The sequence below is a fragment of the Danio aesculapii genome, chromosome 5 (assembly GCF_903798145.1).
Source record: "Danio aesculapii chromosome 5, fDanAes4.1, whole genome shotgun sequence".
NCBI classification, from domain to species: domain Eukaryota; kingdom Metazoa; phylum Chordata; class Actinopteri; order Cypriniformes; family Danionidae; genus Danio; species Danio aesculapii.
In genome coordinates this window covers 44592498-44724507 of record NC_079439.1, presented here as the reverse complement: position 1 = coordinate 44724507, position 132010 = coordinate 44592498, and the positions used below count along the sequence as shown (strand labels likewise).

At 36.0% G+C, this 132010-nt stretch overlaps 3 protein-coding genes across 3 annotated transcripts in view; all 3 read left to right on the top strand.

Moving 5' to 3' along the window:
* Positions 1-17245: 17245 nt before the first annotated feature.
* fgf5 (fibroblast growth factor 5) lies at positions 17246-34704 on the top strand. Its single transcript, XM_056456994.1, has 3 exons — positions 17246-17521; positions 20589-20692; positions 33633-34704. Exons 1-3 carry the CDS (start codon positions 17305-17307, stop codon positions 33987-33989), a joined length of 678 nt encoding a protein of 225 aa, XP_056312969.1. The 5' UTR covers positions 17246-17304; the 3' UTR covers positions 33990-34704.
* Positions 34705-42019: 7315 nt separating this feature from the next.
* On the top strand, positions 42020-87184 carry LOC130228703 (cilia- and flagella-associated protein 299-like). The gene is made up of 4 exons (XM_056457140.1): positions 42020-42127; positions 43879-44003; positions 81490-81580; positions 87161-87184. The coding sequence occupies exons 1-4, from the start codon at positions 42020-42022 to the stop codon at positions 87182-87184; spliced, it is 348 nt and encodes a 115-aa protein (XP_056313115.1).
* Positions 87185-99741: 12557 nt separating this feature from the next.
* cfap299 (cilia and flagella associated protein 299) overlaps positions 99742-132010 on the top strand; it is an 85856-nt gene continuing 53587 nt past the window's right edge. Inside the window, exons 1-2 of the mRNA XM_056457139.1 lie at positions 99742-99815; positions 125664-125754. Coding sequence (XP_056313114.1) covers positions 99742-99815; positions 125664-125754 — 165 coding nt within the window. The remainder of the gene's footprint in view (positions 99816-125663; positions 125755-132010) is intronic.

Here is a 132010-nt window from a genome sequence, read left to right as displayed (position 1 = left end):
ACCAGGGTTTGAAACATCAGTTTATGAATACCTGATAAACTCTTGCTGAATTACATGTAGTAATAAATGTGAGGCTAGAAAATAGATTCTGTTTACCCAGGAAAAGAGTAGGGTTAACTGCTTTGGAGCAGGGTAGTACTTGGTGGCAAGTTTCATAAGCCTGAGTACAAAGAAATGTTAATGCTGGTTCTACATGAAAAAATCCAATGTAAAAAAGGTATTAAAAGGTGGGTTCAGAATGACACTGAAAAACTCTATTATTTACTCGCTCTCGGGCTGTTCCAAATCTGCAGGCCTTTTTTTCTATTGTGAACGGAAAAAAAAATTATCAAGAACCTTCTCCTTTTATGGACTAGAGTGGATGTCTGTCTTTCCTAATTACTCCCAGGGCAGTTTATATCAAAGTTAATATTCAGCTGCACCATGTTGGTGTTTCGTAACATCTAACTTTTACAAAGTGGATAGTTATTCCAACGCTCAACCCCAAACCTGGAGAACCAGGACATACACACATACACGGACAATTTAGCTTCCCCAATTCACCTGTCTTTGGACTGTAGGGGAAACCAGAGCACCAAAAGCAAACCCATGCAAAGAGAACATGCAAACTCCACACAGAAATGCTTGAACCAGGGGGCTTGAACCAGTGTCCTTCTTGCTGTGAGGTGACAGCATTACCCACTGCACCACCGTGTAGCCCCTATAGTAGATGTCGGTGTAAATAAATGTTTGATTTTGAACAGTCTTTAGAAGGATGTCTTTTTTGTGAAAACATGACGTTAAAGGGTTAGTTCACCAAAAAATTACAATTCCGTTATTAATTACTCACTGTCATGTTGTTCCAATCTCCTGAGACTTTTATTCATCTACAGAACACAAACCAAGATATTTTAGATGAAAACCAAGAGCTCTCTGACCCTCCATAGACAGCAGTGACCCAGACACATTCAAAGTCCAGAAAAGTACACAAAAATATTTTCTAAATATTACGTGACTTCAGTGGTTCAACTGTAATCATATGTAGCTCCAAAAGTATTTTCTCTGCCTTATTAGGTCAGCTGCACAACATGCACGCACTGTATCGCCTGTAGTAAATGTGCACTGGGACTTGATGCAGCTAAAGAGTTTTAACTCACGTTTTAACAATGTTTTTGCTTTCTTTACTTTTAATGACTCACAATCATTGCTGTTTATGAAGGATAAGAGAGCTCTTGGATTTCATTTAAAGAATCTAAAAAGGTCTCAGAGGATTGGAACGACATTAGAATGAGTAATTCATATCAGAATTTTAAATTCTGTGTGAACTAACCCTTTAAATAAATAATTTGATCAAATTAATTTTTGAATGAGGTATCAAACAAGAGGTCATTTTCACTACAGGTGATAAACGAGATGTTATGAAACAGTTTTAATTTTATTACGGATACAAAAATCATCGAACTTCATGAGTAACCTGATAATCTTTGCCATGGATATTGGTATTAAAGTACACAAATTAAGCACCCTTCAGTAAAAGTGTAGATATCCTAAAAAAGAAATTGCATAATACTGTAAGCTTGAACATCTAAAAATGTAAATATTTTCTTTCTCCAGGTCTCTGATTGGTTGAATTTATCTATATGAACAAGCAGCGGATAACAGCCTGCTTAAGTTATTTTAAAACAGCACACATTCAATCTTGCTCTGCGTTGACACGGACAAATTTACACTTAGCGTTCACTTCAAAGATGAACAGATCCGTTTTATAGACATGCTTTTGCACTTAGCATGCTCTCTGTCCTCCTCAACTGTTTGTACCTGTCTGCTGTGTGTCTGCCTTGCGAATTCTGAGCATTGCTGAGAGTAATAGACAGATCTGAGAGCAGGCGAGTGTTTAGCCGCACCTGTCTCTTCTCTTCAGACTCCTGTCCTTCATGGGTCATACACTAAATCTTGCGGTAAAGAGAAACAGATTATCAATTGATTTCAGGCATCTCAAAATCTCCTTCTGTCTTCTCTTGCTTATATGCCTTAAATAAATGATACATTATCAAATATATTGTGGTATTTTAAAGAGACAGTTGTATAAATGTATATTTGTGAAAAAACTATTTGGATTTTTTTTTCTTCGCAAGGTCCCATTACTTAATGTTAGTTAATCATTAACTAAGATCGGATAACAATGAGCATTACATTTGTTTGGTATTTACTAATCTTAATTTAGATTTGTTAACTAAAACTGATCATTGCTATTTTATGTTAGTTTAGCGATATTAAATAAAATCATCATCATCATTAACATCACCATCATCATCATCATTATTATCATTATTATTATTATCATCATCATCATCGTCATCATTATTATAGACATTTTGAGAAAAAGATACAAACTCAAAACTACAAAATAAAAATAAAAAAGCTTGCAATTTTAGGACAGAATTTTGAGAAATAAAAACTCAATATCCCATGAAAAAGGTGTAAACTCAGAAATGTGAAATGTAAATAGAAATAAATTTGACTTTAGAAAAATGTAAAAAAAAAAAAAAAAAAGTTCAATATTCTGAATAATAAAGTCCGAATTGTGAGGGGAATTTTTCTAATTTTCAGATATTTTATAGTCTATAAACTTTCAAACGTAGAAAATAAGGATTGCTGCTGAAAAAAATAGGGAAATGTTTTACAGGAAAAAAAGAAAAAAAAACTCAGAAGACTGAGATATAAAACCTAGAAATGGAGACAGCATATACATCTGCAAAAATAATTTTTAATGTTTAAATGTAAAAAAAAATTGCATTAAAAAATTTGCAGAAATTTTCTTAAATATTAAATTTTGTGAAATATATGTCTGGATTTGGAAAACTCAATATCGTGAGAAAAAGGCAAGTACTAAGATTACTAAGAGTACTAAGAGTGAGATATAAAACCCAGAACTGTGTGACAGAATATACATTTGCAACTTAAATAAATAAAAAAAAATTTAATCAGAGCTGTGAAAAGCAAAATCACAATTATAAGAAAATGAATTGTGAAATATAAACTCTTAATTCTGAAGGGGGAAAAGGACAGTACTGCAAAATATAAAGTCAGTACTCAGAAAAGATATAAAACAGAATTGTAAGGTAGCATATGAATTCACGAATTAAAAATTCAGAGGGAACAACAGAATATTTAGATGTAAACAGAATTTAGAAAGAAATGACTCCCAGAAGTATGAGAAAAAAATGTGAATTGTGATATAAACTATAAACAATTAACTTTATTTATATATATATATTTTTTAAATATAACCCATGGTAGAACAACATTCTTCAAAATGTCTTCTTTTGTCTTCCACACATGAATCATCAACATAAGAAAACATTATAAGATTCATACTATGCCTATGGGAATAACACTAATAGGCTGAAACTGAGAATTAATTTCTCCTGTATCTCTATCCGCTGTTTGCTTATGAACTTGGTTAACAGTGGCTTTACCGTTTGCATAAATTTTCTTTAACACAAAATTTTGAGAAATAATGTATGGATTTGGAAAACTCAATATTGTAAGAAAAAGGCAAGCTTGTGAAAATTTGACTTGTGAGAAATGTCAAAAATAGTTAAATGTTCTGAATCATAGATATTTACATTAGATGTCACCGACGCTGTTGTTGTCTAAGGAATGCATCAATAGAGCCATTATTTTAGTACAGGGGAACGCTCCTTTGAAATGAATGTGGCACCAAGGAGGACTGGCCATTCAGAGCCAGAGATATTTATACACATATATACATATATCTATGATCAGGAGTTTTCCCGGTGGTCAGTATGCAAATATTTATTTAAATTACAAAAATTATCATTTTTACATTCTACATCGATTGATAAGTAACCGCTTGGGCATTGCTGACAAGGAGCATGTTTTTGTGTGAATGGAAGTGTACTATCCTCCCTCCCTGTTTAATTTGATCTAATCCGTGTACTAAAACACACCCCCTGCTTTCACTTCTCATTCTAACGGAGGGATCGATTCGTTTGTGAATGAATCTCCGTTAGGAACAACTCGTTCACTTAGCCGACAATAATACAAGTTTCTTGCACCGCAGCGCCTTGTTGACATATTTCATTGACATTGTTTTCTTGCGAGTTGGTGCTGGTCAGTGCAGTAAGTGACTGTATTATCATTAATAACGTTACTTGTTGAGCACAAAAGTTTGTAACATACAAAAACATAAAAAACTAAACCTTACCTATGAAATGTTCTGCCCTTATGCTTTGTTTTCTTTGTTTGCTCATTATTACATCCATACACAGAGCTAAAATCCAGCATTTTCACACTGGCTTTAGTCTTGACTAGTGCGGTTGAATGACATTTGCCCTGGAGCACTGTACAAACATGGCAGCAGTATTGACGCATGGTCAGATACAGGGCCGTGCCCTCATTGGCTGAGGTGCCCCTCTTGCTCAATCGACCACCCCCACCACCCCCTGCTCTTCACATTGCGATCGCCACCAACTGTCCCCCTTCACACCAATGTAAAAGAGAGTATAAAAGATGTAAAATAGATGGCAAAAACAGTTTGGTTTCAATGCCTAAGTGAAGGAAGTAATTCACCCATGTTAAAAGATGCTACCACAGTTGACCACACTAAACAGAATTAAAAACGAGACCATTGGCCCTCCGAGGAAGGGACTTATGCTTCAAAAGACCTAGAAAATAGATGAGTCTTTAATTTAGACTTGAAAATTTGCAGTGACGAAGGCATTTTTAATTCTAGCGGCAGCGCGTTCCAAACGCAATGACCAGCAATTGCACATTCACCCAGGTGGGCCTTAGGGACTTTTAGTAGAAACTGATCAGCAGAACGCAAGTGTCTGGAATGAGTGTAGGCCACAATCAGTTGAGATAAATAATGGGGGCCCAGGCCCTGTAAGGCTTTATACACAACGAGAAGGATTTTAAGTTTGATTCTTTGTCTCACCGGTAGCCAATGGAGAGACTTTTTTCAGCAAATTTCGGCACAGTACAAATTTCAGGCTTTTTGTTGTCGTACTGTAGGCAAGCGACCTGAGAATTAGGCAACCCAAAATAGAGAGAGTTGCAATAGTCTAACCGGAAGGTTATAAGCGCATGCATGGCAATATACACTTGTAATTAAAAAAAAATATATATATTAAACAAAACTGTGAAAAGCAAAATCAGAACTTTGAGAAAATGAATTGTGAGATATAACTAAATTCTGAAGGGAAAAAAGTCAGTGCTTAGAGGGAAAAAAGATATAAAACAGAATTGTGAGGTAAATTTGTGAATCAAACAAATCTGAGTAAACAACAGAATATTTCATTTTAAACTCAGAAAATCTGATATAAACTTACAATTATCTTTATTTAGCTATTAAAAACATTCTTCAAAATATCTTCTCTTGTCTTCCACACTAGAATCATCAACATAAGAAAGCATTGACAGATTCATACACTATTTCTATAGGAATAACACTAATGAGCTGAAACTGAGAATTAATTTCTCTTGTATCTCTATTCACTATTTGCTTATGAACTTTGTTAGCGGAGCCTTTACCGTTTGTATGCATATGAAATCAAAGCACGCCGCTCATGTTCACATTCCACAGTTCCAGTTATACCGAGCACGCAGGTGTCAGCAACTCAGCCGCTAACAATATCAGACACAGCTGTTGTTCACCCAGCTAATGCTCCAGCACAAACCGCAATCGAACGTAAATTATGCATAAAGATGTACCAGTCATTTATGTCCTGCTAATACAGACACCGTGTTGCCAGAACGTTAGGTCATGCCATGATTTACAGCGGCATCAACAAGAACAGCAGTGTGTAACAGGTCACCCGTTTTTATCTTGACTACCAGCAGGTTTGTTGTTGTTTCTTGCTCTGGCTCATTTGTCACACAGAGAAGCTGCTTTAAGCGCAGAGCTACGCAAATCCACTGTAAAACTAGACGGAACAAATCTTTCAACACTGCGCAGGCATTTGGAGTGTCCGGCTCTGATTACCACAGAGTCAGGTAGGCCTGAAGGTGGATTTATGCCACAGGAAGTGCACTGGTGATTGGCGAGAGCGAGGAAATGGCGAATGTTTGTTGGTTTTACTGGATAGGAGAAAGGACGAGGGAGGGAGAGAAAAAGGAGGAGGGCAGGAAGACTTCAAAAGATGCATTTCTCTAGTCCACAAGAGGGATATGGGTCTACATCTACATCAGAGAGAGCAGCAATTTCCTTAGACCCTCAACGGTGACCTGAAGGACTAAATGAAGGAGCAAAAGCCTGGCACTTCAAGGAAATGCAGATAATGTATTAGACAAGGGATGTTGTTGAAGATTGCTGTTTTTTTCAGTGGTATACTGTAGGTGGTCAATGAGTGACAAACTCAAAAGGTGGAGAACATCCCAGGTTACCTCAATGCATAGTGTTACTAATTTTGCGATACAAATTCTGTAAACAATTTAATAACAAAAAAATCAAGATAACAAAAAGTTTAACTTAATATTTTTAGTCAGTTTGATCGATATAAGTTGAGATGACTAGAAAAGATAATTTGATTTAACTAAAAATAATAATAATAATAATAATTTTTTGAATGTAGATGCCACTAGGCATGGGGTGATAACCGGTTCCAAGGTTTACAGTGGTGTGGAAAAGTGAAGGTTTTAAAACTGCAAAAAAATTTTGTTATACCGTTCCTAGGGTATTTGTAAGGGTTTTTATGTGTTTTTGTAAATGTATTGTAAAGAAATCTGTGTTTTTTAAATGAAAAAAGCAAAAATCAATGATTTGTTTTAATTATTTAGCCTGACATTACTGTTCTAAAATATTATAAATGTGTCCTAAAATAAAATGAATTTTGTTCAATGGGGGGAAAAGTTTACTTTTTTTTACCCAGATTGGAACAATTAATAATATGGTTTATTTACCGAATTATAATGATTAAAACTGATTGCACAATGCAGTGTGCTTACTGTACCTAAGAACAAAGTATAGTTTATATAAGTTTACACAGGTTAAGGGTTGAGGGGTAGGTTTAGGGATAGTTATTGCTCAGATAATTAATATGATAAGCACCATACTTACATTTAGAATATTTAATTACATGTATTTATTGTTTATGCACCATATTTCAATACAAACTTCATTACAAATAATATTTAAATGTGTATACAGTACAATCAAAGAGTACTTTTCAAATTTGAAACTAAATATTCTACACAATTTAAAAAATAGCTAATATTACTCTTTATAAATAAAATCAGTTATGTACAGTTTAAGTAATACAATGCAAAGTAATGGTCATAATGTGAACAGACATATTTATGTGGAAATTAAACAACGTATAGCCCTTTTATAATACAAATTCATATATATATATATATATATATATATATATATATATATATATATATATATATATATATATATATATATATATATATGAATTTGTATTATAAAAGGGCTATACGTTGTTTAATTTCCACATAAATATGTCTGTTACACTGAATAGAAAGGTTATTTCAAACATTAAAGTAAACACGTTTGCTGTTTTTAATGTGGTTTTTATTTACCTGTATTGTAAAATTTGTTATTCGGTATAAATAAACTTGCCTTGCCTTGCCTTTTGACATTCATTAATAAATTTTTTAAAGCAACCCTTAATTTGCGTGTGTGTGTGTGTGTGTGTGTGTGTGTGTGTGTGTGTGTGTGTGTGTGTGTGTGTGTGTGTGTTTGTGTGTGTGTGTGTGTGTGGGTGTGTGTGTGTGTGTGTAGTGAGGGAAGTGACAGAGCTCATTTTTATCTTGCCAAATCTGTCAGTAGGTCCTGATCGCTCTGCACTGACAGCGTCACATCAGCGATTTCACTTCTCACTGACAGGCTGCTCTGTCTGCAACAAGTGAACAGGTGCTTCTTTGTTCCTCACCAAATGCTCCCCGAACACTATGCAAAAACACAGTGCAGACTTTCTCACAAATGAACGCCGTACTACTTTGTCCAAAGCAAATGTTTAGATCCATTACAGATTAAATACTTGGCTGATCTGTGGGGTGTTTTGAAAAGATGTGTTTGAAATGCGTGGCCACTTTCACGTAGCCTCATGCTCCAACTCTCAGGAATAGGAAACATTTCTTGACCCTTGGAGTAACAGTTCAAAAATATGAGGAAATCTTTAGATTTGAGAGCGAAAGCCTTCTCTCCTGTTCCGCCTTGCTGCGTTGGAATGTCACAGATGACTGTAGGCACGTTTGCATGGGACTTAGGTTGAGAAAGTGGTTCTGGGGTCACAAGACACAGACAATTTGATTGTTATTTCAATAGCGAAATCTACACAAATCATCAGAGAAACACCCCCAGGCAAATGGAAATTCCCTGAACTTAAAAATAAATAACAGTGATTCCCACATCGGCTGTAAAAGGGATTGTTAACAACATAATTCGCACGTGAGGGGAAAATTAGAAAAAGCTGGGTCTCTCAATTCAAGCTCTCATGCGAACCTAATCAGATGATAAAAATTGGGCTCATCCACTGGCATGATCAAAGTGAATGCTCACATTTGTGTTTCACACTGCTAATCACTCAACATTAGTCTTTTCACCCACATAGACTGTAAAAAATGCGAGGTTCCACACAATTCATTCGATAAAGTTAACTTAACAAATTTAAGTGGATTGAACATAAAACAATTAAGTCATCCCAAGAAAATCAAGTTGTCCCAAATTGTGCTGGTTAAGCTCATTTTACATAGATATTTTTTCATTTTTGAAAACAAATTTTTGCAGTGCAGAGCTGATTTTTCGGGTATACAAAGCTTTACGAAACACAAATTATCACTTGTTACTGGGATACCAGTTTAGTAGTTTTGGTATATACACTGATTTGTATGGTATAGCAATCAAAATAGATTAAAAGTGTTCATTATTTGATAGTTTGGTTTAGGGCTGCACAATGTTAGAAAAAAATGACATTGCAATATTCTATTTTTCTACAATATATATTGCAATATTGAGTATAATTTCACCAGATGAAAATAATATCTATATTTGAAAATAACTCATAATTTTAGACATATTGGGATAATTTTGTAAGGGTGTGCATATGCATAAAATTTGAAATTTATATATATACAGTGCTCAGCATAATTGAAAATGAATATTTGTATCCATTTCGATGTGAATATAGGCAATGTGTTTTGGTGCATTTAAGAAAAACTTATTTTTTTAAACAGATATATTAATTAAAATAATATTTTAGTCAACAAACATATTTTGAAATTGAAAGATAATAAATTTACATTCAAGCAAAATATTGCAAAAACAAAAGTTTTTACAGAAACTTTATTAACATATACATCTAAGGAAGGGGCCCCATATTTTGTCATACAACTTCTGTTTGCAAAATCTAGAGTAACGTAACCTTTCCAACTTGAGGGCAGAAACCATTTCAGCTAACCATTTTAAAATATTTGGAGGTGTTGTGGATTTCCACTCCATCAGAATCACTCTCTTGGCCAGCACCATGCCAAACATAAGAGAGAGTTGTTGATGTTTAGGCCAAGTTAGAGCCTGGTCTGACCACCCAAACAATGCTATTTCCACATCAATTTTAATGTCCTTTTCAAAAGCCTGGGAGTAAAATGCGAAGATACTTTTCTAAAAATCAGATACTTCTGGACAAGACCAGAATATATGACCATAGGTCCCGACTGTGCCTTTGCATTTATCACACAGAGGAGCGATAGAAGGATACAGCTTATTAAGTTTGGCTTTAGTGTAGTGTAATCTATGCATCACTTTAAATTGTATGAGCTGTAGTCTTACATTTATAGAGCAAGAGTAAATACAACTCAGTCCCTCCTCCCAAGTAGAGGACGAAATGTAAATTCCTAATTCCCTCTCCCAAGAATCTTTAAGGTGTGCAGTAGAGACCGAAACGTGCGAAGCAAACAGATCTATAAATTTGGTCACTAAATGTTTCTCCATTGTGCACTGCCTCAAAAGCTTGTACAAATCATGATCAAGAGAGACTTCCTCGCACTGAGGAAAATTGTGTTTGATTGTGTTTGATACTTCTTTTTAAAATATTTCCCAGCAAGGAAATTTTCACTCTATGTCTGATAATATTTTTTCTTCAGGAGAAAGTCTTATTCGTTTTATTTCAGCTTGAATAAAAGCAATTTAGAATTTTTTTAAACACCATTTTAAGGTCAAAATGATTTGCCTCTTTAATTTACATTTATTTATTTACTTAGCAAACACCTTTATCCAAAGAGACTAACAAACACTTCAAATGACCAGAGAGCAGATGCAAGCTCAAGTTAGTTTAGCTTTTTTTTTTATTATGTTCTTATTTTCATCATTGAGTCCTTGCAATATAAAGTTTGAAAGATATAGAGTGGAAAGTGTGTGTTTCCTACAGGTAGTTTGTCCAGCTCACTCACAAAAGCTTTCATATATCAGGACTCACACTCACTATGAACAATGATCTGCTTCAATGAGACAGATTTGCAACTTTTATTGAATCTTAGCCAAAATATGAAAAATAAAAATTGATTGGTTTGGGAATTCTGTTCTTTTATGGTTATAAGAACTGGTTTCCACTGCACCTTTTATGAGTTAATCCTCTTCTGTGCATGCACAAGTTCAGTAATTCATAAGAGTGAGAACCACACTTAACAATCAAATTAAGTTACAAAAACACTTTAGTGACAACTGCCCTTGCAAAAATCTGCGTCTGCCAAACTAAACAATTAGCTGTTTAGGATGTACAGTGCATCCGCATACTGTGCAAAAGTGAAACACAGCGAATACTTTCCAGATGCCCTGGATTTAAATACATTTCAGACTCAGGGATTCTTGACCTACTGTGTTAATGTTGTCAGATCTGTCTAGAAAACAAACAAACAGCAAACAGGGACAAACCCATAATAAGCACAAACACTTTATCTAAATAATAAATCAACCACATACCAAAATATTGTGATTTTCACCTTCTTGCATTGTAATTATATAAATATAGTTTAAAGGATTAGTTTACTTCCAGACTAAAATAAAATCCTGATAGTTTACTCACACTCTTGTCATTTAAGACGTGAATTTTCTTCTTCAGTCTAAGAGAAATTAAGGTTTTATTTTAAACAAAAGTAAGGATTGTCTTGGCAGGAGGGTGACATGTTGGCTCAGTGGTTAACACTGTCGCCTCACAGTAAGAAGGTCACTGGTTCGAGTCCAGGCTGGGTCAGTTGGCATTACTGTGGAGTTTGAATAAACTAAATTGGTCGTAGTGTTAGTGAACGAGTATGGATGTTCCCCAGTACCGGGTTGCCACTTAAAGAGCATCTGCTGTGTAAATAGTATGCTAAATAAGTTGGTGGTTCATTCCGCTGTGGCGACCCCTAATGAATAAAGGGACTAAGCCAAAGGTGAATGAATGAATTAATTGCCTTGGTAGGTAAAACCCTTATTAATCAGCTGGCATAGTATAAAGCACTTTGAAACTGCAATTTGGAAGTTCAAACCACTGAGCACCACATGGAGAACAATCCTGCATGTTGTTCTCAAATATTTGAATATCTTCCTTAAGAATGAGTGAGTAAATGGGTGAGTCAGGATGTTTTGTTCTGGAAACGAACTAATCTTAAGAAGCATTGTTTATACTAAGTGGACATGGCCAGGCTTGCTCTGCGTAACAGCCTTCTAAACATAAACAAAACAGAACCTCTGTTTAACGTGGCTTAGTTAAAAATCTAGAGTCTTTGCTTACTTTTATATAATTTTGGTCACAATATAAGACACACGAGACACCAGAAGAAAGTTACTATGTTGTCAGTCATCAATGTATCGAGAATGCATCAAAATTGTCTTTTGTACACACAGAAAATGTTATAATAATAATAATAATAATAATAATAATAATAATAATAATAATAATAATAATAATAATAATAAAGGTGATTTGATCATTTAAATTTGACTATCACTTGTAAAACCTTACAGTGTCCTATGGCCCCATGGCATCATGTCCTTAGTTCATTTAGAAGTATGTGGTCAATGTTGTGTTCATATTTTAGTGCACCAGAGTTCATTTGCAAGGAGACTGAGAGCCATCTGAGAGCCATCTGTAGCATCTTGTTTGATGTGTTCACCAAGGTGTGTTCACCACATATTCAAATCAAATGGTTGAACAAAACATTTCAAGTGTAAACAAATGACAAATTAATAGGGCATAGAACATACCGATAAACCTCCGGTGAACAGTTAATGTGACTTTTTCAATTTTTACAAGTCCTTTTACAGCATCGATGTTGTAATGTAATCAAAATATAATCAGTTAAATAGTCTTTGGCATTCATTTAGTTGTTGAAGTGTAAACCAAGATGAAAAGCCATTTACACGCACACCAGGATCAGCAGGCCAGAAACGCTATTGGAAATACTGGAGTAAAATAAATGTAAATATTTGAAAGACATGGCGTGGAAAAAATGTTATTTAATGCAGTGCTTCTTGTACATTTTGAGACCCACATTATAGCGTATACTGTATCATTTAGGCAGTGAAGATCGTTGATTTTTTTTAAAGAAAACAGACCTTAAACACATCGATTTTGTAACCGCATTCAGGTCACCGGAAGCGTTTGACCCAGGTTACTGACTAATTAAAAGTCCTTCTGTATGCTTCTGCATATACCCTATTGGACAATTTAAATAGTAGTTACACAGTTACACCAGTAGGTGGCAACTGATAAAAAGTCATTTGCAGAGTTTCCATCATAATGCATAATCGCAAAATATAAAAAATCCCAAATGCAAATTAGGTGTGTTTCCAGAAAGCTGTTAGAACAGCTGATTGTAGTGTAATGTAATGAGTATTTATATAGGGCATTTATTGTGTATGGCCATACACCCAAAGCACTTCACAATCATGAGGGTGGGGGGTCTCTCCACACCACCATCGGTGTGCAGCATCCACTTGTATGATGCAACGGCAGCCACAGAACAACGGTGCCAGTGCGCTCACCACACACCAGCTAGTAGTGAAGTGGACATATAGTGATGGAGCCAATTCAGTGGATGGGGATGATTGGGAGGCCATAATGGGTAAGGGCCGAGACGGAATTTGACCTAATCTTTATGAGAAGTGCCATGGGATTTTTAATCACAGAGAGTCAGGACCTCGGTTTAATGTCTCGTCCGATAGATGGCGGTCACTGACAGTATAGTCTCCCCTTGCTCTAGTGTCAGCCCTGCTTAGCTTTAGTGAGTAACCAGTCTTGGGCTGCAGGGTGATATGGCTGTGTCTGTAACCTACTGTAGTAACCAACAGTAAACAAGGCAAGCATAATAGAGACAGCTGATTTCTTTGTTACATCAGAGTTGTTTTGATAAACTTCCACTCCCATAATTGGCATAAATAAACACTTTTACATTCAAATGTGAGTGTAAAAACTGTTTTTACTATTTTAATAATAAAAAAAAAAATTGACGTGGTGTTGTCATGATACTGGAATTCGATACCAATCGATACAAAAATTTTCCCACTAACATTTGAGCACTGTTGAGCACTTTCTTAAACGGCACTGATTTGTCATTGTATTCACATGCTCAATAGCAATGACTGTGATTGGCCATGAAGGTCATCAGTTCACTGAACTTACTGCTGTTTACTGAGTGTAACTACAGATACAGGGACACTGGAGTGTTTAAAAGCCGTAAAAATTAGCTGATTCATCAGCAGATCGCTTGTATGCTAGCTCATAAACCAACAAGCTGATCTTCGTGGCTTTAAAATTGATGATCTTCACGGCCAATCAGTCATTTCTGTTGAGCACCTGAACACAACGGCTAATCAGCACTGTTTAAGAACACACTCAACAGCGCTCAAACGTCAGAGGGAAATGGATGCTTTTAAAATTTCAGTATCGATTGGTATCGAATTCCAGTATCGTGACAACCCTAATTTGAAGTGTTTCATGCGATAATTTTAAATTGTGCAGTAATATGATGGAAACCCAGATATTGATTCAACAGATTTGTGCTGATTTAACCAGCCTGATCTCACGAGAAAACGTAAGTATTTTAGGTTTTGTCAGTTTAGTGGCTAATTCGTACCAATTCGTACGAGTTCAGTCGTACGAAATTGTACAATTTTAAAAAGGAGGCATGGCACCTAACCCCACCCCTAAACCAACCATCATTGGGGGATGAGCAAATCGTACTGAATTGTACGAATTGGATCGTACGAATTAGCCACTAAATCAAAAAGTTACGAATTGCTGTGAGATTGTGTTGATTTAACCAATAACAAAACAAGCGAAGACTTTATAGAACCATTAATTAAAAAAATATATATTAAAATAAAATAATTTCAAACTGACTGCATCTTGTTAATTGTTATGTGTGATTGTCTATTCAGAATAGTAAACTTATATTATCTATATACTGTAACAACAGCAACAAAAAAAAAGAGTCTGCAGAATCATACAGCACATACAATATTGTAATATTTGACTTCTTGTAACAAATTTTGCAGGTACATAATATACAACATACAGCCTTAGACAGCACCGCCAATACTGCTAAAGCATATGTGTTAAAAGGCATCAGCCAGCAGACAAAATTATTGGGCAGCGATCTTTAAACAGGCCAGACAGTCTTAACACTGTCCAGATGCTATCATTTGTGGCAGTACCTGAAAACTCATCTCCTCCCCTGTTACTCAAAAGCTTAATTCGCAGACAATGATCACTAGTGCCAAAACAATAACAGATGACTCTTCCCCAGGAGAGGAAGCCCTACATGATACTACAAAAGTTTTTAAAAGCCAGGATCGTTGACGAATCAATCAGGATCATTGGTGTTTATACTCATCTGGGTGTATTACCTCACTGCAGTTACTGGAGGGTCCAACACAAACAAATGGCCTTTACAATTTGGGAGGTAAACAGTGCTGCGCTGTTTACATTAAAGTGATCAATCCATGTTGTTCAGCAAGTGAAACAAAGAGAAGAATACATCACGGACCTCCACATCTCAGTCATTTATCTAGTGATTAAGATCGTAATGTTTTCCCGACACATTCCTTTTTAAATTACTGAAGGCAGCCATCACATAGGTAACTTAAGATGCTGTGAGCAAAATGTACAAACGCTCTAGGATCATGCAAATTCATGCATACAAGATATGAGAACATATACCATGCATATATGTGCCATTAAAAAAAAAAGAAATTGCTCTACAAGTTTGCAATGACATGCAACTGTAAATATCTTAAAATAAATGGCTATAATATTAATAAAAAGCTGAAAAAGTAACCACATTCACATTAACATTTGTTATATGTTATGTGAGTTTATCATTTACATAAAACTTTAGTGATGATGTATTGAACTTTTATATGTGACAGTCATTTTGGGCATATGTTGAACTAAAAACTGCTAATTTCTCTCATAAATTACCTTTCAAGTTTGAAACCACTTGAGGGTGAGTACATTTTTATTTTTTTCTAAAGTTCTAACTGCAGGAATAAAACATCACATAAAAATTTTGCTAAATTGAATAGTTTTTGTACTAATTCCACAGTAAATACCTAATTTTCAGATTTGAAAATGTTTTAATTAATTAACCATCCAACACAATATTGTATGATGATAATGATGATGACTGAAATTCATGTGTTCCAGTCATTTTAAAAGAAACAGTGAAAATCCCACTGTGCTGTCCTTTAAACAGAAAGCATGTAGTGCTGCTTTTCACTCAGCAGGTAGCTGTATTAAAACAACTGGCCTTGACATTACCATTGTTTAATTATTAGAGGGCCAGTGAAAAGGACCCAATGAAATTGCAACATATTAGTTATTTAAATAATACATTTAGGTTGATCTGTGTTGTCATCAACATGTGCTACTTAAAACTAATCCATGTTGGAATTAGGCCAAAAAAAAACATGCATGCACTTTGCCTGCAAATATATTCTTGAAAAGCACATCCTAAATATTTAATAAAACATGCAATTTACAGAAAACACAACAATGTAATTGTAATCCTGCTTTTAAAATAAATAAATAAAAGCAACATTTCCACTGAAAATATTGCTATTTTAAAAACTATTAGCTGATAAAACTGTTGCTTTTCCTTTTCTGATTCAGCATGTACCAATGCTGCCAGCCCATCACGTCATACTGTACAGAAAGTTAAACTTTATAAAAAAATACATTAATATAAGTAATGATTAAATAAGATATTTTTTTATTAATTTCTAAATAAAAAATATAAATTAAGATTATATACCTACTTCTTGTCAACGCAGAAAACAGTGCTACGAGTTCATACAAGTAAATTATGCTTTTATCAACATTTCTTAAGTTAATGCTGACACGTTCGTGCTCGTGCTTAAGGACGCTCAAAATATTTGCGTTACCTGGACATCAGGAATTCAGAATTTAGGACAGACATCTTTGACAACCGCCTCTCACAGTCATAATTTTGATCCTCCAACCATTGGCATACATATTCTCTCCTGCCTAAAATGCGTAACGTGTCCCCAGAATGATTTATTGAGAAATTCATCTAAACAACAGCCTATAAAAAGGCACGATTCTTATATAATAAACGCGTCTGCAGAAAAAAAGTGATTTAGAATTTCTGTTCGGGATTAAAGTAAAAAAAAGAAAAAGAAAGAAAGAAAAAATAATAATGTACAAAGAAACCGTCTTAATCGCAAAATGTTTTATTAATCTTTAACAATGCTATGCCAAATCAAATCAAGTGTAAGATAACCGATACGCAGGAGCCCTTTGTGTTATTAGACCAAAACGTTCATAACACTCAAAGTTAAGTCAATTTCATTGTACAACTGAGATAATTTCGTACTTTTTGCTTGAATGAACTTTATTTAAATGGAGAGCATGTAAATTCTTCATTTCAAAATAACAACTGAAAACAAAATACACAACATTTCCAAGAGCACGCCACGTGCGTTTTAAAGCAGATTTCAACTCTGTATCATCTCGAACATCATTAATTGTCTGCAAATGACCCGCGTTCTAATAAGAGCGCATTCCTGTCCACGGTTTCATCTTCAACGAAATATGGGTCTCAGGACGGTTTGAACTTTCGTCCGATACAAATTGAGGATGAGAGAGAGCGTCCTGCACATCTCAGGCACGCATCAAGCAGTGAGATCATTTGTGATATAAATATCTCTTTGCCAGCAGATCTGCTCCAGCTCCTGCAGCCGAGGGTAATGCCCACCAGTAAAACAGCGCGTCACCTCAGAGCGCAGGGACAGCGGCAAAAATGCTGGAAGTGGCCTAGCGCTCTCTGGAAAGAATGAACGTTCCTCTCCTGCTTTTTCTGCTCTTTCAGTTGCCGCGCTCTGCACAGCTTACGGGACGCGAACGTGCGTATTTGGAGCGCCAACTTGTCGAGGAAGGGCGCGTATCTGGCCGAAGGACTGGCAGACTGTACTGTAGAGTTGGAATAGGTTTCCACCTTCAGATTCACCCCGATGGAAGAGTCAATGGGAGCCACGAACCAGATTCATTAAGTAAGTTACATTTTTACCAATGGTTATGTGGAAAGCGAAGTTCGCATTTCTGACTAACTGATCTCTTTTCCACACTGCAGATTTCTTCCTTTGATTTTTTTCTTCTAGAAATAAACTAATACGAATGTTTTTTTCAGGACATTTACATTTATAACACTGATAAATTATTAAAACGATTCAAAAGAATCATTAAAATGATTCAAAGGCATTGACGGTTTAACAGTAATGCATCCCCTTGCAAGACGTTTGCACAGAATCATTGCAGGTTTTTGATGAATAGTTAATAAAATAAGAAAACACTCCTCAGAACACAAGTAAATATTGCAGATTGAGCTGGTCGAATGAATCAACTCTGGTTGTGTGAGTGTCTTGTTTGGAGAGGCTTGTTTATTTACAGGTATGGGAACAGGTGCAGCGGCTGAGATCAGAATGCTAGTGAGCTGAAAGCTGGAGTGAGTGGCATCATTAACATGCCATGCACTAGATTTCTGTTAATGGTTGAATAGCTGGGTACACATACCATAGTACTTGGTCTATTTAGAGGGTCTACTGTCAAACAGATGAGCAAAATTAGATTAACGTAAAATGGACTGTTATGAGTTGGCTGCGGGTGTTAAGTCCACTTGCCAGATAGAATATTTAGAAAGCAAACATCACTGACCTGAAACACTGCCCTTAAAGACTGAACCCTAAATACAATCTTCATCAATCTTCAATCAGCAAACAATGACCTTATATATGGATAGCAATAAAACAGGCTTTGTAAAATATGTGAAAAGAGTGAATTTTTGAAACTAATGAAGTCAGTACACCAGCTAAAACTGTAGTAATGACATTCCCTTTTCTGGCTGGGTGTTTTATATGAAGTTTGTGTGTTTTACAGTATGTTGCAATGTATTATGTGTATTCTTTTCTTCTTCGGAATATTACTTTAATATGTTAGGTGCCCTTCCTTTAACCCCAGTTTAAACATATTATATTAGTGTCTGGATTTGTGTTTATAGTCAGGATTATCCATTTTGACTGTTGACTGGATTTTAATGTTTTAAAATACATTTCAAAGTATACGTTTGTTGACTACTTTTCTAAACCAAAGCAAGTAAATTAGTTACACGTAGATAGTTTTTCACCTCCATCAACAGTTTAGTGTATCTAATATTTTGTGCAATGAAAATAAGTAAAAAAATGAGTACACACTTTTCACAGTCTGTGTTTGGAATTAAACATATTTGCTATAGATGTGACTCTCAAATTGTTGGTACACGTAGAACAGAGAACAGAAGTGAATAGAATAATGTCTGTGTGCTGTATGTACATGTAACTCAATCCTCTTCTCTGTTATGTTCCACGTGTGTTTTAAGTATAATTCTCTTCGCTTTTCACTCCGTGATGATGCTTGTAACTATAATGACAGAACAACACAAAACATAAAGATTTTAACTTGTGTTTCCAGGAAGTTAATTTAAATGTACTCCTGTTTTCTACTGACATATGCACAGCAAAAAAAAAATCTAGATATTTTTGTCTTTGCTCTCCACCCCTCAAAAAATAGTTTTCTCCTTTAAGCCAATCCCCATTTTGAGGCACTTTTGAAAGTTAATAAATTTACACTCTCAAAAAAAAAGCTCTCAACTTGAATATCTTATCTACATCTAAATGCTGTATATTGGCACATTCCAAAAGTGTTCATATTAGTAAAACTTTCAATTGTGCCACAAAATCTACAGTACAATCTACAGCCACATGCTGTAGGATACTACAAACCACCTGCAGGATACATTCCTTTCTCTCTAGACACAAGGCACTTTATTAGACTTTAATACACTGTAAAAATGCTGGGTTCTACACAATCGATTCATTTTGGGGCATTTGTTAGTTTTGACAAATTTAAGTGGATTGAACATAAAACAATTACTGTAAGTTGTCCCCCCAAAAGACTCAAAAATTATGTTGTTTCAGCTTATTTTAAATAAGTAGTTTGAACGAACAGCAAATGTGATTTATTGTATGTTGTTGTGTATGTTTTTGTATGTATAGCGAAGATGTTTTTTTATTTACATTTTTTTATTTTGTTCTATTTTCTGCTATTTTTACATCTAAAGTTTTAAATATTTAATTTTTTGGTCTTATTTTATTTTTATATCTAAAATTTCTGTGTTTTTACTTCTTATTTTACTCCATAACTTGGATTTTATTGATATTATTTTTTGTTTTGTTTTTTCATGGTTGGTTGTATATGCATTTCACTGCATATCATGCTGTGTATGTGACAAATAAAATTTGAAATTGAAATTGATGACAGCATAGAAAACCTCATTTAATAAATACTGTATACAGTTGAAATCAGAATGTGATTTTTTTATTATTGTTTAAAATATTTGCTAAATAACAGAGCAAGGAAATTTTCACAGAATAACTGATAATATTTTTTCTTCTGGTGAAAGTCTTATTGGTTTTATTTCGGCTAGAATTAAAGCAGTTTTTAATTTTTTAAAAAACATTTTAAGGTCAAAATTATTAGCCCCTTTAAGCTATATTTTTTTCTACAGATCAAACCATCGTCATAGAATAACTTGCCTAATTACCCTAACCTGCCTAGTTATCCTAATTAACCTAGTTAAGCTTTTAAATGTCACTTTAAGCTGTATAGAAGTGTCTTGAAAAATATCTAGTCAAATATTATTTACTGTCATCATGACAAAGATAAAATAAATCAGTTATTAGAAATGAGTTATTAAACTATCATGTGTAGAAATATGCTGAAAAAAATCTTCTCTCAGTTAAACAGAAATTGGGGGGAAAAATAAACAAGGGGGCTAATAATTCAGGGGGTTTAATAATTCTGACTTTAACTGTATGTCAATAACACAACAGACAACACATTTCATCCAACTCTGCATTTAAAATCTAAGTAAACCACTTTTAAAATGCAGTTCACGTTTTCATAACCATTCATTTTTGTATTAAACAACTGTATTATGCTACTGTTTGAACATAACCTAATACTGAACTTTGACTCTTAGGACAAAAAGATCATCAGCTGTCAATGTGTTTTCTCTATCTGCAGGTGTTCTGGAGCTCTTTGCCGTGTCTCAAGGGGTTATAGGTATCCGAGGGGTTTTCAGCAACCGATTTCTAGCCATGAACAAGAGGGGAAGGCTTCATGCCACTGTAAGTCTGATCCAACACACTAATTCATACATCCTTTAAACTGCAAACCAACTACAAGCGAGCTAAATAAACTCTTCAACCACTTCTAAAAGAAATCTCGGATTATTGCGATATTGGCGAGCCCCTAAAAAGACGTTTGGAGCACACAACAGTGCAGAAACACACTGCAGTTTCAGAATTATCTGGCTTTGCAGAGGTCTGGACTGTCTGATAGAAGGCAGAGCTTATTAGCATGTGTTAATGGGAAGAGCAGATTAAAACGAGTCTGGGGTAGTTGATAATCTTTCAAGGAAGGAAATCAATATGTGTGTAAGCAAAGTTTGGGCAGCTGTAAGGACACTTAGCACGCAGGAAGTAAGAACAGGGACTTACTGGGAAACAGATAGAAATTAGAATCTGTATTCAGGTTAGGTTTTATAGATGAGAATAGTTTAAAATGTAATTTACAGATGAAATGCAATATAAAAGTGTAAATAAACAAAAAAAAAAACATGCATCACAAACCAGAGTGTTAACTAATGTATATTTTACTGTTAATAGGTATCTGCTGATACAGAAACAAAAAATATATTTTTTAATTCCTCTTTTAATGTGTTTAAAATATAAATCTTGTAATAGCAGAGCTGAAGTTTAAGCAGCCAGTTTTTCTCCAGTTTTCAGTGACACATCTTTCTTTATAAATGTTGTTGTTGTTATTAATATTAAATTATTATTATTATCAGTGTTTAAAAAAAGTACAATACCTGACAAAAGTCTTGTCACCTATCAACAACAATTAATAACTTGACTTCTAGCTGATCATTTGGTATCAGAAGTGGCTTATATGAAAGGCAAAGGCCTCCAGATTACGCTTATTTTAGCTAAATAAAATATGATCATGCTTTGATTTATAATTATTTAATTAGGAAAGTAACGTCTGACTTTGCTTAGACAAAAGTCTTGTCACTTAACAAGAATAATGTACAGTACAGAATATAAAGTCATGCTGCAGTGAAAAAAATAATTAATTGTGTATGACTCCCTTGAGCTTGACTGCATCCATACATCTCTGCAATCACTCAAATAACTTATTAATAAAGTCATCTTGAACGGCAAAGAAAAGCCTTTTTGCAGGACTCCCAGAGTTCATTAAGATTTTTTTGGATTCATCTTCAGTGCCTCCTCCATCTTATCCCAGACATGCTCAATAATGTTCATTCTGGTGGCTGGGCTGGCCAATCCTGGAGCACCTTGACCTTCTTTGCTTTCAGGAACTTTGATGTGGAGGCTGACGAATGAGAAGGAGTGCTATCCTGCTGAAGAATTTGCCCTATCCTGTGGTTTGTAATGTAATGGGCTGCACAAATGTCTTGATACCTCAGGCTGTTGATATTGCCATCCACTTTGCAGACCTCCATGATTTTTCCTACTTCAAAAACTTGACTGATTTCTGTGAGAATCTTGGGTCCATGCGGGTTCCAGTGGGTCTTCTGCAGTATTTGTGTTGAATGGGATGCAATTCAAAAGATGATTCATCCGAAAAATCTACTTTCTGCCACTTTTCCAAATGATCTACTAGAAGTCAAGTTATTATTTGTTTCTCTTACAACTGGGATCAGCGACAAGACATTAGTCAGGTAGTGTAGAACTTTTAATTCATTGTTTTTTTAGTAATCTTCTTTGATGAATAAAAAGTTCAAAAGAACACCATTTATTTGAAATAAAAGATCTTATGTAACATTATACGTAATTATATATACTGTCACTAACAATTGAACACATCCTTGCTGAAAGTATTAAATTACTTTGAAAAGACATAAAATGTTCTACATTCATGTGGACCCTACTTCACATTAATGTTTTACAATTTTAGAGAAATCTCGTAAGGGCCAGATAATAAAGCAGTCTGATAAATCCGAGGATTAGCCTCCAAACTGCTGCAGACATCATCTGTAATTAAAGCAGCTGCGGCGGCTCCGTCAGACTTGAATTGGGTTTCATTTCCTCAGACCAGCTACAGTTGCAGCGGCTTATTTAATAGCTGTCAGCTTGGGTTTTAAACCCCAAGCACTTCAGTCTGTAGACAAGTCGGCCTAACCAAAGGAGTATCAAATGACTTTGCGTCTGATTTTGTTGCACTGTCTGTCATATTTAATATTTAGATGTTTTCATAGTGGCAATTTATTGCTGTGATAATGGCAAAGGGGACAGATGTACATTATGCCGTGTGACCTACCCAGCAAGCCATTACTAACATAATCTTTGCAAAGCTTACGAGGTCACTGCATTTATTATGAAAACAATAGAGAGCGAGTGAGAAACCAAGAGGGAAACAGAGATGCAACCATCTCCCATTCCATGAAACGTGTATGGCTCCAGAACCAAATTTAAAGGGATAGCTCATTAAAAATGAAAATAAGCTTTTTATTTTTTCACCTAAGGCCATCCAAGGTATAAGCCATTTTTAAAACATATCTACTTAGCAGCAATTCTGTGAATAAATGCGCATAGCAAAGTGTGCATAGCTGCTAGATTTAAAACATGTTAGTTCATCATTATCTCCTGAAATATGTCAAAAGTAAGTGGTTGTTTAACTGAGATAAGAATAGAGTAAATGTTTTAGTAACCTAATAAAGCACAAATAACAATAAATAATGCCGAACTGCATTGTGGATCCGTTGGTGCCGCTTCAGTGCCGTTGCTTGCTGCAGAAGTTGGGAACTTCTCAACTTTTCAAGTGCAGACGGAAGCGTCAGCCAATCAGATCGCTGTATGCAAAGACAGTAGCCGATTGCTGACTTTATTTCATTGGCTGACGCTGCTATGACGATCGCGTCAGCCTCAACTTCAGACACGCCCTCTGTCAAGCGTTGATGCTGAAGCCCTGTGTGAATGGGGTGTTAGTGATTCATAAAAAGTCAATGGACATCAGCATGTCTTGATGTATAAAGTGAAACAAATCGTCTGTGCAAGCAAACTGAGCATTATTAACTCTAATTCACAGCTTCTGCAAATGGATCAAGAGCACACCAATCTGACAAAATGGACTGTTTGATGAGGTTGTCAATTAAAGATAATAACATAGCAAATAATGTTCAATTTCTTGCACAGACCAATTGTTTTTTTTCAAAGTCTTTAAAGTTCAGGTAAAGTGATATTAAAATATCTGTTCTGAGATTGTAACACTACAGAAAATTGCGTTACTGACCACTGAGCCAAATTTGAATGATGATAATAAATAAATAAATAAATAAATAAATAAATAAATAAATAAATAAATAAATAAATAAATAAATAAATAAATAAATAAAATCTTTTTAAGGCGATGCAGTGGCGCAATAGGTAGTACTGTCCCCTCACAGCAAGAAGGTCGCTGGGTCGCTGGTTCGAGCCTCGGCTCAGTTGGTGGAGTTTGCATGTTCTCGCTGCGTTCGCATGGGTTTCCTCCGGGTGCTCCGGTTTCCCCCACAGTCCAAAGACATGTGGTACAGGTGAATTGGGTAGGCAAAATTGTCCATAGTGTATGAGTGAATAAGTGTATGTATATGTTTCCCAGAGATTAATAAAGGGACTAAGCTTAAAAGAAAATTAATGAATGAATGAAATCTTTTTAAAATATAGTCAGGTCTCTCTGCTCTCAAACGCTGTGGGCACGTCCCGTTGCTACACTGTAACCATGCCCACTAGCAGGAAAGCAGCCATATCTCAACTGTTAAATACCGTTTACATGCTGTTTCACTAAAGAAAATATAGTCCTCTACATCTTAGATGGCCTGAGGGTGAGCACAATCAACAACAAATAGATAGTTTTTATTTATTTATTTTTTTGGGGGGGGTGAACCATCCTTTTAATTGCACTCACAAGCTCACAAGGTAAAGGAAACAACTCTGAATAGTTACTTATGAATGGGATTAAATCTGTCGTGTCAAAATGTAATTACTCGTGTCTGCAAAAGCTCAGTGCTGGAGGTACCACAGCATGGGAAATCTTAAAGAGAGGATTGTTAGTGGATAATATTCACAAAGAAAGCCATCATAAATTGAAAATAATACATCACCTGCTCCAAGACACTGAACTACAGACATATGGGATTTTCTGTCTCTCCTCCAACGTTAAAATAACCTCTTAAAATGTCTGAAAAGGATGCATCTACAACAGCTGGCTGCTCATTAAAATGCAGCTCATAGGCACTTCCAGAAGACAAAAACCATGTACACTAATCAAACAAACGTTCAGTCAATTTGGGCTAAATGAGCGCATTTAGGGGAGAGAGCCCCTGTGAAGTTAATGTTGGGTCAAGTTGTGACTGGCATGTTTAGAAAATATTGTAATGGCACCATTTTCTGCTTTGCTGCACTCTTCAGCAATCCAGAACAGTTTTATTATTTCAGAGTTGCGGAATTATGCAAGACCTCTTTTTTGGGACTGACCCTCATTAAATTCATGATATAGTTTCCCACCAAATGTATTTTTAGAGAGTGAGGCCAAAATTCATATTAGTTGTATGTAGTTGTTGCTGTTTATAAACTACTAAACAGCACACTTAACATTTAACTTGAGTCAGCCTTAGGTAAGTGTTAGGTAATGGAAGAAAAAGACTTATTTTATGAAGACTTCCACTAAAATGTAGTTGGTATATCTAAAAATAACTTCAGGCATATTTGGATCAAGAATCATTTTATGAATCACATTGTTGCTCTAATGCTTATTAATGTTAGTTTTAAGTCCTAACACCACATCACTGTGTGCTTCAAACTAAACATTTAAGGTTTTACCTCAATATACCCAATTTTTTTTCTAATAAAGTAGTTTTAAATAAATTTGACTTTATCTGAAATATTGAACAACACACTTAATTATCATTGAATATGCTTTCAATGTGCTATACTAATATGTAATGATGTAACGATTCACTGTGAGTCGGTTGAAAATCGATTCAAACCTGACGATTCAAACCGGTTGAATGAATCGCTATACATGTTTTGAACAGAGGGGGGTGCTGTGGTTACAGGCGCAAGCTTACTTTACCTGCACATCAGCAGTGTTGCCAACTTAGCGACTTTGTTGCTATATTTAGTGACTTTTAGACTAGCGACAAATCTAGCGACTTTTTTGTGTGTTAATGGAGATCTTATAGACTGTCATGTGTCCATACTGTACCATCCCTACTCTTCTCAACGAGCTGCGGGTGATGCCGTCGGCCCCTCCCCCACCTCAGAGCACTGACAGGCAGCCCAGTCAGTCCTCGTACAGCAGTCTCTCCCACCTGCAGTCTCTCCCACCTGCAGCCCGAGAGCAGATCACTCCTCTGCGTACTGATGGCAAATGATTGAGCACCGGCAGTGTGAGGTATTTCCATTGTACAGTTAAACCGATCTGCTTCTCCTTTATTTTAACAATTTAATTTGACTGTTTATTCTTTAAAATATTCTTACGTTTCGGAACTTGTCTGATTACGTCTGAGAGATTACTGCAAATTAACTACACATCTATATTGATATACTGTATTCAAACAGCAATACGTTTTGTTAAATTGACATGCTTACATAAAGCAGAGTGCTAATAAAAATACCCCTTTATTAACCATAGACTGATTTCACACGACCGCCATTTTAAAAAGCAAAATCGAGGCTGCAGTGGGAAGAAACCTGGAAGTATCGTTGGGAGTTGCATAGGAACGTTGTGTACTTGGCTGTATATCTTATCAGCCAAGAGAAAATGACACAAATGAATAATTTTACCGCCTTCCGAGTGACCCGATGGTCTGTTCTGAATGAATGGTGAAAATAAAAGGGATATCAGAGCTCAGTTAAAGGAAATGGCACTAGTTAGCTTACGTTTTCTTTCCCAAACACACGTTTTAGATGCCATTTATCAAACTCGAGTTAATGAACTGATTCTTTCACTATATTAGACTTGTCACGATACTGAATTAAAAGAAAAACCGCCAATTTCCCGCTAACATTTAGGGCACTGTTGATGGCTTTCTTAAACAGCGCTGATTTGCCATTGTGTTCACGTGCTCAATAGAAATGCTTGTTATTGGCGGAGAAGGTCATCAGTTCACCCTCCGCTGTTTACTGAGCACAAACACAGACGAGCGATGAGCTGATGAATCGACTGATCTTCACGGCTGCTTCGCGCTTGCACTACAGTCTCCGTGTATCTGTGTGAAGAGCGGTAAACTGAGTGCAAAACAGATACACGGAGACTGGAGCGCGAAGCAGCCGTGAAGATCAGTCGAGTCATCCGCGCTCAGCGGCACTTCAGTGTTAGCCGGTTTTAAAACTTCAGTATCAGGACAACACTATTACAGACAACACGAGGGTGTGCTACAGAGGACTGCAGTGCTTTATCACTCACCGGGTTACATAGACCGAAGCAGGGAAGCGTCCCCACGGTGTTTAACTGGTGCCATGAACTGAAGCCTAGGAGGACACTTAAGCATATTACTCTTGAAGAGATTGTGATGTTGTTTGATGCTAAATTGCTTTTAATTGTTTAAATTAATCTTACTGAATAATATTAAAGTAATGTTTACACCATTTCTGCATTTTGAAATCTTTGCAACAGCTGGAGGTTTGTAGTCCACATCATGTTGCTGCAATGTTTACAGTGCTGGTCCTATACTTCCGGGTTTCTTCCCACCTCAGCCTCGCTTTGGTTCTGTAAAATGGCGGCCACGTGAAATAAACGTATAGGCTATTAAAGAAACAGAAACTGTAGAAAGTGATGACGTCAGTAATAAGCAAATTGACGTATGATGTAATCAAGTGACATATAGCGACTTTTCGGGCAGAGCTTAGCGCCTTTTCGTTGAAAACAGTTGGCAACAGTGGAAAGTAAGAGCTGGGGCGGCAGAGTAAAATGACAGTGGTGAAGTCCGCCAGACAAAACAACAAACTGTGTGCAAATACTGCAAAAAGACATTAACATACACTAAAAGAACATCAAACATGATGCACCTAAATCATCAGCACAGTGAAAAACTACTATCACAGATGTCTATATGCAAAAAAACCAAATAAGCCAAACCACACGGACCGGATGATTTGCAGCTACACTTGCTCCGACGAGTGCTGAGAAGATGTTTTCATAGCGAAAGTGTGAAGATGTTTTTCAGACTGAAAGAGAAAGCTGTTCTGTTACAGAACCAGGTATTAGTAAATTTTTACCCTCTCATTTTCCAATTAGTTTATGCATATTTTAATAGTTTGCTTATTATTACTGAATATTTAAAATGTTCAAGATTATCTCTTTTAAGTGTATCACACTGATACTTATACTAATTAATTATACAAGAAATATTAATGATTCAGCGTCATAATTATGTTCAACTCCTGTAATAATTTTCTGATCAGTGTTTTATGCCAGTGGCCAGTCTCCTGGGTAAGAGGGTCCATTGACCACCTCTGTACACACTGCTCTCTGGTTTAGGAAAGGCTTTCCTCTCCACACCAGCCATCTCAGTACCCAGTGAAAGAGTTTTTCATCAGCAGGGGACATTGTAAATGTGCAAAGACCACAGCTTATGCCAGAAAACATAGATATGCTGATATTTCTTTATAAAAAATATGTAAAATCCCAGCACAGTCACAGTTTTAGTTTGGTTATATTAATGAGTCTTCTTTAGTTTGTATTATTCTTTTTATTTTTATTTTTGGATTTTGTTTTTGAAAACAATTTAGCTATGGAAGAAAATATATTATATTTGCATTTAAGAAAAAATTAAAGTCTTCTTCATCTCCTCTCTCTCTTATATATATATATATATATATATATATATATAAAACTTAATTATGAAAATGTAAATATGCAAACACTTTACAGAAATATCAAACAGGTTTTCCCTTCAAAAATACAAAATATAAACACTTACAGTTCTTGTATAAATATAACTAAGTGATCACTTGTTGAAAATATAAAGTAATTGGCAACACTGCCAGTCTACCATGAAGTGTCTTTCTCAGCCTCACGCATGCTGCAGGTGAGTGGACCATGCCACTTATTTACATTACATTACAGGGAATAAAAAATAATTTTACCGTACACATTTCATTCCGCAGTAAAGATATATACCATCATACTGCCCAGCCATACTATGAATAGTGTATAAACACCATTATACAACCAGACCTTGATGCAATTGTTCTACTGAACTTATTTTTTTAATGTTGTTCTTTACAATGCGTTTGATTTTGAAAACACCACATGATTTATTAAAATGCAAATGCATTCCTCCTACACAAGACTTAGTTGGAAAAGATAAATATAAATTAATACAAATATTAATAATTTTGTAAACACTGGGCAGTTACGATTATACCATGACTATCAAATACTTACTTGAAGCATTGTACTCAAAGCTACTTCACTCAAGTGTGAGTGAAAACAGATCACAAAAGTCAAGTCAAAGTCAAGACCAAGACTTGTTTGTACCTGAATGAGTTAGTCCTGACCCCAACACAAGTTTCAAAGATGTTGCAGTACAGGCTCATTGGAAATATGGCCATAGTTTAGATTTTTGTGAAACTGGAAACATTTTTACTTTATGTATAGGTAAAATTATCAGTATGATGCAGTAGGATGAACAAAAACCTTTTTTCCACTAATTTCACACTAATAATACTTACAGAAACATATTATCAACTAATAATAATTTTTGTGCAGATCACAACACAAAATAAATACCAATAATTATATGTTAGCCTTCCCTGTCTATCTACATATAAACAACTTTTCTTTGGCATTTTCCTTGGTAGCTCACTTTCAACAGTGTTTACTTACAATGCAGATTGTTCGGGTTTGAGACTGATAAAGCAGAGTTCCACAAATAGGTCAAATTAATGTTAAATCAAGGTTAAAATTACATGGGCACAGTAAACTTTTCTCTTACCTTTGCTCTTTAAAACACCATTGGTTGGGTTTAGGTCAGTGGTTCGCTAGGTGATCTGCATGACAAGCCTCGCCCTCTTACATACGTGTACAAGACGGACATGTATCTGAAATGTGCAACAAAACGTACCATAAGTAACACATTTCAGATTCACACACAAAAAACTACACAGCGCCATCTGGTGGGTTTGTCACCTGAAACATTTCAGGTTTTACAAAAATGTAGCCTGAGGCACGTATTTCCAGTGAGCCTGGTTTGACAGATTTACAGACACATCCAACACAGACATCAATCTGAAGAAAACATAACAGACGGATAAAAAATTGTCCTATTTAAGTGAATTTTGAATCATCTATCGATGATCAGCTTGTGTGTGATAAAACAGAGTGGACATAGGTCAAATCTTTAAAAACATTAGCTCAAAAGAGAATCTAAGTCTGGTCAACCCTAGCCAGTACACAACCACAGATTGCCTATGAAAAAAGAGTGTCCTGCTTTCCTGAGCTCTGGAAGAAAAAGTTATTTTATAGCCTAATGAGTTTTTAGCCCACACAAACAAAAGCTCTGCTTCTGTCAGTCACCACAGTCTTTGATTGGAAAGTCGGTTTTGATGACTTTGAGCTGGGAGATAAAAGTAAAACTTGCAATTATTCTCTAACCCCCTCAATGCTTTTTCTGGGGCTCAGCGTCTATAATCCGCGTGCTGCTTTCATTAGCTGTCTTTATGAGGGGCTAAACTCAATCAGGCCACAAAGTGTTCTCTCTCCAGCAGCTGCTAATGTGGCATCCTACAAAGTGTGTGCACAGTAATTACTTATTGTGTGCCCAAAGTGTTAAAAGCTTTATTGATGTGCTGTGGTTTCGTATATTTTGCTGTGGTAAAACTGAAGCACAGTACGAAAGCCGATCGTGTACTGTTCTTATAGGTGGACATATACCCTTTGAGAAGGATTTATACCCCTTTAAAGATTGTTATTGATGCTCAAAGGATACATGAATCATTTAACCCACCTGTTGTCTTAAAATTCTGTACATGTCATTTGTCCTATAGGTCAAAAATGAGCCGCCTTCAGTAAAGCTCTTAAATAAAGCAGCTAAATTTCATTTCAATCCTCAAATCTATTTTTCATTAAAAAACAACAACATATAAACTGTGAAGGTCTAGGTTTTCCCTCATCAGTGTGGAGTTTTTAATCAATGCTTAATCAGTAGGCAACACTCATATTTGACTAAAGTAAAAGGATCTATTTTTTAATGCTAAAGGTATACTGCATAAATGTAAGAATAAATAAATTAGCAAAACAGTATTCATACAAGTTGAAGCAGCAGATTCTTATTGTGTGTCTGGTTTTTGGGGTGTGTGTGTTGGAGTGTGCATGTGTTTGCCCAACACAATCTCACGTCAATTTGTAACTTTTTGATTTAGTGGCTAATTCGTATGAATTCGTACGATCTAATTCGTACGATTTAGTACGATTTGCTCATCCCCCAATGGCGGTTGGGTTTAGGGGTGGGGTTAGGTGCCATGCCTCCTTTTTAAAATCGTACAATTTTGTATGACTGAACTCGCCACTAAACTGACAAAACGTAAAATACTTACGTTTTCTCATGAGATCAGGCTGGTTTGCCAGTAGTTTTTGTGGTGTAAAAACAGTTTCATAGCTGACCTGTAATTGACCTGTAAAAAAAAAAAACAATATTTTAGCCTTAATGAAATTTAGAAAATAGAAAATAATTAATTTCTTTCTAATGTTTGGGTCATTTTTGACCAGTAAGTCAATTGGAGGGTTAATTGCATTTCTGAGGTGTATAATTTTATACATTATATAAGTGTGAATTATATTGGAGGGGGTGGGGGATACCTATTGTAAAACTACTTCATTCATTCATTCATTTTCCTTTGGCTTAGTCCTTTTATTCATCAAGGGTTGCCACAGTGGAATGGACCGCCAACTTATCCAGCACGTTTTACACAGTGGATGCCCTTCCAGCTGCAACCCAGTACTGGGAAACTTCCATACACACTCATTCACACACATACACTAAGGCCAATTTAGTTTACCCAATTCACCTATACCGCATGTCTTTGGACTGTGGGGGAAACCAGAGCACCCGAAGGAAACCCACGTCAACACGAGGAGAACATGCAAACTCCATACAGAAATGCCAAATGACCCAGCCGGGACCTGAACCAGTGACCTTCTTGCTTTGATCTAAACAAAAACAAATAAAGACTCTGCGACCAAATTTTGGCATTTGGAAGGGAAACAAAAAAGAATTCAGAATTGATCCTTCTCAGCTGTTTGCATAATATTTTAAAATATGCGCACATGTATTCACTTTTGTTTGTATGCCAAAAAAATTACTTGGCCGAAAATATTTTATGTCTCATTACATTCAGGAATTACATGATTCATATACCATGTTATAAATTACAAAATATTCATAAAATATTTATATTTGACATTAAGTTTGTTTTATAGGATGTTACTGTCAGTCACATAACATGTCTGTTGTAAAACAGCTCTTTCATTGCTTTAATCTGATTGGGCATCTCAGTCATTGCAACACTACCCTAAAATGTTACTTTTTGGTCACAAAATAACAAATACAACACTGCACAATGGAGTGTCGCACAGCAGTGCCATAATTTTAAGTATGGGCCATTTATGATCATTGGTGGGCACTTGTCTCTCTCGTTGTCTATGGTGGTTAAAATGCTGAGTCTGTAACAGTTCTGATCGTTATTAGTCATAGCTTTACTGTATATTTCTTTTACAACATCATACCAGTAACTACGTTTACATGAACTTCAGTAATCAAATTATCTGCCTTAATCGAAATAAGACAATAATTTGTTTAAGGTGTTTACATGAGTTGCATTTTGAACGTTCCTTTCATGATCCTGTTTTACATGTTATAGCACATTATTCAATTAACGTAATTGCGTCAGCTTGCTATCCACATTTCCTCTGGAGTTTTATGTAATTTCGTTTCATTTTCGTTTCATTTTTAATTTGTTGTCTTTAACTGCAGTTTGGCACTTTCACTTTCATTCAGGAACATTTCATTCATGTCCCCCGTGACAAACAAGATATTGGATGCGAGTATGAACTGCTGGAAGAGTGTTGTTTTAATGGAATTTGATACTGCATGCAATATGGGGAAAAACACTCTGCATTTCGTGATGCAGGTGTCTGTGGTCCTTCACTCACTCGGTAGGTGCAGAGAATAGTGTCAAACAGCCGTGTGTGCATAGACTATCCTGTCGCAAAATGTGGCGAAAATCTGACACGACGGTAATAGTTTGATTAAGTTGTTTACATGTCTGTACTCCACTTCAATAATGCGACTAAAATCGGCATACTCCACTTCTTAATTCCATTTCTGTTTAGTCCGATTAATCAGATTAAATTAATCAAAAATCGCTGTTTACATGGTAGACTCTTAATCAGAGTATTGTCTTAATCATATTAAAATCAGATTGGTATCCATGTAAACGTAGTCAATGTTTTGTGGTGTTGAGTGCCATCATCTTCATGATTAACCATGCAGTACAGAGTTCCTATTTTTATGTATTATCATCACGCAATCATCTTATGAAAGAGGAGAACTACACGTCTGCTACATTGTACAAGTCATTTGGTGTTTTGTAGTATCTATATTAATACAAACTGCTAGACTAGAAGAGTGATTTAATCCCATAGTGAATTATGCAACCATAGTCTATTTATTTTACTTGTAGGCACATATACTCACAATCTTGCAATAATACAAAAAGCATATTACGATCACTCTTACTAGTATAAGTACTGTAATAATCTGATTTGAAAGTAAGATGTACAAATATTAGAGGAAACCTAACCCTACATAAACACCATTGCAGCTGGGCTCTAGCTGAAGTGCAAACACAGATCATCGGAGGGATCACTCACTGGCTATGCTGAACGCCAAGATTCAAGACTTTTTAATGTGACCATTAACATGCACAGATGTATCAGTATCAGACTGAACTTGTTGATTTTCTCTTTTGTATCACTTTATTCTCCCTCTTCCCCATGCAGGAGAGCTTTACAGATGACTGTAAGTTCAGAGAGCGGTTTCAGGAGAACAGCTATAACACATACGCCTCAGTGATCCACAAAAACCATCGCACTGGTAGAGAATGGTTTGTGGCCCTCAACAAGAGAGGAAAAGCAAAAATGGGGTCCAGTCCGAGAGTGAAGTCACAACACGTGTCTACACATTTTCTGCCGAGGATGAACCTACATGAAAAGACTGAGCAAGGATTCACAGTAACAGACAAAGAGGAGGAAAAGCAACCTCCGCCACATCCTTCAAAGCCTTCATTAGCAAAAGTCAACACTGCAAAGAAGAATCGACCAATAGTCAAGTACTGGCCAAAGTTTCGATTCGGATAGACCTGCAGTTCTGACTAACCTTGCAAAAAGACAAACCGGGGGGAGAAAATGGGTTCTCTGAAATAAACTTTTTAAAATTTCTTCTAGGTAAAATACCTAACTTTGACATGAGCATTCCAGTCATCATGTACGTCACGTCAAAGGGCTGAATGAGCCAATCACAAGACATTTTCCAGATTGAATGAACTGCTTTGCATTTCATGAAGATCTTTTGAAAACTAGAAATCGTCTTCACAAAAGGATTTACCCAAGTAATTTTACAAAAAGTAACTGTATTTTATATTATACCTCACTGTATTTATACAATATATTTATGTCTACAAGCTTTTTTTTTTGCACAGTTATCCAGCTCCTAAGATTATAACGTTTGTGATGGTTATCTGCAAATATATTTTTGAAAAAGTGCACAATACATGAATACATTAATACTTTTGAATGCTTCTGGATTGCACATAGATTGCTAAACTGTTTGAAAGAAAAGTATCTACTTTTTGAACACGTAGATGTTCGTTTGTCAAAAAAAAAAAAAAAATCAATCTAGCTGCTGACTGTCATGGAAAGTAAAATCCTGTCATGACCCCAGTGCATTCCACAGAAGAGCGATGTCCCACAAGGATAAACATGTCTTGTGAGACGGCTCTGTGTTTTTTATGAGCTCTGCTCATATAGGTGTATCAAATGGCAGACAGTTGCGGTTTGACCCCTAACAAAATATCCTGTCAAGCAAAAAAACTGTAGAACTCATCTTTAGTGTTTACAGCTGAAAGCATGAATTGTTAATATTAATTATTAATACTTTTTAAGCTACATTTTACAATAGTTCAATTGAAATAAACAATTCACAATTTATTATGAGGCCGTTGTCTACCTCACAAGACTACCACACGGAGAATGGAAATATATTGAATTAATAGAAATTCTAAAAAGGTGTACTTTTATCACAACTACCATTACTGTTGATTCTGCATTAGATGTTCCCGACCATCAATGGACCCTTTTCACAAGATTGCTGTGATGCATTTAACGGTCATCATAATCTTAAATCCTTAAAAGGTTATAATATTTTGATTAAAAAAAGTACATTTATATGTATTTATGTGTGTATATCATCTTTGCGTCAAATTACAAAAAAGCCAATGCCGTTAGACGAGTGTTTCTAATGCAGCATCTATGGGGCTGAGAGTAAATTTGACATTATTCTCTTTTCTGGCTGCCCTCATCAGTCTCACACAATTTTGTTTTTCTGAAAGTCTTAATAACACCATCGTGGCATTTCTTAAAAAAATCTTTCAGCAAATGGGATTGTAAACAAAAATTAAATCGTCGTATTCTCCCTTTCACTGTGCTCTAAGTTTACCTAACTATGACCACTTCCACTACTGAGAAACCCGGAAATGTGAAAAGGGTCCATATGGCAAAATGTGTCAAAGAGGAAGCATCCCATTTAGTTGTTCGCATCAAATTCAATTTAAGTTTCACAAACTAGCCACCCATCTACATTCATTAGTTAGCCAATCAAATCAATCCCAACTCACTATAAGTAGTCTAGCTAGAACTACTCTCTTATCTTCGTTTTCCGAAGAAACCCCCATCCACCCCTTCTCCACTTTTCCTCCTTTACCACGGGGAGCTCTCGAGAACCACCTGATCTCGTACTCCCCTCACATGTTCTATGGACCAGGCGAGAGCCCTGGGCTCAACTATCTCCGAGCTCAGGGTTCTCTCCCAGGACAGCACGCCAAACCTGCTTACAGTTGTCAAACAATATCTAAGTGCGAACTCTTAAATTGCTGATAAAAGTGTCTATTTTGGATGTTTCAAATAACTTTGATCAAAATGCCATAACAGCATTCTGTATGAGTCCATTGTTATTCAGTGTAACATGTTTATGTACAAATAAAACAGCATATTCTGACCAGTACTCATCAAAAAGATCAAGTGTACCTGTTATATACCTACTGTGTTTTTAAAAGATTTTGTTTGACATCTCAGACACAAATGAGTAAAACACAGTGGTGTAAAGCAGTGTTTCCCAACCCTGTTCCTGGAGGCATACCAACAGTACATATTTTGGATGTCTCCCTTTTCTGACCCATTAACTTCAGGTGTTGGAGTCTGTTCTGATGTTATGATAAGTTGATTCAGGTGTGTTTGATTAGGGAGAGGTTGAAAATGTGTACTGTTGGTGTGCCTTCAGGAACAGGGTTGGGAAACACTGTAAAGGATAGTGGGTAAGTACATTTTTAAAATGACAACTAATTAGAAATTTGAGACTTTACTGTGGTCCTTAATTATAGTCTTTTACTTCGTCATCAAATGATTCTTGATCTATGCCAAGAATTTTGGTATATGAACTATTGTTACACTGAATGACATTTTAGTATGTGTCTTTTGCATTCAAAGATTCATTATTGTTTACTCTGAAATTTTTTTAACAGGAACCCCTTTTTGTCTAACAATGATGGGATGTATTGACCTCATTTTGGGTCAAATGTGGACAAAACGAACCATTGTGTTAATTTCTTATTCAATTGTAATAAAAGGTTTATCCCGGTGGTTGGGTTTATGCATATTTAACCTAAATTTGGGCTAAATCAGCTCATCATTTTTTGAGTGTACAGTGATAGTAGTAGTGATAATGCCTGAAGTCTGCATTACAATTGACAGAACAGCTGGCTTGTGCCATTTACTGAAGGCCTGATTCACGGGGTAAAGTCAGGGTTTGGTGAAGGTCAGACATTCCACTGGAAAATGGTTTACAACAATGTGTCTCATCAAACAGGTTGAAATACAGGGGTCAAGAAGTCAAGGAATCCACATCAAATGGTGTCTGCATAAGCGGTAAACATGAAAAGGTTTCCTCATACTGCTTGGAAGTTTGCCAATAGTTTACATCCATTGCCAAGACTGTGAACATTGTTTGTGGAAACAAGTTTTAGCATTCAAAATCCGTAAAACTTCCTGAAAAACGGTATATGTTTCTATGGTGGCAAAAATGACAGCTTAAGAGATAGAGTAGTTCACCTAAAATTTTTATTTACTCACTATTTAGTCGCCTTTATGGCGTTCTTTCATCTGTTGAACACAAAAGAAGATATTTTGAAGAATGATAAAAACCGATAAGCAATGATTTCTATAATAGGAAATACAAATGGAAGTCAGAAGTTGCAGATTTTCAATACTTTGAAATATAAACTATTTTGTGTTCAACAGCAAGACACTCTGTCCCATTTCATATTAGATGGCCTTAACTATGTACTTGCATCAAACTCTAAATACACTGTACTTACTGTGTTCATAATTTATTGCGGAACACTCCTGGTGCTCTTTAGGTGGGATATGAGTAGGCTTAGAGACAGGTTTGGTGGTATTGGTGGGTTTAAGGGTGAGTTAAGGAGTAAGAGATGGTCAACAATGTAATTACATAAATTTATTACAGTTGTAATTACATGGAGGTATTTAATCAATCAAACGTAAAATATAAAAACTGAGTATTTACTAGGAAAGCTCCAATCGATTGGCTAGAGACCAGTATTGCTGATAATCACATTTAATGACTCGATCAGTGGCTGCTAATCTAGTCAATCTCATGAACCAATCGCAAGTGTTTGCGAGTTTAGAACTAGAGGAACCACAGACGCACATGCGCACCGGGTTATACATCAGCAGCGCTTATAGCTGTGCATTTTAATTTATGCATCAAATATGCCCTCAAAACATTTTCTTCATTGAGAGATGTTGAATTTTTCTATAATTTGCAATGTTCTGAAATGTTTGTCATTTTTCTTACCAATTTTATTTAATCAGTTTAATCCATTATTTTCAGTAAAGCTGCTTCTGACCATTACAGGTCCACACTATATGGTTAAACAGAACATGTTTATGTGATTATCCTTAATTATGTTTAAGCCAACATCTTTAAATTTATTCTCTTGGGTCAGGAGAGATCTCCCCTTAAGTATCATACTTAGAGGTAAAAATGTGTTTCATGCAATGGCAAGGTTATATAAAACTTGAAGCATCAGAATTAGTACTCGGTATCGGACGATCACCATGACAAGGAATTGGTGTTCAGTATTGTCTGTAAAAATCCTGATCGGAGCATCCCATGTATTTACACATTAAGTCTACTGTAACAAATGATTAATTTCTGTGTAAGTACATATTAGTTAAGGTAACCTAATGTAATGTGGGACCAGACCCTAAAACAGGTTTCCGACAAGTGTAGGGTGAGCAAACGATGACAGAATTTTCAGTTTTGGGTGAACTGTCCCTTTAAATGCACAGAACTTTCCACACTGAGAACTGCTTCATAAAAGTTTAAAGAGGTCTGACACCTAGTGGTTAAGGATGAATTACTTTTCTCCATGCACATTGTGGCCTGACTTAGCAAAAAACTACACAGTCCTACTTGTCAAGTTGAAATGATTTTAAATGGACAACAGATTAAAAAACAACCAATTATGGATTAGCAGAACTGATCAGCAAATTCATTCCCCTGATATTCAGTAATGTCAAGATTCATGTAAAGATCCAGTAACGTAAAACAACCTTATCATAATTTTAAAAAGTCAAAATTTAAAAAAACTCACGTCTACGTTTTATTTATAACCTGCACACACATACAGTACCAATGTATCACATCACACTTACAGGGGTAGTTCACCCACAAATGAAAGTTCTGTCATCATTTACTCATTCTCCACTTGTTCCAAACCTGTTTGAGTTTCTTTGTTGTGTTGAAAACAAGATAAAAGACTTGAAGAATGTTGGAAAATGGTAGACATAGATTTCAATCATGTTATGATGGGTCTCAATGGCATTTCAGATTTCCAACATTTTACCTGTTTTCAGTTTCAACAGAGGAAAGAAACTCATAAAGCTTTGTACTTTTTTGAGGGAAAGAAAATGATTTTTCATTTTTGGGTTAACCATCACTTTAATGAATTCATTGGATCCTCAGGTAGGTTAATTCTGATGCACCAGAACTGATTTCATTGTTGAAATCAATACCCTTTAAATACCATTGAAGGACAAAGGAGAGGGCTCTCACAAACACACATACATGAAAAATATAAATAGACACATACAAAAATAGACACACACTATCTCTCTCTCTCTCTCTCTCTCTCTCTCTCTCTCTCTCTCTCTCTCTCTCTCTCACACACACACACACACACACACACACATACACACACACTTATACACATACACACACAAAATAGATTATGTAAAGGAACACTTGAAATATTAATACTGATGTTTGCTGTTAATAATGAATCAGTCATACAGTCTCACATGTCATCACACTGATGCACGATAAGTAACAACATAACAATGACTTAGTTAGAATGATTTTAAATTTTATATAAAATCTATACTATAAACTACGAACTATAAAGTCAAACAAAGTATCATAATATATTACAATATAACTATATTATGTACTTTTAATCCTATATTTATAATATAAATATTAAACAACTCTGAAAAAAATAATCATGTTTAATTAAATTTTTTCAGAACATAAATATTTCCAAAATATATACTTAAACGTTTTTACATAGACTATATACATATTGAAGTCAGAATTATTAGCCCCCCTGTTTATTTTTTCCCCAATTTCTGTTTAACGGAGAGAAGAGTTTTTCAACACATTTCTGAACATAATAGTTTTAATAACTCATCTCTAATAAGTGATTTATTTTATCTTTGCCATGATGACGGTAAATAATATATGACTAGATATTTTTCAAGACACTTCTATACAGCTTAAAGTGACATTTAAAGGCTTAACTAGGTTAATTAGGTTAACTAGGCTGGTTAGGGTAATTAGGCAAGTTATTGTATAATGATGGTTTGTTCTGTAGACTATCTTAAACTGTAGACTAAAATAGCTTAAATGAGCTAATAATTATGACCTTTAATTGGTTCTTAAAAAAATTAAAAACTGCTTTTATTCTAGCCGAAATAAAACAAATAAGACTTTCTCCAGAAGAAAAAATATTATCAGACATACTGTGAAAATTTTCTTGCTCTGTTAAACATCATTTGGGAAATATTTCAAAAGAAAATAAAAATCAAAGGGGGGTTAATAATTCTGACTTCAACTGTATAGTGTTTTCATAAATTAACAACAAAAGTAACAAAACTGAATAATTTATATTTACCATTGTCTTTTATTTTTTTTTGCAAATTAATTCTCTACATGACAATATTCCTGTTTGGAATTAAGGAAATTTTGATAACACGCATTATCAATGTGCCTGTCACAATTATCAATATATCGACTTATCGCACAACGAATGGCCATGACATAAATAATATAAAATATAAATAAAACGCACATACAAAAAAAAATAATAATAAATAAAAAACAGTATCAGCACCATTTTAGCTGATTGTGTAACCTCTCTATTGGAGGTGTCAGTATGGTTAAAAAAAAAGTATAGTATTTACTATAAATTACTATAGTATAGTTTCATATGAGATCTGTTACTTCTTTCTAGTTTTATTTACCTTGCACTTTTTGTTAACATTTATCATTATTATTAATTGTTTAGGACATACATTTTCACATTTTGATTCCAATGTGTAATTATTAAATTGTTAAAATTACTATAATTAAATTAAATATTCGTAAGAATAAAATATTATGTGTTCTTAAGAGTGTACTTCCATTATGATGCTATTATATCGTCATTCTGGCATTAGAGAATAAGTGGCATTAAATGGTTCTAAAATGACAATAATATTGGTTACGGCAAAAAATAGATATCATGTCAGGTCTACTTATCAATAGTTTATAAAATAAAACACAAACGTTTTACAGAAAACACGTACTGTGTAACAGCAGATCCAGAGAACTTACAATAACTGTCAAGTGATCTTTTATTAATTTAAACATGGAAGAAGCTGAGACCACCAAAAAACATTAGGTTGGTTTCTTACTAGAACCCCAAATATTTTAGTACTGGAGGACAAGGCTGTGACAAAGCTGTGTCAAACATCATGCATTCATTCACATGTCTCTTGGAATGCTTTCATTTATATATATATATATATATATATATATATATATATATATATATATATATATATATATATATATATATATATATATATATATATATATATATATATATATAACCAGTAAACCAGTATGGATGTACTGAACTGTACTTAACTGTGGATGTATTAGCTTCCAGCTAATCTCATCCTAGCTGATATAGGCTATTATTTGTTGAAATAAAGTTGGGCCAGCACTGATGGCAGACAAACAATAAAACAAATACTTACTGTACATCGAGATGTTGTTTAACTTCAAATTTTTTTCCTGCGACAGTTTTTTTTATAAATATAATATAATATAAGTTTAATTATATTTTTTCAGACCCATATATATTTTGCCAAAATATATACTTAAACATACATACATTATATACATATACAGTATATGTGATAAAACACATTATCAATAGTATATAAAATAAAACAAACATTTTACTAAAAATACATACAGATAACTGACAAAAACTGTCAAGTGGTCTTTTATTTATTTTATTTTATTTCCACAGCTGAATTTAGCCATGGAAGAAGCTGAGACCACAAGAAATCATTAGGCAAGTTTCTTACTAGTTCCATTGTTTTTTTAGTACTGGAGGTGAAATGTATATCAAACAGGGCACAACACTGACATACTACATTCATTCACCTGTCGCTTGGAATTACTTCATTTATAAAACGTAATTATTATTAAATCAGTATTTGGATGTATGGCAGTGAACCTTCCAGCTAATCTCATCCTAGCTGGTACAGGCTATTGTTCGTTGAAATACAGTTATCATGGACCAGCACTGATGGCAGACAAACAATAAAACAAATACTTACTGTACATCGAGATGTTGTTCACCGTTTAATTTTTCCCGCGACAGTTTGTTTTTAGCGGACATGGTTCATGATTGGTTTGCAACAGGAAGGAAACGCAGCACTGTCTGTTGTTACCATGGGAATAACTCAACATAAACACGATGGAGGGCGGCAAAGGGGTCTTTTCGGGTGAAAAAATGGATGAGTTTCGCACCTATGAGGACTTTTTAGATTCCCAGATTAAACCTGTGGATCTGTTTTACCTTGAGGTGACGTATTATTACAATTCATATTGTTCGCTAACTGAACTCAAATAATATCCGAATGCACACCAAATAATAATTTTGTATTGACGGGATATCTTTCAATACTGTGAAACTCGCAAACACTGTGTGTTATATATTTTTTATCTATTTGTTTGTTTTGTAGTTCAGCATTTTAATAAGTGGATGTGTAGTTTGGCAGTGTGTAACGTAACAACCGTATAGCAGTTTAACGCTAGAGGGCGACATGGTAACTTACGTCAAAATTAAACCTTTTTTTGCCATTTAACAAAGTCTGACTGAGTCAAGAGATCCCTAATGTTTCTGTGTGCATGAAAAAAGCATAGTTTGTCCGTCAGATGAAAAAAAAAAACGTTATAATGTATAAAACTAGTTGATATAATAAATGTATTAATTATCATTAATTGGGACAAGTAAAACAAAACAACATAACAAAATAACAATAGGGCTTTATGATGTATATCTCTGTTAGATCATGTTTTTTTCATTTCAATATAAAATATTTTTAAATATTGAGGTCTCTAAAAGTATTTGAAAGGAGTTAATACATTTTTGCACACATTTTACAACAATTACATAAAATTTTTAATCCCACTTCATCACAGGAAAAAAATGAAATCTGAAAATATATTCAAGTATAAAGAGTCATTTTAGATTGCAATATAGAACATTTTGTGCATATTGTTCCATTTTTTATTGTATTTTATCAAATAAATGATGCCTTATAGGCATAAAATACATGATTACAAATCCAAAAGTATTTTAAGTTTTCTATGTTTATTTTTAAATGTTGTTTTACATTTAAATTAAGTTTGGATTCTTTGGTGATGTAATGGTGGTATCTAGATCAGATATGGTTGCGGCCGGAAGTTAATGAAAATTATTTATGATATTTATTAAATTTCCCATTAATTGTATTTTATTAACATCTAACCCTACCCTAGCCCTAAACCTAACCGTCACAGTAACGCAAAAACAATAGTTGTACCGAGTTTTATTTGTTATCTATTAAATTACCCAATAAATTGTTTGTTTTTTTAATGTCTACCCCTACCTTAATCCTAAACCCAACCGTCACAGTACTGTAAAAATATTAATTACAGTGTCATAAAAAATGCTGCTATATTGATGTACATATCACACTTCCGGCCAGCCGTGTATCCTATCTAGACTTTACCATTAATGGTGTCAGATTTAACAGCTTTCAGAGGAAAACCACTTTTTATTTTCATTTGACATTCTTTCCTTTTTACTGTTTGACTTTTAGTGTTTTTATGAATCCATTAATTTTAACAGTGCATTTAACCCTTCGCAAATGGGTCTTTCCAAGGTTTTTCTTAAACAGCACCCGCACTGCAAACCCAATGCCCTATAACCACATGTTAGCAGCTCCTCCTTTTGTGGACATAAGGCATCTCGCTAAATCATATGAAAATGATACAATCCAGGTTTAACTAGGCTGCAGTGATATGTGGCAAAAAATCCTTGATTCTGGCAGCCATGAAACTGTCAGCACAGCTCATGTCATTTTGTCATATAAATAGCATGTATACTAAAATTGGATTCATATAAATAGCACTTGAGCTCAAAACTAGCACAAATGTGTTGTAAATACACTAGCCTGTTTGTCTAGAAATGCCACGCCAGGGTATTGTCGAATGGCATGATTTATTTTATTTTTTTTCATATTGTCCAGCCATCTCCAGCTCAGCAGATCTGTGTTATTGCTCCTCCAGGATCAGGAACTGGCCCGCCAGCTGGTGGAGCTGGGCCACAAGGGTAGCAGTTTGGAGAGGGAGGAATTTGAGACAAGAAAAGCAGCTGCCGAGGCCTCCAGGCTTGCTTCAGGAAGCCAACAGAAGTAAGGTTTTTGTGTAGTGACCATGAAAAGGGGACAGATTTCAAACCAGTATGTGACCTTGAGAACATGTATTTTCCAGTTAACGTGTCAGGCTTCCTTCGTGAAACGTGAGCAGAGGGAATTTCTGTGTATATCGTTTGTTAAACCACTCTGACGTAAATCGTCACATTCAATTTAATGTCATGATCTACGTGCTAAGGGTTTTACGAACAATTCATTCTGCTCCTGTTGCATGAATGAGGCTCATTGACTTTGGAGAATGAATATATTATTGACACAGCTTCATTGTAAATATCAAAGACATCAAATGACGTTAAGATGGTTACTAATGTTGGATTATAGGATCTAAAACTCCAAGGACACAACAGCCTCTTTCTAGAGAGATCTTGGCTGAAAGCACCATGGACTTTCTGCTGACGCGAATGCTTTTTATAGATGCACCTGACAGCTCAAGTGTATCTTAAATGCAGATCTTTCGTCCCTTCACTGTAAGAGAGGCTACAGTGGTGTTTATGTGTGTTTGTGGGAGTTTTGGGATGCTGTAAACTTGGACGTCGACTTGGACAGGGATTGCATAGTTGGTGTGGTGAGGCTTCAGGAAACATTTTTGGAGAACTATATTTGTGTTTTCTTGTGGCAGCTCCCCTGCTTAACCACCTGCAGACGTGTCTTTGTGGCGTTGTGAAAATCAAGCACAGAAAGACGTTCTGGCTCTCAGTTCAAGCAAAATACTATGGCAAAAAGGACAGAAACGTCTATTACAGATCAAATTGCAGTCAAATAAGAAAATAACTCTTTAGGCATATAATTTAACACAGCCTTTTGTAGAGTAAAGCACTCTCAGATGCTATTGTGTTTGCTTCAAGCCAATGAACTCTTTGAAAGGACTCCTATAGCGTGTTTGCTTTTTTAGTTAGTCATTCCATTTTATATAGACTTTAGCCACTTAAGGTTTGGATTTAGGCCTCAGAAGTTTAAAAGATGAATTTAGGCTCAATTGTTCTTAGTATTTTACCCAAAATAAATTGTGTTAGTTGTTTGTTCAAACTACTTATTTAAAATGAGCTGAAACAACACAATTGTTAAGTTTTTTGGGGACAACTTAATTCTTTTACGTTCAATCCACTTACATTAGTAAGTTAACTTAATTTTTCATGTTGCTCCAACACAAATCGAGTGTGTGAAACCCAGTATTTTTTACAGTGCTGGCTGTTTATGTGTATTAATGTTTACATTTAAGTTACAGCGTCTTTTTTTTTGGTGCAGATGTTGACTGTTATGGTTGGCTAAGTTTAATTTAGCAAGTTTGATATAAAGGGGGTGGTGCGGTGGCGCAGTGGGTAGCGTTGTCGCCTTACAGCAAGAAGGTCACTGGTTCAAGCCTCAGATGGGTCAGTTGGCATTTCTGTATGGAGTTTGCATGTTCTTCCTGTGTTCACGTGGGTGTCCTCCGGGTGCTCTGGTTAAGTTGGCAATTCATTCCGCTGTAATGATCACTGATAAATAAAGGGACTAAGCCAAAAAGAAAATGAATGAATGAATGATTTAAAGGGAAAGTTCACCCAAAAATATAATTCAGACATCATTTACTCTTTCTTGACTTGTTCTAAACTAGCTTGAGTTTTTTTGGTTCCGCTCAACACAAATGAAGAAATTTTGAGGAATGTTGAAAATCACTGACCTACATAGTATCTGTTACAGGTTTCCAAGATTTTTCAAAAAATCATCTTCAATTTTATTTTTGCGTAAACTATCCCTTTAAATGTGGTTTCACACATAACCGTCTCATCTCTTTTTTTCTCCACACGAGGGCCCTATCACTTCAGTGCTGTTCATAGGTTACCATATTGTTGTGTATATCCTATGGTTAGTATGCAAGTCCTGCTCTCTTAGGTTTATTTGTATGCAACTTCTGGTTAGAAATTCACAATTCTGAGTTTTTGTAGGAAGTTCTACAAAAATCCTGAATTGCAAGCCAAAAAGATGTGAAATTTAGAAATAGTCACATTTGCAAGGAGAAAAAGAAAGACAGGATTGCAAGATGTAAACTCGCAGTTACGAGAGTCACAATTCTTGAAATAAGAAATCAAATCTGAATTGCAATTTATATCTTAAAGGTCAGACTCTAGGAATTTTAAGTTTACAGTATTAGTGCTGGGCACAAATTAATCAACACGATGTCACAGCAATTTGTACCTTTTTGATTTAGTCGCTAATCTCATTCGTACAATTTAGTACAAATTGCTTATCCACCAATGAAAATTGGGTTTAGGGGTGGGGTTGGGTGCCATGCCTCCTTTTTAAAATTTTACATTTGCGTATGACTGAACTCGTACAAATTCGCCACTAAACCGACAAAACTTAGTTACGTTTGGACTTGTAAGTGGTTTCTATGGAAGCTTGTTTCTGCCTCGGAATGAAGACAATTCTCTGAATTATTAGACGTTTTAACTCACTATGTTCACTTGAATTCTGAATTTCTGTTAGTCTGGACTGTTAGAATTCTTAATCAATGTTAAACAATACTTGAACATAACCTAATGGATTTTTTACATATTTGAAGGCTGTGTGGAAGGATGTCACTTGTTGGGTCAAATGAAATTGAGCAATATGCTGTCATTTCTTTTACATTGTTGTTTCTGTATACAGATAAAAGCTGAAGTCACTTAAAAAAAAAAAAAATCAAAAGTTGTTTTGATCACATGATGTTGGAAAGAAAAAAAATTAATAAGCTATTATTAGAGATTAGCTTTAGAAAACATCACTAAATAATGGCTGAAATTAACGAAAGTCAACTTGTATAGCATTTCTCTAAATATTCATCTAGATGTTGTTCTCAGCAGAATGACAGTATTTGGATGTTCGTTAATTGTAACAACTGTAATTCTATAATTCTTCACAAATAAAAAACTAAATTGCCTTTTACCTTCAAATATGTTGATTTAATTTTAATTAAAAGGAACATTTGTATTATCATTTGTGAAAACAGTTCAAACAGAGCTTCTCCATATTTTTGTTTTAAAACGAGTGCAATTCTTTGATAAACAGAAAGTTTGTGAAATAGAAATAGTTTATAGCATTGAAGTATTCACTTAAAAATATATTTTTTATTGTACTCACACATATGAATTGTAGATTGAGTACAACAGCACATAAAATTAGACGAGTGACTTTTTTAACATTTAAAATCATTGATTGGATCACTTTTACCTTCAACTCAGCAAAACAAACACTTAATCTCTCTCCTTTAGCAGCTCCTTTTCATTTTCCGCCTTCCACAGTGCGCTTTCACTCTGCTTTCCTTCCTCCCTTTCTTGCTGCCTTTTCAGGCCTCCTTTTGCTCTCCGAGACCTTTAGTGCCTGCAGGTGTATAAATAGAAATGTTTTCAATTAAGACTTGCTTTGCCTGTAGCGTGCATCTGATCAATGAATGCCCCTGCACCTGTGGTAATAAAATACCAAAGGGACGAGGGAGACTGTGCTATGAATGCTAATCAGATGTTGCCCTTTTGTTGCCCTGTTATAGGCTAGTACATAACATGCTTCATTTGACAGATAGGCATTGTGGTATCCTGCCAACAAATCACAATTGAACAAATGAAGGGATTTCGCTCTGAGAAACTCAATACTTGACGCAATGGGAAAAGCTTGAATGAAAGAGGTGGTTGACTGAAAGATGGCTATGGTGGTGAAAAGGTTCCACAATGACTTATGACTGCACTGAAATAATGGACAACAGTAAACGTGAAGCTTTCTTTATGCGATTAAAAGTAGACTCCTTCATCGCTCTGCATCTGTGACTTCTTCGAGATGAATGTGAATTAGGCAGATGAGTGAAAGCATTACTTTTTCCCTCTAATAAATCAGGTCCATACAGAGGGAATGGGAGCGATCATGAGTTTGGCTCGGGTCTGAGCGAATGGATAGCGCTGAAAAAAACGAATTCATTTCTCCTTCACTAGTGTTTAGAAGCGAGGTCATGTCGAAAACTGGCTCATGCCCTCTCAGCAAGTTTACAATTCACAACGTCCTCATAAATGCTGCACCACTAGGCCTGGATCAAAAAGCGTAAGGTCATGCAGGTTCCGAGCATTCTGGTGTGAGTTTCAGAGAGACGAGGGAGCCTGGTGGTTTTACGCAGGCCTGATATGAGGCCCTGGCAGGAGCCCTGAAACCTGCAGCCTGGCCCGGACCCAGCAGTAAATGTCAGCAGATGTCCTGACCTCGCGTGCTCATGACAGGCTCCGGAGACTCGAGTTTGAACCCCCCTCCCCCTCCCACTCCTTCAAAACCCCCAGCACAACCACAGCCATGCTCTTTGTCCATTGTTTGACTCTGTCAAAAAAATGCCACTCTCCACAAATTCACCCCTTTCGAAATTGATGGTTGGAGCCATCGCTCACTAGCCAAGTAAAACCCTGCTGCGAACACAGACTGTACATATGCACCGCGGTGTTAATCCCTCGCTCACATAGGCTGAAATAAGACCTTCAGGCCTGTTTTTCAGGGCATGGTCAGGAGGATAGCTTGGCCTGTGCTGGTTGTCCCACAACGACCCAGCATACAAGGTGCTAAATGACTCGTTTTCAGCTTTGTCATGCTGTGTCCATGTACTGTACAAGGGGAACAGAGAGGCAATTAAAAGCATAGTTCAGCCAAAAAAATTTATTTCCTCACTATTTACTCCCTCAAGTGCTTCCAAACCTTTATGAGTTTCTATATTCTTTAGAACACTAAGAAGATATTTTGAAGAAGGCTGAATATCTGTAACTATGTACAATACTTATGCAATATTAAAATATAAAGTTGTGATTGAAAACATTAAATCAACATGGGCTCATTCTGAAAATGTAGCCCTATACATTTCAGGAGATCGCGAATTATGTAGCCAGAAGTACGTAAGGCTCCATTTCGTTTTTAAAATGAATGATATGGGTCGGTATGAAGCCGTTCCTTTTCACACTTACCAGCTGACCGCTCACCTCCATATGGACTGCTTTCCCGTTGTTACCAGTTTGTCCAATTAGCTCGACATGTACATCCGCAGACTTGCGACGCAGAGAGCTGACCACGACAACCGAGTTCAGCGGTTTCAGAAAGCAGGTAAGACAAAAACAAGTAAATAACAGGGTGAGAATGTGGTAAAATCTGAAAATGTGGTAAAAATCAGGCGAGGGCTTTTCTTTTACTGGATTGCTTTTTAAAACTGTCGGTTGGGTTTAGGGAAATGGGTGGGCAGGTCAATCTGTGATTTTGAAAACACTATTGGTTGGGTTTAGGAAAGGAGGAGGGTGGATCAGTCGATTGGTCAGTCAGTCAGTCATTCAGTCAGTGGACAGTGGCCTCTGTTGGAATAGCAGGCGTGAATGACACTTGCGAGAGAAATTCGACATCTGAAAAAGCGTACAGAGTGGCCTCTGGAAGATTCACGAAAACAAAAAATGCAAAAAAACGTAGCTCCTGGGACGTATTTGGTGCGCTCCAGAAACGTATATAGCGGTACGTTTTCAGAATGAGCCTGGGTTGCATTAATTAATGGGTTGCACTGTGAGTTAACATGAGGGTGTCACGGTGGTGCAGTGGGTAGCACGATTCCCTCAAAGCAAGAAGGTCGCTGGTTCAAGCCCCGGCCCCTCCACATTTCTGTGTGGAGTTTGCATGTTCTCCCCATGTTTGTCCGTAGTGTATGTGTGTGAATTAGGCTGTATGGGTGTTTCCAAGTGATGGGTTGCAGCTGGAAGGGCATTCGCTGCATAAAACATATGCTGGATAACTTAGTGGTTCATTCAGCTGTTGTGACCCCTGATTAATAAAATCTGCATGAAATCTTTAGTGACAATGGATACATAAGTAGATGTGATATTGTATGAACAGGTTAGGAATTACAATCATTTGTACTTTAGCATGAAAGAATACAAAGACATTTATTGGTTATAACACATGGCTGACAGACAGACTCCTGTAGGCAAGGAGAGCTGCCTGTGAATGCATACAAATCAAATGAAGTAAAATATCTTCTTTGTGTTCAACAAAAGAAAGAAACTCATAAACGTTTAAATTCACATGAGGAAGAATAAAGGATAAGGTCATTTCAGTTTTGGGTGAACTATCCCTTTAATACAGTAGTGTTTACAGGGCCTTTAACAATATATTTTATCACTATGATTTATATAGATTTACATAATTTTAACAATTAACTTTAAAGATAATGGGAAGTTTGCATTGGTGTCATTAATGGTGGGGATGTCCACACTATGTTTTCCCATGGTACTAACGTTTTGGAGTAGTATTTCTTCTTCTTCTGTTGGGAAGAGAAGAGTAGCTTGTGGCCGTGATATCTAATACCTAGGAACTGTCAAGTAGATCGCTACTCTATTTTCTACTCTCTATTCAAGTGGTTGAACTGAACAATTGTGTCTGCAAACCACCATCTAAAGAGAATTCATGCTTTTATGTAAAATACTAAATATTTGTCAAAAACTGTAAAAGATGTTTAATGACAGTTATGGCAGAAGTGGAAAGTTATCTTAAAAAGCTAATTTATCACAATAAGTGCTTGTGGACCTGGAAGTTACTATATGCATTTAAGGGACTATATACATTTTCCAAAATGAACAGAATGCTCAAACAACCCTCCTTTTGTGGTCACAGTCATACAGAGTTTTACCCAGCAGTGTTCAACACCAGCATCTCTTAGCAGCAGATCTTTGCTTTAGCAGATTATTTTCCTCAAAGTGACTTAAAAATGACTAGTAAACATACTTAAAATTTGCAAACTGATCTTTTTTTTTGCCTCCTTCTTTGTTGTAAACTAGTAAAAAATTATTAAGAATACTTTCCCTATTAAAAAAACACATTGATGCTTTATGCATAAGTGACAATGAGGAGATGAGTGATTTATGCAGTTTTGGTTCTTGGTAGGCTTTAGGTATAAAATTAAATGTAGTGAATCTAACTTTTTTTAAGTTGGACAGAAACATTGTCACAATCACCAGTGATCCAGGCTCGTAGATCGCTGGGAATCATTCACTTTCCCTCAGGACTACAAATCTGTCACCATTTGGACTACAAATCCTGTCATGCACCACACACTCACACTTGTTCCAGTTTCCCACTGATTGCTAACACACAGCTGAAGCTGTTCAAAACTGATTACATGGACTTTAAAAGCAGCACAGACACACACACCAGTCGGTGAGTCTTGTTATACTGCTTTTGTGAACATTACGATGCGGTTTCCTTGCCTTGCCAGTTTTGACCCCTGCCTTGTTTGTTTGTTTATGTTGTATGCTTCCTGGCTTTGATTATTTGCCTGTGTACTGTCCACGACTCTGGATTGCCCGTATACATCTGTTTGCTCCTGTGTTGACTGTTGCTTGCCTGACCGTTCTCTGCATAATAAACCCTGCATAAACCCTGCATGAATTTGGATCCGCACTTCCTTGTCAGCGTCTCACTTCACATTACAAGTTTAAATTGGTGAACTTTTTATTTTAGAAGGAGATTGTTTTCTGAATGAGAAACCCAATTATACGCCGGCAAAGTCCCTTTAAGCCAAGTCCTTTCACTCGGCGGCCATCTTTGAAACACCTCTCGGGCAGTATGCTTGGGCATTCTGTCTGAATGGGGAAGCATTGAATTATTCCAAAACTGTTTGCTGATTACATTACATATTTGGAATCATTAATGAAATTAAACAACTGTCTCAGTTTCGTTTCTAAACGCCCGAATCAAACTAAATATGCATATTTTCAGGTTGGCCAAGTTAATGTGCATGCCCACTTTAAAGGAACGACATCACGACACCAACCTTGTTTATGGCATGTCTACATATCATCCTCTGGCTAATCCTTTATCAGATCGTGCTGGTCTTCTGAAGCAATCCACAACTAGGTCTTGATGGGGAATCTTCTTCAGAAATCACAGCGATTCTTTGTTTACAAGATTGTGGGCGTTCGTGTAGTGCTGTCATGTGACGTGCATTTGACAAGATGGACTGTACCTCGCTTTCGTTTCATACAGATTAACTGTGCACTTGGTGCCACAAGTGCACTTGGTTCATTTAAAAGCATGGATTCCAAGCTTATGTATGTGAAGCAAGAGACTCCAGTTTGTTTGTTGACCATCAAACTGTCGTAAAAGCACTTGTCCGGTCCGAGCTTCTCCCTGTCTGTGTCTTTAGTTTCATTTCTAAACATCCAAATCACACAAAATCTGCAGAAATTCATGTCTGGTTCGAGACCCTCCCCCAGAGTTTCGTCAGTCTATAGCGATCGGTGATTGGCTCCTGTACTAGAAGGCAGGCTTTTTTCACCATACAGTAATCGATGATTGGTTTCTGTACTAGTGGGCGGGGCTTCATTCACTATATTGACCGTTACACTTTTCCCCATTCAAAACTATACGAATGCCATGTCTTGTGTATTCTATAGTCTATGACACCAGTACATGGACCCTTGTCCAGACTGCGTTTTTATTGCATTTCATAAAAACAATCTTCTTACACACTATATGTCTAAAACACAAGATAAGTGACCTAATCACACTCACTGTGTATGCGCACATTTTGCGGGCATCAATATTTGTCGTTTACCTGTTGTCACGGTTTAGCTCCATCACAAAGGCATAGGTCACAGGAATTATCAAAACACGTAGATTTATTCACAAATTTAACACACTCACAGGCCAGGACCAGGAACACATGAAGGAACAAAAGGACAATATATATGACTGGACAAAAGACTTTACAGAACTTAGGGCTATAAATACACGAGACGTGATTAAACTGATTACCAACAGGTGAGAGACACAAGTGGAACTAATAAACATTAACAAATGGCGGGAAAACAGAAAAAGGAATAACATGACAAAACATAGGAATCACATGACATAAACACGAGCACTTAGAACACGACACATGGGAAATCACATGACTTGAATACATGGAAAACAACAAATAGAAACACCAGAATCGTGACACCTGTATATTATATAATCTCATCACAAGTTCATCAAGCACATTGCATTGTTTTGTAAGTTGTAAAGGTGTAATAATAATGAAATTTTAAAAAGTTAATTAAACAAAACTAATTCCTGTCTCAAAAAACTATAAAAGTTTATTTTTTCCACTATTATTGATAGATTTCTTTACCAATAACAGTCCTGTTGATAACTAGAAAATGTCCATGTACTTTTAAAGATTTTAAGCGATTAAAGGCTTAAGGTCACAAATAGCCAATAATGATACAATATATCTACAGTCGGGATTATAGGGAGAAAAAAAGGTTCCTGACAAGAATACGTTTTTGTTCTCTTCTACACTTTTGGGTTGTATTTAATCAACTGAGCAAATATTCTTGCTCACCAGAATTAAAATCTGCTTCCTTGCTCAGCATGTTAGCAATGAAAATAAATGGGATTTGTCAGGAATAACAGTATCTTATTTCAATTTCCTTTTAAGAGCTTTGCAATGGATTTATTCACTCTGGAATCAAATGTTCTATTTCACTGACTTGCCACTTTACTTTTCACATGCTTATTCTTAAAGCAGGCAATTATTTGTACAGTATGTGCTACGTATCTTGTTTGAGTGAAACTGATCACAGTCTATCTATTTTAGGATTTCTTTTTATTTAAAGTGTCTAGATGGTTTTGGTGATCTTAAAATTCCACAACATAGACTGGCACATACTTTATATACTGAAATATTTTAAAAAGGCACCTATGATGCAAAATCAACAGAAGGTATAGGTATAGGTGTTCACACTCATTTTGGAGTGAAATAAACACAACAAGTCTCTTTTTTTACATTTCCTGACATTAAAATAGGATCCAAATCGCTTCAATTTTGAGCCCTACCACAATGTGACATAGGAGTGTGGCTTTCCACTTTGATTGAAGTGATTTGAATTGATTGACAGCTTTATATTAAATGAGTACAATCATATCCACAAGGCAGGACTTGCAAAGAAACTGGGGTTAAACAGTCTGTTCCAACTCTTTGTGATCAGCTGCACCTCAGCAATAGGTTTTACAAGTTTAAAACATTTTTAAAACAGTGCATATTTGTAGTAAATACAAGACAGTAAAATCGCTACGTAAATTCATAACTGCTGAAATCACCACAGCTGTATAGTTTCAGTACAACTATAAAACAAGATGCTTCAGTCTCAGTTTGTGGGCATTAAATCAGGTTTACTTTGTCCATTAACATAATGGATATCCATACAACAGTGCAAAGTTGTGGTGTGTGTGTGTACTGCAACGTTTGTAATGGCATTGTGTGTGACTCATCGTTGCAGAAAGGCTTGAATTAACTCAACAAATACATCAAATAACCATTGGGAAACTTCTTACTGTGGTATTTCTCATAAACGGGAGATCTGCTTCCTTCGTGTCTGTCAATGACCACTTATTTATCTGACATGATGCAGCAGGTGGAGCATTTTTGCATGTGGGTGGGGGGTACCAGCTCATTTGCATTTAAAGGCACAGCAAAAAAACAGCTACAGGGACCTCAGACCTCAAAATTCACATATTCAGCAGGGTATAATAAATGATCTGAAGGGTATTTTGAGCTGAAATATAACAGTAGAGGTCTGCACAGGACTTTTTTTATAGTCCCGCTCTCGCAAGATTTTATTCCGCACCCGACCACTCCCGCTGTATATTCAGTCTTTGTTCATGTGCTGTCTGCTTAGAATAATTTTCTAACCAGTCTGACCTTTCCCGCTAAATTTATATCTGGTTAACAAAATTTCACATTTCAATTGGGTACTACCAAAAGAGAGAGATAACAGATAAAGCTGTTGGTTGTGCAAGGATTGTATTGATGAGATGAGATATGAGTCCTGCCTTAAACCTGAGGTTCCAGTCTTGTGACTGCTAAATGGTAAAACTTTGAGATATTATCACATCGTGCAAAGGTTCATTTTCTTTCCATTTGAGTCTATGATGCAGTAAACTGACTGTTTTCTAATGCAAGCTAAACATCCATCAAAGACAGCACATCTTCAGTTTGCTCTGCCATGGTAAAGCCCGCTCTGAGGATCATTATGCAGATGACGCGAACACAAACTGTGCAAATAAAAGCATGTGCAGAAAGCACTGGTCATGTGTTCAGCATGTGTAACTGTTATGAGCATTGACTGTACCGGTGCTCAATAAGAATGAGGAAATCACAGATATGCTGTTCTGAAATAACATCCGTACACGGAAACGCTATATTGTTAGACCACTCGCTCCCATTCAAATTACACCAGAGATACCGACCGATACCGCGTTTTATTCTGAAATTCATTCCCACACCGCAAGAAATCTGGTTGGGTCCTGCGGCTCCCACAGTACCACCGTGGGAATGCAGACCTCTACTCTACAGAAACATTCTGGAGACACCAAAGACTTACAGTATCTCACATTTTTAAAAAGGGGTAAAATAGGAGCCCTTTAAAGCAAAGGACCAAAAACATAACTTTAGTGAGAGCAGCAGTTCAAAAAGTCAACCTTGTAAAATACCAACAACAGTAATTTAAAAATACAACTTAACTTTAGTTCTCCACATTTCAATGCAAAAATTTAGCTAAAAGGTTGCTATCAAAGATGGCTTTTTTTCCAATTTTGTTCTTACATCTTACTTATTGTAGTTATTTTTTCAAACGAAATGTAATTGCAAATCCCCCAAAGGCAATACACAACCAATTTAATATGAATAAAAAAAGTGTATGGCTTCCCTTGTACTAACAGAGAGATTTGTTAAAGAGCCCATATTATACATGAAATAGGGTCATATTTAGGTTGTAAGGGTCTCCAACAACAGTCTAATATGCATGCAAGGTCAAACAATACTTTCATGGTCTTATAATCTGCATTTATTTTTACCTAATTATACCAGCGACTCCCATATGAATCGTTCAGCGATTCATTTGTTCCCAAACCCCTCCTCAGCGCGAAGCTAATCTGCGCTGATTGGACCGATGACAGCCTGCTGCGATTGGTCGACGACACTGACAGGCTTCAGCACGAGACAGAGTGAAATGCCCAGCTGCTAATCAACAATATAAAAGTAGTGGATTGCAACAATAGTGGATTTTGGCTGCCAGTGGGTGAATGTAAATACAGACGATGGACTAGAAAATACTGACGACTAACTATTTTATTGAGCAAAAAGTCCAAGAACTGGCGAGGAGATCTCCTAGCCCGTCGCAGTCTACTTGCTCGCTCAGTTATATCCGCGGCGCTCAGTTATACCCCCCCCCCCCCCCCCCCCCCCCCCCCCGGTCTTCAAATCCAACCGCGACACCACCCGGTCCTCATTGTACTAACGGGTCCCTTTCGTTTTCACTATTGGGTTGAGGGCGGCGTGATCATCCAGCCTAGAGCGTTACACACACGAGGAGACACAGACACACATTACCCTCAGAGGAGACACACACACACATTACACTCATCCACGAGGACACGACACACACGCCTAGAGCGCCAGTTCAGCTTGCTGAGTGCAATTTATACACCTCACCTCGAAAACTGAGCTGAACTATTTTGAAACTTGTCCGTTGCATGCGTGTAGCAACAGCTGACGATCTGTAAACAAAGCGGCCCGCGGCACATTTTCAACGTGGTTTTACACACGATATGAGAAAAAAAGAGATAACCTGATACAGCACATGCGGTTACAAGTAACAAAACACAACTAAATACATAATTTGCAAACTAGAGTAAACGAGGCAACAATTTTAATCGCACGTACTTACACTGGTGAAATGGGGGAAGAAACTGATTCATGATGCACTGATCCATGTTCTGACAGTCTTTACTGATCCTTCCTTTAACAAACTGATGAAGTCTTCTTTGTAAGCATGTAGTTTCCAGAAGCACTCAATCTGCTCAAGGCTGGGCTATATTGCTGAGGTTTCATCTTTGATTAGACTGTCAATAATATCCATCTGCACAGCGTGACTTCATTCGACCGGTGTCTGTGTGTGTCTCTGTGTGTGTGTGTGAGACTTTTTTTCTGTTAGTGGGCGGGGCCGCACGATTCAAATCTCCCGGGTTTGCGCTCAACTACTTGTGTTTCGTAGCCGCGTCATCACGAAACATCTAATGACTCATTATCAAGACGACTCGTTTGAAGCACTATGAGTCGACTCTTTTATAGATGAATCAATAGTTTTAAACACTGTACACTTACAGATTTAAACCTTAGCTGGACATTTCACTTCACTTAGAGCTGTGTGACACACTACATGGAATGGCATTTTCAAAAACCCATAATATGGGCTCTTTAATATCCTAATTAAAATATAATGTGCTTAAGCATCAGTATATTCTGTATGGGAAGGCAATGCTGTAAACAAAGAAACCAATACAATGTAGTGTTGCATGATGCAGTTGCGTCTGGATTTTATTTAGTTATTTATCCTTTACTTTACCAAGAATTTCCAATTGAGATATGCATCTCTTCAACTGGCCAAAATGGCAGCACAAAAAGTTTCAGATACAAAATTAGACACACATGAATATCACGAATTAAAATTTACATAAAATATTCAAATGATTCTTCCAGGTAAGACTTCAAAAGATTTTTAAAAATATTTAAAGATGAAATTGTTTCTAACATGATAACACTCTTCATTTGCATTTCATTCCATAATGTATGGTCAAAGGAAGAAAAATTTGTTTTACCAAACTTCGTACACACACTCGGAACAATTAAATGTAATATGTAAGAATTACGTGTAACTATAACAAAAAGTAAAATATGATAAAATGTTACAAATATAAGATGCCAATTTACCCAATAATGCACTAGCGGTAAATAGAAGCATATCCACTTTTCTCCTTTGGTGCAGGGAACCATCCAACCATTTTATACAAAGTACAATGATGAGTACATGAAGATGCATTCGTCACAAATTGTATTGCAGCATGATATATACTGTCCAGCTTTTTTTATAATGACAGATTTGCTTGCATATAAACTTTATCTCAATCTATCACTGTACGGAAACATCTTTGGATAATTCTTTTTCTGGCTTCGAAAGGAAGGCCCTTCTTAATACGAAAAAGAAAACCCAATTTAGGCCTGAGCTGGGATTTTCAAAACCCAACCGTTAATCAAGCCATATGCCCAAACATTTATAACTGTTTACTCTTTTAATACAGTCCTCCTCCAGGGTTAAGATTGGTGAAACCTTCATTTTTGTACAACTATGATCAAAAATCATATATTTAGGGGTTTTTTTTATGCATTTTGCATTAGACACACACACACAAAAGTTTGGACAAGATACTTTAGCATCTTATAGTATTGCTCTGAATTACTTCTTGAATTACTGCAGATGTGATTGCCAAATGACCAAACCCCGGTTTTGGTCATGCAATCACTAATGTTTATACTCTTGTGATTATTCTCACCACCACATGTTACGACTGTGTGGTCAAACCTTAAATAGAGACACATGATTTTGATGATTTAGTCTTTTTTGCATCTGATTAATATTGATATCAGCAGTGAATTATACGATTAGCCACAGCTACAGTCGCACCAGGCATTTCCGTATAATCAACAACAGTGGAATATCAAATAAAGCTTTATGTGCTGGCTCAGTTTTAGCTCTTAATGAAACCATTGTTTTGTTATCTTTTAGCTATTTCCTGTCTGTGTACTGTTTCTCATGCAAATAGCAATTTAGTTGAGAGGTCCTATTAGCCCAGGCTCTGGTCTTCTTTGAAAAACACTTTTATTATGAGCTGTTACAGTGGTTAGTGACTGCGGAGGTACAGTAAGTATGAGTTCACCTTTTCCCCTTGCCTTCTTTTACCTAGGGCTCTAAGGCCTGTGATGTTTCATGGATCATGATGGGACTTCCAGTGCAGAGGTGGAAGTGTTTTTCACATTATATACTGTAGCCCTCCGCCATAAAGATACTAGACAATCATCTGCTTTGTAGTTTGGCCTCCTCACAAATGCCGGATGTATATGATGGATTCTGCAGTGACCTGGAGGTATTATGTTAAACACGTTAATAGCTTTGTCAGTGCAGAGACATTGAACAGGACCTGCGTTAATGTATAGAGGATTTTCCAAAAAAAATCTCTCAAATTAGTGGAGGAAGGAGATGGGAACCGATGAGAAATGAGTCTTCTGCATTATGCTGAAAACAAAATGAAGCTGGGGTTTTTTTTCATTCACTGTTTATTGACCTTTATTATTTATTTATTTTTGCATATGGGAGCCATTGGAACTTTACTGGCTTGAGGCATCCATTCACTTCCATTCATTTTTAGCCATTAAAACAGTTCTCTGTGCCGATTGATGTTCTAAAATGATATTTACTTATTGTATTATTTTTTATTTTTCTGTATAGTGATAGACACTCTTGTTGTAGCATGTAGTTTGATAGTATTCCTAGTCATTTCCCTATTGGAAAAGGTAAATTAGACCAATATTTGTCTGATATAATTGTGCAATGTATATATATATGAAGGAAAGTATAGGTTTAATATCATCGGTAGGCCAATGGAAATGAACTACAAATCTTTAAAATAAGAAAAATCAAATGTAATTTCTGTCAATTGATTTTGAGTATCCACTGATACCAGAACCCGATCCGATACTTAATAAATTAAAATAAAATTTTCTATAATACGTAAAACAAAATAAAGAAAAGCGAAGAAACAGATCCAGGATGTTCCTTGTTTTTATTTAATTCACCTTATTTTAGCATTCAACAACTTTGTTAACAATCAGAACACTTCTGTGAGGTAAATATATAAAAAAACAGTAAATAAAAAAAAATCTAATATCAAAACAAATAGCACCTCAACTTAAGATACCCAGCAGGCAATCCCATGTTTACATATCTCACAGTTTTCTATGGCAATGTTGTCATCATCAACGTTATAATACATCCAGACCACAGACATACATACTTGCACTTTCCGCTTCAAGCTGCTTTCATGTTCTACTTTGCCCGCGTTTAACCAATAGCATCTCTGCAACAAAGTGCTGTCATGCCACACGTGTTGCTATTTCTGTGTCAAGAAATAGTTCTAACTCTGTGCCACCGCATAACTATAGATGTGTTAAAAATAATGGAAAAAACTTATTTAGCATTGTTTGTTTTTCTTTTTCATAGATGTGACTGGCATCTTAGGTAAATGACCAACGAATATCAAACCGAATATATAAATATTTTTTTACGTGGCAATACTTCAAAATTAAGCACTGTCCATTACACCGCAACATAACGTAAGTGTTGGTTTATTTGAGGCTTGGAGTTTTAAATCCGATTGTATTTATATAATGATTCACAAGCACTAATTTATTGAATCACACTAGTGTGACTGAATTTTTTTTTACCATCACACAGTACTTTTATTTACAGATGCAGTTGCATTGTAGAGTTAAGTAAGCAGCAATTTGGAAAACAATTTCTGAAAGCAATGTGGATGTTTGTATAAGCTCTGTAATAATAATATAGCACTATAAACAGTAGACTGCTTTACAAAATTATTTCAGTGGTGGAATAACTTTAATCTAGATGACTTATGCTGCTGTGGCTATCAGATCTGCCTACTGTCATCTGAAATCAAACCTGCAACTTTTCAGGGTTTTTTTTTATTATGAACCATAAACCATACATTTTTACAAAGTAAAACACAGTATTTGTGTGGCACGGTTGCTCAGTGGTTAGCACTGTCGCCTTACAGTGAGAAGGTTGCTGGTTTGAGTCCCAGCTGGGCCAATTGGCATTTCTGTGTGGAGTTTGCCTGTTCTCCCCATGCTTGCATGGATTTCCTCGACAGTCCAAAGACATGCACTATACTTAAATTGGATGAACTAAATTGGCAGTAGTGGATGAGTGCTTGTGTGAATGTGAGAGTGTATGAGTGTTTCCCAGTACTGGGTTGTGGCTGGAAAAGCATCCACTGAATATGCTGGAATAGTTGGTGGTTTATTCCACTGTGGCGAGCCCTGATAAACAAGGGCACACTCACACTATGCTAGCCGAACCATGCCCAGGCGTGTTTCCCGATTCGTTTCAGAAGTGCGGGTGCTCTGAATTGAGCTCATGTGCGGTTCAGTTGGCCGGCCCTGGCCCGGTTGGAAAAGGTGTGCCAGAGCGCGGTTCATTTAGGCTTTGGTGCAGTATGCTTGTAGTGTGACTGCAAAGCGTGCATAAGCCCAAAACTGAAGACGCGACATCACTTTCACTTTTAAGGGACTGTGTCATATGGACTTATTAATCATTCTTACAGTTTAATGAATGCAAACTGTCGTACTTTATTAAAGATGCAAACCCCTCGCTGCACGTCAGCTGCACCTTCAGCAAACCTCCTAAAATATTTGAATGTGTGTCACTGCTTCCAACCCGACTAAAAATAATACAAAAGTGCAGGCTGAGGGGGAGAGGGGATGGGGACAATCGCGCTTTGGCACGGTTTAAGGCAACTGTACCTAATGTGAGTGTGCCCTATGGGACTAAGCCATGAAAATTAATGAATGAACACAGTATTTCCCATGGATGCACATTCAGTGATCAGTGCTCAGCTGCTCCCTCTTAGAGCTTAAGTTTTACATCTAGTTTTTGGTTGAACAAGTGAGTCCTTAGGGTTATTTTACTGACTAGGGCTGAGAGATTAATTTAAGGTCAGACTAATGCACATTTTGTCGGTAAAACCAGTTCTACTGTAGCACTTTAACTTTCAGCACCTTCATTCAGATGAAGCACAGAGTTCAAACTTCGACTGTTTGAAATAAATTCCTCTGTGAGATAATTCCATATTTGCGTGTTTATCAGTAACGTTGAATCAATAAAAGAAGTTAAATACTCATACATATTCATTCAGTACACAACAGAAATTCCTTACATATTGTTTGATTAGCCAAAAAGCTGCTATTATTATTCTGGAAAAATGTTAATACTCCAACTGCTAAACTATGGCTTGAAGAATTGATATCTACTCTGCACTTGGAACGAACCAGATATATTTTAAAAGGCAACATTGGACAATTTCAGAAGATTTGGGGCCCTTTCTTTTGTCACTTCATGGGGAATTATGTCCCCCAAAGCAATGTATGGTAACTAAAAATTTGTTTTGATTATCACCGTATTGTATATTTACAGGCTGGGCTTGGGGTGTTTGTTTTCGTTTGTTTTTGTAAATGTGTGCATATCAGAAAAAACTAATCCTGGAATCTGTGATTATTGTAAGCTTATTCAATGACCAAATAAAAAACTTATTTGAAAAAAAAAAAAAAAGAAGTTAAATACTCCATTTATAATGCAACACTATAGGGATTTCCTGGGTTCCTTCATGATAATTTGGAGTATCCATGAGAGCGCCCTCTGGCCTTCGTCGGAGATTTACTATGGATCACATTGTGGTTCCATGACAAGATGTGCATGACAGCTTTGCTCAATCATGTTTGTGATTTCTTTTCAACAAATTTCCCAATGCTTTTGACTATATTCTGATTATGCATATCACTATCACTGCTGTTAAAGGAATCTTGTGAAATTAAAGATAAAGTCACAGAATCCTTTAATTAGAATATTTCATCTGGCTTAAAAACTTTGCATGCCTTTGATCAATTTAATGTTGTAAAATATTAAACATCTTGGAAATGATCAGGGGACTCCCAATATGTAAGAAAACTGATCTGGAGGTGCAAGATCCTATCAGTAAACAATTCAATTCACCTTTATTTGTATAGCGCTTATACAATGTAGATTGTGTCAAAGCAGCTTCACATAAAAGGTCACAGTAAATAGGAACAGTCTAGTTCAGTTTTCAGTGTTTAAGTTCAGTTCAGTTTAGCTCAGTTCAGTGTGGTTTAATAATAGAGTCCAAAACACTGAAGAGCAAATCCAACGATGCGCAGCTCTATAGATCCTGAACCATGCAAGCCAGTGGCGACAGCGGAGAGGGAAAAAAAACTTCACTAAATGGCGGAAGTGAAGAAAAAAACCTTGAGAGAAACCAGGCTCAGTTGGGCACGATCATTTTAATTTCTCCACTGGCCAAACGTCTTGTGCAGAGCTGCAGTCTCAGTGGCGGAGGCTGGAAGCTGGCCTCAGCGAAGACTCGTCTGTCTCTGGAGCGTCACAGGAATCAGTTACATGTTCTCCACTCTTCCATGACCACCACAGTAGCTGCTCAGGATACGGCCTGGTCCAGGATATGGAAACCTTGGGATCATCTCATCGTTGGTCTTGGATCGAATCAGTGACTCTGCATAACACCTCATCTTTGCAGTGATCTGCAAACACCTCACAAGATATTCTGTGTTGAACACCAGAACAAACCAAGGTCCTGAAAAGATTTTTGTTTTGTTTTGTCAGATCCCTGGGAAAATTGGTGATAAATTGGCCTAAAACACTTGTAGAGAGTCTGACTTTAGAAGTATTTCACCTTTAGATGTTTCTATATATGTGGCAGCTGCTAGAATTAAGATTGACACAAAGACTGTGGACAATTACTAAATGCATCAAAAGACATAAGGAAGACGGCTCAATTTCAACCGGTCAGAACATTTTGTAAGATACAGTCCTTATGTTTTCTTAGTCTGTCTGTGGTTAATAGCCACTTCTGCATGCTGTATGATTAGAAGGTCTTGCAGACTGATGAGGTTAGAACCACAAGCCTAACATGTGCAAAGCAGATTAATCTAATGGACCACAGTGCTTGTGATGGAGGAATCCTGCTGAATGTCAGAGTGAGATGAAACGACTCATTCCATGCAACACGAACATATTTAGATGTTCCTGAAATACATTTTCCTACACTTTTCCTTTTTCCTTGCGTGCAGAGGATATACTTTACCAACATTATGCCTGTGTTTGACATTTACAAGTTTTAACAGGAAACTTGGCTTAACTCGAGTAAACCGGTTCAGCTTGGGTCAAATAATAATCCGTTAAATTAATAGTTATGTTATGACGAATCAAATTAGTCTTTTTATCGTTCAATCTGTCTTGACAGCAAGGGTTAATATGTAACTTTTGACAGACCCCCAATGATATTAAATATATACTGAGTGTAATTTAAAGACACTGCATGTTTCATTCACAGACCTGCCTCCACCACAACCGTCAGCGGTTAACAATGAGAGGCCTCTGTAAAACTGAACGTATAGTATGTGTAACTGATACATTTGACTCAATATAATCAGAGGTGACAGAGAATTTCTTTAAAAAAATGAGTTAAGTAAATTGTCATGCTGGGTGGAATTTCCTTTGACGTTCGACAGCCCAAAATAATATTTTCCATAAGATTCTTTTTCTCCAAGTGCCCTCAGGAAAAATATTTCACGAACTGTACCTGCTGATTTTTAGAAATCACTATATTGAAAGCTGCCATCTGCCAGGCCAGTAAAGAATACAATGTTTCTTTATTGAGCAAGATTTTAAGCCCAAATCCTCAACACAACATCTCTTGTTCTTGATGTGTCTTAGTCTTGGTTGATGATTTACATATAGAGTACAGCTCAAACCTAATTAGCACAGATGACCAGAAGTTAGAGCTCACAACAATGCTCAGTATAGAGTCTCTTTTATTATATTCCAAGCGTTAAAGCCTGCCTGTCCTGTCAGCTGTACAAACAGATAGTAAAACTGAGCTCAAGAGCAGCTAGGAGATAAATCATTATTCGTAGTGTTGGTCAGTGCATAGCTGAGAGAGCACCACTGGGAACACTTTGTGTCCTGTGGTCGATAAAAAGCTTCTTATTTTGCTGGCCAGCGATAGTCCCAGCGGTCTTTAACAGTGTATGAGCATGGTAAGCACATTCTATTTAAAAAAAAAAAGATAGGACATTGAAATGAACAAAATTAATTTAGTCAGCTGAAGGGCAGACAAATATCTTGCTGCCATATTCAACACTTTACTTGCTAATTTCTTACTTGACTCCCATTGTTGTTGAGCAGTGCAATACGAGAACGATACGAGAGATTTTTATACCAGAAAATATAGTTTTTTTCCCCTCAATCTGTTTGAGGTAGGAACGTTTATTAAGAACTTGGGCCCATTCATTGCAGTGGTCATCTGTCCAAAACAAGCAGCTCCCTCTGAATATTGTTGTTTACCTTGTGCTTTCATGCGAGAGCGAGAGAGAAAAATATCAATGGCCATAGCTGAATCAGTCTCTCCAAGATTCACAAGGTAAAGTCTTCATGATCACATGAAATTGCATAAATTCTTGATTAGTTACTTATTCGGTATAATGATATTGTGAAAAAAAGTAGTATGTTGTAAATACGTAGTATGAAAAAAGTAATGAGTGTAATAATGTGTAGTATAAAAATAGTCTGAAGAGTTATAAACGAATCACTGTTTTGCACTAATGCTGTAATTTTCCATAAAGTGTTTGTAGCTATTAGAGTAAATAATTTATTCTATATATAATGGGGGAGAAAAACATATATACCAACATATACATTCACTGGCCACTTTATTAGGTACACCTAACTAGTATCGGGTTGGATCCCCTTTTGCCTTCAGAACTGCCTTAATCCTTCCTGGCATAGATTTTGGTCCATACTGACATGATAGCATTACGCAGTTGCTGCAGATTTGTTGGCTGCACATTCATGATGTAAATCTCCCGTTCCACCACATCCCAGAGGTGCTCTATTGGATTGAGCTCTGGTGACTTTGGAGGCCATTTGAGTACAGTGAACTCATTGTCATGTACAAGACACAAGTCTGAGATGATTCAAGCTTTATGACATGGCATGTTATCCGGCTGGAAGTAGCCATCAGAAGATGGGTACACTGTGGTCATAAAGGGATGGACATGGTCAGCAACAATACTCAGGTAGGCTGTGGCATTGACACAATGCTGAATTTGTAGCAATGGGCCCAAAGTGTGCCAAGAAAAATCCCCCACACCATTACACCACCAACACCAGCCTGAACTGTTGATACAAGGCAGAATGGATCCATGCTTTCATGTTGTTGACTCCAAATTCTGACCCTACCATCCGAATGTTGCAGCAGAAATCAAGACTCATCCGACCATATTGTCCATTTTTGGTGAGCCTGTGTGAATTGTAGCCTCAGTTTCCTGTTCTTAGCTGACAGGAGTGGCACCCAGTGTGGTCTTCTGCTGTAGCCCATCCGCCTCAAGGTTCGACATGTTGTGCGTTCAGATGCTCTTCTGCATACGTCAGTTGTAACGAGTGGTTATTTGAGTTACTGTTGCTTTTCTATCACTCGAACCAGTCTGGCCATTCTACTCTGACCTCTGGCGTCAACAAGGTATTTGCACCCACAGAACTGCCGCTCACTGGATATTTTCTCTTTTTCGGACCATTCTCTGTAAATCCTAGAGATGGTTGTGCATGAAAATCACAGTATATCAGCAGTTTCTGAAATACTCAGACCAGTACGTCTGACACCAACAACCATGCCACGCTCAAAGTCACTTAAATCATCTTTTCTTTCCCATTATGATGCTCGGTTTGCAGCAAATCGTCTTGCCCATGCCTACATGCCTAAATGCATTGATTAAAATTTTGCCTTAACGAGCACTTAGACAGGTGTACCTAATAAAGTGTATACCGGTCAGAAAATTATATACACTCAAGCTCTAAACTTTTCATACCCCTAGCAAATTCTGACTCAAAATGTCTTTTATTCAACCAACAATTTTTTTTTTGTTGTTTTTCGACCGGAAATGACAGGTTTCTCACAAAAAAGACAATAAGATGATGTACAAGAGGCATCATTGTGGAAAAAAAAAATTTCTTTAAATAACTTTAAGTCCGAATTTGCCAGGGGTTTGGATAATTCCAGGCTTGACTGCATATATAATAATAATAATAATAATAATAATAATAATAATCCCTTACATTTATATAGTGCTTTTCTAGAAACTCAAAGTGCTTTTTACACATTGGGGGTTCTCTCCTCATCCACCACCAGTGTGCAGCATCCACCTAGATGACGCGACGGCAGCCATATTGCATCAGACTGCACACCACACACCAGCTGATTGGTGGATATATAAAAATATTCTTTATTATTTTTGTGTAGCAGACAGTAATAAATATGGCAGAGCATGTTTAGTATAACATACCTGAAACAATAACTAAATATTGCATCTCTTTCCTTAAATTGTGTAACAGAGTTTGACTGATTATAATAAATACACATAACTTTCCTTGGATTCGTCAAGTTATGGATATGCTTTTCAAATGGTGAAGAAGCCATTTTTCCTCATTTTTACCTCCGAGTCATTACAGCACATTAATTCCGTCCACTGACCAAGATAAACAGTGAAACACGTAAGAAGATGAATGATAAACACCATCCAAATGATTCAAAAACACCCAAGTTTCACGTCTTGCTGCACCTGATCACGAGCTACGGCAATTGCTGTGCGAAGGCAGAGGCCACATTAATTCTCTCAAATGAGGCCTAATAAGGAGTCATGTCAGATTGATGGGGAATGTTCCATTTGGCAGCAATTGCGGGGGTAGTTCTCACTCTCCAAGCGTGACTTTTGCTGTTTCCCTAGCTACTGGATTGGGGTAACCCCTTTTACTTTCCTCCTCAACACCTGTGTTTACATTGGGGCCTCGGCCCCCATGACCTAGCAGCAGTCCCTCGCTTATGCTGAAGATGAAGTGGGCTTCCAGCTCTCGAATATATGCTGCTCCTGCACTTTCACCACTATGCAATTCCTCTAAGAGTTCCATTGTGGGCATCAGCAATAGAGAGGTATAGGTTACATTCCTCCTTCATATTAGAGTTTATTTGAACACCGAGGGGGTGAAAACAAAGACGGCCTGCACCGTATTATTGCAGTGTGAGAGTTGGAAAAGGCTTCTTTATACTGTACTTCTCTTTGTCTTTTTGTGGGACCAGCACTAGGCTGCTCAACCATAAATCATCTTTGCAGGATCTGTCTGCTCGCTGGTGATTAAAACAAAACAGAAAATCTCAATGAATGTATCAATGGTTGTCAGTTCAGTTGTTTTCATTTCTGTTAAACTTACTCTAGTACAGATTATTTTTGGTTTAGTTCTCGCCTCAGTTTTTTGTTTGTTCAAAAAGCGTAACTCCCTCGTTTAGCAACAGGAATTTCAAATAGCTTATTTTCCTTTTTCAGAATTTTTAATTATTAAAAATCAATGAAAAAAAATTTAGAAGATGCATGTGTAGTACTGAAGGAATTCAATAGAATTGCTTGTATTTCTAACATTTGAATAAAATGTAGGCAAAGAAAGAAAGGTGCAAAAAAAAAAGTGTTGCACGGCAAAAGATAAGATGTTAATAATATGTATGTATTATTTTATCATCTATCAGACAGTGACTACGTTTACGTGGACATCAGTAATCGAATTATTTGCCTTAATCTGAATAACACAATAATATGATTTTTACATGAGTTGCTTTTTGAATGTTCCTTTCATGATCCCGTTTTACAGGAGTTATAGCACCTAATTCGATTAACATCATTGCGTCACCACGTAATCCACATTTCCTGTAACCTTCATTACAGGAACCTGTAACAGTTTCATGTAATTTCAGGTGTTTCATTTTTAATTTATCGACTTTATCTGCAGTTTGCCACTTTCATTTTCATATCATGCATGTCCCCCCCTCCCCTCTCCACCGTGACAAACTGAGGTATTGGATGCGAGTATGAACTGCTGGAAGAGTGTTGTTTTGATGAAATTTGATACAGCACGGATGAAATGGGGGGAGGGGGGGGTATCTCAGCATTTTGCGATGCAGGTGTCTGTGGTACTTCACTTACTCGGTAGGTGCAGAGAATAGTGTCAAAACAGTCGTGTTTCTATAGACTATTCTGTCGCAAATTGTGGTGAAAATCCAACATGACAGTAATAGTTTAAGGTGTTTACATGTCTGTACTCCACTTCAATTCACCTTATTCTCCGCGTATGAGTGGGCGCAGCCATTTGTATCATTTTGGCTCGAGACTTCCGGTCTCATTCACTTCCATTCCTTTTTCAATGTTTAAAAACAGCTCGTTTTGCTGCTTGGTGTTGCACTGATATTTTCTTATTACATTATTCTACTTTTTCTGTATTGCCATGCAAACACTTGTTTGTAGAGTAAGTAGTTTGACCGTTCTCTGCCATTTATTATTCCTAGTCATTTCTCCCATAGGCAGCTGAATCGGAAGTTCTAAAACAGGGGTGTCCAAACTACGGCCCGCGGGCCATCTGCGGCCCGCAATCAGTTTTGTGGCGGCCCGCGAGGCTTTTTATAAACATTAATAGAATATGGCCCGCTATACAAAAATGAACATAATTCAATAAATAACCACCGGGTGTTGCTATGACATGCCTTCAATTAGGCAGCAGTTCCTGTTATGAAGTAAAACGAACCGAACAAACTGAAGGAAACATAATTAAAAATCAAGTTTTGGTGAGCCATGGTACAACCAAGAAAAAGAAAAATCAACAGTGAGTGCAGGAAATTTCATACACGTTGGGGCAAAGAATATTTCTTTACAGAGGTCAGCGGAATATGTGTCTGTTTAATTTGCCAGGAATCAGTTGCAGTAATGAAGGAATATAATATTAAAAGACATTATGAAACAAAACATCAGAGCTTCAGCTCTTACACTGGTGCCGAACGAGATCTAAAAGTAAAACAGCAGCCCTATCAGCTCAACAACAGCAGTTTTTTCGTGCTAATAAAGTGCAAGAAAATTCTACACTGGCTAGTTATGAGGTAGCTCAGCTAAATCACACAACACAGGAAACCTTTCACTGAATGAGAATTTATAAAGGAGTGGCTGATGAGTGTTGCAACTGTAATTTGCCCAGAGAAGATTTATTATTTTAAAAACGTCTTTCTAGAATTCTAGAAACACAGTTGGACGACGAATTATATATATATATATATATGCATGTCTGTGTGATGTATGTAAAATTTGGCCCAGGAAAAGGTTTTTTTTTGGCATCTGGCCCTTGGCCAAAAAAGTTTGCACACTCATGTTCTAAAACAATCGCTAAAACGCGAACACTTCCGCACTGAAGAATAAGGTCAATACTGTGACTAAATTTTCCACGTCTTAATTTGACTTCTTTTTAGTTCGATTATGACCTTAATCGGATTAATCAAAAATCGCTGTTTACATGGTATACTCTTAATCAGAGTATTGTCTTAATCGGATTAAAAATCTGATTATTGGTGTAAATGTACCGACTGACACGCTTGATTCTGTTTATAGAAGTTTTACATAATATCATCTGATAAATATAAGTTGACTGAAAAACATGATATAATATTTATGACCTAATATCTTTGGAATAGTAAATTGTTTTTTTTAACGTTTCTTTATTTTCCTTATTTTCTACTGTTTGTATATATTTTTAGTTTTTTTTATATTGCTAAACAAAGCTTTTGTAGTATCGATATAAATCTGTTAAGTCAACTTTAAGTCAACATTTTTACTGGGACCAAATACAGTAAAACCGTTCCATAAAAAACATGCTATTTTCGCATCTAACAGTTTGGCCTCTAGATTTTGTTTTGGTTTTTTTAATTTTGGGTAAATTAGTCTTCCTTTCATGAAACATTCTGTAATATGTAAATATCTGCATCAGTCTGCGATTTGCCAGTATGTTATCTAAAGTTAAAATGGCAGCATGTTATCTAAAGGTAATTTCTGAGAAGATATTCAAAGAATTGTGTTCTCATACAATCTTACAGGAACAAGGTGCTAAGGTATGGATTTGAGTTATTTACCTAATCCCTTTGGGCTTAGTGGTATGGTAATGTGTTTGAGAAGTGCCTTCTCAAACATCACTTATCTGATAAGAGCTCACCCAAAAATCTGTGCAAAGCCTACAATGTTAACAATAAAACATCTTTAGGGGTCAAGGCAGAGAAATAGTTGTATTAAAATGAAACGTGACTGACTAATATAATCAGATCATTCACACTGGAGTCAAGATAGAGCTTTTTTTTCAAAGTAACTCAAATACAGTCTCTGTCCTGAACATTTACATGTACAAAATGTGTTGAGAGCCTTTATAACTTTAAATTAAAAAGTGGTGCTGTACGAACGAAGTGAAATCTCTCAGTTATACGTGTGAAAACAACAGTGTTGATTTTTTTTTTTTGGTTCGAAACTGGTTTTGAAACTCAAAACATCTGGAATGGCATACGTTTGAGCTAAGGGCTTTTGACGGGGCTAATAAATTTCATGACGGGGGTTGGATACCGGTATTAAACCATAACATAGACTTTTAGAGTCCGCTTACACAAGGAACCTTTCAATTTGCAGTTATGAACTAAATTTCTCTATTCAGCAAATTTGTGTCTAAAACTTATGAGGACTCACAGATTCTTTGTCGTTTCATTGTTTTTGGACTCTTTCACAGTGATGATAAAGTTGTTATATGTGCTTTTCTTCTCCTTAACTTGCCTTGTTATTGACACAGTTACACTTGAGAGCTATATATCAAGAATAAAGGCCATCTGTACTCCATTTTGGGAAAGAATCTCTTTTATTATCCTTCACTGTGATTAATTACTTCTGTGGGCGCTTGGCTAGTCCAAATGATTCCCCTCTTTTGTGGTCACGATTTCAAGTTGACCAACTCACACGTATTCATTAACACAGACACTGCCATATGAATGCTTTCAGTCAAAAACAGCCATTTGGTTATGATATACATAAGTTTTTTTGATGCTTCGGCAGAACAAATGCACCATAATGAACTTACCTTTCTCACTCCTGTGCGGAAACACATGCGCACATTTGACACACATTGCACCCTGTCTTTGACTTGATGTCGACCAGCTGAGTGTCATGCCTTGTGTCCGAAACACCCTTAAATTGAATGTAAATAACCAAACCCTCTGTGTGCATCAACACCATATTTCAAGGGCACTTAGGCTTGCTCTCTAAGGGCCATTTATCATAGTCCAATAAAAATGGGGGGCTTGGTTTCTTTGCGACTGTGCGTTTAGGCTGCTGAAGCCAAAAGAAACCATTCTCCCCCAAAAGACAAATTTCTGGCAGTCCATCCATGCTCAATATAAAGGCACAGATATCTTCTATTTTAACTAAGCAGTATTATTCCATCTTATTTTATGCACATAAATCTGCCCTGTTCAGAGTGAGTTGGAAACACAATTACACAAAAAAATAAATATTTACTGTTTGTTAATCGTTTTATGTTCACTTAAATGTGTAATAAATAATCAGTTAACTTAATTTGTTAATGTTTCCTCAACGCAAATCAATTGTGTGGAACCCAGCATTTTTGATGATAAATTGTGGAACCAACATCACTACTTGCCATACACTTTTATACACACATACACTTATTTAACCACACACTTACATGTCAATTTGCACATAACAGCTGCACATAAAACGTTGTATATAGTAATAAACACGTACATACACTTGTCAATCTGTATATTTGCACTCACTACTTTTTTTTTTTATATATTTATTATCTGTTTTTTGTCCTGTTTCTGTAATTCTGTTGCACTGTAGACATTCTGTCACGAAAACAAATTCCTCGTATGTGTGAACATACCTGGCAATAAAGCTCTTTCTGATTCTGATTTCTGATTCTTTTATTGTGTTGATGCTGAGACTCAAGCTCTGCCTCTGTGACAACCACACAAGCCACTTCAATATGAATATTAAAAGTAAAGCGGATGTACGGAACCCAGTGTGGTAAATTTCGTTGGATGTAATTTGTTTTCTCAGAAATGTTTTAATTATGCCTGGCATCTGGCAAAAGTTTATCTGTGTACTTTCCAATTAGCTATGTAGAAATGTTACTGAGGCACATCTGTTTGACAGTCACATTCAGTCCAAATATTACACAGCTGCGAGTATCTTTTCATCTTAAGTACTAAAGCTGTGGAAATCTCGAGTCTTTCAAGGGTGAAAATAGAGTCGAAAAACACTAAAGAAGATATTTTGAAGAATGTTAGGAACCGGGAATGATCGACATCATTCATTCATTCATTTTCCTTCGGCTTTAATCTTTATTTCAGAGGTCACCACAGCGTAATGGACCACCAGTTATTTCAGCATATGTTTTACACAGCAAACTATGGCCAATTTTTTTATGTTTACTCAATTCACCTATAGCGCATGTCTTTGGACTGTGGGGGAAACTGGACCACCCAATGAAAACCCACGCGAACACGGGGAAAACATGCAAAATCCACACTGAAATGCCAACTAGCCCAGCCAGGACTCCAACCAGCAACCTTCTTGCTGTCATGCGACAGCGCTAACCACTGAGCCACCGTGCTGCATAGACATTCATAGTAGATAAAAAAACAAATACTAAGGAAGTGTTGCATGACATACTGATCATAAAAATGTTTTATCTCGATATGGTAATACCCTGGCTCTCAAAAAGATGCGATTCTGCAATTTTTTTGTATCGTTACTTTTGAGTGACAGCTGTAGTTGCTATTGCTTATCAATAGGAGCAGTGTGCTGCTTCAATGGCACACCGACACCCCACTTTGTTTCAGCTGACAGCAAACACTAGCTATGTTTCTAACCAAAAATGCTAATTGAAATTATGCACAAACCTGGAATTTGACCATCCAACGAGTCAAACCTTAGACCATCCAATGAGTCAAAGAGAACAAAATTGCCACTTTCTGAGTAACTGGTGTCAAATATCAACAGTAAAAATGGAATTTGCTGCTGTAGGAGCAGTTGCGTGAATCTTTACTTTATTTAATAAATTACTTGCGCCTCAGAAGACAACACCGACATTAATAACCATCATTAATAACACTAATACTAAAACAGTTAAGGTGTTTTAGAATGACCAAAACAACATTTCAGATGTTTTATGATGTGCTCAGCCTGTTGGTTTGTCCATTCACAGACATTTTTATAATCACACAATCTCTTATAACAAAATCACATGAGCTTTTTTAATGGCACATAGTGGAATATGTTTGGTAAAAAGTTTTTCCATCATAGTTTGTGCACATTTTTTTCTGATCGAATAAAATGTTTATCCTACATATGTTTTTATGCGCATTTTCAAAATTTATACGCACCTTGGCATTTCCATCAACCGATTTTATATGCGTATGTCCAAAATGCCCATAAAAAAAGGTGGATGGAAACATTGCTACTCAGTGTTTATTAATATAATAAATAAAAAAATTTTAAACAAAAAAATATGGCGTAGTATGAATTTAGTATCGGTATCGTGATATTTAATTTAGCTATCGTATCAAGTCAAATTTTGGTACTGTGACAACACTACCTTGCAATACTCTGCCTATTTTTTATTTATTTTTTGGTTTGTTAAAACAATTTCTAAATAAAAATGTAAAAATATAAGCAATGACAACTTTACAAAAAAAAAAAAAAAACCTAACCCAATCTAAATTTGTACATTTTCAAAATACTTAAATCACTGTGATTTATGAGCTGTTTTCCTCATAGCCACCAAAACATGTCTTCACAAGGTCATCGTTTACTGGTATTTCTATACTTGTGGGGACATTTCGGACACATACTGACCACACATTTTACAAGACAAGACAGGATCTATTAGGTAACACATTTTCCACCATCCCTGCTCTCATCGTGTGATCTGTGAAATGTAAAAACCATACAGTGGAGGTGAACGTGACAACTCCCATGATTCCATATGCTTTTACAACATCTTCAAGCACTTATAGTTTTGAATAAGAGACTTCTACCAGAGAAAGTGTACTGTTCTTTTAATGTTATGAGTTAATATTGAAAATGAAAGTTTTTGACTTTTTTACAAATTAAAAAAAAATGTTTTGCTTAAAAACTAAAAAATGTTGAACATGTTTTATTTAAACATTAAATTAAATGAATAAACATTAAAGTATTATTGTTAGTTCATCATACCTAATGCATAAACTAACATCAAAACTTGAATTTGACTGAAGTCAACACTGCTATATGTTTATATGCATGCGAATACATGAATTTATATTAGAGTAAGATAGACATTAGATGATGGACATGTCCTTTTAGGCCTATAATTGTTGCTGTAAAATTTAACAGTCCTTTTTATAGCCGTCCACTAAATGATGCAGGAATAATCGGAAATACTTCTGCTAGGACATCAGTCTGAAGTGAACAATGAGATCAGTTTGGCTCGAGTTACACCCTGAAGTGCTCCAAATTTCTTCCCATTACTTCTTGCACAATGCGAGCCCACACAATCACTCTCCTATTGCTGTCAATCACAGATGAAGCATTCTGTTTGCATGGTTATTATTACACTTGCTCATGGTACTGCTATTCCAACCATTGTGCTTCTAATTCAACACGGCCCGGATTGTTGATGCAAGGTGACATGTTAGCATATACTTGGTAGGTAACATCATCCATATGTGTTGAGGAATGGATGCGTGAAAACTTGGAAAACCCTACAGATTGCATTCTTTAAATAGATAGCCAATGAAGTTATTCCTGAGATGTACTCAAACAGGCTGGGCATATTTTTTAACACTTCTGCTTGTTGTTCCAGACCATTATTTTGACAAGAACTCACTTTGGTGGTCACGTAATCGTGTCTACTGAACATTTTCAAGCTATGCTCCAGTCTAAAAATGAAGCGAGATTCAAATAGTGTGCAATTGTGTGACGAATGGCCAGGTAAAACACTCTAATGTTTCAACTACAAGATTTAAAGCTTTCCATTCTCTAAAAAAATGGGGTCTTTAGGGGTCTAAGGGTTGTTTTAATCAACAATCAGAAAATTCTACCCCTATATATATATATATATATATATATATATATATATATATATATATATATATATATATATATATATATATATATATATATATATATAATTATTTATTTATTTTTATTTTATTTTTTTCTGGAGATCATGAAATACAGTTGAAGTCAGAGCCCCCCTGGTATTAGCCCCCCTGTTTATTTGTTTCCCCAAAATTTCGGTTTATGGAGAGCAGATTTTTTCAACACATTTCTAAACTTAATAGTTTGAATAACTCATCTCTAATAACTGATTTATTTTATCTTTGCCATGATGACAGTAAATAATATTTTACTAGATATTTTTCAAGACATTTCTGATGGTTTGTTCTGTAGACTATCGAAAAAATATATATAGCTTAAAGGGGCTAATAAGTTTGACCTTATAATGATTTTTTTAACATTTAAAATTGCTTTTATTCTAGCCAAAATAAAACAAATTAGACTTTCTCCAGAAGAAAAAAAATATTATCAGACATACTATGATAATTTCCTTGCTCTGTTACATATGATTTAGGAAATATTTAAAAGAGAAAAAAATTCAAAAGGGGGGCTAATAATTCTGACTTCAACTGCATGTAGCCAGAGGTACGCATGTATGCATTTCCTTTTTAAAACAAATGCTACAGGGCGATATGATGGCATTCATTTTCGCGCTTACCAGCTGACCACTTACGTCCATATGGATGGCTTTCCAGCAGTTACCATTTTGTCCAGTGGCTTGCCACGTATGTCAGCGGACTTGTGACGTGGAGCAGAGTTTAGCAGAGAATGGGTCCAGAAAGCAGGTAAAACAAAACCTATGAAGTCAACCTAGGGCCATATATACTTGCAAAATAAAAGAAAGTTTTGCACACAAAAAATAAAGTATTGAGCAAAAATAAATAAATAAATAAATAAAATCTTCAAAAATCACAAAGCGAAAATACATTTTTGAAAAATAAAAATTAATTTAGCTACCAAAAGGGAAAATTAATTTTTAAGAAATAAAATTGAAATTTGCAAAAAAAAAAAAAAAAACTGCAAATAAAAATCAAGCAGTACAAAAAAATAAAAAAAAACTGAAATATTTGCAATTTTAAACACATTTGATATAACACTACCTTTAAAAAACCTGTCCAGTCACTTGTAATGCTCATTTTGATTTGGTTTTTAGTCAACCGTGAGTTTGTGATGCTGTTTTCACTTTGCACTTCACGTTTCTGTGCGCTTCACTTTGTGGCCCTGATTTGGCAAGGGGCCGGAGTCAAGGGCACTTGGGTGTTTATGGCAGGCATTAATTATTTCTCAAAAATTTATTTTCACTTCTGGAGATTTGCATTTATTTATTTATTTTTGCTCAATTCTTATTTTTTTTTTTTTTGTTTACAAAACTTTCTTTTATTTTGTAATATAAAAGAAAATATTAATTAATTTAAAATAAATTAATATAAAAAAATTGCAGTATATATGGCCCTAGATTGACTCCATAAAAAACTAAAGACAAAAAATAAAATAAACAAGTACATAACAGGGTGAGAATGTGGTAAAATATGAAAATGTGAAAAAAATTAAATAAAAATAAGGCTGCTGCAAGGGCTTTTCTTTTTCTGGATTGATTTTGAAAACATTGTCGGTTGTGTTTAGGGAAGTGGGTGGGCGCTGGTCAATCGGTACTTTAGAAAATACTATCTAAATCGGTTGGGTTTAGTGAAGGAGGAGGGTGGGTCAGTCAATCAGTCAGTCGACAGCGGCCTCTGGTGGATTTATGCAAGAACAGCAGGTGCGAATGGCACTCGTGAGAGAAAGTTGAGATCTCAAATAGCAAAGCCTCTGGTGGATCTGCGAAAACAAAAACTACTAAAAAAAACATACCTCCTGGGAGGTATTTGGTGTTCTTAAGAAATGTATTTAAGGGGTACGTATACAGAATACAAAACCCAACAATTAGTGTGGGTTAAAGAATGAATTGATGGGGGCATATATACTGTAAAAGGAAAATACACTAACATTAAAAGACAGACAAACCTAAAATCAGGAAATTACATTTAAATTACATTTTTTTAAGCCCAGCTGTTGGGCTTGCCCATATTTGACCCAGCGATTGGTTTAATCAAGTTTTTCATGGTACTTGTTGGCATGGGCTCCAGATCACTTCTGACAGTATTATGGCCCTGGTCCCGCATTCACAGAGGAACTGTAACAAAGGCTTCTCGTGCTAGTATTACAGTGCCTGGCATCCGGCTGCACATTTATGAACTACAGGCAGCCGAGTAGTTGACCAAAATAAATGTCATGTGTGTGTTCCATTTACTTAGAGCTTTTCCCCCAGTTTCTTTTCATCATCCAGAATAAACAGAGCAGGGCCCCAAGTGCATCATGGTCTGTTAAATCCTTTCTAAGCAGCCAGCCTGTTTGTAAAAGCCCCCCCACCTGCCACCCTGTAACCGGAGTATGGCCTGAGGGGAGGAGGGGTACAGGGGGCTCATCAGAATTATTATGTCTTCAGGCAAATACAGGTGCGTAACTTTTTAATTTCACAGCCGCAGTTAATGACAGATAACAAATAGTCATCATTACAGGTCACCTGCTCATGCATAAATATGAGATCATCTGTGTTTTTACTGCTCCTGTGCTTAAAGAACAATTATGCTTGTATGTATGATGTTAACGTCCAGTGAAGTGCTTTGAAATGTGCATTTTTATTTGACGTTTGACAAAATCTCAATGCCACTCAGTGCTGTTGAGTTGAAGTGCATCAGACTCTATAATGAGAAAACTGAGTGTGACTTGCCATTTCTTTGCTTTAAAAGACAGCTGTCTGCATAATTCAAATGGGTTTGATATGTTTTGGGGTCTGGGCTTGCCAGAGAGTGGTGCTGGGCACAGTGCTTTTCAAACACAGTTTTTAAAATGACCTCTAGGTGCTAACTCAGGCTTGTTTATTATTATTGATTAACATCTTCCCAAAATAAATTGAAATAAAATAAATTTACTTAAAGCAAAGCAAAGCAAAGCAAAGCAAAGCAAAGCAAAGCAAAGCAAAGCAAAGCAAAGCAAAGCAAAGCAAAACAAAACAAAACAAAGTCAAATAAAATAAAATAAAACATAAAATACACCTATCGAAAAAAATATAGCTTAAGGGGGCTAATATTTTTTACCTTAAAATGGATTTTAAAAATTAAAAACTGCTTTTATTCAAGCCGAAATAAAACAAATAAGACTTTCTCCAGAAGAAAAAACATTATATTTAGGGCTGTCAAAATTAGCGCAGTAACACATTTGATTAATTTGAAATATTTAACGCATTAAAAAATAATAACGCAGTTACATTTTAGTTAAAAAATTTTTTCCTATTGTGGCCGACGTGTGTTTAACGTGCAAAGAAATTTGAATAAGACCAAGCACGTGCTTTTAGAAGGAAAATTTCAGTATAAAACAATTAATGTCGCATCACCAGGCTATCCAGCGTTTCCTCCAGAGATTCATGCAATTTCGGGTGTTTAATTTTTAATCTTTAGCCTTTTACTGCAGTTCAGCAGTTCACTCTCATTCAGCGTATTTTCATTCAGGATGTTTTAATGGAATTTGATAGCACATGGCGAACGGAAAGAAAAACCTCCGCATTTCGGGACTTGGGTGATCCTTTAAGGTAAACAAAAATCGCTACTTACATGGTAGACTCTTAATCAGAGTATCTTAATCATAAAAGCAGAGTATTGGTGTCCATGTAAATGTACTAAGTGAAAGTGCCAGATGAAGGTGCAAGCTGTCAAAGACAGCCCATTTCTCTGCCTTTAAGCTGCTTCCATGAGCCCTTAAATGTTTCATTAAGTTTGACGTGTTTCCCCCCTACATGCAACTTTTGTAAAGCGTCTGCACTCTGCTTCCCGCTGCTGTGTCAGAATCCTTGCTTGTAAAATACAGCCATACTTTAGAACGTTTAGTTTAAGCAAATTTGATGAACGCAATCGTGCGCGTTGATGAATCTGAAGGGATCCCTCGCTCACTGGGTGCGCTGTACTGCGCACATTGTCTGTGTGTGTGTGTGTGTGTGTGTGTGTATTCCACTTAATCCAACATGGAAATCATTTTTGTTTGTTATTGGCATTGATTGTTTTGAAATTCAAATGACACTTACATGCCTGTGATTTTATTTCTGTAATAAGTGAAGTTTCATAAACTAATTTCGAGAGGAGCACGTGATATGATTGAGCACGTCTGGCCACTCATCTGTAATCAGTAATAATCCAATCAGAGTGATCCTAGTTTACTATAAATGGATCATTTTTTCCCTACTGCTCTATCTTCGTTTTGGAAGAATCCCCCCTTCCACCCCATCTCCTCCTTTTCCTCCCTTTTCTAAAGGGGGAGCTCTCGAGACCTACCTGATCTCGGATCTCCTGATATGCTTATTGACCGGGCAGGAGCCCTGGGCTCAAATATCTCTGAGCTCAGGGTTCTCTCCCGGGACAGCATGCCAAACCTGCTATAAATGCTAAGCATATCTAAGTGGGAACTATTGAAATATGTGATTTTGTGATTAATCATAATTAATTACGTTTATTACGTTTCGTGATTAATCATGATTAATTCCAAAAACAGTGTGATTAATTAGTTAATTTTTTTAATCATTTGACAGCCCTAATTATATTATATATTAATAAAAAAAATCCTTGCTTTGTTAAACATCATTTAGGAAATATTTGAAAAAGAAAAAAAAATTCAAAGGAGGCTAATAATTCTGACTTCAACTGTATATAACAATCTTGAGGGTGGGTAAAGGTTCATATAATTTAGATTTTTAGGTAAGCTGTTTTCTCGACATTTATTTTAAATTTTTTGAAAGGAGCATCAAGTTTGACGAGGCATGTATTACATCTTTCTGAGATATGAGGAGAGGGTAATCTCTGCTGCCCTTTTCACCCTCTGCTGCTCAGTGCGAACCTGAGAGGGAAAAAGTTCTCAAATACTTGTTTACTGGCAAGCAGATGATTCTGCGGGTATACTGCAGACATTATGAAAGTTGAGCAAATTCGGGGTGAATGACAAGGCGCTATTGCTGTTACTGCACTGTGAAACGTCTGAGAGATGAATGCCAATGAGTGTTATGTCAGGTGTACAGGCTGCAGTTTGCCAGAACTTTGTTTTCATGGAAAAAGGCCAAATAGCACAGAGAGAGAGAGGAAAAAACCTTCCTGAAATGACTGAGATAATAATTCAAGAGAGGATTTATTCAATAGCAATTCCCACTGTGATTAATTACCAGCAGTTCTAGGGTGGAGGCAGAGTGATTTATTTTTATGAAGATATCATTTGGTCGGAAATCACTCCTTGAGATTATTTACATTTTTCAGCCAGCGCATTTCATATTTTTAATGAAACCAGATATTTTGGATATTTTTATAATCTGTGTCATTGTTACAAGTCTACTTGTGGGTTTGGTGTAGTTTACAGTAATTTAAGTCAGAAGGATATTTCTTTTCCAAATCTTATATTTCTTAAGAACAAATACTGTTGTGATTTATCTCACTTCTAAAAACTGATTTTACAAGGTACTTTTCCTAAAGTAAATAAAACAAATACACATTACAAGACTTTTATTTAGTGGAAAAGATTACTGCTAGAATCCATAAGCATCAAACAGAGTAAGCATCGGTGTTTGCTTGCAAGAATAAAACAACCATAAACATTTAAGCTTGATTTTTAAGAGACATTTCAAACTGTTTAAATGTTTGTCTTTTCCAGGAAGCTGGCAAGTACAGGAAAGGAACTCAAAGATAACTTCCTGAGAGCCCTGGCAGAGCGGGAGGAGGCAAACCGCAGTGGGGAAATGACTGTGAGTACATTATTACAGCACTCTATTTGCTACGTAATGGGATTCCCCCAGAATATTTCTGCTATTCCTTGAGGATGGGAACACAATCCACACTGTGTCAAACTCTGGAGGGTAACCCCCCTTCTCTCTCGCACCTTGCCATATTGCCACCTCAGTCTTCTCTTCACAGAAAGAATAGACCATGCACACTAGTAGCCACTGGTTTGCCCACCGGTGGCCCCCTAAACATTTGGACCTTGATATTTTACTATAATATAAGTCTATAAATGGTTTTTACTAAGTTTTTTTTTTTACATTATTTACATAATTCACTTGAGAAAGTTTCAAATAGTTTTTACCCACTTATAGATTTTTTAAAAATTATAGTAAATAGATATAAAGTATACCATGCCCTGTACGCCCAGCTCTCTAACTCTTACTAGAGTACATTAAATAAATACACTAGCAAATCAATTTGTCTAAAAGCAATTCTCACGGATTGTGTTTGCATGCACATTTTTAAATGACTATACCAAATAAGCCAGCAACATGTGTGGTCATGTTAAAGTGTTAAACCATTTTGTTTTATTGCCATTAGGTCATAAACAACTCAAGCTAAAGGCACAGCTTTTGCCCATCGCCCTAATATTGGCATGTAAACACCTTTACATGTGTTCTGTTGGCTAATTGAGTTACACATGTGCAGTATGTGCCATGAAAGACTCCTCACTGCAGATATGAGCACATCCAGCTATAGCGAGTGTTTTCCAGAAGGGAGGAGAAGGAAATATATATCGGAAACACCTACTCTTTTTTTTGAACCAAGAAGTTATAAAACATATGTTCTCATCTCATTCAGACAGACTGTAGGACAAGTGGTGCAGTCATAGAGACATCAAAAAATGAGAGAAGAATGAGTTTACACAAGTTTCCCACTGACATTTTGTAAGGCTCTAGGGTTTTTACTGCTGTGTTTAAAATTACAACTCACATGGAACCAATCTCTGACCTCTGTCTATACTATTAAAGCAATCCAACCGAATGTTTTCAACTACCTATGATAGTGTTTGAAAGTGGACGAGCTCAAAACATTGCAGATGCCACTGACATGTGGATTTTGCATTTTAGAAAGAGGCAAAGAACCGATGAATGTTTAAATAAGTTTAATAATAAAAAACCAAAACAAACAGGCGGCAGCTCCGTCAAACTGAAAGCAAAACAAACCACATATGTTCAGTTCAGGTCCTCTTTCGTCTTCCACTGCTCTCTCTCTCCACCTTTTAAGATCCAGAGCTCCTTTGTGAGACTCGAGACAGGTGGCGCGCACAGGTGATGATCATTAGCACTCACGCTACTAGCCTCACATGCCCTCACAGCTCTCTGCCCCGCCCCACTCGCTACAATGTGATTTTTTGCAATAAAATGACTGATTTTGTTTGTGGACAATTTTATAATTAAAAAACATATATGTTTGCGCCAATAGCCTAGTGGTTAAGTGCACTGACATATAGCACCATGGTGCTCACAGCAACTGAAGTTCGATTCCCGGCTCGAGGTCCTTTGCCGACCCTTTCCCTCTCTCTGCTCCCAATAATTTCCTGTCTGTAATCTCCACATTCCTATCCAAATTAAAGGTGAAAAACCCCTAAAAAACATATAAATATAATATATATATATTATTTACCAATTTAGATGGCCTACAATGTTAGATGTGCAATCTGACACAATGGCAATGACAAAAAACATAAAAATAAAGCTTCTTTATTTTGGTCTATTGTCAAGACAAGATCTGAAACAGATCTAAAACGATTAAGCCAAAGGAAGGTTGTACAACTCTTATCTTTATCCACAATCTTAGTTTCTCTCAGATTTCACTCCCCGGAGCATCTGACATCAGGTACCTCACTCAGGACATTCATTAGGGCTTCCCCTACCTTAATACACCTAAAACACAAATTGCTGTAAAACTCGTCAATGGCAGCGAAGCATTTCTCTTGTTAACTGCAGGAAATGAAAATATTTATCGTATTTTATTTTACGCACACCATAATACCAGTCATACATGTAAAGCACAAATAATGTCCTTCAATTATGTCACGTTCATCATTGTAAGCTGCTTGCTGTTCTGTCTGTTCCACTGCTCCATTTGACAGAAGTGTGCTCAAACTCTCTTTTGTAGTCTGACGCATGACAGAATGCCTAATCCAATCTTTGCATTGACTTCACATGTATATTACTCGTGCTTCATCTGCATCTGCTTACTGCACAGGCTGCAAAAACAATTCCCCCACTCTCATGTAATATAATGATTGTGAGGGCACAGGTGAGACGTCATTTTTCGAGAGATACTCAAATTCATCATGTGCTATGCATATGCAACGTCTATAAGACACGTAAACCAATAAATTGTAAACTGAAATCAATTTAGTTTGATTATATGGTTTGGTATTGGATGCTTTTTATGGGATTACTTAAATTTTTTTGCAATTATTTTGCGTTTAATTAAGAATTTTGCAGGATCGCACAAATGTAAGATTTTTTGTTGAACTTGTATTAGGAATTAGCGATCGCGGAATCGCAAAAAACTGACTTGTTGCATGTTTGAGCTCTTTTTGCCACCATAAATAATGCTCTAAATTAGAAGCAAAAACAGCCAATTGTGTTAATAATTGTGATTGGTCAGTTATTGCATTTGTTTATTAATTATAACCAAGACGAATAAAACAATGACATTCTGTTTACTGGAGTAGTTTTGTTGTTGCAGGTCGAAATTACTAATGTTTATTTGCAGCTTTGTTGACAGTTCAACAATAACCAGATGTTGTATATTCTAACTGAGAATTAAAATGATCCTATTACACTGTATTGACAAGACCTGGAAAAATAACAATTTCAAATGAAAACTGTCAGCCTTTGTTCCATATGTCATGTTCATGGCGCTCAACTAAATGCTAATTGCACATGACCTGCAGTTTGTGTTGCAACAGTTGGATTTGGAGCCTTATCACAATATCCCAAACAGACATCTGATCAGCATGTGTCATGGCCTTGTGTTATGAAATCCCTAATAAATGAGGCTTCTGTCCAAAACAGCCTTGTTTCATTTAATAAATCTGGGATGAAAGATCTTGTTTGGAGATCTCTCCTTCTACGCCTGAGAAATAGTTTATTGTAACTACTTCATGGGTCAAATGATGGAGGCATTACAGAACACTAATAAATTTGTGTCAGTGCAACTTAAGCCCAAAGAAATAAATGAAAGGGGAATGTAAACTCTAGTCATATTTTTTCTGGCCCACCGAGAGACCAAATGTTTTTTTTCTGCACTCACCGTGTCACAACCAGATACAAAACCCTAACCCTCTTGTACTAACCCCAGTGGAATGACTGACTTTACAATAAAAAGGAGGAGCACATGTCAAGCTGAGCCAGCGCCAACTGACTGACTTTCTCACTAATTGTTGACTTTGTAAACAGTGCTATATTAAAGCTCTAAATCAGAGTTATAACACATAATTGAGGCTGATATAAAGAGTACAACTTGTTCCTTTACTTGAGGGGAAAAAACATGCTTCTGAAATATTCTTGCAAAAATAAATTGCCATTTTGTAAGGAGTATATTATGCTGACAGATCTTCACATTAACATTGGCATGGCATGTTTGTTGTAGGGCGACCATGGGTGTCTAGTAGAAAGGTACCATTTATAAATAAAATGAATTAATAATAATAATTGTTATTATAATCATTATTATTAGACCTTCATTATAATAACCCTGTTTCTGGCAGTGAAACTGCAATTTAAGAAAATCCTAAGTGCCAAAACATAATAAACACATTCTGAACTTCACATGAGATCAGCTTAATCTATAGATACAATATTTGTGTGTGTGTGTGTGTGTGCGTGCGTGCGTACGTGCGTGCATGTGTGCATGCGTGCGTGCGTGCATGCGTGTGTGTGTGTGCATAAATAATTAGGGCTGTTGTATATATTTTTCAGATATAAAAATAAAAAATATATATTTTCAGATCTAATTAATTCTAATTCAGACTAAAAAAACGGTGTCAGGGTACAAACGTCTTTAGAGTGAAACCCTTAGCAGATATTCTGACTCTAATTGGCTGTAGTCATTTTTTCTCTTGTCTTAAGTTCCATCATAAGTATTTGTTTTCAGCTCTAGGTCTCACTATCACCAGTGATCTAGCCTATGCAGATTGCTAGAGAACTAAACATTTGCTATTTTAATGAACTACAACACCCATCATGCACCTCTCACACCAGTTTCTGATTCCCCCTGATTACACACATACAGCTGGAACCTCATCATAGACTCATAACCAGGACTATAAACATAGCACACACACTTCTTCGCTGAGTCTTTTTTTATATTGTGAGCATCACGTAAGCGTCATGTTCACATGTGTTTGACCTGTTTTAGTTTATGTTGTTTTGCCGCCTAACCTGACCATTTGCCTGCTTTTGACTACACTCTTTGATTTCCTGTATGCTCCTGTTTTGACCGTTGCCTGCCTTACTATTCATTGTAATAAACTACACGTGGATCCTCACCTCTGTTGTCCCAGACCCTTACGTGACACTAGGTTTACTTTTAGGCTGCTCCAGCAAATAGCAGAACAGCAACCACTAGGGAGGTGAGGATAAAAATAGTATGGCCCCATCTTGTTGGTCAAATTTAGATAAACAACTAGTGCATAAATGTAATTTATTACACATGACTGTGATATGTATATTGCATATGCTGTAGTATTATCGTAATAGCAATAATTTTGCGACATACAGTATTGTGCAGCCCTAATATAAATAGAAAAAAACATTGCAGCACCTGACATTGGCAACTTTAGGCCTACAAATTCATGGTGAATGGAAAATATATTTGAGTTATCTTGGAAGAAAATTAAACTAATTATTATTGTATGTCTTATATACTTTTCTTTTTTTGTTGTTGTTGATTTCACAAATGAGTGCACTACAGAACCACAGATGATCTTCCTGGATCTTTTTTGGTAACATATTAAGCAAAGGTATTTTGATCACCAACGTAAGTCTTGTTTTTTGTTTTTTCACCAAAGTTACACATATGTGGTGTGATTTGTACTCCTTATTTATTTATTTATTTATTTATTTATTTATTTATTTATTTATTTATTTATTTATTTATTTATGTATTTTTGTAAAGTTACCTGTGTTGTTTCTTCAACCACACTCTCCAATCAATGTTCCAACTTGTTTTATATCTGCTGATGTGGTATTTCACTGGGGGGAAAAATGTACAATTGGGCTTTAACTTAACGATGGGCTCAAATTTGGTCTAAAACAGGGGCAAAACAAACGCTACTGTCATTTAAGTTCTTATCAGCACCATCCAGGCAGGGCGTTTTTGAGCCTTGTGGTTTGTGTTATCTCTTCCATCAGATGACTTCATAAAGCACTCAGCTCTGTATACATTGTACTTTTTCTCCTGGTTGGTGTTGCGAAAGTTGCCCTGCTGCCAAAAGTCACACACAAACAAAAGGTGCACCTGGACAGCTTTGGCATTATTTACTCTGTGTAAGAAGTTACGATTTTTTTTATCAAATCCAGGTCACACCTGTGCTGGATGCCTGAGGGGTTCCATTGTTGGGTGGTACACATTTGAAACTGAAGGTGCTGTAACCCCTAACCTCACCCCACCCTCCTGCTATTTGTTTTTGCTCTTGCGCCAGTGATACAATGATGTCAGCATTCGTGCCCTCTTCAATTTCACAGCCATTGGAGTTGATTTGTCTACCGTTCTTTCTCTATAGTTTGAATTTCATGATGGAATCAAGTCATCCTTGTGCATCGTGGGTGGTTCTGAGAACTGTATCTGCAACAGCAGTCATATTGTTGCCATTGTGTGAGCATGTTTTAGAGGGAACGTGTGAATAATTTATTAGTGGGTGTTTGTTGGTGGTATTCTTCCTTGTGACGATATAGACATTGTTTATACTGATTTTAAGTCCACTTTTCCCCATTTCCAGTGGGAGTTTAATATATATCTGGTAAAGGCTTATGTTGTTCAATTAATGCAAAAAGAAACTACAAAAGACCACATACACATTGTCCTATGATAATTATGAGAAAATGTTTTGAGAAAGTGCACCAAAACAAGCTATTTCAAGAGTTCCCACTTAGATATGCTTGGCGTTTAAAGCAGGTTTGGCATGCTGTCCCGGGAGAGAACCCTGAGCTCGGAGATATTTGAGCCCAGGGCTCCCGCCCGGTCGATAAGCATATCAGGAGATCCGAGATCAGGTAGGTCTCGAGAGCTCCCCCTTTAGAAAAGGGAGGAAAAGGAGGAGATGGGGTGGAAGGGGGGATATTTTCAAACGAAGATAGAGCAGTAGGGAGAAAACGATCCATTTATAGTAAACTAGGATCACTCTGATTGGATTATTACTGATTACAGATGAGAGGCCAGACGTGCTCAATCATATCACTTGCTCCTCTCGAAATTAGTTTATGAAACTTCACTTATACTTCACTGAGTTGCACCAAAACACAAATTATGTTCAAAATCATGTATGTTTTGGTGACAGTGGTGTACAGCATGATAAAATAGGAGGAAAGTGTCTAGGCAAAATCCAAACACAAGCCACAGGAGAAGCATTTGAACAAATTATTGTTCAATTGCAGAGGAAATGTTGCACATGATAGACAAATCACAATTAAGTACGTTTTAAAGCTTACATTTCTTGAACGTCTTGATTTGCTAAGGTTGGTGGTCAAACTGACTTACCAGTAGGTTTCTCAATAATTTCAAAAATTCTAAAAACACATTGATAACACTTTAGAATAATAGTTACGGAGACCTGGAAGGGACATAATGGTGGGGGAAAAAATGGGGGGAAGAAAAAAATTTTGATACAGAATGCGTGTACAGAAGCTGATCTGGGATCAGTTTATCATAAGGAGCGCATCCGTCAGTCAGCACTTATACATGCATTCACTGATTCAGAGGTTGCATAGGAAGGGCAGCAATCGATGCACAGCTTTAATGAATAGAAAGTGAATGCAGACAATTTATATTAATTTCAACGTGCTTTCAAGAATAAAAATTTGGGAAAAATATGGGAAAATACTTAATGACAGAATGGTAAAATATGGGAGAATCCCGGCAAAAACAGGAGGATTGACATGTATGAAGTGTTTTTCGAACAAGAGTTTTGTGAGGGAACGCAAAACATCTTTGAGAGAACGCAAAAACTTTAAAAATTACACATCTTTCTAACACTCTTTTTTTTTTCTCCTACTTGTTTTTTTTGTTGTTCCACCTGTTTTTTTTCCACCATTACGCTCCTTCCAGGTCTCCTTAAATAGTCTATTATGTAATGTTAGTTATTGTATTTAATAGCATTAGCTAAGTATGAATAATCTTGTAAAGCATTTATTAATCATAGTTAAACATTTACTAAAGCGCTATTCTTATCCAAATTTGTGCTTGTTGACATTAATTATTGCACTGTGCATTTACATTAACTAACATTAACCAACACGAACTAACGTTATCTATTAAATTGATGTTTTTATACTAAGTACAAAAACTATTTAATATAGTTTAAGTGTAATTGTAGTTGTAAACGGAGTTTTACACGTAGATCATTTTTATATTCATTCTAAAACATTATACAAAGAAAAACATTACAAATCCAATCTTTTAAAAAAATATATTTACCAAACAGTTAGGTTTGTCCATATTTGACCCAGTTTTGGTTTAAAAAACCTAGCAATTTACATGTGTAGCAGTTTACACCATGCCATATTTCTTTTAAACACTGTTTCTCTGAATTTCTCTAATTGTTTTCTTATTATGGATGTGCATTCATGACCTCTTTTGACATTTTACATAATTTATTTTGTACTTCCTTCCATTTATCACACCTCATGTGGATTTAAAACAAACTAGAAAGGCCAAGTAGGGACAAAACAAATGAATCTTTAACTCAACACTCTGATTAGATCTTAAACATGCCTTATCTTAGTCAATTTTCACCTGCTAATGAGTTTCTAGTTACCCTTGAGCAGACTATGCTGTCTTAAGCAAATACTGCTTGCATTTCCCAGGTAAGACAAGAGAATAATCACTCCTTTAAGGAACTGCCATTTCACAATATAGAAATCCATCTAATTATTATTATTTTAAAAAAGCTGATTGAAATACATCTTAGCATCGTGCTCTTCCCCTTTCTTATACAAAGCCGGAGCTTGTCCATTGTCCACAGACCCGGTATGTTCTATATTGATAAGTGTCATGCATAGAAGATACTGTGGTCAGTCATGCAGTTCAAAGATCACATTAGGAAGCACAGAAATGAGTGAATTTCCCAGCCATATACCATTACAGTGAGTGTGTGTGTCCCGGTCAGTCAGCCCTTTGTCCTTGTCATGGCCAGTAAAATAACAATAGCATGTTGGTTTCAAAGCACTTGACCAAAGGTGGAGGTCCCTTAGAAAACAGTCATGCAGAGCTATCATGTGACCTCCTCTTGAAAGCCCCACAAAGACTTTCAAAGGGTTGAGGGTTGGGGTATCTGACCCCCCTAAGTTTGGACTCTTTCATAGAACAGACAAAGACGTCCCTTTGTAAAATGAATTTAGATATGCTTGGTATTCTGTTAAGGGTCCTCCGTTCTGTATGTTGACACAAAATATTGAGTAAATGAGAGTAAACAATAGGTAATGAGAATAATATATGTGTTAAATCCAGAGTTAACAGACAGGGGAAAAAATAAATGTCTGTATATTAGACATAATGCAAAACGGGATGATGTTTTTCCTGCTAACATGACTGGAAGAAGCCATCGTTAATGGTTTCCTGTAGCCTGACTCTAATGAACAGCTGCAAAGGCTTCTGACCATCTTCTCAAATATGTGCTGGAAGATTTTTCGAGGAGATGAAACGGGATCCACTTAATCTAATTTCTCAAGTCTCCGGGTTTTGTTCATCTGCCTGCTGCATTCCCCAAAATAACATGTAGACTAACACATGTATAATATTTGTCATCTGGATTCATTTTTTTCTTGAAGACACACATCACTGATAAATCCCTTGTGTTGTAACATTTGATTACGTTGGAGGTAAATTTCAGTAAATATGTTTATTCTATTCAATTCATCTTTATTTCTATAGCACTTTTACAATGTAGACTGTATCAAAGCAGCTTAATATAGAAGTTCTAGTAAACTCAAACTGTGTCAGTAAAGTTTTCAGAGTTGAAATTCAGTTTTGTTCAGTTCAGTGTGGTTTAATTTACACTGATGGAAGTCCACACACTAAAGAGCAAATCCATCGATGCACAGCTCTACAAGTCCCAAACCAAGCAAGCCAGTGGTGACAGTGGCAAGGAACAAACTTTACCAATTGACGAAAGTCTTTTTAGTCTTCAAAAAAGTAATTCATTATTTATTACATCATTAGCATTGTATTTAAATTACTTTTTTAATTACTATGTCTGAAAGTAACTATATTACTCAGGTAATTTAATTGCTATTATTTTACTATTATGATACTATTTAAAATCCCTATAAATCTAAATGCATACACAATAGAAATTAAACCATATTCTTTAAATTTAAGCCAAGCAGGACCTTTAAGCTTTATTCAAATAATAACACTTATATACTGTATAAAACAATATACTAGGGCTGGGAGATTTGGCCTAAAATCTAAATCTTGATTAATTGAACATTTTAACTCGATTACGATTAATGAACAATTATTTTATTTATTTATTTGATGTTTTTGCCCTCAAGATTCAATGACAAGTTTTGTACAGTAAATGTGCTCGCATACTACAAGCGAAAGATTTTTGAATGAAGGGTGCATTACTTGATTTAAAAATAATTGAAAAAAGCACACACTATCTACTATATATGATTATTTATTGAACATCAACACTGAACAACTGAACCAACTGTATACGTGCCCTTGGCAGAAGTATAATATCATAATAATGTGATAAGGTATAAATCATAATATAATAAGCATAATTCAGCCTTAACAGTGTGCTGTCACATGACTTCACACACAGTAGGCAAAGTAACTGAAAAAAATTGACCTGGAAAAATTAGATTGCTTATACTGTAGGTTCTGAATGTCAATTTCGATTACTTTTCAAATAATCACCCAGCCCTACAATATACTATTGTTAATTCCTGACTTGATTCATTCTTGAGCATGTTTAAATGTCTTGATAAATTTAGCCTTCCTTAGGTGAAAAACAGGATTATTCTGCAAAATATAATTGTATTTTGTTTCTCTGCTTCTCTGATTGATTAATACAGAACCGTTGAATTTATTTACAGTATTTAGGCAAGTACATAAGCAATTTAAATAAAATATATAAAAATGAAAAAGTAATTATTTTTACTTTTTTTTTTTTTTGAAAAAGTAATCTATAGTGACTATACTTTGAAACTACCGTAATTACTTAGTTAATCGACTGTTTTCTGCATAAATAATAGCACATTTTTAGGTGAAAAACAGACTTATTCTGCTAAATATATTTTATTTTGTTACTCTCAGTTGATTAATACAAAACCGTTTATTTACAGTATTTAGGCAAGCACATTATAAGTAACTTAAAAGTAATCTACAGTAACTAGTTACTGTAATTGCACCCAACACTGGTTTTGTATTAGTTAATTTAACTAGATTTTGACTGTTTTCTGCATAAATTCTGCACATTTTTGAAAGGTTACTCTGCCATTATTTATGTTGTTGCAATCCTGAATGATGTTATTGCGGTAAATAAAAATGCTTCCCAAAGAAAAATGGAGCATTGCATTTGATAGTACCAAGGCATTTTTCACAACATCTTTCTTTCTGTTCTACATATAGTCATACAGTGTTGGAATGATAAGAAGATGCGTAAATTAAGATTTCTGGGTGAACTATCATTTAAACCAGTAAAGCAGAACCAAAGAATTTATGTTAGGTTCTCCGGTTCTGCTTCACTGGTTTAAATGAATAGCAGCGCCCCACAGTTTTACAGCGATATCTAACATATAACTGCTTGATCTGAACCTTGGACCGTAAATCAGAAGACTCCTTAAGTGTTTAGAAGCATTATGGGAGACTCTTGCCATAATCAGAAGTTATTTCCATCATTTCCAACGCATTCCTTTTCACGTTCTCTCCTTGCACCTGTTTATCAGCCGGCCGATGGAATCCTGTCTCGTTCACTTTCCGACATCGTGATGTTGTTATTCCTGATACTCTTATCCACAGACATCATTTTTCAGCATGACACATGACATGTGCTCTCTTACTTGTAAGGAACCATTTAACCTCTTTGCGCTGAAGGGTTCTTGGCTCTTCTTTCTGAGGAATGTACACCTGCTCCATCAATGCTTTCTTCCTTTCCGGAGCTTTATAACCTATGCTGTAGAGTGCTCACGTCAAGAATGAGCTCAACATAAGCTGGACATTGTTTCAGCAGCTGAAGACGTTTGAGCAATAAACACATAATAGATGATGTGCGGAATTACTTGGGTGAGAATACTTGGCCTGTAGCAGTCAATTATTTTAATCTTGAGTGCTTTAAGAGCCCGGGCACATCCCAGTGACTGTGGACGTGTGGCCGGGGTTTTGCGTGGACCTCTGTTATTGATAATGGCTGCCCATCCAACTGGGAAATGCAATTATACTCGAGCAGGCTCAAGAGCTCACAAAGCACATTCTTTGGAATCCTCTTTGTTTTATCAATACATAGTGGCCGGCTTGGATGTGTATTATTCCACCTGAGCAAATACTGCGCAGCATTTCACCCACAAAGCCCTCGCGTTCTCTCTCTCTCTCTCTCTCTCTCTCTCTCTCTCTCTCTCTCTCTCTCTCTCTCTCTCTCTCTCCTTTTCTAGCCATATGCTAATGTGATTAAATTGCTGCCATTTTTAACAAGCTTTTTTCTTTTAAAGGTATTAGGAACAGTGTGCGACGAACTTCTAACAAATTATTGACGTAGTACATGTGCTCTGTAGCAGTGAATTTGGTTTACTGTAGCGCTGGCAGTTGACATGCCAAATTCTTTCCATATTTTCAGTTTGTTGTAGAATATAATAGCAGGTGCATAGATGGACTGCCACCTTGGCTTTCAAAAAAAAAGAAGTAAATTTTACTTGCCAGAAAACTGAACATTAATCTAAGTAATAAATTAGGGAATTTAATCGAATGTTTGCTATGGAACATGAAATTGGTTACATTAAAATACATTATGCAGATTTCAGATTTTGCTTATTATTTTAATTTGATAATTGGCTATTGTCATTTTTACTTATCTAAAATAGTTGTATAAGTACTATATTTTAATATTGCAGATCAAGCTGTGTAAAATTAATGTTTTATCTAAACCACAAGTGTCAACTCAGGCTTATTATGGAAAGGTACCCCTGTATACATTTCTGGAGAGCGCAAAATATGTGCCTGGAGGCATGTTTTTCTTTTTTTTTTTTTTGCAGTTTTTGTTTTCGCAAATCCACCAGGGGTCGATGTATACGCTTTTTCAGATGTCAAATTTCTCTTGCAAGTGCCTATCATGCCTGCTGTTCTCGTTTAAATCCACCAGAGGCCGCTGTTGACTGACTGACTGACCGACCAACCAATTACCCACCAACCCCCTTCCCTAAACCCAAAAGATAAAAAAAAAGCACTGACTGACCCTCCCACCACCTTCCCTAAACTTAACCAACAGTGTTTTCAAATGCAATCCAGAAAAAGAACAGCCCATGCGACTGCCTGATTTTTACTACATTTCCAGATCTTACCACATTCTCACCCTACATAATTTGCGCTCTGCAGAAATGTATACATGGCTACGTATTCACAATGAGCCTGTGTTAATAAATGTTATTAGATTTTATTTAACCAGTTTTATTAAAGGGATAACAAATGGGACCGTCAAAATGAATTGTTTCTTCGGTGCACCACAATGCAGACGCGGACAATTCGCTATCGGTTCAGTAATAGATCATAACCAGTTATTACTTACTGGTGTCATTTGTCACATATGCGCTATATTGCAGTAGCTTACTATGCCGAGAGAGGTAATTAAAACACTCCAACTAACTTACTTAAAACACAGAAGCTGTGCACAATTCACTGCATGTTTTCTGGACAGTCTTTCACTGACACTGAAGTTACAGCAGAAGCCCTGTTTCACTGCTATGGAGAAAATGAAAGTAATCTCCATTTCTCTCTCTCTCTCACTGTGGATCTTTGACCTGTTGGCGTGAGGTAATATTTAGTCTCCTCTCGGCTGTTACGTTACTGTAAGAGCACGTGTCTCCTCTGTGTCTATCTTGGATCAGCTGTGATCGCCGGTGCCGTTTACCAGTGTCACTCATCGGTAAACAGTGCCAGACCATTAGAGCCAATCCCAGCCCTTTCTGTTAAGCGCGTGACCAATCATAGGGGTGGTAAGAACTCGCTCATCAACGCTCAGAAAGCGAGCGGGATATTTACATTTGTTTATTTGCTATGAATGCTCATGTTGTTCTGTGCATGTCCTTGAGTTTTTAAAGGTACAGTTCTTATATCTGACTGTTTGTATTGAAGGGTAAAATTGTATTACAAATAATATATAAATATAAATATATTTATACATTTTAATACAAGAATTGTTGTGCTGTGAAGTAAAATATAAAACTGTGTATGGAAAGCATCGTCAACGCACCGTGATGAACCGAGATATCGAATTGAACCGAATCGATGGCATAATCGTAACCGAACCGCGAGACCAGTGTAAGTTCACACCTCTAGATACCAATTCAAATTGACATTTTAAATTATATCTTTGTGATCATTTACTCATGTTCATGTCATTCCAGTGGCTTTTATGATTTTTTGCAGGGAAAAACAACGTTAAGAGATAAAAAATGTCAATTTGCGTTGTAGAATTTTCATTTTAAGGGTTCAAAGAAGCAAGGTTTTTTCCCATATTCATCAACAGCAAAAGGTAAACACATCAAAATATCTCACAAGGCAACATTGACTAGTTTGTAGAGTTATATTGTAAGTGCACATCTAATTTTTAAATTATAAATATAAATGCTCTGCTAGATTTACGCTGAAAACTACTGTTGAAACACATCATCATAGTTTGTGAAAAGGGTCCATAATATCTATGAGGAACATCAGCCAACCAAAAAAGGCCTATGGTATTATATAAGTCTCTCTTTGCTCCTATATCCCCCAGAGTGAAAATGTCATCATTGCCCTCTTGAATTTCACCTATCAACTTCCTACTTCCAGCCACCATCTGGCAATGTTGATATCACCATGCATTCCATGTCTTTTCTCCCTGACAAACCCAAATCTGTTCATCTTCTTCAGACAGCGGAAGACCTGTAATCTTTTGCAGGAGACTGACAGGCGTGCTAAATAAACATATTCCCACTGCCGTCACTCCGTGGTGCTCATTCAACAGGGATGAGCTGTGAGCATAGGATACTGCATTCCCATTCTTCTGCACATTAACATACAAGATAGTTCACCAGTTAGAACATATAAGATTGCTACTTAAAATGATGGGCCTTAGTGCTGCATACAGCTCTTTAAAAGTTAAAAACACATACAGGCAAAATAATGCCTCCAGATGATACATTGAGCTATGAAATGAAGCATTATTACCCTCAATTCACAAGCCTGGCAAACTATCCTGAGTGTGTTCTCGACAGTCTGAAGTGTGAGCTTCCTGTTGCATAATGACAATGTATACGCAGGTGCAAACTCGCACATGAGCTGACGCTGTTTACAACAGAATGAGAGGATGTTTGTGTTGTATTGTTAATTAAAATGGAACTTGTGCTTATCCTAAGTGCTGCAACCTAAATAAAATGTTGTAAACATCAGTTTCAGCTCCATGTGTGAGTTTGTGTCCATGTATACTGAAAAATAAAACATCATGTTAAAGCAAATCTGTTGTTTTAACATGATGTTTTCACACATGGAACTGAACTGATGTTTACATCATTTTATTTAGGTTGCAGCACCCAGGATAAGCACAAGTATATATTATATGAGAGACTTGCTTTGTTTAACAAATAAGTGGATCTAATGGGATTTGCATTGTAAACATTAAATAAAAATTAAAAAGGTATTATTTTATATTTCATATATTAAGTTTTTAGTTATGATACTCCCAAAATCATTCTGCATAAATCCGTAGACTTTTTACAAAATTCTGCGCAGAAATAGCAAAAAATGTCCGCTGATTCTGTCTGGCCCTAACCATAAGTCATCTCCAAAGGCGTTTCAAATGATTTGGCAGTACATCCAACCGGCCTCACAACCGCAGGCCACGTGCAACCACACTAGCCCAGGACCTCCACATCCAGAGTCTATATCTTCAAGATTGTCTGAGACTAGCCACCCGGACTAGCCACCCCCCAAGTGCTGCAACAAACAGTTTGCATAACTAAAGATTTTCACTGTACATTACAAATTGAAGACTGCATTTACAGTTGTGCGAGTGAGTGGTTTGCAAATGTCAGAGTTGTTTACATGGCCCCATGTCGCAAGGATCTGTACACAATTCCTGGAAGCTAAAAACATCCCAGTTCTTGCATGGCCAGCATACTCATTTGACATGTCACCCATTGAACATATTCTGGATTGGCATATACAACAGCAGGTTCCAGTTCCTGCCAATATCCAGCAATTTCTCTGGAACAATTTACTGTTACTGTAAACCTTTATTATCACCTTAGTGTACTAGCTTTACAACACATATATCATAACACACACTTAAAACAAACATTAAACAACATTAATAGTACAAGGAACAAATGAAAATTGAAATCTGTTGGTCCTTGCCAAAGGGACCCTATACCGAGATCCTGAGGGAAGTATTTGAATTGAATCAAAAAGACGATGGGATATATAAGATGTTATCTGATGGACTTTCTTTAACACCTTGCTATCTTACAAATAGGATAACCCTGGTACTTTTACCCCTTAAACTTTGCTGCAAGTATTTATAATCTTAGACAGCGAGTTCTTCTGTTTTACTTTTAAAGTAGCAAACCAATAAATCAATGAAAAGGTTCAAATGGATTTTATATAGGCCTTATAAAATGCCACCATTAGAGTCCTGATAGTGAAATTTTATAAGGCCTATATAGAATGAATTTAACCAAAGTGGACTAACAATCCACAGGCCACAATCAACAACATGATAGACTCTATGTGAAGGAGATGTGTTGCACTGCAACAAATGTTGGTCAAACCAGACCCTGACCAGATACAGATTAAACAAATGTTGGAAAGTATTTGAAAGAAATATGCCTTTTGTGTGCATAGAAAATGTCTTAGGTTTGAGTTAATAGAAGCAAAAACAAAAATGTTTCTTTAGATTATTGTTGAGTGTAAATATGGATGTGAACATTATTGACTTACAGCCAAGATGATTCAAAGTACCCGGCTGAGCCTGTGTTATTAGTTTCAGCAGCTGTTATCTGGGAATAACATACCATTGAATGCCGTGATTGACTTATCAGTGTAAAGTATTCCAGAGAGCCATGTAAAAATGTTCAGTATTTAATCCAGTAGTATTGAATTTATTTAAACATCTGACATGAGTTTTTACATTAGTTTAAAGATATCTGACATCAGAAAAAAGCACAAAGAAAACATTAAAGGCTCCTTCCCATAATGAATAAAAAAAAAACTGCTTTTGGGTCTCATGGGCAATCTGGAGGGAGCTTCTTACTAAATTCCTCCTGCCAGTGCAAACAGTGTAATGTTGTACACCTATTTCCACTGAGAGCATGAAAAAAAAAAAGAACTGCAGGACTTTAATCAGAATCTTAAAACAGCCGGCCTTTGATAAGAGTCCTCGCTGAGCATTTATCTAACTTCTCTAAAGGGTGTAATGGCTTATGTCATCCACTTTGATCCTGCCCTGAAAACAAGATACTGCAGGACTGCTGCAGATAACAGTGAGTAGCTTGTGCTGTGTGGCAAAGCGTATGTTAAAGTGTGTGTCTTGCTGTATTTTTGTCATTTTCCAGTGCATATGAATGCAGCATGCCATTCATTTTCCAACATCTTGTCATAACCGACGTGACCCCCTGGTTAAAGCGGTGCAGGGATACGTTCGAGTCCTGCAAAGTGGTGGGGCAATAATATTTATCTTGGAGAAGCTTCTAGCGATGAGGCCAACAACAGCAAAAGGTCTCTTGACAGGTGTCATGGATGAGAGTTCTTAGAATAACACAGTTGCAAAGTTTTGCACCAGCGTAGGAAGAGGGAAACTTGAGAGTTTACCATGCAAAGCAGCTCAAATCCTGCTTACTTCGACATAAATTACAACTCCAGTGTGATGTGGGCATAATTTAACATGAGTGAAATGTGTCTCAAGTATTTCACATAGCAAAACTATCAACTTATTATTTAACTAAATTAGACATTACACATCATAGGCACACATGCTTTTGCCTCAGACATTTTTGGTATTAAAAATATGATATGGTATGATTTAGGTTTAGGGGTAGGTTTGGATTGAGGGGTAGTATAAATTGTAATTTGGTTAGTATAATCAAAGGCTGTTTCTCAATATGCGTTCTTCATCGATCTTGCATCCTCGTGTTCTCGTGTAACTTCATCATCAACCGCCAAAGTTCAGTTCCAAAGCTCAAGACCACAGGACGGAGGACACATGAAAGTTCCTGGATGTGTTCTTGATATCGACTTGAGCACCGAACTTGCTCTAGAAGTCCCATAAGTCTTGCGACTGAATAAAGGAGGTGGGCATTTTATATAGATTTATTATAACGTTCAGAGATATAACTTATTTATCTCAGGAGATTCCCTAAATGAGACGGGGTGAAAGTAAACATTCATTCATTCATTCATTTTCTTTTCAGCTTAGTCCCTATATTAATTCTGGGTCGCCACAGCGGAATGAACCGCCTGAAAGTAAACATTCACATGAAATTCTAATTAAGGCATAAACACATTAAGGGAATTTTTTTGCTGAAATTCCTATAAAAATCTGTTTTATTTTAGTATTGTGCAAGCATATTGTTAAGTCTTTGTGCATGTTTATATATATTGAAAAGGGGAAAACACAATAAATTATTGTATGAATGCCTGTAATGTTTAAATCATGTTCCCTTAAAAAACCCGTGAAGGCCATGTGACCATAATGAAGAACACAGTATCTCATTTCTCACAGGACGCAATTGTGTTCTCGTGGTCTACCGAGTTTGTTCTTCCGAGGTAAGCTGGCAAGAACGGTCTCCATGAGAACGCAAATTCGTTCTCTGCGTTCTTGGAATTGAGAAACAGCCAAAGTCTGTTTGAATAGGGAAACATCAAATGCCCCCAAATTGCTTGCCAAGCTTACGATTAAATTTCATATCACAACTCACTAATAACATGAAACAACAACTGCCTCTTTAGTTTTATTTCTAACATTCAAATCACACAAAATCTGCAGAAACTCACGTCTGGTTCGAGCCCCTCCCAGGAGAACCGTCAGTCTATAGCGAACGCTGATTTGCTCCTGTTGAAGTAGGCGGGGCTCATTCACCGTTGATCATTACAATTTTCTACATTCAAATCTATATGAAGGGACACGTCTTGTGTATTCCATAGTCTTTGGTATAAAAGGATCTATGGAAAGTCCCCACAATTCAAAAAATGTGTGTGTGTGTTGTGTGTGTGTGGTGCGTGCGTGCGTGCGTGCGTGTGTGTGTGTGGTGTTCAAACTAAATAGATTTTGTTTCAAATGGTTTAAATCTGCTTACGGACAAGTGGGTAAACCTATGGTGTAAGGATAGTGTCAAAGTAAAAAATATTGAAATAATTTTTGGAGGGTGATCCTAAACTGTGATCCTTAAACAGTGGCAATATTTATTAATGATTTCTTGTTATAAGTATGCCTGGCAAGACAGTTTCAGACAGTGTATAAACTGTTACACACTGATGACATTTTGTTCTCAAATAATTTTGGTAAAAAATTTGGAGTAGTATTTTTTGTGTGGAAAAAATAATATAATAACATTACACATTCTAAGGTACTGAAAAAAATTCGACCTGCATTATTTATTCATTAATTTTCTTTTCCGCTTAGTCCGTATATTAATCTGGGGTCGCCACAGCGGAATGAACTGTCAACTTATCCAGCACATGTTTTACGCAGCGGATGCCCTCCAGCTGCAACCCATCTCTGGGAAACATCCATACACACTCACTCATTTTAGCCTACCCAATTCACCTGTACCACATGTCTTTGGACTGTGGGTGAACCCGGAGCACCCAGAGGAAACCCTCGGCGAACGCAGGGAGAACATGCAAACTCCACACAGAAACACCAACTGACCAGCCGAGGCTCGAACCAGCAACCCTTCTTGCTGTGAGGCAACAGCGCTACCCACTGCGTCACCACAACCCACATTATATTATTATATATTATATTATATTATATTATATTATATTATTTATATTATATTATATTATATTATATTATATTATATTATAGTGTATTATATTATATTATATATATATAAAAAAACTTAATTTTCATTTTTCTTAAAAAGGACAGAAGTTTTAGCTGTGACTTCCCATTTAGCACATGATCAGTGAAAGGAAGATTGTAATATTTACACTGGAGTAGTCCATGATCCTTCGGAAGAACTCACACAAGTGGGTTATGGAGCATGTTTTCATAGCCTTGTCATATACAGCTGCTGCTTATTCAGATCGACTACAGCACAGCATCAGGACAGACTCAACCAGAAGAGAAAAATAGTGCAAAAAAAAAAAATAGATTGCGCAAGGCAATTTATGTTAATGGGTTGTAAAATGGCTTTCAGATTACAGTCGTTTCAGGGTTAGAGTTTTTCAGTCCTCAGAGGGCTGCAGGTGGTGATCTGTTTAACTTTTCCTCCCCTGTGATGCATACAGATTTGGAAACCTCACAGACTGTTTTGATCTCCTCAAACAGTGAGTTCTAGGGGAAAAAAAAAATCTTTTTTGGTTGCATATCATACATATAATTGCTATTGGGATATTGCTACTCATTTGTGCTCTGGGATTGTGTTCTGGCAGCTACTTCGTCTTGTTTTTTAAATTTCAGCCTCTGAATACATTTGAAGCCAACAACTGAATACCCAGAGGCTAAACATTATGTCTTAGTGGAACCAGAAACCCATCACTTTAGTTTGAGTACAGTCAGTAGTGGAGTACAGTCACCCCAGTGTGTTTGATGCTTTTAGCAGCCATCAGGAATGAAACGAATGAAAAAAGATGAACAGTTATATCAGGAAATCTGCTGATCACCCAAAAATGAAAATACAGTCATGACATACGCATCCATAATGTTTTTTGTTAACAAAACTGCACAAATGTAGAAATTAAAACCAAAAAATGTGATTGCACTTATAGTATATTCCAATCTTTCTGGTCATATTCACCAGAATAACAAAAGAAAAAGAAAGAAAGAACAGTATTTAAATGATGCAGAAATATCAGAGTGGTACAGTTCAATGTGCCATATATTCCAGCTCTTCTTGTGACATACAACAGGACTTTTGGTGAAACAGAAAATATACAAATGACTCTAGATACAATCTCTATTAGACACACAGTTCAGTCCGACTTGCCAAAAAGAATGCATAAATCCAAAACTATTATACGTTTATTAAACACTCACCGGCCACTTTATTAAGTACACCTGTCCAACTGCTCGTTGACGCAAATTTCTAACCAGCCAATCGCATGGCAGCAACTCAATGTATTTAGGCATGTAGGTATGGTAAAGATGATTAGCTGCAGTTCAAACCGAGCATCAGAATGGGGATATATTACTATATTACTGTTGATTATAAACCAAAATATTACTTTTAGGTTGAATATAAACCTAAAAATATACAGTAATTGTTTTTTTAATATAGCGAAAATATAAAGTGTGTCCGGAATTTCAAAATGACATGGATTTCAAACATAACTTGCAATTGTGATATACAAAAATATATTTACTTTATATATTTACTGGTCCGTGAGTTTAGTTAGCAAGCTCAGAATTTGAGTTTGTTTTGACAAAATCCAGATCCCCAGTAGCTTACACTTGGAATATACAACAGCACATTATTTTTTTAATACTTTTGCTAAGCTTAATGCAAGCTGGTAACATTTTTTATTATTTCTTATATAAAAAAAAAGTAGAAAGGGCATAATGTTACAAGACAACAAGTGTATGTAAATGATCACTCGTTTCCTAAATATTTCATAGATCGACAACACCATCATGCAACAGTACATAAGACATAATATGAACAAATACAAGTTTAGTTGAATTCCACCACATCCCAACGTCCTCACTCAAGCGTTCTTTTAGTGAATGTGATCATGTATCACTTACTCTAATGTATACATCGTGTCTAGATGTGACAAACAACAACTAATGGACAATGTTTATGATAACCGATCAACAGGAAAACACTTCAGGATACGTAGACATACTCGAGTATGTCCCGCTGTGTTAGTGATGAAAATTTAACTAGTACATTTTACATTTGTTTAGTTATTTATAGCACAGTTTGTGAAACTGTTATTACACTGAATGTTTAATGAATTGTATCAAGTTATTGTTGTTGGCGGTTCATTCTGCTGTGGCGACCCCAAATTAAGAAAGAGACTAAGCCGAAAAGAAAATGAATGAATGAACGTTGTTGTTGTTTTTTTACTCAGGCTAGTGAATCATATACATTATTGTATATCGTTGAAACAAATCAATGAAGGTTGAATACTCTAAACAAATATGTAATTGTAACAATATCATATCTATATACAGTCCTGCTCATCATAAAGTTATTGGTTTTACAGTTATAACTCTCATGGACTCAATATTCTGTCTTTTTTAGTGGGTGGTGGTAAAGCTGTGGTTGTGGTCATTGAGGTTTAGCCTGGTTTACCCATTAGTCATGCTAATGCTAATGAGGTTATTCCTTTCTTCAACATAATCCCAGTGTGCTACATTTATTCAAACTCATATTCTGCCATGTAGCTCTTTATCATCATCACAACTGCTGCGTCTTATTTATTCATTTGAAAGTGATTTTCACTCTAAAGAAGAAGCCAAGTTGAATGAAGTAATGGACTCAGTCTTAAATATAGGGCAAACTTGTCTTCCTTCTTAGGCCTATCATGCTTTTCAAAGGTTTAATCATAACCTTGTTCTCTACTGTTTATTTTTGTCTCCGTAACCTTTAATTACCAAGCTAAGAATCAATCTTTAACAGGTCTTTCATTTGTTAAATTGTTTTTGACCACTGAAATTATTATCTGTATTTAGCTTCCAATAAAATGTTACCACATTTGCAAGCACTTACGCAGACAAATGCAATTTTTTTCTCTCTCTTTTAAATTAATGTAAGATGTTTGCAGATGGTTTGGGATATAGATGGTTGCAGTATGGTAAATAATTGATCATATATATATATATATATATATATATATATATATATATATATATATATATATATATATATTATATATTATATATATATATATATATATATATAATTAATAAAATGGAGAAAAAAATCCAGCATTCCAATCCATTTTAGGTTTATATCAATGAATGTCATTTGCACATTTTGCCTTTATTATTCAAAGAACAATTTAGTAAATTTCTAACTAAATATCTCAATCTATTTTGTTTGTTAAATAGAAGAATGAACAAAATATTAAAGGAATTAAAGTGATTAATGCGACATCAATGTCAAAGTCATCAAAAAGAATGTTTTTGAGAGTTATTTCTATTTATAATTTTAGTTTAGGGAAAGACCAAAAAAATTCTGCTCTTTCAGTGTTACACGTACCTAATATTTAACTAAAAACTGAAAAGTGTTATGGGTTTTGGCCATTCATTTACATGACAATGGGGATTTATGTACCTGAAAATGCTTTTGAAACTTTTGAAAATTAGTTCATTTCACCAAACCATAATCGTTTAAGACATATATGTAAACTTCAACAACAAAAATACTAATAGATAACCCAAACAATGATTGCAGGCATGCATAGACACATGGGACCCTATGATACATCTGGAGCAATGAGGCTCCAGTCATGACGCATGTTTTTTTTTTTTTTTTCTAGTTTCAGCTTAGTGCAGGTATTATTTTCACATAATGCGCCATTCTTTTTCAATAGCAAACACATTTGCACTTATTTGTCCACCCATGGACCATTGACCAACTAAAAATTGGTTTAAAATTATCAGCACGTTTTTTAATATATATTTTATTATTTAAAGAGTGCATTAGTGATGTGTGCCTATAGATGGATGAAACAGATTTGCTCATAAGCATGATTAAAGATCACAAGCAGACCATCTACAGAACGAGCTGGATTCCATCAAAGCCCCTAAAGACCCTGAACACACAAACATCTTTAAATATAAAAAAAGAGAATGTAAACAGAGAATCCAATTGGCGTGCCCACAACTCACACTTACAAAGATTGGGAGTTGAGACTCTGATTGGTTTAATGTACGTTTTGCATAAAGCACACATATAACTAATTAAGAGGATAAGAAAAATCCTTTTAGACCATGCACTGGCTTCGCTGACCATTTTTTCTGCACTTAAAATAACAAAAATTCAGATTCAGACACGCCGTAAATGCACCTGCACCATGCTATTTAGATCATGCATGTAGATCCTTAAAATAGAGCCCATATTATTTCTTTACAAAGTGACATAGCCAACTACTGGCCCAGCATGCGCAGTTCAACATTGTTTTTGTTTTTTGATTGATGAATAGGATTGTTTTGCCAACTTTGTCATCTGAATGCAAAACTTTTTAACAATTGAAAGGAACAATTGTAAGACTACAGCTACATACACGCCATCTGCAAACAGATCTTTCCTAAATACATGAATTGAACGAGGGTTTGCAGCTTGTACCACACAAGTAGATATGAGAATTAGTCATCAAGAGTCCTGCCAGCCTCACACCGTTATGCCACTTGCTCTGTCACACCAAGTAAATATAAATAGCATCTCTAACCATATGCATTCCACCAAAAGTAACCCTATGCTTAACTGAATGCGTTTGAGTTTTATGGAAAGCTGTTAAGGTGTTTACAGATGTGCGGCAGACACATTTTTACATTTGTGATAAAATAATGTAGGGCTACACGATATTGAAGAAATCTAACATTGCTATATTTTTTATTCTGCGATATTGCGATATGAATACAGTTTCACTAGATGAGTTGAATAACTATTGGGGAAGAGTTGATCATTTTAGATTGACTGGGTATGATTCTATAGGGGAGTGTGTAAAATATAACAAACAATCTACAAGCGTAGATAAATTCAATAAAGAAAAAGATACAACTTAAACCGCAATAAAGTTTTTTCCAAGGAGTCTAACTGTATTCAGGTATACAGTAATTGAATAATCAAATGTAATAATACTGCATAGTCGTCATTTTCTAAACAATTTAATAAAATCAGTCATTGTTAATTTGTCAAAGTTGCAAAACTACAATTTCTAAATTTACAATTTTAAAACCCTCACACAGTCACAGGCCTCAAAAAAAACATTCGAAATGATCAATTATAATCCAGACTCAACATTGCATATACATGTGATACTATTGCGAATGATCACATTGCGATATCGATGCTGAAACGATATATAGTGCAGCTCTACAATCATGCATTATTGAATATTTTCAGTGTTTATTTATCCAAAAACTTGTAACACCAATCGTTTCTTTCCATATAACTGTTGGCATCTTTCTTTATAACTGAAGAATTGATTTGGCATGTGACTTCCCTTCAGAATTAAAACTGATTAGTGAAGTAAATGTAATAGGTGCCTTATTCTGTGCATTAAGTAAATTGTACTAATTAATCAGAAAGAGATGCTTTTTTTTAGGTGCGTCTAATGTTAACAGCAGCTTTTGTGACTGAAATGAAATTCTGCAGACAAACTTTGTGTCAGTTTGACAAAGTGGGGCTCTCGAAAAAATAAGAGAGCACATTGCAGTGAAAACACCCCCGAGGTAGCATATTTTACACTGTGTAGCAGGTGTGGTCATCTGAGCTTTAAACTGTTGCATTCGGTGTTTTACTAAATTAGTTGAAGGATTAATATAACTTGAAAATGAGCATTTTTTGAATAACAATAGATGCAAGTAAAACCTCATAGACATAAGGAAACACTTTAAAAAGTTGCAATGCATGCATTTACATTAATTCGCTGGTGTGAAATAAAAGGTTTAGCTCGAATAACATTAGCTAATTTAGATTTTATGTGACTGTTTTTCACTACATAGTGTGGGGTGTATTTTAATCATTTATTTTGTATGTGTTTGTGCAAAAAAAACGTCTCCAATGCTTTTAGAGAAACATTTAATGCAAAAAGAATGTTTGGTAACAATTTAAAATAATCATCCATTATTAATGTTAATATATATGCTAACATGAACTAAATATGTACAGTCTTGAACAGCATTAATAATAGTTTAACATTTACTAATGTCTTATTAAATACAATTTTGTGCTTGGTAATTATGCATTGTGTTGAACAAAAATTAACAATAGCTTTATTTTCATTAAAATTATTTATTTATAAATAAATAAATTTAAATATATTTTAATTATAAATAAAGTTATAAATAATATAAAAACCTTAGCTAAATAGCTTTAGCCAGTAGTTCAAATGAGTTTCACTGTTATCAGATCTTCATGTGTTATCGTGGCTTCTCATCATAATGGGTAATGATGCTTGACATAAGAGGAATATGTTTTTTTTTAAACCTTGTTAAGATCACAATAATATAAACATTTTAGGGTGGAAATTACACATTAAACTCCACCCAGGGCTTTGAAGCTGTGCTTCATCTGTTTTGCACACATCAACAAACCTTCTTTCTTCCTGTCGGTTTTTTCTTTGCTTTTTTTTCTGCTAAAGCATCTAATAATGACATCAGTAGCTCTATGGAGCTCAAATATAGTGCCTTCTTTTTCTGTCACTGTCTGTGTCAAAAGCTGAGCTGACAGTTTTCATGAACATTAAATGAGATCAGTTTGTGGATTGCGGTTCTGCTTAATTATATCCCAGTACAGATAAATGAAAAATGGTTTTACTGAAGATCCCATACAGTTTCCCTGTGGCCATAGACGGCGATTACGGTAATCACACAGGACTTAAACCATGCCATAGCTTGTAATAATCTTTGCTTGCAGCTAAATTACTTGACCACTCTGAATGCACTCCTAGCATTCCCTAAATGAATCCCCCAGGCCCAAATGGGCAGATGAAAAGCATTCCTTAACCTCTAACAGTACAGTAAATATCACAACACCCAACCCCATTTCATCACTATTGTGTAATTTACGGTCAAGAACATCAAAGATGGCTTTAACCACATTGCTAAAAAAACTGGAGTCTGGCATATTTTCAAAACAATACGACCACTGCAAAAATGACTTTAAACTGTCACTACATGAAGGCAGACGCAGTTTTGCAACACTGAGCTAAACAATGTTTTTAAAATATGTACTTTATTTATATAATATATGTATATCTTTCATTATATATAATATATATCTTTCATTATATATAATATATATTATTTCAATGACAAATGTCGTGAGCGCAGTATTAGAAGTCGAGATCGCATTTATGTAATAGCCTTCGAGCATGCGGATCTCTTTGCTTGCGCGCCAATTTTTTCTGCTCGTGCACAAAACTTCTTTCACGCCCCCTCAAATATAAGCCACTTTAAAAGCGCGCAGATCTTCTTGTGCGCTCTCAAATAAATGCTGCTGACATGCAATTAGTGCGTTAATGACGAGTATGTCTTCAGCATTTATTAGATTTGCTAGGAATATTTATGAATGCCTCTGGTATTAATGCATCCTGAAATAAAGTAAAACGGCTATACGTCGTGTTTGCTGGGTCTCACGCATCACGCACCTGTCACAGTAAGCCAGTCAGTCAGTCAGCACGTAACCTTAAAGGGTTAAATAAATGACGCACAGCACTACTATGGTTACAGAAAAGTTTGCGCTGTTATAATTCACTTACCTTTTAATACGTTTTGGTGCAATTATGACCCACTATTAAAAAAATAGAATATTTTGAATGAGAAGCTGTAATGTAGCCGTGGCGGGATGAATTTTGGCGTAGCGCCCTGCCATGGAAGAATGAATGTTTTGAAGATGAATTTTTTTTTTTTTTAGGTTTACTTATGACGTTCCAAACCCCAGAGACCATTGTTCATCTTCGGAACACAAATTAAGACTGCATGAACTCTGAAAGCTCTCTTAACCTACATAAACAGTAATGCGCCTGACTCATTCAAAGTTCAAAAAGTTCTAAAGTACCAATTCAAATAATATTAGCGTAGTATTCCAAAGTCCATGCATCATCGATGGTTCAGTATTTGAAGCTACATGAATATATTTGTGGACACATAAACAAAATAAAGACATTATTCAACAGTTTATTTTCCTCAGTGTCAGTATAGGGCACACATTCACAAGTGCTATGTTCTGATGTATACCCTGGAAACGTGAATGCGGCTTCTTCTTCTTGTAGCAAAGCACAAGCGCATCCAAGGAAATATTTATACAAAGCTGCACGATTTTAAAATGAGAATCACAATTTTAATTAATTTTTTTTTTTTTTTTTGCTTAAAATCAAGATCGCAATGTAAAATAAAGGTTAATATGAGTAGGCTATTAATACTTGTCATTTCTCAAACATGGTAAAACAACAATAATAACATTAGGCCTATGTGTAGGTCTACTGTTGGTTATAATGCTACAGTACATTTTGTTTAGACTTGAAATGGTAGACTTTAAATATATCCTGTTTGTTAATTCACAGTAAAGTGATTACATCAGAATATTCATAATTCTAAAGTTAATTACTGTATTTGAGACATATGCTTGTCATTAACAACATTAGACCATTTTTTCAACTGGTAAAATGAAACATTTGTCATTATCAGATTCCGTCTTACATTGTATTCAACATTATATAGGCTAAAGTATTTAAACTGACACTGTTAAACATTTATTCTCATGCACAACACTTAGTGTTCGCTATGAAATAAAAAACATATCAAATATTTGTCATAATCATAACTCTAAAATGCGATATGATTATTTAAATGATGTGCGCGCTGGTTTCACTTTCACTACCGATGCGGCTCATGGCTGCCGTCACTTTCAGGACAAAAAATAAAAAACATACATGCATATCAAACTTTCCACGCGGCTCCCAAACAATCGCTCTGTGCAACAAACTGAACGTTATCCCGTTCCACCACATCCCAGAGGTGCTCTATTGGATTGAGCTCTGGTGACTTTGGAGGCCATTTGAGTACAGTGAACTCATTGTCATGTACAAGACACAAGTCTGAGATGATTCAAGCTTTATGACATGGCACGTTATCCGGCTGGAAGTAGCCATCAGAAGATGGGTACACTGTGGTCATAAAGGGATGGACATGGTCAGCAACAATACTCAGTAGGCTGTGGCATTGACACAATGCTGAATTTGTAGCAATGGGCCCAAAGTGTGCCAAGAAAAATCCCCCACACCATTACACCACCAACACCAGCCTGAACTGTTGATACAAGGCAGAATGGATCCATGCTTTCATGTTGTTGACTCCAAATTCTGACCCTACCATCCGAATGTTGCAGCAGAAATCAAAACTCATCAGACCATATTGTCCAATTTTGGTGAGCCTGTGTGAATTGTAGCCTCAGTTTCCTGTTCTTAGCTGACAGGAGTGGCACCCAGTGTGGTCTTCTGCTGTAGCCCATCCGCCTCAAGGTTCGACATGTTGTGCGTTCAGATGCTCTTCTGCATACGTCAGTTGTAACGAGTGGTTATTTGAGTTACTGTTGCTTTTCTATCACTCGAACCAGTCTGGCCATTCTCCTCTGACCTCTGGCGTCAACAAGGTATTTGCACCCACAGAACTGCCGCTCACTGGATATTTTCTCTTTTTCGGACCATTCTCTGTAAATCCTAGAGATGGTTGTGCATGAAAATCACAGTATATCAGCAGTTTCTGAAATACTCAGACCAGTACGTCTGACACCAACAACCATGCCACGCTCAAAGTCACTTAAATCATCTTTTCTTTCCCATTATGATGCTCGGTTTGCAGCAAATCGTCTTGCCCATGCCTACATGCCTAAATGCATTGATTAAAATTTTGCCTTAACGAGCATTTGTGACAGGTGTACCTAATAAAGTGTATACCGGTCAGAAAATTATATACACTCAAGCTCTAAACTTTTCATACCCCTGGCAAATTCTGACTCAAAATGTCTTTTATTCAACCAACAATTTTTTTTTTGTTGTTTTTCGACCGGAAATGACAGGTTTCTCACAAAAAAGACAATAAGATGATGTACAAGAGGCATCATTGTGGAAAAAAATAAATTCTTTAAATAACTTTAAGTCCGAATTTGCCAGGGGTTTGGATAATTCCAGGCTTGACTGCATAATATAATAATAATAATAATAATAATAATATAATAATATAATAATAATAATAATAATAATAATAATAATAATCCCTTACATTTATATAGCGCTTTTCTAGACACTCAAAGTGCTTTTTACACATTGGGGTTCAGCATCCACCTGGATGACGCGACGGCAGCCATATTGCATCAGACTGCACACCACACACCAGCTGATTGGTGGAGATAAAGTATTCTTTATTATTTTTGTGTAGCAGACAGTAATAAATATGGCAGAGCATGTTTAGTATGTCTATAACATACCTGAAACAATAACTAAATATTGCATCTCTTTCCTTAAATTGTGTAACAGAGTTTGACTGATTATAATAAATACACATAACTTTCCTTGGATTCGTCAAGTTATGGATATGCTTTTCAAATGGTGAAGAAGCCATTTTTCCTCATTTTACCTCCGGGTCATTACAGCACATTAATTCCGTCCACTGACCAAGATAAACAGTGAAACACGTAAGAAGATGAATGATAAACACCATCCAAATGATTCAAAAACACCCAAGTTTCACGTCTTGCTGCACCTGATCACGAGCTACGGCAATTGCTGTGCGAAGGCAGAGGCCACATTAATTCTCTCAAATGAGGCCTAATAAGGAGTCATGTCAGTTGATGGGGAATGTTCCATTTGGCAGCAATTGCGGGGGTAGTTCTCACTCTCCAAGCGTGACTTTTGCTGTTTCCCTAGCTACTGGATTGGGGTAACCCCTTTTACTTTCCTCCTCAACACCTGTGTTTACATTGGGGCCTCGGCCCCCATGACCTAGCAGCAGTCCCTCGCTTATGCTGAAGATGAAGTGGGCTTCCAGCTCTCGAATATATGCTGCTCCTGCACTTTCACCACTATGCAATTCCTCTAAGAGTTCCATTGTGGGCATCAGCAATAGAGAGGTATAGGTTACATTCCTCCTTCATATTAGAGTTTATTTGAACACCGAGGGGGTGAAAACAAAGACGGCCTGCACCGTATTATTGCAGTGTGAGAGTTGGAAAAGGCTTCTTTATACTGTACTTCTCTTTGTCTTTTGTGGGACCAGCACTAGGCTGCTCAACCATAAATCATCTTTGCAGGATCTGTCTGCTCGCTGGTGATTAAAACAAAACAGAAAATCTCAATGAATGTATCAATGGTTGTCAGTTCAGTTGTTTTCATTTCTGTTAAACTTACTCTAGTGCAGATTATTTTTGGTTTAGTTCTCGCCTCAGTTTTTTGTTTGTTCAAAAAGCGTAATTCCCTCGTTTAGCAACAGGAATTTCAAATAGCTTATTTTCGTTTTTCAGAATTTTTAATTATTAAAAATCTGTGAAAAAAATTGTAGAAGATACATGTGTAGTACTGAAGGAATTCAATAGAATTGCTTGTATTTATAACATTTGAATAAAATGTAGGCAAAGAAGAAAGGTGCAAAAAAAAAGTGTTGCACGGCAAAAGATAGATGTTAATAATATGTATTTATTACGTTACATGGACATCAGTAATCGAATTATTTGCCTTAATCTGAATAACACAATAATATGATTTTTACATGAGTTGCTTTTTGAATGTTCCTTTCATGATCCCGTTTTACAGGAGTTATAGCACCTAATTCGATTAACATCATTGCGTCACCACGTAATCCACATTTCCTGTAACCTTCATTACAGGAACCTGTAACAGTTTCATGTAATTTCAGGTGTTTCATTTTTAATTTATCGACTTTATCTGCAGTTTGGCACTTTCATTTTCATATCATGCATGTCCCCCCCTCCCCTCTCCACCGTGACAAACTGAGGTATTGGATGCGAGTATGAACTGCTGGAAGAGTGTTGTTTTGATGAAATTTGATACAGCACGGATGAAATGGGGGGAGGGGGGGTATCTCAGCATTTTGCGATGCAGGTGTCTGTGGTACTTACTTACTCGGTAGGTGCAGAGAATAGTGTCAAAACAGTCGTGTTTCTATAGACTATTCTGTCGCAAATTGCGGTGAAAATCCAACATGACAGTAATAGTTTAAGGTGTTTACATGTCTGTACTCCACTTCAATTCACCTTATTCTCCGCGTATGAGTGGGCGCAGCCATTTGTATCATTTTGGCTCGAGACTTCCGGTCTCATTCACTTCCATTCCTTTTTCAATGTTTAAAAACAGCTCGTTTTGCTGCTTGGTGTTGCACTGATATTTTCTTATTACATTATTCTACTTTTTCTGTATTGTCATGCAAACACTTGTTTGTAGAGTAAGTAGTTTGACCGTTCTCTGCCATTTATTATTCCTAGTCATTTCTCATAGGCAGCTGAATCGGAAGTTCTAAAACAGGGGTGTCCAAACTACGGCCCGCGGGCCATCTGCGGCCCGCAATCAGTTTTGTGGCGGCCCGCGAGGCTTTTTATAAACATTAATAGAATATGGCCCGCTATACAAAAATGAACATAATTCAATAAATAACCACCGGGTGTTGCTATGACATGCCTTCAATTAGGCAGAAGTTCCTGTTATGAAGTAAAACGAACCGAACAAACTGAAGGAAACATAATTAAAAATCAAGTTTTGGTGAGCCATGGTACAACCAGAAAAAGAAAAATCAACAGTGAGTGCAGGAAATTTCATACACGTTGGGGCAAAGAATATTTCTTTACAGAGGTCAGCGGAATATGTGTCTGTTTAATTTGCCAGGAATCAGTTGCAGTAATGAAGGAATATAATATTAAAAGACATTATGAAACAAAACATCAGAGCTTCAGCTCTTACACTGGTGCCGAACGAGACTAGATCTAAAGTAAAACAGCAGCCCTATCAGCTCACAACAGCAGTTTTTTCGTGCTAATAAAGTGCAAGAAAATTCTACACTGGCTAGTTATGAGGTAGCTCAGCTAAATCACACAACACAGGAAACCTTTCACTGAATGAGAATTTATAAAGGAGTGGCTGATGAGTGTTGCAACTGTAATTTGCCCAGAGAAGATTTATTATTTTAAAAACGTCTTTCTAGAATTCTAGAAACACAGTTGGACGACGATATATATATATATATATATATATGCATGTCTGTGTGATGTATGTAAAATTTGGCCCAGGAAAAGGTTTTTTTTTGGCATCTGGCCCTTGGCCAAAAAAGTTTGCACACTCATGTTCTAAAACAATCGCTAAAACGCGAACACTTCCGCACTGAAGAATAAGGTCAATACTGTGACTAAATTTTCCACGTCTTAATTTGACTTCTTTTTAGTTCGATTATGACCTTAATCGGATTAATCAAAAATCGCTGTTTACATGGTATACTCTTAATCAGAGTATTGTCTTAATCGGATTAAAAATCTGATTATTGGTGTAAATGTACCGACTGACACGCTTGATTCTGTTTATAGAAGTTTTACATAATATCATCTGATAAATATAAGTTGACTGAAAAACATGATATAATATTTATGACCTAATATCTTTGGAATAGTAAATTGTTTTTTTTAACGTTTCTTTATTTTCCTTATTTTCTACTGTTTGTATATTTTTTAGTTTTTTTATATTGCTAAACAAAGCTTTTGTAGTATCGATATAAATCTGTTAAGTCAACTTTAAGTCAACATTTTTACTGGGACCAAATACAGTAAAACCGTTCCATAAAAAACATGCTATTTTCGCATCTAACAGTTTGGCCTCTAGATTTTGTTTTGGTTTTTTTAATTTTGGGTAAATTAGTCTTCCTTTCATGAAACATTCTGTAATATGTAAATATCTGCATCAGTCTGCGATTTGCCAGTATGTTATCTAAAGTTAAAATGGCAGCATGTTATCTAAAGGTAATTTCTGAGAAGATATTCAAAGAATTGTGTTCTCATACAATCTTACAGGAACAAGGTGCTAAGGTATGGATTTGAGTTATTTACCTAATCCCTTTGGGCTTAGTGGTATGGTAATGTGTTTGAGAAGTGCCTTCTCAAACATCACTTATCTGATAAGAGCTCACCCAAAAATCTGTGCAAAGCCTACAATGTTAACAATAAAACATCTTTAGGGGTCAAGGCAGAGAAATAGTTGTATTAAAATGAAACGTGACTGACTAATATAATCAGATCATTCACACTGGAGTCAAGATAGAGCTTTTTTTTCAAAGTAACTCAAATACAGTCTGTCCTGAACATTTACATGTACAAAATGTGTTGAGAGCCTTTATAACTTTAAATTAAAAAGTGGTGCTGTACGAACGAAGTGAAATCTCTCAGTTATACGTGTGAAAACAACAGTGTTGATTTTTTTTTTGGTTCGAAACTGGTTTTGAAACTCAAAACATCTGGAATGGCATACGTTTGAGCTAAGGGCTTTTGACGGGGCTAATAAATTTCATGACGGGGGTTGGATACCGGTATTAAACCATAACATAGACTTTTAGAGTCCGCTTACACAAGGAACCTTTCAATTTGCAGTTATGAACTAAATTTCTCTATTCAGCAAATTTGTGTCTAAAACTTATGAGGACTCACAGATTCTTTGTCGTTTCATTGTTTTTGGACTCTTTCACAGTGATGATAAAGTTGTTATATGTGCTTTTCTTCTCCTTAACTTGCCTTGTTATTGACACAGTTACACTTGAGAGCTATATATCAAGAATAAAGGCCATCTGTACTCCATTTTGGGAAAGAATCTCTTTTATTATCCTTCACTGTGATTAATTACTTCTGGGGCGCTTGGCTAGTCCAAATGATTCCCCTCTTTTGTGGTCACGATTTCAAGTTGACCAACTCACACGTATTCATTAACACACACTGCCATATGAATGCTTTCAGTAAAAACAGCCATTTGGTTATGATATACATAACTTTTTTTGATGCTTCGGCAGAACAAATGCACCATAATGAACTTACCTTTCTCACTCCTGTGCGGAAACACATGCGCACATTTGACACACATTGCACCCTGTCTTTGACTTGATGTCGACCAGCTGAGTGTCATGCCTTGTGTCCGAAACACCCTTAAATTGAATGTAAATAACCAAACCCTCTGTGTGCATCAACACCATATTTCAAGGGCACTTAGGCTTGCTCTCTAAGGGCCATTTATCATAGTCCAATAAAAATGGGGGGCTTGGTTTCTTTGCGACTGTGCGTTTAGGCTGCTGAAGCCAAAAGAAACCATTCTCCCCCAAAAGACAAATTTCTGGCAGTCCATCCATGCTCAATATAAAGGCACAGATATCTTCTATTTTAACTAAGCAGTATTATTCCATCTTATTTTATGCACATAAATCTGCCCTGTTCAGAGTGAGTTGGAAACACAATTACACAAAAAAAATATTTACTGTTTGTTAATCGTTTTATGTTCACTTAAATGTGTAATAAATAATCAGTTAACTTAATTTGTTAATGTTTCCTCAACGCAAATCAATTGTGTGGAACCAGCATTTTTGATGATAAATTGTGGAACCAACATCACTACTTGCCATACACTTTTATACACATACACTTATTTAACCACACACTTACATGTCAATTTGCACATAACAGCTGCACATAACGTTGTATATAGTAATAAACACGTACATACACTTGTCAATCTGTATATTTGCACTCACTACCTATTTTTTTTTTTTATATATTTATTATCTTTTTTTGTCCTGTTTCTGTAATTCTGTTGCACTGTAGACATTCTGTTCAAAAACAAATTCCTCGTATGTGTGAACATACCTGGCAATAAAGCTCTTTCTGATTCTGATTTCTGATTCTTTTATTGTGTTGATGCTGAGACTCAAGCTCTGCCTCTGTGACAACCACACAGCCACTTCAATATGAATATTAAAAGTAAAGCGGATGTACGGAACCCAGTGTGGTAAATTTCGTTGGATGTAATTTGTTTTCTCAGAAATGTTTTAATTATGCCTGGCATCTGGCAAAAGTTTATCTGTGTACTTTCCAATTAGCTATGTAGAAATTACTGAGGCACATCTGTTTGACAGTCACATTCAGTCCAAATATTACACAGCTGCGAGTATCTTTTCATCTTAAGTACTAAAGCTGTGGAAATCTCGAGTTTCAAGAGTGAAAATAGAGTCGAAAAACACTAAAGAAGATATTTTGAAGAATGTTAGGAACCGGGAATGATCGACATCATTCATTCATTCATTTTCCTTCGGCTTTATCTTTATTTCAGAGGTCACCACAGCGTAATGGACCACCATTATTTCAGCATATGTTTTACACAGCAAACTATGGCCAATTTTTTTATGTTTACTCAATTCACCTATAGCGCATGTCTTTGGACTGTGGGGGAAACGGACCACCCAATGAAAACCCACGCGAACACGGGGAAAACATGCAAAATCCACACTGAAATGCCAACTAGCCCAGCCAGGACTCCAACAGCAACCTTCTTGCTGTCATGCGACAGCGCTAACCACTGAGCCACCGTGCTGCATAGACATTCAGTAGTAAAAAAACAAATACTAAGGAAGTGTTGCATGACATACTGATCATAAAAATGTTTTATCTCGATATGGTAATACCCTGGCTCTCAAAAAGATACGATTCTGCAATTTTTTTGTATCGTTACTTTTGAGTGACAGCTGTAGTTGCTATTGCTTATCAATAGGAGCAGTGTGCTGCTTCAATGGCACACCGACACCCCACTTTGTTTCAGCTGACAGCAAACACTAGCTATGTTTCTAACCAAAAATGCTAATTGAAATTATGCACAAACCTGGAATTTGACCATCCAACGAGTCAAACCTTAGACCATCCAATGAGTCAAAGAGAACAAAATTGCCACTTTCTGAGTAACTGGTGTCAAATATCAACAGTAAAAATGGAATTTGCTGCTGTAGGAGCAGTTGCGTGAATCTTTACTTTATTTAATAAATTACATGCGCCTCAGAAGACAACACCGACATTAATAACCATCATTAATAACACTAATAAAACAGTTAAGGTGTTTTAGAATGACCAAAACAACATTTCAGATGTTTTAATGTGCTCAGCCTGTTGGTTTGTCCATTCACAGACATTTTTATAATCACAAATCTCTTATAACAAAATCACATGATTTTTTAATGGCACATACTGGAATAGGTTTGGTAAAAAGTTTTCCATCATAGTTTGTGCACATTTTTTTCTGATCGAATAAAATGTTTATCCTACTCAGTTATGCCATATTTTTTATGCGCATTTTAAAAATGGCATTTCCATCAACCGATTTTATATGTGTATGTCCAAAATGCCCAAAAAGGTGGATGGAAACATTGCTACTGAGTGTTTATTAAAAATATAATTTTAAACAAAAAAATATAGCGTAGTATCGATTTAGTATCGGTATCGTGATATTTAATTTAGCTATCGTATCAAGTCAAATTTTGGTACTGTGACAACACTACTATGAATACTCTGCCTTTTTTTTTGGTTTGTTAAAACAATTTCTAAGTAAAAATTAAAATATAAGCAATGACAACTTTAAAAAAAAAAAAAAAAAACTAAACCTAACCCAATCTAAATTTGTACATTTTCAAAATACTTAAATCACTGTGATTTATGAGCTGTTTTCCTCATAGCCACCAAAACATGTCTTCACAAGGTCATCGTTTACTGGTATTTCTATACTTGTGGGGACATTTCGGACACATACTGACCACACATTTTACAAGACAAGACAGGATCTATTAGGTAACACATTTTCCACCATCCCTGCTCTCATCATGTGATCTGTGAAATGTAAAAACCATACAGTGGAGGTGAACGTGACAACTTCCATGATTCCATATGCTTTTACAAACATCTTCAAGCACTTATAGTTTTGAATAAGAGACTTCTACCAGAGAAAGTTACTGTTCTTTTAATGTTATGAGTTAATATTGAAAATGAAAGTTTTTGACTTTTTTACAAATTAAAAAAAAATGTTTTGCTTAAAAACTAAAAAATGTTGAACAGTTTTATTTAAACATTAAATTAAATGAATAAACATTAAAGTATTATTGTTAGTTCATCATACCTAATGCATAAACTAACATCAAAACTTGAATTTGACTGAAGTCAACACTGCTATATGTTTTATGCATGAATACATGAAATTCTATTAGAGTAAGATAGACATTAGATGATGGACATGTCCTTTTAGGCCTATAATGGTTGCTGTAAAATTTAACAGTCCTTTTTATAGCCGTCCACTAAATGATGCAGGAATAATCGGAAATACTTCTGCTAGGACATCAGTCTGAAGTGAACAATGAGATCAGTTTGGCTGAGTTACACCCTGAAGTGCTCCAAATTTCTTCCCATTACTTCTTACACAATGCGAGCCCACACAATCACTCTCCTATTGCTGTCAATCACAGATGAAGCATTCTGTTTGCATGGTTATTATTACACTTGCTCATGGTACTGCTATTCCAACCATTGTGCTTCTAATTCAACACGGCCCGGATTGTTGATGCAAGGTGACATGTTAGCATATACTTGGTAGGTAACATCATCCATATGTGTTGAGGAATGGATGCGTGAAAACTTGGAAAACCCTACAGATTGCATTCTTTAAATAGATAGCCAATGAAGTTATTCCTGAGATGTACTCAAACAGGCTGGGCATATTTTTTAACACTTCTGCTTGTTGTACCAGACCATTATTTTGACAAGAACTCACTTTGGTGGTCACGTAATCGTGTCTACTGAACATTTTCAAGTTATGCTCCAGTCTAAAAATGAAGCGAGATTCAAATAGTGTGCAATTGTGTGACGAATGGCCAGGTAAAACACTCTAATGTTTCAACTACAAGATTTAAAGCTTTCCATTCTTTAAAAAAATGGGGTCTTTAGGGGTCTAAGGGTTGTTTTAATCAACAATCAGAAAATTCTACCCCTATATATATATATATATATATATATATATATATTATATATATAATATATATATATATATATATATATATAATTATTATTTATTTTTTTTTATTTTTTTCTGGAGATCACGAAATACAGTTGAAGTCAGAGCCCCCCTGGTATTAGCCCCCCTGTTTATTTGTTTCCCCAAAATTTCGGTTTATGGAGAGCAGATTTTTTCAACACATTTCTAAACTTAATAGTTTGAATAACTCATCTCTAATAACTGATTTATTTTATCTTTGCCATGATGACAGTAAATAATATTTTACTAGATATTTTTCAAGACATTTCTGATGGTTTGTTCTGTAGACTATCGAAAAAATATATAGCTTAAAGGGGCTAATAAGTTTGACCTTATAATGATTTTTTAACATTTAAAATTGCTTTTATTCTAGCCAAAATAAAACAAATTAGACTTTCTCCAGAAGAAAAAAATATTATCAGACATACTATGATAATTTCCTTGCTCTGTTACATATGATTTAGGAAATATTTAAAAGAGAAAAAATTCAAAAGGGGGGCTAATAATTCTGACTTCAACTGCATGTAGCCAGAGGTACGCATGTATGCATTTCCTTTTTAAAACAAAGGCTACAGGGCATATGATGGCATTCATTTTCGCGCTTACCAGCTGACCACTTACGTCCATAGGATGGCTTTCCAGCAGTTACCATTTTGTCCAGTGGCTTGCCACGTATGTCAGCGGACTTGTGACGTGGAGCAGAGTTTAGCAGAGAATGGGTCCAGAAAGCAGGTAAAACAAAACCTATGAAGTCAACCTAGGGCCATATATACTTGCAAAATAAAAGAAAGTTTTGCACACAAAAATAAAGTATTGAGCAAAAAAAATAAATAAATAAAAAATCTTCAAAAATCACAAAGCGAAAATACATTTTTGAAAAATAAAAATTAATTTAGCTACCAAAAGGGAAAATTAATTTTTAAGAAATAAAATTGAAATTTGCAAAAAAAAAAAAAAAACTGCAAATAAAAATCAAGCAGTACAAAAAAATAAAAAAAAACTGAAATATTTGCAATTTTAAACACATTTGATATAACACTACCTTTAAAAAACCTGTCCAGTCACTTGTAATGCTCATTTTGATTTGGTTTTTAGTCAACCGTGAGTTTGTGATGCTGTTTTCACTTTGCACTTCACGTTTCTGTGCGCTTCACTTGTGGCCCTGATTTGGCAAGGGGCCGGAGTCAAGGGCACTTGGGTGTTTATGGCAGGCATTAATTATTTCTCAAAAATTTATTTTCACTTCTGGAGATTTGCATTTATTTATTTATTTTTGCTCAATTACTTATTTTTTTTTTTTTTGTTTACAAAACTTTCTTTTATTTTGTAATATAAAAGAAAATATTAATTAATTTAAAATAAATTAATATAAAAAATTGCAGTATATATGGCCCTAGATTGACTCCATAAAAAACTAAAGACAAAAAATAAAATAAACAAGTACATAACAGGGTGAGAATGTGGTAAAATATGAAAATGTGAAAAAAATTAAATAAAAATAAGGCTGCTGCAAGGGCTTTTCTTTTTCTGGATTGATTTTGAAAACATTGTCGGTTGTGTTTAGGGAAGTGGGTGGGCGCTGGTCAATCGGTACTTTAGAAAATACTATCTAAATCGGTTGGGTTTAGTGAAGGAGGAGGGTGGGTCAGTCAATCAGTCAGTCGACAGCGGCCTCTGGTGGATTTATGCAAGAACAGCAGGTGCGAATGGCACTCGTGAGAGAAAGTTGAGATCTCAAATAGCAAAGCCTCTGGTGGATCTGCGAAAACAAAAACTACTAAAAAAACATACCTCCTGGGAGGTATTTGGTGTTCTTAAGAAATGTATTTAGGGGTACGTATACAGAATACAAAACCCAACAATTAGTGTGGGTTAAAGAATGAATTGATGGGGGCATATATACTGTAAAAGGAAATACACTAACATTAAAAGACAGACAAACCTAAAATCAGGAAATTACATTTAAATTACATTTTTTTAAGCCCAGCTGTTGGGCTTGCCCATATTTGCCCAGCGATTGGTTTAATCAAGTTTTTCATGGTACTTGTTGGCATGGGCTCCAGATCACTTCTGACAGTATTATGGCCCTGGTCCCGCATTCACAGAGGAACTGTAACAAAGGCTTCTCGTGCTAGTATTACAGTGCCTGGCATCCGGCTGCACATTTATGAACTACAGGCAGCCGAGTATAGTTGACCAAAATAAATGTCATGTGTGTGTTCCATTTACTTAGAGCTTTTCCCCCAGTTTCTTTTCATCATCCAGAATAAACAGTAGCAGGGCCCCAAGTGCATTCATGGTCTGTTAAATCCTTTCTAAGCAAGCCAGCCTGTTTGTAAAAGCCCCCCCACCTGCCACCCTGTAACGGAGTATGGCCTGAGGGGAGGAGGGTACAGGGGGCTCATCAGAATTATTATGTCTTCAGGCAAATACAGGTGCGTAACTTTTTAATTTCACAGCCGCAGTTAATGACAGATAACAAATAGTCATCATTACAGGTCACCTGCTCATGCATAAATATGAGATCATCTGTGTTTTTACTGCTCCTGTGCTTTAAAGAAACAATTATGCTTGTATGTATGATGTTAACGTCCAGTGAAGTGCTTTGAAATGTGCATTTTTATTTGACGTTTGACAAAATCTCAATGCCCCACTCAGTGCTGTTTGAGTTGAAGTGCATCAGACTCTATAATGATAAACTGAGTGTGACTTGCCATTTCTTTGCTTTAAAAGACAGCTGTCTGCATAATTCAAATGGGTTTGATATGTTTTGGGGTCTGGGCTTGCCAGAGAGTGGTGCTGGGCACGTGCTTTTCAAACACAGTTTTTTAAAATGACCTCTAGGTGCTAACTCAGGCTTGTTTATTATTATTGATTAACATCTTCCCCAAATAAATTGAAATAAAATAAATTTACTTAAAGCAAAGCAAAGCCAACAAGCAAAGCAAAGCAAAGCAAAGCAAAGCAAAGCAAAGCAAGCAAAGCAAAGCAAAGCAAAGCAAAGCAAAGCAAAGCAAACAACAAAGTCAAATAAAATAAAATAAACATAAAATACACCTATCGAAAAAAATTAGCTTAAGGGGGCTAATATTTTTTACCTTAAAATGGATTTTAAAAATTAAAAACTGCTTTTATTCAAGCCGAAATAAAACAAATAAGACTTTCTCCAGAAGAAAAACATTATATTTAGGGCTGTCAAAATTAGCGCAGAGTAACACATTTGATTAATTTGAAATATTTAACGCTATTAAAAATAATAACGCAGTTACATTTTAGTTTAAAAATTTTTTTCCTATTGTGGCCGACGTGTGTTTAACGTGCAAAGAAATTTGAATAGACCAAGCACGTGCTTTTAGAAGGAAAATTTCAGTATAAAACAATTAATGTCGCATCACCAGGCTATCCAGCGTTTCCTCCAGAGATTCATGCAATTTCGGGTGTTTAATTTTTATCTTTAGCCTTTTACTGCAGTTCAGCAGTTCACTCTCATTCAGCATATTTTCATTCAAGATGTTTTAATGGAATTTGATAGCACATGGCGAACGGAAAGAAAAACCTTCGCCATTTCGGGACTTGGGTGATCCTTTAAGGTAATCAAAAATCGCTACTTACATGGTAGACTCTTAATCAGAGTATCTTAATCATAAAAGCGGAGTATTGGTGTCCATGTAAATGTACTAAGTGAAAGTGCCAGATGAAGGTGCAAGCTGTCAAAGACAGCCCATTTCTCTGCCTTTAAGCTGCTTTCCATGAGCCCTTAAATGTTTCATTAAGTTTGACGTGTTTCCCCCCTACATGCAACTTTTGTAAAGCGTCTGCACTCTGCTTCCGCTGCTGTGTCAGAATCCTTGCTTGTAAAATACAGCCATACTTTAGAACGTTTAGTTTAAGCAAATTTGATGAACGCGAATCGTGCGCGTTGATGAATCTGAAGGGATCCCTCGCTCACTAGGGTGCGCTGTACTGCGCACATTGTCTGTGTGTGTGTGTCTGTGTGTGTGTGTGTGTGTGGATTCCACTTAATCCACATGGAAATCATTTTTGTTTGTTATTGGCATTGATTGTTTTGAAATTCAAATGGACACTTACATGCCTGTGATTTTATTTCTGTAATAAGTGAAGTTTCATAACTAATTTCAGGAGGAGCAGTGATATGATGAGCACGTACTGGCCGCTCATCTGTAATCAGTAATAATCCAATCAGAGTGATGTTTGCTATAAATTGATCATTTTTTTCCTACTGCTCTATCTTAGTTTTGGAAGAATCCCCCCTTCCACCCCATCTCCTCCTTTTCCTCCCTTTTCTAAAGGGGGAGCTCTCGAGACCTACCTGATCTCGGGTCTTCTGATATGCTTATTGACCGGTCGGGAGCCCTGGGCTCAAATATCTCTGAGCTCAGGGTTCTCTCCCGGGACAGCATGCCAAACCTGCTATAAATGCTAAGCATATCTAAGTGGGAACTATTGAAATATGTGATTTTGTGATTAATCATAATAATTACGTTTATTACGTTTCGTGATTAATCATGATTAATTCCAAAAACAGTGTGATTAATAGTTAATTTTTTTAATCATTTGACAGCCCTAATTATATTATATATTAATAAAAAATCCCTTGCCTCTGTAAACATCATTTAGGAAATATTTGAAAAAGAAAAAAATCAAAGGAGGCTAATAATTCTGACTTCAACTGTATATAACAATCTTGAGGGTGGGTAAAGGGTCATATAATTTAGATTTTTAGGTAAGCTGTTTTCTCGACATTTATTTTTAATTTTTTGAAAGGAGCATCAAGTTTGACGAGGCATGTATTACATCTTTCTGAGATATGAGGAGAGGGTAATCTCTGCTGCCCTTTTCACCCTCTGCTGCTCAGTGCGAACCTGAGAGGAAAAAGTTCTCAAATACTTGTTACTGGCAAGCAGATGATTCTGCGGGTATACTGCAGACATTATGAAAGTTGAGCAAATTCGGGGTGAATGACAAGGCGCTATGCTGTTACTGCACTGTGAAACGTCTGAGAGATGAATGCCAATGAGTGTTATGTCAGGTGTACAGGCTGCAGTTTGCCAGAACTTTGTTTTCATGGAAAAGGCCAAATAGCACAGAGAGAGAGAGGAAAAAACCTTCCTGAAATGACTGAGATAATAATTCAAGAGAGGATTTATTCAATAGCAATTCCCACTGTGATTAATTACCAGCAGTTCTAGGGTGGAGGCAGAGTGATTTATTTTTATGAAGATATCATTTGGTCGGAAATCACTCCTTGAGATTATTTACATTTTTCAGCCAGCGCATTTCATATTTTTAATGAAACCAGATATTTTGGATATTTTTATAATCTGTGTCATTGTTACAAGTCTACTTGTGGGTTTGGTGTAGTTTACAGTAATTTAAGTCAGAAGGATATTTCTTTTCCAAATCTTATATTTCTTAAGAACAAATACTGTGTGATTTATCTCACTTCTAAAAACTGATTTTACAAGGTACTTTTCCTAAAGTAAATAAACAAATACACATTACAAGACTTTTATTTAGTGGAAAAGATTACTGCTAGAATCCATAAGCATCAAAACAGAGTAAGCATCGGTGTTTGCTTGCAAGAATAAAACAACCATAAACATTTAAGCTTGATTTTTAAGAGACATTTCAAACTGTTTAAATGTTTGTCTTTTCCAGGAAGCTGGCAAGTACAGGAAAGGAACTCAAAGATAACTTCCTGAGAGCCCTGGCAGAGCGGGAGGAGGCAAACCGCAGTGGGGAAATGACTGTGAGTACATTATTACAGCACTCCATTTGCTACGTAATGGGATTCCCCCAGAATATTTCTGCTATTCCTTGAGGATGGTAACACAATCCACACTGTGTCAAACTCTGGAGGGTAACCCCCTTTCTCTCTCGCACCTTGCCATATTGCCACCTCAGTCTTCTCTTCACAGAAAGAATAGACCATGCACACTAGTAGCTACTGGTTTGCCCACCGGTGGCCCCCTAAACATTTGGACCTTGATATTTTACTATAATAAGTCTACTAAATGGTTTTTACTAAGTTTTTTTTATTTACATTATTTACATAATCACTTGAGAAAGTTTTCAAATAGTTTTTACCCACTTATAGATTTTTTTAAAATTCATAGTAAATAGATATAAGTATACCATGCCCTGTACGCCCAGCTCTCTAACTCTTACTAGAGTACATTAAATAAATACACTAGCAAATCAATTTGTCTAAAAGCAATTCTCACGGATTGTGTTTGCATGCACATTTTTAAATGACTATACCAAATAAGCCAGCAACATGTGTGGTCATGTTAAAGTGTTAAACCATTTTGTTTTATTGCCATTAGGTCATAAACAACTCAAGCTAAAGGCACAGCTTTTGCCCATCGCCCTAATATTGGCATGTAAACACCTTTACATGTGTTCTGTTGGCTAACTTGAGTTACACATGTGCAGTATGTGCCATGAAAGACTCCTCACTGCAGATATGAGCACATCCAGCTATAGCGAGTGTTTTCCAGAAGGGAGGAGAAGGAAATATATATCGGAAACACCTACTCTTTTTTTTCTTTTTTTGAACCAAGAAGTTATTTATAAACATATGTTCTCATCTCATTCAGACAGACTGTAGGACAAGTGGTTTGCAGTCATAGAGACTTCAAAAAATGAGAGAAGAATGAGTTTACACAAGTTTCCCACTGACATTTTGTAAGGCTCTAGGGTTTTTACTGCTGTGTTTAAAATTACAAACTCACATGGAACCAATCTCTGACCTCTGTCTATACTATTTAAAGCAATCCAACCGAATGTTTTCAACTACCTATGATAGTGTTTGAAAGTGGACGAGCTCAAAACATTGCAGATGCCACTGACATGTGGATTTTGCATTTTAGAAAGAGGCAAAGAACCGATGAATGTTTTAAAAAGTTTAATAATAAAAACCAAAACAAACAGGCGGCAGCTCCGTCAAACTGAAAGCAAAACAAACCACATATGTTCAGTTCAGGTCCTCTTTCGTCTTCCACTGCTCTCTCTCTCCACCTTTTAAGATCCAGAGCTCCTTTGTGAGACTCGAGACAGGTGGCGCGCACAGGTGATGATCATTAGCACTCACGCTACTAGCCCTCACATGCCCTCACAGCTCTCTGCCCCGCCCCACTCGCTACAATGTGATTTTTTTGCAATAAAATGACTGATTTTGTTTGTGGACAATTTTATGATTAAAAACATATATGTTTGCGCCAATAGCCTAGTGGTTAAGTGCACTGACATATAGCACCATGGTGCTCACAGCAACTCGAAGTTCGATTCCCTGGCTCGAGGGTCCTTTGCCGACCCTTTCCCTCTCTCTGCTCCCAATAATTTCCTGTCTGTAATCTCCACATTCCTATCCAAATAAAGGTGAAAAACCCCTAAAAACATATAATATAATATAATATATAATATATATATATATATATATATATATATATATATTTACCAATTTAGATGGCCTACAATGTTAGATGTGCAATCTGACACAATGGCAATGACAAAAACATAAAAATAAAGCTTCTTTATTTTGGTCTATTGTCAAGACAAGATCTGAAACAGATCTAAAACGATTAAGCCAAAGGAAGGTTGTACAACTCTTATCTTTATCCACATCTAGTTTCTCTCAGATTTCACTCCCCGGAGCATCTGACATCAGGTACCTCACTCAGGACATTCATTAGGGCTTCCCTACCTTAATACACCTAAAACACAAATTGCTGTAAAACTCGTCAATGGCAGCGAAGCATTTCTCTTGTTAACTGCAGGAAATTAAAATATTTATCGTATTTTATTTTACGCACACCATAATACCAGTCATACATGTAAAGCACAAATAATGTCCTTCAATTATGTCACGTTCCATCATTGTAAGCTGCTTTGCTCTTCTGTCTGTTCCACTGCTCCATTTGACAGATAGTGTGCTCAAACTCTCTTTTGTAGTCTGACGCATGACAGAATGCCTAATCCAATCTTTGCATTGACTCCACATGTATATTACTCGTGCTTCATCTGCATCTGCTTACTGCAAGGCTGCAAAAACAATTCCCCCACTCTCATGTAATATAATGATTGTGAGGGCACAGGTGAGACGTCATTTTTCGAGAGATACTCAAATTCATCATGTTGCTATGCATATGCAACGTCTATAAGACACGTAAACCAATAAATTGTAAACTGAAATCAATTTAGTTTGATTATATGGTTTGGTATTGGATGCTTTTTATGGGATACTTACATTTTTTTGCAATTATTTTGCGTTTCATTAAGAATTTTGCAGGATCGCACCAAATGTAAGATTTTTTGTTGAACTTGTATTAGGAATTAGCGATCGCGGAATCGCAAAAAACTGACTTGTTGCATGTTTGAGCTCTTTTTGCACCATAAATAATGCTCTAAATTAGAAGCAAAAACAGCCAATTGTGTTAATAATTGTGATTGGTCAGTTATTGCATTGTTTATTAATTATAACCAAGACGAATAAAACAATGACATTCTGTTTACTGGAGTAGTTTTGTTGTTGCAGGTCGAAATTACTAATGTTTATTTGCAGCTTTATTGACAGTTCAACAATAACCAGATGTTGTATATTCTAACTGAGAATTAAAATGATCCTATTACACTGTATTGACAAGACCTGGAAAAATAACTAATTTCAAATGAAAACTGTCAGCCTTTGTTCCATATGTCATGTTCATGGCGCTCAACTAAATGCTAATTGCACATGACCTGCAGTTTGTGTTGCAACAGTTGGATTTGGAGCCTTATCACAATATCCCAAACAGACATCTGATCAGCATGTGTCATGGCCTTGTGTTATGAAATCCCTAATAAATGAGGCTTCTGTCCCAAAACAGCCTTGTTTCATTTAATAAATCTGGGATGAAGATCTTGTTTGGAGATCTCTCCTTCTACGCCTGAGAAATCGTTTATTGTAACTACTTCATGGGTCAAATGATGGAGGCATTACAGAACACTAATAAATTTGTGTCAGTGCAACTTAAGCCCAAAGAAATAAATGAAAGGGGAATGTAAACTCTAGTCATATTTTTTCTGGCCCACCGAGAGACCAAATGTTTTTTTTCTGCACTCACCGTGTCACAACCAGATACAAAACCCTAACCCTCTTGTACTAACCCCAGTGGAATGACTGACTTTACAATAAAAGGAGGAGCACATGTCAAGCTGAGCCAGCGCCAACTGACTGACTTTCTCACTAATTGTTGACTTTGTAAACAGTGCTATATTAAAGCTCTAAATCAGAGTTATAACACATAATTGAGGCTGATATAAAGAGTACAACTTGTTCCTTTACTTGAGGGGAAAAAACATGCTTCTGAAATATTCTTGCAAAAATAAATTGCCATTTTGTAAGGAGTATATTATGCTGACAGATCTTCACATTAACATTGGCATGGCATGTTTGTTGTAGGGCGACCATGGGTGTCTAGTAGAAAGGTACCATTTATAAATAAATGAATTAATAATAATAATTGTTATTATAATCATTATTATTAGACCTTCATTATAATAACCCTGTTTCTGGCAGTGAAACTGCAATTTAAGAAAATCCTAAGTGCCAAAACATAATAAACACATTCTGAACTTCACATGAGATCAGCTTAATCTATAGATACAATATTTGTGTGTGTGTGTGTGTGTGCGTGCGTGCGTACGTGCGTGCATGTGTGCATGCGTGCGTGCGTGCATGCGTGTGTGTGTTGTGCATTAAATAATTAGGGCTGTTGTATATATTTTTCAGATATAAAATAAAAAATATATTTTCAGATCTAATTAATTCTAATTCAGACTAAAAAAACGGTGTCAGGGTACAAACGTCTTTAGAGTGAAACCCTTAGCAGATATTCTGACTCTAATTGGCTGTAGTCATTTTTTCTCTTGTCTTAAGTTCCATCATAAGTATTTGTTTTCAGCTCTAGGTCTCACTATCACCAGTGATCTAGCCTATGCAGATTGCTAGAGAACTAAACATTTGCTATTTTAATGAACTACAACACCCATCATGCACCTCTCACACCAGTTTCTGATTCCCCCTGATTACACACATACAGCTGGAACCTCATCATAGACTCATAACCAGGGACTATAAACATAGCACACACACTTTCTTCGCTGAGTCTTTTTTTTATATTGTGAGCATCACGTAAGCGTCATGTTCACATGTGTTTGACCTGTTTTAGTTTATGTTGTTTTGCCGCCTAACCTGACCATTTGCCTGCTTTTGACTACACTCTTTGATTTCCTGTATGCTCCTGTTTTGACCGTTGCCTGCCTTACTATTCATTGTAATAAACTACACGTGGATCCTCACCTCTGTTGTCCCAGACCCTTACGTGACACTAGGTTTACTTTTAGGCTGCTCCAGCAAATAGCAGAACAGCAACCACTAGGGAGGTGAGGATAAAAATAGTATGGCCCCATCTTGTTGGTCAAATTTAGATAAACAACTAGTGCATAATGTAATTTATTACACATGACTGTGATATGTATATTGCATATGCTGTAGTATTATCGTAATAGCAATAATTTTGCGACATACAGTATTGTGCAGCCCTAATATAATAGAAAAAAACATTGCAGCACCTGACATTGGCAACTTTAGGCCTACAAATTCATGGTGAATGGAAAATATATTTGAGTTATCTTGGAAGAAAATTAAACTAATTATTATTGTATGTCTTATATACTTTTCTTTTTTTGTTGTTGTTGATTTCACAAATGAGTGCCACTACAGAACCACAGATGATCTTCCTGGATCTTTTTGGTAACATATTAAGCAAAGGTATTTTGATCACCAACGTAAGTCTTGTTTTTTTTGTTTTTTCACCAAGTTACACATATGTGGTGTGATTTGTACTCCTTATTTATTATTTATTTATTTATTTATTTATTATTTATTTATTTATTTATTTATTTATTTATTTATTTATGTATTTTTGTAAAGTTACCTGTGTTGGTTTCTTCAACCACACTCTCCAATCAATGTTCCAACTTGTTTTATATCTGCTGATGTGGTATTTCACTGGGGGGAAAAATGTACAATTGGGCTTTAACTTAACGATGGGCTCAAATTTGCGTCTAAAACAGGGGCAAAACAAACGCTACTGTCATTTAAGTTCTTATCAGCACCATCCAGGCAGGGCGTTTTTGAGCCTTGTGGTTTGTGTTATCTCTTCCATCAGATGACTTCATAAAGCACTCAGCTCTGTATACATTGTACTTTTTCTCCTGGTTGGTGTTGCGAAGTTGCCCTGCTGCCAAAAGTCACACACAAACAAAAGGTGCACCTGGACAGCTTTGGCATTATTTACTCTGTGTAAGAAGTTACGATTTTTTTTTATCAAATCCAGGTCACACCTGTGCTGGATGCCTGAGGGGTTCCATTGTTGGGTGGTACACATTTGAAACTGAAGGTGCTGTAACCCCTAACCTCACCCCACCCTCCTGCTATTTGTTTTTGCTCTTGCGCCAGTGATACAATGATGTCAGCATTCGTGCCCTCTTCAATTTCACAGCCATTGGAGTTGATTTGTCTACCGTTCTTTCTCTATAGTTTGAATTTCATGATGGAATCAAGTCATCCTTGTGCATCGTGGGTGGTTCTGAGAACTGTATCTGCAACAGCAGTCATATTGTTGCCATTGTGTGAGCATGTTTTAGAGGGAACGTGTGAATAATTTATTAGTGGGTGTTTGTTGGTGGTATTCTTCCTTGTGACGATATAGACATTGTTTTATACTGATTTTAAGTCCACTTTTCCCCATTTCCAGTGGGAGTTAATATATATCTGGTAAAGGCTTATGTTGTTCAATTAATGCAAAAAGAAACTACAAAGACCACATACACATTGTCCTATGATAATTATGAGAAAATGTTTGAGAAAGTGCACCAAAACAAGCTATTTTCAAGAGTTCCCACTTAGATATGCTTGGCGTTTAAAGCAGGTTTGGCATGCTGTCCCGGGAGAGAACCCT

Coding starts and splice junctions, on each gene's coding strand:
- fgf5 (XM_056456994.1), top strand. CDS start 17,305: ATGAACGTTCCTCTCCTGCTTTTTCTGCTCTTTCAGTTGCCGCGCTCT. Junction 17,522..20,588: donor CCACGAACCAGATTCATTAA/GTAAGTTACATT, acceptor CTCTATCTGCAG/GTGTTCTGGAGCTCTTTGCC. Junction 20,693..33,632: donor GGGGAAGGCTTCATGCCACT/GTAAGTCTGATC, acceptor TTCCCCATGCAG/GAGAGCTTTACAGATGACTG.
- LOC130228703 (XM_056457140.1), top strand. CDS start 42,020: ATGGAGGGCGGCAAAGGGGTCTTTTCGGGTGAAAAAATGGATGAGTTT. Junction 44,004..81,489: donor GCTTCAGGAAGCCAACAGAA/GTAAGGTTTTTG, acceptor TGTCTTTTCCAG/GAAGCTGGCAAGTACAGGAA. Junction 81,581..87,160: donor ACCGCAGTGGGGAAATGACT/GTGAGTACATTA, acceptor TATCAAATCCAG/GTCACACCTGTGCTGGATGC.